This window comes from Esox lucius, chromosome 19, assembly GCF_011004845.1.
Source record: "Esox lucius isolate fEsoLuc1 chromosome 19, fEsoLuc1.pri, whole genome shotgun sequence".
Classification (NCBI taxonomy): domain Eukaryota; kingdom Metazoa; phylum Chordata; class Actinopteri; order Esociformes; family Esocidae; genus Esox; species Esox lucius.
Window position 1 is genome coordinate 1,172,163 of NC_047587.1, and position 144,179 is coordinate 1,316,341.

Consider the following 144,179-nt stretch of genomic DNA (forward strand, 5'->3'; position numbering starts at 1 on the left):
GATTCTAAACAGTAAAGAATGCTGCAGGACTCCATTTCTATTTAATGACATTGATAAAGAAAAATATAAAATGTATTGACAAATCGCCTTTTTTATTTTAATTATATTTATATACGTTTTTGTGAATCAACAAAATAACGCTGCTTTTAACCGATCTCAACTAATTTCTTTAACATGAGAAATGGGCTTTAGCAATATAACGCACGGCTTAGACTATGAACCGCAACTGGGAGTCAGTAGGCTATATGCAACCACAGATACAATTAGCCTTTTGTCTATATGCAACCACAGATACAATTAGCCTTTGGTCCATCAACTCCCATCACCACTGTGTTTATATACGTTTAATAACATACTTTAAAATGTTAGTAGATATACACCTAGATGCGTTATTGTTACAAAACATAGCTACAACTGAAAAAATTTTTAAACATCGAAAGTTTTGTGAAAAGCACCTTGACCGAGAAGGATGTATTTTAAAAATGTTGTATAAACGAAATTTGTTTATTTTTAACACATTCAGACACAAGTTATTCCTCAGCTTTTGTTTTAGTTTTAATTTCATTTTAATCATGGATAACAGTAATTATTTTCATTCAAAAGAAGCAAGGCACTTTTGAAATACAATTCAACAGATATCAAAACTAAGAATCCAAATTAAAATATGTGGATTTGAATATATAACATTTACTACATATTCACAGCTAGAAAAAAAAACAAAAAAACTATTCAACACATTATCATCAACATGACAGACAGTATGTTTTCTGAGAGGAACCACCTGGTCTACAGTACAAAGACAAAATGGTTCCACTGGTCTAATTAATTATCTTTCTGTGTTATTTACTAGCCTGGAAACTGAACTGCACTGTACCATTTTTAAACAATTCTGATTGGCTTCTAGGCCACAGTGGTGGTTGAGTGTGACATGATCCATCAAACAGAACATTCAGTACTGTACATTCACAGTCACATTTTCTAACTGTGCATACACCGTCATACAAGCCTGGAAACGTAGCTGTGCTGTTCTATCTCCAGTGGTAAAATGGAGCACAGCAGTGGAGCCTTCAAGCTATGGTCACTGCCACGTACCATTCCTGCTGGACTAGAATCTAGATCGGCATCAGAGCCAACAAATAAAAGACAGACAAACAATGCGTACATCAAGATTGTTTCCCACCATATAGACACCTTTATTCCTACTAAGTGCCCTTCTTTTAATGAGGGCCCATGAGAAGTGTGCGTTATAAGGGGTACTGGTTCCAGACAGCAGACTGAGGATCAGACTTTACATCACCATACCCATTTAAAAGAATAATGTATTTTCTAACAATTTGTCAATCTTAATGATTCAATGGGAGTCAATTGGAAGACTTGCAGGAAATGCAGAGCTCAACACTTTAGTCTCAAGTCAGAAGAGTTACGGTCTTAAGTGCCCATTTTTCTGACAAATACATTCAGATCTATGCATTTACTTATTACTATAGATTATTTGCCCTAGAGCCATTCATACGTGCATCCAAAACATACACCAAAAGCATTGTCATTCCAGAAGTACACCAAAATTGCTATTTCAATTAATCTGTTCACATTTCAAACATGAATAAAAATTGGAATTCAAATCTCAGTTTGCTTTCTGAATTCCAATAGAATGAAGCCCAAACCCAGAGGACATGTTCTGTTTCAGTTAGCTGCTGCCTGTGTCTCCTTCGCTGTCTCCTTTGTCCCTCCCTCCTTGTTTCCTGCCTTCTTGCTACCGTCCTTGGTGGCCTGGTTGAGTGTTCCGTTGAGGAAGCTATCGTTGCTCTGACACTGGAAGTGCTTCCTGGAGCTGACCAGCGAGGGGTTGTTGACCAGGGTGTAGAGGAGCAGCCAGTGGCCCCTGGCCCGCTTGGACCTGCTGACCTTGGGCTGGTGTTTCTCCTCATTCACTAACTGGATGCCTGGAATGGACACAGGCACATTCAAGATGACCAACTGACACACCCACATCCAGCTTGACCACCTGACACACCCACATCCAGCATGACCACCTGACACACCCAAATCCAGTATGACCACCTGACACACCCTCATCCAGTATGACCAACTGACACACCCACATCCAGCTTGACCACCTGACACACCCACATCCAGTATGACCACCTGACACACCCAAATCCAGTATGACCACCTGACACACCCTCATCCAGTATGACCAACTGACACACCCACATCCAGCTTGACCACCTGACACACCCACATCTAGCATGACCACCTGACACACCCACATCTAGCATGACCACATGACACACCCACATCCAGCTTGACCACCTGACACACCCTCATTCAGTATGACCACCTGACACACCCTCATTCAGTATGACCACCTGACACACCCTCATTCAGTATGACCACCTGACACACCCTCATTCAGTATGACCACCCGACACACCCACATCCAGTATGACCAACTGACACACCCACATCCAGCTTGACCACCTGACACACCCTCATTCAGTATGACCACCTGACACACCCACATCCAGCTTGACCACCTGACACACCCACATCCAGTATGACCACCTGACACACCCACATCCAGCTTGACCACCTGACACACCCTCATTCAGTATGACCACCTGACACACCCACATCCAGTATGACCACCCGACACACCCACATCCAGTATGACCAACTGACACACCCACATCCAGCTTGACCACCTGACACACCCTCATTCAGTATGACCACCTGACACACCCTCATTCAGTATGACCACCTGACACACCCACATCCAGCTTGACCACCTGACACACCCACATCCAGCTTGACCACCTGACACACCCACATCCAGTATGACCACCTGACACACCCACATCCAGCTTGACCACCTGACACACCCTCATTCAGTATGACCACCTGACACACCCACATCCAGCTTGACCACCTGACACACCCACATCCAGTATGACCACCTGACACACCCTCATTCAGTATGACCACCTGACACACCCTCATTCAGTATGACCACCTGACACATCCAGTATGACTAACTGACCCGCACACAGCCAACTGATGTGTATTAAAGACAATGATGATTGTTTGTCCCACTAATAAAAAAAAGCACTGCATGATAGACTGAATCCAGGGGTTTCAGCACTGACACTGATCCATAAAGGACAACATCAGAATCCAGGGTTTTCAGCACTGACACTGATCCATAAAGGACAACATCAGAATCCAGCACCTACAAAAGTGGCCTGTTCAATTTAATTTCTACGGTGAGGTATTGAGCTGGACATAAACACACTACACACCTCCCAAATGACACTTGAGTACCTTCACCCTCAGTCCCACTGGCCCTGGTCCAAAGTAGACCCCTGTAGTAGGAATGCAGTTTGGGCCCATGGAAGTCTCAAGCCCCTCTGGGCCCAGTACATATGAAACAGTCAATTACAAGCGACCATCTGTGTAATCAACAGCTCTGCTTTAATGATCCTGGGTAGAAGACATCAGATGATGACGGAGACCAGCAGGATAACCCAACATACTCATTAGACAGCACCCAGCACCCCTGGTGGATGACAAGACCACCATGGTGCAGTCCTTAATAATGAGGCCACACCCACAATCTGGTGAAGTGCCAACATGAACAACGGTCTAATTAAACACCCATGATTAACGACCCTCTGTTTTAGCCAAGTAGACAGTTAGAAGTCTTTGTTTGCGCAGGCAGCTTAATTCAGATCTACCCAATAATTACCAGTTGGTAAGAGGCAGAATTAATCTAGATCAGAATTGGTCTGCAAGTGTAAAGAGAGCCTTAGACTGGGCTCACAGTGGAGAGGAGCATTTTGCACTTGCACACAACAACACCACAACACAACACCACATAACACCACACAACATTACACTTAACAAAACAAACACCACACAATAGAACACTAAACAACACAACAACACACAATAGAACACCACACCACACAACACCACACAATAGAACACCACACAATAGAACACCACACAACACTACACCACACAACACTACACCACACAACACCATATAACACCACACAATTGAACACTACACAACACAACCCCATAGCACCACACAACATTACACTTAACAAAACAAACACCACACAATAGAACACTAAACAACACAACAACACACAATAGAACACCACACCACACAACACCACACAATAGAACACCACACAATAGAACACCACACAATAGAACACCACACAACACTACACCACACAACACTACACCACACAACACCATATAACACCACACAATTGAACACTACACAACACAACACCATAACACCACACAACACTACACCTAACAAAGCAAACACCACACAACACCACACCACATAACACCACACAATAGAACACTACACAACACCACACAATAGAACACTACACAACACTACACAATAGAACACTACACAACACCACACAATAGAACACTACACCACACAACACCACACAATAGAACACCACACAATAGAACACCACACAACACTACACCACACAACACTACACCACACAACACCATATAACACCACACAATTGAACACTACACAACACAACCCCATAGCACCACACAACATTACACTTAACAAAACAAACACCACACAATAGAACACTAAACAACACAACAACACACAATAGAACACCACACCACACAACACCACACAATAGAACACCACACAATAGAACACCACACAATAGAACACCACACAACACTACACCACACAACACTACACCACACAACACCATATAACACCACACAATTGAACACTACACAACACAACACCATAACACCACACAACACTACACCTAACAAAGCAAACACCACACAACACCACACCACATAACACCACACAATAGAACACTACACAACACCACACAATAGAACACTACACAACACTACACAATAGAACACTACACAACACCACACAATAGAACACTACACACCACACAACACTACACTTAATAAAAACAAACACCACACAACACCACATAACAAACACCACACAATAGAACACTACACCACACAGCACCACACAACAGAACACTACACTGCACCATGCAACACCTCACAACACCACATAACACCACACAATAGAACACTACACAACACCACACAATAGAACACTACACAACACCACACAATAGAACACCACACAATAGAACACTACACAATAGAACACTACACAACACCACACAACACCTAACAAAACAAACACCACACAATAGAACACTACACCACACAGCACTACACAACACAACACAGCACTACACAACACCACAAGGATGATTACTATATGACAGGTCTTATGGAGGCTAACACCAGGACTACGGTGTAAATGAAACCCCATCAGACTCCATTTGCACTGACAACTTAAATCAGACACCGGCTATGCTTGGTGCCTGTCAACACACATGGCAGAGAGGTTATTATTAATTATTATTTTCATGACAGAAATGTCTATAAGAGAATCAATCAATCAAATGTATTTATAAAGCCCTTTTTACATCAGCAGTTGTCACAAAGTGCTTTTACAAAACAGAATGATTATTATTTCTATTATTTCTTTTTTTTTTATGTTCAAAGAAATTTGTTTTTTTCAGATATGCCCTGAAGGATATTAATTTAATAAGGATTAAGGTTAGGATTTAAAGTAAGATCAGGATCTGATGTACTCCTAAACCGTTAGGAATGCAAGCTCTGCCCTTGTCCTGCTTGAAATGCAAGATAACTCTACATCACATTCCTGAAGAAAACTGAAGAAAAGGTCTCCAAAACACACCTTCCTCTGCATCCCGGGCCTTCTGTCCAGCTGCGTCCTGCCCAGCATTCTGCAACAGCAGCCCACAGAAAGCCTTCATGACCGGGTGGGTCTGGCTCACCTCGATCTTCAGGTAGTGGGCATAACATCGATAGGCTGGGCGAAACAGACACACAGTGACAGGAGATTGGCCTCACCAGGATCAAAGTACTATTCAAATCTCTTATTTTGCTTTTGCAAAAGCTTCATGAATGCCCACATATGATCCTACAGGAAGGTCAAACAGAAATTGCCTGACTGCCTTACCATACATAATGGCAGTAAAAGCAGTGCCCTTCTGTCCATGGCTACTTTCCCTTACTATAGATGTGTTCGAACAGTCAGATGTTTCCGAACAATCAGATATGTCCAGGACAATTGGATGTGTCAGAACAATCAGATGTGTCCAGAACAATCAGATGTATCCAGAACAATCAGATGTGTAACAGACAATCAGATGTACCCAGAACAATCAGATATGTCCAGAACAATCAGATGTGTCCAGAACAATCAGATGTGTCCAGAACAATCAGATGTGTCCAAGACAATCAGATGTGTCAGAACAATTAGATGTGTCACATCCCTTTATTGTGCACAATGTTATGTTAGACCAGAGTCCTAATTGGTGCCCACAAGTCATATTTCTGCAACAGCAGCCTATTTTCTATTTAGTGCACTACTTTTGACCCATTGGGAACACAGCCCAGCTCTCCTCCAAGGGAAATCTTTATAAATGCATTTATTCATTTATTCAGAGAAAATTGGCACCGTTTTACTTAACACTACAGCATGAGTATCCTCAGGAGATGACAAAAAACATATCCAATTTAAAAGGTGTACATGTTAGAAAAGAACTGCACTTGCTATTAGTCTACATATTGGTTATAATAATATCATTAGCCTACATATTGGTAATAGTAATACAATTTGGGATTAAATATATCTCCTGCTTTATAGAATGTTAGAAATGTGAATTGAAAGAAAAATGTATGTATTAGGCAAAAAAGAGAAACACTTAATTTGAAAAAAGATACCACATAAAATATTGGTTATAATAATATCATTAGCCTTCATATTGGTTATCATAATACAATTTGGAATTAAACATATCTCCTGCTTTATAAAATGTTAGAAATGTGAATTGAAAGACAAATGCACTTATTAGGCAAAAAAGAGAATTTGAAAAAGGGTACCACATGAAATGGTTATTAACTTATTATGTATAGGTTAGAAATCATATGAAGAACATACATAGCAAAGCTTGTATGTCTTACATTAAACTAAGTAAAGCTACATAGAGCTTTCTATAACTACACAGAACCTAAATAGAGCGTACTATAACTACACAGGACCTACATAGAGCTTTTTATAACGGCACAGGACCTACACAGAGCTTTCTATAACAACACAAGACCTACATAGAGCTTTCTATAACTACACAGAACCTACATAGAGCTTTCTATATGTATACAGGACCTACATAGAGCTTACTATAACTACAGAGGACCTACAAAGAGCTTACTATAACTACAGAGGACCTACACAGAGCTTACTATAACTACACAGGACCTACACAGAGCTTACTATAACTACACATGACTTACATAGAGCTTTCTATATGAATAGAGGACCTACACAGAGCTTACTATAACTACACAGGACCTAGTATAGAGCTTCACAGACCTAGAGTTGGTCCTAATAGACTTACCAGGGTCAAAGGCCTCCACATTGCGATTGAGGAGGCTTATGTCCATGCGACCTAGGTGAACAATGTTGAACAGGGCTGTGATGACGAGACGCCACGCCCCTAACAGAACACCAACCAGAACGTTGACTGGGAACAACAGGTAGGTGAGCAGGAACAGGCTGCCTCTGAAACAGGAAGAGACACGTTCTGTTGACTGGTGTACATAGTGTATTGATTGATGCAGCAAGAAAATATCCAAACAAGCAATTGGAAATATATGATTTTTGAGGTTTTTACAGAGGATGTCAATGCAGCCTCATTCACAGTCTCTACCAGGAACAGACTGCTCATATAAAACCAACACACAGCGATCTATCTGAACTGTCAAGACCTGTAATACATTTCTATTGCTCTCAACATGCTGGTTACCTTAAGCTGACAAGCCTAGCTTGCTAGCCTCACTGACGGACTTTATCTGATTGGCGTAAAGATCACTATCAGCACTGGTTTAAAACCTCTCAAATTTTGTTCTGGCACCTCTTTTACATGGATCCGGTATCTATAGCAACCTATTTGCCTATTCATTCAGCTTCTAGTAATTGTGAAAGTTTTAGCTTTTTATTGTCTACTATTTGTGAATGTGCTTCATTCATGTTGATTGAGCTAGTATGTGAAAAGACATGCCCAACCCCCACCAGTCTTCTAAGCCCACTGGATCTCTCTCTTTCACACATCCCAATATGCCGGAATTCAGAAATAAAGCACTGACCGTCAGCCAAAACTAGAGTTCAGAGGGTTTCGAGAAATAATGGAAACAGTGAGATCCAGTAGAAGGAAATACAGCTCCAGAACTTCTGAGAATAGGTGACCTACCGGTTGTCTAGGTCTGGTGTGCCAGCTGACGTCTTGATGAAACAGAACCGAGTGGTGATATGTTGGACCACCACCACTAAGAACAGCATCATCCAGAACGGCCTGTAGGGAGGATTCACCACAGTTAGTCAAAAGGAACAATCATCCAGAACGGCCTGGAGGGAGGATTCACCACAGTTAGTCAAAAGGAACAATCATCCAGAACGGCCTGGAGGGAGGATTCACCACAGTTAGTCAAAAGGAACAATCATCCAGAACGGCCTGGAGGGAGGATTCACCACAGTTAGTCAAAAGGAACAATCATCCAGAACGGCCTGGAGGGAGGATTCACCACAGTTAGTCAACAGGAACAATCATCCAGAACGGCCTGGAGGGAGGATTCACCACAGTTAGTCAACAGGAAAAATCATCCAGAATGGCCTGGAGGGAGGATTCACCACAGTTAGTCAAAAGGAACAATCATCCAGAACGGCCTGGAGGGAGGATTCCCCACAGTTAGTCAAAAGGAACAATCATCCAGAACGGCCTGGAGGGAGGATTCACCACAGTTAGTCAACAGGAACAACACCTACAAAGTTACAGATCTATTATAGACCTTCTTTACCCAGAACCAGGAGCCCATCTCCACTATAACCAACCATCTTAACCCCGAACCAGGAGCCCATCTCCACTACAACCAACCATCTTATCCCGGAACCAGGACCCCATCTCCACTACAACCAACCATCTTATCCCGGAACCAGGAGCCCATCTCCACTATAACTGACCATCTTTACCCAGAACCAGGAGCCCATCTCCACTATTACCAATCTTCTTTACCCAGAACCAAGAGTCCATACCCCTGATTACTAAGTGATCCTTGGAGCTGGATAAAGGGAATATATGAGGAACTCACCACATGTTGATCAGGACCTTGAAGAGCATTAGGTTCTGGCCATAGAAGGTAGGGATGATGACGAGGAAGACAGCGATAAGCAAACAGAGGAAGAACACCATGGTCTGGATCAGCATACCTGGAATCACACCATTAGAGGAGAGGGTCAACACTAACCCTGACCCCTGACCTTTAAGCTCAAACAACCAACACTGGATCAGTAAAGTTGTGCAGAGATGGTGGAGCATATAGACCCAGATTGACTCTGTATTGGGCCTGACAGTCAGATCATTCATTGTATTTTTTCTGCCCCCCCCACCCTCCCAGCAAGTACAGAGTTGCTGCTACTCTGCACAGGTCCAGCTGGGGGTCCGTCCCGTATGGATTTGGTTTTGAGCAAACATGTTTGGGCCCAAATAATCTTTTCATGAAAGAGACACATTCCGGTCCGCTATTCCGGTCCCACCCTCACCACCGAATCTTACTGAAAATAGCAGGTAACAACAAAATGACTTCACACCCATAATCAGCGGCAACTGTACCTAAGCAAATATGAGCAGCCTGGAAGCTGGTGAATCCCATCCAGCAGACCAGGGCAGGGCGAGATGGCCGGATGCTCCGCTGGCAGTTGTAAACATTATAGATGTCTCCTCTGTACAGACCCTTAAGGTTTGACCTGTAAAACAGTCATAACATGTTATAAACATTATAAACACTATAGATGTCTCCTCTGTACAGACCCTTTATGTTGGACCTGTAAAACCGTCATAACATGTTATAAACATTATAAACACTATAGATGTCTCCTCTGTACAGACCCTTTAGGTTGGATCTGTAAAACAGTCATAACATGTTATAAACATTATAAACACTATAGATGTCTCCTCTGTACAGACCCTTTAGGTTGGACCTGTAAAACCGTCATAACATGTTATAAACATTATAAACACTATAGATGTCTCCTCTGTACAGACCCTTTAGGTTGGATCTGTAAAACAGTCATAACATGTTATAAACATTATAAACACTATAGATGTCTCCTGTGTACAGACCATTTAGATTGGGCCTGTAAACATTCATAACATGTTATGAACATTATAAACATTTAACATGTCTTCTCTGTACAGACTTAAGGTTTGACGTGTAAAACAGTCCTAACGTTACATGGATTGACTTCCGGCCTGTTGGGCCCTGTCCGGGGCCTCCCCCAGATAGGGCCACAGTGTCACTGGACCCCCCTTTCTCAGCCCCAAGGTCTTACGCTGCTATATTATGGTGCCGGGGGAGTAGGGTCAGTTCTACTTCTCCATTGTAAATCGTTGTATATTATAGGAATGCAGTCTCCAAAATATTCCTTGTCTCCTGCTCCGTTCAAACTAAGGAGGACCTGATGTCTTGGCCCACACCCCCTGAGTACCAGGCCCTAAAGACTTGTTGCTGCCCTGTTCCAAAGTCCTCCTGGTTGTGCTGCAGATCAAGACAATACCTGACGATTCTAGCGACCACTCTGCTGACCCCCCCAACCCCCCCGGCTGTTCCTGTCCTTGTTCATCTGGTCATGCTTCTGAACTGGATTAGGTTTTGTAGACTCTGGACACAGCCCAAACGCATTTATTAATTATTAAACTTTTCACCCGGCACAGACAGAAGAGGACTGGCCAACCCTCCGAGTCTGGTTCCTCTCTAGGTTTCTTCCTAAATTTCAGCCCCTCTTAGGGATCAATCAATCAATCAAATTAATTCATAAAGCCCTTTTTACAACAGCAGTTGTCACAAAGTGCTTTACAGAGACACCCGGCCTTAAACCCCAAGGAGCAAACAACAGTAGTGTTGAATTTCAGTGGCTAGGAAAAACTGCCTAAGAAGGGAGTCTTAGGGAGTACTGTGCTTCAACACTGTTGTTGTTTGTTCCTTTCAGGCTATGCGTTTGGTAAAAGCACTTTGTGACAACAGCTGATGTTAAAAGGGCTTTATAAATACATTTGATTGATTTATTGATTGATAAATGTTATAAACATTATAAACTCCTCTGTACAGACTATTTAGGTTGGACATGTAAACAGTCAAAGCATGTTATGAATGTTATAACCATTATATATGTATCCACTGTACAGACCCTTTAGGTAGGACCTGTAAAACATAGTAAGTTAGAATAGTTATAAACATTATAGATGTGTCCTACAGAGGTTTGACCTAGCATAGAACACTAATGTATTATTTGTCTATGTACTGTGTTATAAATTGGATTGCACGTTAGAATGAAAATAAATGGCCCATAATAAATGGCCCTTAGAGAACCTCATTATATAGACAAACAGAGCTAAAAGGATGTGAAACTGTGCCACATTAAATTAGCTGCATGAAATTCAATTTAAAATCCCATTATTTTTAATACAGTATTATCCAGCATAATTACCCATTTCCAATCACAATAGCTCTTCCATATCTGTGCCACTACAATTTCTACAGATAAATTCCTTAATATTGCCAACTCATCATCTGGAGGAATGCGCCGGTTATAAACGGTTTGCCAAAATATTACACAGATGTCATGTCAGGATGTCTGGTGTGTTACATATCGCTAGTGTAAAAGACAGACAGGTCAGTAGAGCTCCAGTATAAAAGACCCGTAGGACCAAAAGACAGGAATAGGTGTGTACAGGTGTGTGTACAGGTGTGTGTGTTTCTGACTCACCGGTGCAGAACCATGGATCTCATGAGCATGGCAAGGTTCACTAAACAGCACAGGGTCATCGCAGAGAGGTAGCAAACTACCCACAAACAGAAAAACACACACGTCAATCCCAGAGCGTCACACTGCCAAACTGGTCACATGACACGTCATAGGTCAGTCACATGTCATGTGACCAGGACATGGTCACATTCACTCAGAGCCTTCTGCCATTCAGCTGATTATTAATCACTATTTTTAATTAACAGGAGATGATCTTAAAGGGAACATCCGGTTCAGTGGTCAGTACGGCTGACCAGCGCACTCCTGCTGGCCTGCGGGGGGACGTTTGGTTCCCATGAAGTCAATGTGTTTTGACAGTGTAACATGCCATGTTAATGTGTTTTGACAGTGTAACATGCCACGTTAATGTGTTTTGACAGTGTAACATGCCACGTTAACGTGTTTTGACAGTGCAACATGCTACGTTAATGTGTTTTAGCACGGTATCATGCTTTATTAATGTGTTCTAATAGCGTAACATGCTACGCTAATGTGCTTTGGCAGTGTAACATGCTATGTAAAAATGTGTCAGCTGCTTAGTTTAATATCAGTTGTATATTAAAGGAGCCATATGTACGTTTTTACTGTACTACTTGCATGAATTCAAGCATAACTGACCAGAAGACGTGCAGTTAATGTTTAAAGTTAATATTTGGCTATTCTTTAATAACCGTACCAGCGGGACTCTTGTGCAACTGACTGTCTTTTTCTGGATTTCCTGTTTTATTTCAGGTCAAACTATTGGACTGTTCTGTGACTACTAGAATGACAGTTTCTCTCACCTTCTACACACCACAGGTAGTAGATGACTATCTGGACCACCTCTGCCTTGTCCTCTGACAGGACCACATTAAAACCTGCCAATAGAAAGGCGATGTCTTCGTTCACTCCACGCCGGACTGCCTGTAGGGTTGGCACTACACTAGCCACCAGTACCAGAGCCATCTGGAAACAGGATGTAACAGAATCAATGACAGAGCTGCTGCACTGCTGGATAAGGTAGTGGGGCTGTCAGACCGGATTGACAGATCGACAGTACTATCATGGCTGATATTATATTAGTCCATAAACATTACCTATAATAGTTCAAATGTAATAAGACATGAATTATAAAAAAAATAAAAACATCATCATAATAATCATGTATATTAAAGTCATGGGCATACTAATATAACTATAATAAAGTAATAGAAGTTGGACTGATTAGCAGACAAGTACCTGGTAGAGTGCTATAAAGGAAACCACTCCAGATATCGCCAGCTTCAGGGGAAACCGGAAAACTGAAAAGACAGAAGCATTAGGAGGATTTGGGCAGTACATATAGTCTATGACATGCAGCTCCTACATAATATAGAATAATAAATAACCTTCTTCTGGTGTGTAGATGTATGACTTGGCCGCATCAGTCATTCTCTCCACCAATGAGGGCTTCTCAGTGCTGGAACTAAGGAACACAGAGTTTAATGGCATGACCATTAGAGCTGGTTTCCCTGACACACAGTCTGGATAAAACAACATTATCGATGAACAACCTCCATTAAAAGTGATCCTTAGCCCAAGAGTACAGGCTATGATACTTCATATATTGATTTAGTTTGTAATCCCTTTTAGATCAAAGATAATCATGCAACAATACCCCTAGTGAAATCCTGAGGGATTTTTATTTCCATTCCTGATATCAGTGAAACCTCCAACACGTCATCCTCTGCCCACAGATGGGATGTGGTTCCATTTAATAGAATTCAATGACAACCTCCTCTGACTACAATCATCCATTCCAGTGATTTCACCTACAGGTAATGCCCAAAGGGTTTCCAGCCACCAAAAAAACACTGCAAATGATTCACCATGGCGACATCAGAAACATCTCCCATGTAGGGTGAGACAGTGGTCAGGTTCTTCATACCAACCAATTCATTACAAACAAAATACATTCACAGCTGTGTCAAACAAACAAACTTTTTCATCATGTCCCAAAGATGTTCTGCGATTCTTCCGTGACATTATTCTATAGATACTGCTAAAACAGTGTGCTTGTGTTGTCTAGATGGCGTACTATAATATCTATACGGAGCTCCACTGGAAAAAGGCCTGTCAGATATAAAAGGCCTAACAGATCAAACAAGTTCCTTTTTATAAGTGGTTGGACTGAAATCCCTGCATGTGGAATATCGTAATTTGCATGCTATTATAAAATTTGATTTCCCTAGCAGTATGAAAGTTATTTCTGTTCTAACATTGTTTGATGGATGCACATGCTATCTTCCTGGACCCAAAGCTGGAAAAGGCTTGTAAAATATCAGGGGGGCTGAGGTGGAAAACCAGGGAAAGCATGGCGGTGTTGTGGAGCACCATCCGGTCCACATTATGGTTCTGACCTGGCATTGGGAGGGTTCTGACCTGGCATTGGAAGGGTTCTGACCTGGCATTGGAAGGGTTCTGACCTGGCATTGGAAGGGTTCTTCTTCTCCAGGATCTTCTTGACGTAGTCTCGGTAGTAGCTGCTGTGTAGGTCCTGCACGCAGGGGAGAATGTGCTGCGTCAGCATTTTACTGCATGTTGTTTGAAACAGGGTGGAGGTCAATTTCAGTTTGATAACAAGTTTTTAACTGTTAACTCTGAACCTAGTACACATTAATCGGGTCATGTATGCAAGGTAATGGTTACCCCACTACCCACATTAACCGGGTCATGTATGCAAGGTAATGGTTACCACACTACCCACATTAACCGGGTCATGTATGCAAGGTAATGGTTACCACACTACCCACATTAACCGGGTCATGTATGCGGGGTAATGGTTACCACACTACCCACATTAACGGGGTCATGTATGCAAGGTAATGGTTACCACACTACCCACATTAACCGGGTCATGTATGCAAGGTAGTGGTTACCACACTACCCACATTAACCGGGTCATGTATGCAAGGTAATGGTTACCCCACTACCCACATTAACCGGGTCATGTATGCAAGGTAATGGTTACCCCACTACCCACATTAACCGGGTCATGTATGCAAGGTAATGGTTACCACACTACCCACATTAACCGGGTCATGTATGCAAGGTAATGGTTACCACACTACCCACATTAACCGGGTCATGTATGCAAGGTAATGGTTACCACACTACCCACATTAACGGGGTCATGTATGCAAGGTAATGGTTACCACACTACCCACATTAACGGGGTCATGTATGCAAGGTAATGGTTACCACACTACCCACATTAACGGGGTCATGTATGCAAGGTAATGGTTACCACACTACCCACATTAACCGGGTCATGTATGCAAGGTAATGGTTACCCCACTACCCACATTAACCGGGTCATGTATGCAAGGTAATGGTTACCACACTACCCACATTAACCGGGTCATGTATGCAAGGTAATGGTTACCACACTACCCACATTAACCGGGTCATGTATGCAAGGTAATGGTTACCACACTACTCACATTAACCTGGTCATGTATGCGGGGTAATGGTTACCACACTACCCACATTAACGGGGTCATGTATGCAAGGTAATGGTTACCACTACCCACATTAACCGGGTCATGTATGCAAGGTAATGGTTACCACTACCCACATTAACCGGGTCATGTATGCAAGGTAATGGTTACCACTACCCACATTAACCGGGTCATGTATGCAAGGTAATGGTTACCACTACCCGCATTAACCAGGTCATGTATGCAGGGTAATGGTTACCACTACCCACATTAACCGGGTCATGTATGTGGGGTAATGGTTACCACACTACCCACATTAACGGGGTCATGTATGCGGGGTAATGGTTACTACACTACCGACAGCAGGCTGGATCAATGCTGTAGGCACTCTGCCTCTCATCCCAGTAAAACCTCAACTCATTGAGCCTACATAAACTCACTTTACAACATAAACTGTTTGATAAATGTGCCATTGTTAACTCTTAGGCACGATTAAGGATTGTACAGAAAAATCAGTTTTTCCAGATGATGATGAAAGTGATGGAAAAGTGTATAGTTTCTAGTAGCCTTGTCGTCTTCCAGGTCAGAGGTAGTGGCCCTGTGCCAGTCTCCCAAACCCTACCCAGCAGCAGCATCCATATCTGGGTTGATCCTACGTGGTGGGAGGGTCTTGGAGGAAAGGAGGAACCACACATTTAGGGCAACAGTACCAGGCGTGGTCTTATTTGTGCTACAGGAAAGGTCATTACCCCTAGTTCAGTTAGAGCTCTGAAATTACCACATCAACACAACAATGTTAACATTGCTATGAGAGCAACAAACGCACAACCTGAAATGTATAATCTGATCAAGAAACACAACATAAACCAATTACATGAACCAATTACATCAAAGCAGCTTACCATGATCAGGCTACACTCCCCAATGGCACACTAAACCCTATATAGTCCACTACCTCAGGCCAGGGTCTACTGCTAAACAGGTTTGGTCCTCAGGCTAAGCTTGTGCCTGTTTGGACTGGATGTATTTCCCTGCCTGATTGTGTCTCAGTAAAACTCAGTAAAAAAGATTAATGCATACTGATGTGCACAACCAGACCAGAGTAGTAAGACATCCAGGCCAGAGTAGTAAGACATCCAGGCCAGAGTAGTAAGACATCCAGGCCAGAGTAGTAAGACATCCAGGCCAGAGTAGTAAGACAACCAGGCCAGAGTAATAAGACAACCAGCCCAGAGTAGTAAGACAACCAGGCCACAGTAGTAATACATCCAGGCCAGAGTAGTAAGACAACAAGACCAGAGTAGTAAGACAACCAGACCAGAGTAGTAAGACAACCAGACCAGAGTAGTAACACATCCAGGCCAGAGTAGTACGACAACCAGGCCAGAGTAGAAACACATCCAGGCCAGAGTAGAAACACATCCAGGCCAGAGTAGAAACACAAGCAGACCAGAGTAGTAACACAAGCAGACCAGAGTAGTAACACAACCAGACCAGAGTAGTAAGACATCCAGGCCAGAGTATTAAGACAACCAGACCAGAGTAGTAAGACAACCAGACAAGGGAAGGTGTGATCGTGTGATCATGTGATCGAGGTCCCAGAATCATTGTAGAAAATCTACTTACATTAATGCACATCCCCCCACACACAGACCAGAGTAGTAAGACAACCAGACCAGAGTAGTAACACATCCAGGCCAGAGTATTAAGACAACCAGACCAGACAATCACACAGTGACACACCTGCACTGGTCTGTGCACTGACCTCGTTAGCGGTGTTTTTCTGGGTTCCCTTCAGGCCCTTGAACAGCAGCAGGGGGTACTGGAAGCTAAGGAAGGCCAGGCAGCACACCTGTGGTAGGCTGCTCAGCAGGGAGTAGTACTTATAGATCTGGAACACACAAACAAATAATACTCATAGATCTGGTAAACACAACGAAATATGACTTATAGATCTGGAAAACACAAAGAAATATGACTTATAGATCTGGAATACAGAGAAATAAACATTTCTAATCTATGATGTAGAGAAATATAACACTGCTTTGCAATGAAAATGTTGCCCTAACTACAATTACATATTGTTGATCCCCAAACATTCAGCAAAAAGAAAATGTGAAAACAACTGAATGAAAAAGGAAAGTTAGACAAGCTGCTTTCCTAAGACTTCTGAGAGACTTGCTGGAAGGACGATGATCTGGATATTGTCTCTATGTATGTGTCAGAGCATGGCTAAGATAAATCATTGCCTGATCTGGACAAGCAGAGGATTGTTCTGGTGCAACATTGCAAATTCTGCACATCTCTGTACCTCTCAGACACTAAAGTGATTAACTGTGACAAAGACCGTGACGAAGGTCTTGATTAAGATCTGGCAATATCCAGAACTAATCACTCAGAGGCTTAACCAATGATGAACATTCAAAAAAGTGACAATGGCAAATCCTGACCATTCATAGCAGAAAAAACCCAGAGAATCCTATTTTCAGCGTAGACAAGAAGGCAGACAAAAGGAATCATTCCGAGGCTTGACCATTCAGCACTAACAAATTCTGACCATTCAGAGTACGAAAATACCCAAACAATCCTAGTGTCTTCTAAGTGTTGCAGAACCATTAGACTGACAACACGAGCAGTTTTCCTTTTCAATTGAATTTCAAGTATTCATGGAATGGAACGTGGATTGAAGATAGACTGGGCCATAAGCCCTGCAGAGTTCCAGCAGGCCATCCTGACAATACCACTGTTAGTAGAGGAATCAGACAGGCAGCTTTGTCCACTTCATATGAATAGGTATCCAGTTTGCAATTTGCTTAATGCTTAGCAACTGTCACACCAAATGTGCTGCTGGACCAGTGAAGAAAGCAACTGGTCAATTTTGACACTGACATGTAAGATAAAGGCTTAAAAACATAATTCAGGCACAGACTTACACCTCTGGGGCAGTAATGAAGGAACGATATCAAGGCAAAGAAAGATGTCAAGGCTATGTAGGAGAGTGTGTGTGTGGGTCTTCAGTTCTGAGTCTAAGCAGCATGTTTGAGAAAAATCTGTCTCTGAAGACAATGGGATTGGTCTGTTACCTGAGGGGTCTTGGGGCAGTCAGCTTTCTGCCAGACGAGCACCCCGAAGTGAGTCCAGGAGAGCAGGGACCCAAGAACATAGCCCACAGCGTTGTGCAGTGTTCCACAGGCCAGCAGTGGGTAGTAGAGAACCGGGTAGTAGAACAGTGACAGGATCATCCAGTTCTCTGGAAATAGAAAATGTAGCAACTAAGCAACATAAATCAAACCTATAGTTTGTTGTTTGTGGCACTTATGGAGATACAGGGTCTCTTGCGGAAATACAGGGTCTCTTGCGGAAATATAGGGACTCTTGGTAGATACTGGGTCTCTTGCGGAGATATAGGGTCTCTTGCGGAGATATAGGGTCTATTGCCGAGATACAGGGTCTATTGCCGAGATACAGGGTCTCTTGCCGAGATACAGGGTCTCTTGCCGAGATACAGGGTCTCTTGCCGAGATACAGGGTCTCTAGCGGAGGTACAGGGTCTCTAGCGGAGGTACAGGGTCTCTTGCGGAGATACTGGGTCTCTTGCGGAGATACTGGGTCTCTTGCGGAGATACTGGGTCTCTTGCGGAGATACTGGGTCTCTAGCGGAGATACAGGGTCTCTAGCGGAGGTACAGGGTCTCTTGCGGAGATACAGGGTCTCTAGCGGAGGTACAGGGTCTCTAGCGGAGGTACAGGGTCTCTTGCGGAGATACTGGGTCTCTTGCGGAGATAGTAGGTCTCTAGCGGAGATACAGGGACTCTTGCCGAGATACAGGGTCTCTTGCCGAGATACAGGGTCTCTTGCCGAGATACAGGGTCTCTTGCCGAGATACTGGGTCTCTAGCGGAGATACTGGGTCTCTTGCAGAGATACAGGGTCTCTTGCAGAGATACAGGGTCTCTTGCAGAGATACAGGGTCTCTAGCGGAGGTACAGGGTCTCTAGCGGAGGTACAGGGTCTCTAGCGGAGGTACAGGGTCTCTTGCCGAGATACAGGGCCTATTGCCGAGATACAGGGTCTCTAGCGGAGGTACAGGGTCTCTAGCGGAGGTACAGGGTCTCTAGCGGAGGTACAGGGCCTATTGCCGAGATACAGGGTCTCTAGCGGAGATACAGGGTCTCTAGCAGAGGTACAGGGTCTCTAGCGGAGGTACAGGGTCTCTTGCGGAGGTACAGGGTCTCTTGCGGAGATACAGGGTCTCTTGCGGAGATACAGGGTCTCTAGCGGAGATACAGGGTCTCTTGCGGAGATACAGGGTCTCTTGCGGAGATACAGGGCCTATTGCCGAGATACAGGGTCTCTAGCGGAGATACAGGGTCTCTAGCGGAGGTACAGGGTCTCTAGCGGAGGTACAGGGTCTCTAGCGGAGGTACAGGGTCTCTAGCGGAGGTACAGGGTCTCTAGCGGAGGTACAGGGTCTCTTGCGGAGATACTGGGTCTCTAGCGGAGATACTGGGTCTCTTGCGGAGATACTGGGTCTCTAGCGGAGATACTGGGTCTCTTGCGGAGATACTGGGTCTCTTGCGGAGATAGTAGGTCTCTAGCGGAGATACAGGGTCTATTGCCGAGATACAGGGACTCTTGCCGAGATACAGGGTCTCTTGCCGAGATACAGGGTCTCTTGCCGAGATACAGGGTCTCTAGCGGAGATACTGGGTCTCTAGCGGAGATACTGGGTCTCTTGCGGAGATACTGGGTCTCTTGCGGAGATAGTAGGTCTCTAGCGGAGATAGTAGGTCTCTAGCGGAGATACAGGGTCTCTTGCCGAGATACAGGGTCTCTTGCCGAGATACAGGGTCTCTAGCGGAGATACAGGGTCTCTAGCGGAGATACAGGGTCTCTTGCGGAGATACAGGGTCTCTTGCGGAGATACAGGGTCTCTTGCGGAGATACAGGGTCTCTAGCGGAGATACAGGGTCTCTTGCGGAGATACAGGGTCTATTGCCGAGATACAGGGCCTATTGCCGAGATACAGGGTCTCTTGCGGAGATACAGGGTCTCTAGCGGAGATACAGGGTCTTTTGCGGAGATACAGGGTCTCTTGCGGAGATACAGGGCCTATTGCCGAGATACAGGGTCTCTAGCGGAGATACAGGGTCTCTAGCGGAGATACAGGGTCTCTAGCGGAGATACAGGGTCTCTAGCGGAGGTACAGGGTCTCTAGCGGAGGTACAGGGTCTCTTGCGGAGATACAGGGTCTCTTGCGGAGATACAGGGTCTCTTGCGGAGATACAGGGTCTCTAGCGGAGGTACAGGGCCTATTGCCGAGATACAGGGTCTCTAGCGGAGATACAGGGTCTCTAGCCGAGATACAGGGACTCTTGCCGAGATACTGGGTCTCTTGCGGAGATACAGGGTCTCTAGCGGAGGTACAGGGTCTCTAGCGGAGGTACAGGGTCTCTTGCGGAGATACTGGGTCTCTTGCGGAGATACTGGGTCTCTTGCGGAGATACAGGGTCTCTTGCGGAGATACAGGGTCTCTAGCGGAGGTACAGGGCCTATTGCCGAGATACAGGGTCTCTAGCGGAGATACAGGGTCTCTAGCCGAGATACAGGGACTCTTGCCGAGATACTGGGTCTCTTGCGGAGATACTGGGTCTCTTGCGGAGATACTGGGTCTCTAGCGGAGATACTGGGTCTCTAGCGGAGATACTGGGTCTCTTGCGGAGATACTGGGTCTCTTGCGGAGATACTGGGTCTCTTGCGGAGATAGTAGGTCTCTAGCGGAGATACAGGGTCTATTGCCGAGATACAGGGACTCTTGCCGAGATACAGGGTCTCTTGCCGAGATACAGGGTCTCTTGCCGAGATACAGGGTCTCTTGCCGAGATACAGGGTCTCTTGCCGAGATACAGGGTCTCTAGCGGAGATACTGGGTCTCTAGCGGAGATACTGGGTCTCTAGCGGAGATACTGGGTGTCTTGCCGAGATACTGGGTGTCTTGCCGAGATTCAGGGTCTCTAGCGGAGATACAGGGTCTCTAGCGGAGATACAGGGTCTCTTGCGGAGATACAGGGTCTCTTGCGGAGATACAGGGTCTCTTGCAGAGATTCAGGGTCTCTAGCGGAGATACAGGGTCTCTTGCGGAGATACAGGGTCTCTTGCGGAGATACAGGGTCTCTTGCGGAGATACAGGGTCTCTTGCGGAGATACAGGGTCTCTTGCGGAAATACAGGGTCTCTAGCGGAGATACAGGGTCTCTTGCGGAGATACAGGGCCTATTGCCGAGATACAGGGCCTATTGCCGAGATACAGGGTCTCTTGCGGAGATACAGGGTCTCTAGCCGAGATACAGGGTCTCTTGCGGAGATACAGGGTCTCTAGCGGAGATACAGGGTCTCTTGCGGAGATACAGGGCCTATTGCCGAGATACAGGGTCTCTAGCGGAGATACAGGGTCTCTAGCGGAGGTACAGGGTCTCTAGCGGAGGTACAGGGTCTCTAGCGGAGGTACAGGGTCTCTTGCGGAGATAGTAGGTCTCTAGCGGAGATAGTAGGTCTCTAGCGGAGATACAGGGTCTCTTGCCGAGATACAGGGTCTCTTGCCGAGATACAGGGTCTCTAGCGGAGATACAGGGTCTCTTGCAGAGATACAGGGTCTCTTGCAGAGATACAGGGTCTCTTGCCGAGATACAGGGTCTCTTGCGGAGATACAGGGTCTCTTGCGGAGATACAGGGTCTCTTGCGGAGATACAGGGTCTCTTGCGGAGATACAGGGTCTCTTGCGGAGATACAGGGTCTATTGCCGAGATACAGGGTCTCTTGCGGAGATACAGGGTCTATTGCCGAGATACAGGGCCTATTGCCGAGATACAGGGTCTCTTGCGGAGATACAGGGTCTCTAGCGGAGATACAGGGTCTCTTGCGGAGATACAGGGTCTCTTGCGGAGATACAGGGCCTATTGCCGAGATACAGGGTCTCTTGCGGAGATACTGGGTTTCTTGTGGAAAAGAAGGGTCTCTTGTGGAGAAACAGGGTCTCTTTTGGAGATACAAGTGGAGTTGAGGGACACTCAGGGTCACTGAGCAACAGCAGCTACATTACACACTTCACGCTTATATACTTTCAAATTGTTTACCTGAACAATCTAGAGCTTGCCTTACCAGTGGAATTATTCTAAAAAGTTTGTCGAACCACCTTTTGTGGTTTGACAAACTAAGGAAACACTCATGGTATTTGGATGTGCCCATTGACCCCTGAATGGGTCATTGGCTGCATACAGAAAGACCATTGGTCCCCCGCCCACCAACTGAGCTACACAGGTCTGGTGTTGTCAAGATAAGGTGGTTTGAGCTTATAACAGTGGGGTGTGCAAGGCTTAATGAAGTCTTATATAACATACAGTACATGTAGAAGTCTGTAACAGCTTTAGCTAAGTCAAAAAGAAACAGACAAAACAATAAAATTATGTAATAATCATTGTATGAATAGAACCACTGTTATGGTTGTAGTGAACAAATCACTTTTTACTGTTTGTGACTGAACGGAGATTAGCTTTGCTTTTCGACGGTGCACATCTCTGCATAGAGCAGCCAGGGTTTCAGACCGAACAGGATATTTACAGCAATAAAAAGACATTTAAAAAACACCATGTACGAGCAAGGTAGAATAAAGTTAATATAGTTTTACAGTAGATTAAAAACATTTACAAAAATAAATCTGATAAGAGTAGTAAGATGGCAGTTTGTCCTTTTGGTCAGATCCCAATGTGAAAGAGGTGTTTTGATCTTGAAGATACAAAAAGTTTGACTGTACCTAGTTTTATCCTGTGGCTTGTTTTTTTTCCTACAATGTAGTAGATTTACAAAATAATTGTGTTTCAAAATGAAGTCTGATCTAGACTATTTCACAATTTCACAACTCCTACTTACGTTTGTTGCCTGGGTCTGTGGTAAAGGGGAGAGGGTTTGGTGTGAGGACCAAACCAAACAGTTTGCAGAACAGCACTCCAAACACTGCTACAGCCAGGCCCTTGTGCTGCGTATGGTCCAGGAAATTCACTGGGCTGGGGATCAAAAAGGAGAATATTTAGAACCAGGATGTTAAAACCTGAACAGCTTTAGGATAGATAGTCTAGAACACTGGTCTAGAGGACATGACAGGGGAATGCAACAGCGCAAGTAATCTACAATAATATAGAAGATCTAATCTGAGTAATCTGAGGTAAGAGGAGATTTAATGTAATAAGCTGGCAATATACAACCCTGTTTCCAAAGAAAAATTTAAATAAAAACAGAATGCAAACATGTGCAAATCATTTAAACCCAATATTCAATAGAAAATAGTACCAAGACAACATATCAAATGTTACATATTTATTGTTCTGTTTTTATATTTATTACTAGAAAAATATGTGCCCACTTTGAATTTTATGCCAGCAACACATTTCAAAAAAGCAGGGACAGGGGCAACAAAAGAGTGAAAAAGTTGTGTAATCCAAAATGAACATGGTGGAACATCCCAGGACTAATTAGGTTAATGGGCAACAGGTCAGTAACATGATTGGGTATAAAAAGAACATCCCAGAGAGGATGAATCTTTCAGAAGTAAAGATGGGGAGGGGTTCACCACTCTGTGAAAGATTGCACAGGCAAATGGTGCAACAATTTAAGAATAGCGTTTCTCAACATATAATTGCAAAGAGTTTGGAGATCTCATGATCTACTGTACATAATATTAGAAAACCTGGCGAAATCTCAGTATGCAAGGGACAAGGCCAAAAACCAATACTGGATGTCCATGATCTTCAGGCCCTCAGACGGCAAGGGTTTAAAAACAGAACATTCTGTGGTGGAAATCAGTGCATGGGCTCAGGAACACTTCTGAAAACCAATGTCTGTAAACACAGTACGTCACTGCATACACAAGTTAAAACTCAACCATGCAAATAAGAAACCCTATACAAACAAGATCCAGAAACACCATTGTCTTCTCTGGGCCTGAGCTCATTTATGATGGACTGAGGTGAAGTGTAAAACTGTCCTATAGTCTGACAGAACAAAATGTTAGGCCCTTTTGGAGAATCATGGACGCTGCGTCCTCTGGGCTTAAGAGGAGAGGACACTTACGACTTTAGTGGACAAAAGCCAGTGTCTGTGATGTATGGGGGTGTGTTAGTGCACATGGCATGGGTGACTTGCACATCTGCGAAAGCACCATTAACGCTGAACAATATATACTGGTTTTGTTGAAATATATGCAGCCATCCAGTCAATGTCTTTTTGGGAAGGCCTTGCTTATTTCAGCAAGACAATGCCAAACCACATTCTGCACGTATTACAATAGCATGGATCTGTATTAATAAAGTCTGGGTGCTAAAAGGGCCTGCCTACAGTCCAGACCGGTCACCCATTGAAAACATTTGGCGTATTATGAAATGAAATATTTGACAAAGAAACTGTTAAGCAGCTTAAAGCCGTGGATGAAGAGAAGTGCGACAACTGCTAAAGGCACGCAACGCTGCGTTCAGATCCAGTGAACAACCTGAAAAGGGGCATCAAGGTTGCAAAAAATTACCACAAACTGCAGAGTGAGGAGCACTTCAACAACAACTCTGAACCCTGATGCACGTGGTAGGGCAGGGGTGTCCAAACAGTTCCAGGGAGGGCTGAGTGTCTGCAGGTTTTGGGTTTTTCCTATAAATTGGAGAGAGCGAAAACCTGCAGACACACGGCCGTCCGTGGAACAGTTTGGACACCCCTGTGGTAGGGCATCCAAGCCATCACAGACTACCGGCCAAAGAACTCTACCCCCACAGCCATCTGCACTGAGCAGGGTGAATGCATGCAAGGCTGCTGGTCCTGAGAGCGTCTAGACTGGTCAACAAACTCCATGACCAAGGGATCAGTCCCAGTCTCCATGCAACTGGACTTTGGACTTCCTATCCAACAGATCCTGATCCTGAACACTGGTGTTCCACAAGGCTGTGTGCTGAGCCCCCTCTTGTACGCCCCCTTCACCCATGACTGCATTCCTGTACACAGTTCCAACACCATCGTCAAGTTCGCAGACGATACCACGGTGGTACAATAGGCCTGATCAGTGACAATGACGAGTCAGCCTACAGGGAGGAGGACAAGCGCCTGGCGGCATGGTGTGCTGACAACAACCTGGCACTCAATGCAAAGAAGACCAAGTAGCTCATTGTGGATTACAGGTCTAAAGGCTCCAGTGACGCCCCAGTTATCATCGATGGCACTGAGGTGGAGTTTGTCCAGCTTCAAATTCCTGGGTGCCCACATCTCCAAGGATCTTTCCTGGATCCTCAATGCCTCTTTGTCTCATTGTTCCCGTACCAGCAGGCTCAGGAACAGGATCTTCCCAGCTATTGTGAGCATGCTGAACAATGTGACCCATCACTAACTATACCCCCCCACCTCTAAGGTACTTTTCAGTTGTTACATGTACTTGTCTACCTCGGGAACCTCACTGCTGCTATCCCTGCATTTCAGTTGCACATGCCACCTTGCTGTCTTGAACTTGTCTTCATTGAACACTTAGAATTGCCATCGTACTTCCATTATTCAGTTGTTACAGGTGTGTGTCTACCTCAGGACCTCATTGCTGCTAACTCTGCTTCCCGGTTGCACATGCTACCTTACTCCTTCAATTTGCCTCAACTGCACATTTAGAATGCCATTTAGAATTGCCATTTGTACCTGCACAACAATTATCCCACTTGTAACATACACTATAATTAACACTGTAATACACATACTTAATACTTGTACATTTTCTGCCCTCTTTTTTTGCACTTATGGTTAGATGCTAACAGTATTTTGTTATGCTGTACTTGTACTAATCTAATCCATATCAATCAAAAATAGGAAAACATTTCACCTTCAAAACTATAGCAATAAGTCTCCTCAGTTCCTAAACACAGAGTGTTGTTGAAACACAGTGGTAAACATGCCCCTGTCCCAACTTTTTTGAATAATGTTGTTGGCATCAAAATCGAAATGAGGATATATATTTCCAAAAAAAATTGTTTCTCTGTTTCAACTTTTGATATGTTGTCTTTGTCTATTCAATCTAGGGATTAAATTATTTGCTCATCATTGCATTCTATTTTAAATACCTTTTATACAGCGCCCCAACTTTTTTGGAAACAGGGTTGTAGAACTAGATCTCATTTGAGAAATCTGGGATTATATAGAACGAGATGTCACCTTAGTCATGTGGCATTATAGAAAGATATCTCTTCTGAGTAACATGGGATTATATAGAAGGAGATCTCATTTTAGTAATTATGGTATTCGAATCTTATAGGATTATAGGAGATCTTTTTTGAATAATCTGGGACTATATAGGCAATCTTGTTTGAGTAATATGGGATTATGTATGAAATCTCAATCAATTTGAGGTTTTGGAAAATATTACTAGAGTGAATTGGAGTTATATAAGGATATCCCACTTGAGTAATCTAGGATTACAGATCTTTAGTACTTGTGAGTGCATTGAATAACTGCTGTTTTTCCAATTATTTTTGGTGGTGAGATACTATGTTTCTATTTGGGTTCATGGATTGAGATCTCACCTGAGTAATCCTGGAACTCCTTTTTGTCCATCTCCCAGCTTCATCCTCCTTGCCAGCACTGCTAGGATCAACATTACCATCAGCTGGGGACCAGGAGACAGACCAGTTAAACCCAACCCCAGACACATGACCAACTAGCATCTACTATTAAACCAGTTAAACCCAACCCCAGACACATGACCAACTACCATCTACTATTAGACCAGTTAACCCCAACCCCAGACACATGACCAACTACCATCTACTATTAGACCAGTTAAACCCAACCCCAGACACATGACCAACAACCATCTACTATTAGACCAGTTAAACCCAACCCCAGACACATGACCAACTACCATCTACTATTAGACCAGTTAAACCCAACCCCAGACACATGACCAACTACCATCTACTATTAGACCAGTTAAACCCAACCCCAGACACATGACCAACTACCATCTACTATTAGACCAGTTAAACCCAACCCCAGACACATGACCAACTACCATCTACTATTGGACCAGTTAAACCCAATCCCAGACACTTGACCAACTATCTTCTACTATTAGACCAGTTAAACCCAACCCCAGACACATGACCAACTACCATCTACTATTAGACCAGTTAAACCCAACCCCAGACACATGACCAACTACCATCTACTATTAGACCAGTTAAACCCAACCCCAGACACATGACCAACTACCATCTACTATTAGACCAGTTAAACCCAACCCCAGACACATGACCAACTACCATCTACTATTGGACCAGTTAAACCCAATCCCAGACACTTGACCAACTATCTTCTACTATTGGACCAGTCAGTCCCAATCCCAGACACTTGACCAACTACCATCTACTATTAGACCAGTCAGACCCAATCCCAGACACATGACCAACATGTTCCGAACCCAGGACCACTGGGTCCAACATGTTCCGAATCCAGAACCAGTGGGACCAACATGTTCCTAACCCAAAAACAGTGGGACCAACATTTTCCTAAACCAGGACCACTGGGACCAACCGACAGGAAAAACGAGTGCAGAACCAGACACAGTCCAATAAGACACATGCACCAGCCCACAGATAGAAAACAGTAGTTGCTTTAAACTATCCAATCAGGCTCAAGCTGCCACATCCTCTACTACCCAGCATGCTCCAAACTGACCATTGACCCCTGGCAGTGACTACAGCAGCCTAGACCCATGCAGCAGCGAACCCCGTCTTGTATTTAGTCCTAATGGGGACCCTTCCCTCACCCCTGGTTGAGAACAAAGACCGGGGGGAGACCCTTTAGCAAAATGGCTTCTGCCAGGCTCTGATCATTAGTCAGGACATCACAGCTCACTGACCTCTTCTGACCTTGAGTGACCCCTGACACATTTAGGAAGCACGTGTCAGGACAGGACAATACCATGTCATGACATGGAACAATAGAAACTTTCCAGTCATGAGACAATAATGACCAATTACTAACTCACGTGAAAGTTAATTTTATCAATCTGTTTAGATGGCTGTCTTTACACAGAGTTAGTCTGTTTACCAGTCTGCTTAGAGACAGTACAGAGTTAGTCTGTTTACCAGTCTGCTTAGAGACAGCAAAGAATTAGTCTGTTTACCAGTCTGCTTAGAGAGAGCACATAGTTAGTCTGTTTATCAGTCTACTTAGAGAGCTGGCCTTATGGCACAGAGTATCTACAAGGTCTCTCCTGTAATCTACAGGAAAAACCTTGGTATGTTGAACCAGACAGTTCTTCTAGTCTGCTGGCTGATGGCAACACTCAGTGTCAGACAGCCAACACACCTGATTGTGGCTGAAATGGTGGTGATGCATTTGACTTACAGAGATGGATGAGATGCAGATGTGGTAGAGTCTGTCATCAGCTGTGGGGTCACATGGAGGGATAACTCTGCACAGAAACATCACAGACAGACATACAAACACAGAGAGAGACCAGTTAAATACTACAACGAGATCTCCTTCCACTCACCCCTCCTCACCTCACTAACCCTACTCACCCCTCCTCACCTCACTAACCCTACTCACCCCTCCTCACCTCACTAACCCTACTCACCCCTCCTCACCTCACTAACCCTACTCACCCCTCCCCTCCTCACCTCACTAACCCTACTCACCCCTCTACCCCTACTCACCCCTCCTCACCTCACTAACCCAACTCACCCCTCCTCAACTCACTAACCCAACTCACCCCTCCTCACCTCACCACCCCTACTCACCCCTCCTCACCTCACTAACCCTACTCACCCCTCCTCACCTCACTAACCCTACTCACCCCTCCCTTCCTCACTAACCCTACTCACCCCTCCTCACCTCACTAACCCTACTCACCCCTCCCCTCCTCACCTCACTAACCCTACTCACCCCTCTACCCCTACTCACCCCTCCTCACCTCACTAACCCAACTCACCCCTCCTCACCTCACTAACCCTACTCACCCCTCTACCCCTACTCACCCCTCCTCACCTCACTAACCCAACTCACCCCTCCTCACCTCACTAACCCAACTCACCCCTCCTCACCTCACTAAACCAACTCACCCCTCCTCACCTCACTAACCCAACTCACCCCTCCTCACCTCACCACCCCTACTCACCCCTCCTCACCTCACTAACCCTACTCACCCCTCCTCACCTCACTACCCCAACTCACCCCCCCCTCACCTCACAGGTCTGTATCAGAAGACCATTTGTGAGTGGAGGAAACATTTTTGGCATGACTGAGTGAAACAACAAAGGATCTGATTTGCATTTAAAGTTTAAACGGGTGGGTGTGAACAACAAATGAGCCAGCAAAGACATGATGCTTCACAATAATTATATGATGCTTCATAGTAATGCTATAATACTTAATTGCAATTACATGATGCTTCATAGTAATGCGATATAGCTTAATAGCAATTACACAAAGACTCATAGTAATGATAAATTGCTTCATAGTAATTACATGATGCTTCATAGTAATGCTATACTGCTTAATAGTAATTACACAATGACTCATAGTAATGATAAATTGCTTCAGAGTAATTACTTCATGCTTTGTAGTACTGCTATGCTGCCTATTAGTAATTACACAATGATTCATATAAGCAATATTGCTTCTTAGTAAGTATATAATGCTTCACAGTAATGGTTTACTGCTTCAAAGTAATGTTGCTTTACTGTAGAGGTAATGCTATTGCTTCAGTCAAGAATTATCACAGAGGACATTGCTATAAAATATTTGATATTATGACAGACTTAAAAGTAGTTTCTAGCAGTACCAACATTTTTATATTAATGCTAGCATTACATTTACATAAGTAATTTAGCAGGCTCAGCTAGTAGATCTACATATGGAATTCTAATATTTTAATAGACATGATGTGACCATAGAGAGTGAGTCCACCATAGATTACCAGTGTTTTAGTAAGAAAGCCAAACAATGAATTTGAAGAATGTATCTGCATGTTTGTGTGTGTGAGTTCAGCAGACATTTGTAGAGAAATGACTGTTTCAAATGATTGACAATATTCTATTTAGTGCTGCCAATCACCAGCCATTCAATGGCTGAAATCAGTTGATGACAGGGCTTAGATAAGTTGTAAATGCATATTTCTGATGTTACATGAGATGTCTAATAGCACTCACATCTTTCCAGGAATATAGAAACATGTTTTATGGCTTGTTCAACCAATTTTAAGAGGCTGTTTAAAAGGAAAGTGTATAAAATCTGTGTTTATAATTATACAATAATATTTCAGGTTCTCAATAACTATATTTAACTATAATAACTTTGAGTTTTTAATTAACCTACATAACTCAAACAAGAGGTGCATCCACAATTACAATTATTTCAAATAAACTAGTTTGGGTTCATTACTGATCAGAATGGCTACCATTCCTTCCCCTTCTCACTACTTTTTTAGGGGATAATGAATCACCCCTGTAGTAATTCACTAGCATCGCTATGGTGATAATGGCCTTTTGACTCTATTTAAAAGGATTGCTATGGTGATGACAGCATATACTCTATTGATTAAGTACATATCTGGTAGAGGAATGCCTGGGGAAGGCTCTTTAGGGTACATAGCAGACACTTGCAAAAATAAGCTCAGGTTGTCTTCCCCTCTTTTGCACTATTTGCATCTTATTATCATGGACAACAGCCGTGGAATCAAAGAGCTGCCGAAGTCCAACCCATGAGGCCAAGTGAAGCCTACAGTAAGTTGTCAGTAAGATATCTGCCATCCTTATTCCATGATGAACAATGTCTGTAATCAGACTAAGAAAACAGAAACGTTGCACAGAGACGAACCGGTTTATATTCTGTAACGGTGGTATTCAAAGCCATGTCACGTCACTTGGGGTGCACAAGCTGTTTAAACCACTGGCTCCCTGGTGCGGCATGATGGGATCTGACCCACTGACCTTTCAACCCTCACCACTTTTCTGTCCTATAAAAAATAAAATGCCTAATAAATATCTAGAAAAGAGTCAAGGTTGCTGGAGAGATGCAGTGGTCAGCAACATAAAAGGAAAAAACAGTAATGCCTTTTTACTGTATAAGACAATATGAGGATATGAAGAGACCACTTTCAAAAATTAAACAAACACACACACACACACACACACACACACACATATAATATAGAGTGCATTTAATGTTATTGAAGGATAGCTTTTAAAAACTTTTTGGGTAAGCAGAAAATTCATCCAAATACTGGGTCCCAAGGTGAAAAGTGAGCTCAGTCCGGACTTCAGTACCAATCCCAGCACATCTAATACTGCCACATGTAGTTCACTGTTTATAAGTTACTCATCAGGAACACCCCGCACTCCCTGCCTTAGTGTTCACTACTGAGGGACCGATGGCAAATCATCTCAGGACCACAAAAACCAGCAGGAAACAATGAAACTAAATTATCTTTGGAAGAGATCATTTTATATTTGATATTAGTTTGAGTACTCACTCCACAGGGACCATGGTAGGCACTGCATTCTCCACGTTCCAGTCAGGGTAATCATAGTAGTCCTTTGGTAAATCTTGACTGGCGCTCATCCTGCTCGGTCTCTGTGCCCAATAGAAGGCTTTGATTTCAGGACGGGGTCAAGAACTTTCCCCAGAACTCTTTCCGGACACCTTCTAGAACTCTCTCAGAACTCCTTCCGGACACCTTCTAGAACTCTCTCAGAACTCTTTCCGGACACCTTCTAGAACTCTCTCAGAACTCTTTCCAGACACCTTCTAGAACACTTTTAGAACCTTTTACGGACACCTTCAAGAACTCTGTCTGTTCTCCCAATTTTCCAATACAATATAAATAAGCTCAGGTCCTGTTCTTTGATTTTTGCTGTTCTCAAAACATATGTTCAGTGGTGGTTGAACAGTTGTCGGGTGATTTTCCTCTGTTCTCCGTCTCCTCCTCTCCAGATGCCCGGTTGTTCTGTGGACTGGCGGTAGAGTGATGTGACAGGTCCAGGCTGAGGGGCTCCGTTTGGCAGTCCGGGTCCGTCTGTCTCACCCACTGTTCACAGTCCCTCAACACGACAGGCCTTTTTCAGATGAGGATTACCAACCCAGCTGGGACCTTGGAGGGAGAGAAAGAGTGGGGGGAGGAGTGTCAAAGTAAATGAGGGACAAAGTTTTCAGCCAATCAGCTCTCCTACCTGCGGCTTAGTGGGGTTGAGGAAAGAAACTTCTAGGCTTTGTATACACTGTTTGAATTCATACCTTCCATGTCCCCATTCATACTTCCTGACCCATGTATTATAAGTAGCAGCCATCAACTAGCCTCTGATTCAGTAGTTAAAGTATCTCCTGATTCAGTAAAGTAGCCTACGATTAAGTAGACCTTTCTTTACCTGTAGTTGCAACTGAACACAAATCAAATCAATGTAGTCACCAGATGCACAGTGATGGCATAACGTAAATGGTACAGAGAAACTAGTGAGCTCTTCTGTCAACAGTTGTATGAGGTGAGAAAGATCTGCAGGCCGTTATAAAGCCCATTCTGACTGGGATTTATGACAGTAATGACATGGAGTCTATCATGGAACTTCACAACGTTCTAGATAAGAATCAAGGAAGAGTTCCATGTTCCATGTCATTCTGGAATGACCCGTTCCTAATCTACATAAGATAATACAATTAAGATAAAACATTTTATTAAGGGTCAGCTACCACAATACTTATCCAAGCACAATGTGTTGCTCTGTTGAAACCTTATGTTTGTAATGTGGCTATATTAGCCTTTAATAACCTGCTGGGCCTTTGAGCAATATCGTAAAATAGCCTCAGAACTAACTTGGATTCACGGAGATTAAGACAACACAGCAGGCTTTGTGCAAGTGGAATTCATTTGAGTACTCCGGTTTTGTAGAGAAGTGCATTGTATATTGCAGAAACAATGTCTGTACAATGGAATACATTCGAGAGGGACATTTTTCTTGGCCTGTAGAACCACTTCAGTAGCTAATTTAAGACTATTTAAGGGAAATAGGTCCGGAATCACAGCTTTAGCTTCCTAATAAATTAGAGCTGAACAACAGTCTTTCAGGGAACACCATCTCTTGATTTACAAGGTCTGTCAGGAGCAGCAGAAGACGGGAACAACTTCAGTAGGTCATTTCAGACCATTTGATGGAGAACAAAAACAGTGGAGAATTCCTAAAGAAACAAAAAAACAGATTGGTTCATTGAGGAATGAGGGGAATTAGTTTACACAACATTTGCGTTTTCAAGCAGCAAATGGCGGAGTCACATTTGGATCATATATTTATGCAATTAAATGATCTGAGATTATCTTTATTTAGTTCTTAATCAAACACACAAATCCCCACCTCCGTGAATATTTCAGGGCTTTTCATAAAATCCCATACTCCAGTACAATTACTAAGGTTGATGTCATTGTGACAGGGTTGACAAAGACTCACTTCACAACACATGAAGCGCCCTTACAGTGTCATGTTCATTTGCAATATTTCAACCAAGTAGTTTATGCAAAGAACCTATGACATCATTGCACTGATATCAGATGTCAGATGTGGACAGAATTGAACAGCATGTGATTGTGATTTTCTTTCACAGTGACCCAAAACTCTCCCCCTGCATTCCAGACCCTTGTTTAGTGTACCAAACTGTATAAGGGTTAACCAGAGCGTACAAGGTTACAGCCAAACATGGCTGAATATGGCTGTGACTCAGTGAAGTTTACAGACATGGCTGGATGTAACTGAGACTTGGTACAGCTTACAGACATGGCTGGATATAGCTGTGATTCGGTACAAATTACGGATATTGCTGGTTACGGCTGTGACTCGAGAAGTATACAGACATGGCTGGTAATAGCTATGATTCAGTGCAGATTGCAGTCATGACTGGTTAAGGCTGTGACTCAGTACAAATTGTGGGTATGACTGGTTACGGCTGTGGCTCTGTACAGATTGCGGGTATGACTGGTTACGGCTGTGGCTCGTTACAGATTGCGGGTATGACTGGTTACGGCTGTGGCTCAGTACAGATTGCGGGTATGACTGGTTACGGCTGTGGCTCAGTACAGATTGCGGGTATGACTGGTTACGGCTGTGACTCGGTACTGAGTGCAGGTATGACTGGTTAAGGCTGTGACTTGGTAGAGATTGCGGGTATGACTGGTTACGGCTGTGACTTGGTAGAGATTGCGGGTATGACTGGTTACGGCTGTGACTTGGTAGAGATTGTGGGTATGACTGGTTACGGCTGTGACTTGGTAGAGATTGCGGGTATGACTGGTTACGGCTGTGACTCGTCACAGATTGCGGGTATGACTGGTTACGGCTGTGACTCGTCACAGATTGCGGGTATGTGTGTACACTATGTGTGTACAAGGTTACAGCCAAACATGGCTGAATATGGCTGTGACTCAGTGAAGTGTACAGACATGGCTGGATGTAACTGAGACTTGGTACAGCTTACAGACATGGCTGGATATAGCTGTGATTCGGTACAGATTACGGATATTGCTGGTTACAGCTGTGACTCGAGAAGTATACAGACATGGCTGGTAATAGCTATGATTCAGTGCAGATTGCCGTCATGACCCGTTATGGCTGTGACTCAGTACAAATTGTGGGTATGACTGGTTACGGCTGTGGCTCTGTACAGATTGCGGGTATGACTGGTTACGGCTGTGGCTCGGTACAGAATGCAGGTATGACTGGTTAAGGCTGTGACTCGGTACAGATTGCGGGTATGACTGGTTACGGCTGTGGCTCGTTACAGATTGCGGGTATGACTGGTTACGGCTGTGGCTCAGTACAGATTGCGGGTATGACTGGTTACGGCTGTGGCTCAGTACAGATTGCGGGTATGACTGGTTACGGCTGTGACTCGGTACAGAGTGCGGGTATGACTGGTTAAGGCTGTGACTCGGTAGAGATTGCGGGTATGACTGGTTATGGCTGTGACTTGGTAGAGATTGCGGGTATGACTGGTTACGGCTGTGACTTGGTAGAGATTGTGGGTATGACTGGTTACGGCTGTGACTTGGTAGAGATTGCGGGTATGACTGGTTACGGCTGTGACTTGGTAGAGATTGCGGGTATGACTGGTTACGGCTGTGACTTGGTAGAGATTGCGGGTATGACTGGTTACGGCTGTGACTTGGTAGAGATTGTGGGTATGACTGGTTACGCCTGTGACTCGTCACAGATTGCGGGTATGTGTGTACACTATGTGTGTAAAGTCTAAGAAGGTTGGTTTTGCAACACAGCCTCCACGTCAGGGGTTCACTCATTATGCCAGGATTACAGTCAAGGATTGTTAAAGAATAGCAACAGAAATCCACTTCTACTTAGCACCAATACTCATGAGAACCAAATGGCACCCAATTCCCTTCCTAGTGCCCTAGGTCAGGCCAGGGTCTACAGGGAACAGGGCTCCATTTGAGCCTCAGCCCAGGGGGAGCTAATGTCTGGACTGGGGGCTAACAAGCTGTGGAAGAAAAAGAAAAAAAAGGGGCCTGACAAATAAAGGGGTCGCTGAACAAAGAATGCTTTGAAGAGTTGGAATTACATCAGTGATGCTGGGCCGATCGTGCCAGACAGTTTGTATCAGGTATAAGGTTCAGCAGTGCGTGTGTGTAAATATGTTTGTGTATGTACAGTTTTTGTGTATATATGTATTTTGTGTGTGCGTGCGTGTGTGTGTGTGTGGCCATGGCTAATACAAACTCTTAACAGGTCTTTTGATAGAAATAACCTGTAACCTGATCCTTGACAAAGTAAAGGTGATTGGATTACCAATCTCTGACTAATCCATTCTTAACAATCCAAACATGAACATTATCACTTAGCTGGTTGTATCTCAGGTCGCCTGGAAAACCAACAAACCTCCCCAGCGAAGACATTCAGGCCACCGTTCACACCATGCTAACATAGTAGGTGGCTGGGCATTTCCATTTCAGACACTCTGAGAAAATAACACAAGCTTGTACAGCCAACACATCAGCTCAGCAGTGGGCCGCGTTGTGTGTTGATGTCTGATTAACCGTCACACAGGGATCTATTTCTGCAGAGATTAGGGGATATCCCCATGAGTTCAGCTTAGAAGCCATCCCATTAACTGGCTCTGAGGTTTTGGCCATTCACCACTAAAATAATTCAAGGCAGTATTAACAGAATCTGATTAAAAGGGTCCAAATGCCTTGTAGCCTGGAGCCCAAGCTAAAACCATAGTTAAACAGACAAGATTCATTTGGATTCCAGGCTTGTGCTGCATGTATCACAGTAAGATTGATGTGGCACCTAATGGCTTCATATCCCCCATCATCACTCAGTCCGCCCCTTCTCAGGGTCTCCGGGGAACCCTAAGGAATCCCTCACTTCTCTGTCTGTCTCTGGTGTCAGTGCAACCCCAGTTTAACACAGCAGAGCCTCCAGTTGAGGAGGGGAGCATACATCTATCTTGTTGATGAGACACGTAGTGTGACAGATGATTATCCGCTTATGGAAACAACGATGTGGGCTGTGGGGATATTGATTTGGATAACAAACGAATAAAAGCTAGAGATTTTGTAACTCCAAAAATATATATTAATAAAAAAATCATATTAAGACCAAGGTTTATCCCAATAAACATTTTATCTTATTAAAACAATTTATATTTTGCGGTACAACTAGTTTTTCAACAACTAGTTTTTCAACACTTATTCATAGAAGCTAACTATGCACATTAAAACCGTAACATTATTAGAAACAACACTAAACTATGAAGCAACTCAGGAAACATAAAAAATTGCACATTAGAAACAACAAGAAACTATAAAGCAACCCAAAAAAAAATATATATATAATAATCAGGGGCCCTAAAAGGCTAGAGCCGGGACTGGCTGCAAATGTGATGGAGATAACAGCAGTCCTATTTGAAATACACATTTCGTTACCGATACACAGTTGTAACTTCCATAGGTTCTACAAAAACCTTTGAGCAAGCTATGAGTATTGACTGTCTAAACATTACAATAGAGGATCTGAATTGTAGTTGACATGATCTGACTGGCAGTGTGCTTGGAAGGGAGAAGATCCCTGGGGACAGGGCAGAATACCTGGGTTCTCCAGAGACATATCACAGTTAGAATTACAGCTATACAGCAGAGAAACAGTTCAGTGTGGAAGACATCCTTACATCAGTTATTAACTACAGTGAGATCCACAGGCCAACCTCATTCACAACACACATTCAGTTTTTTCCTTTAATCAAAGGCTACATCTCTTTCTCTCTTGTTCTCCATTTAGGTTATTCTGCATTATATTTCATAGAGAAACCATGTACCACAAGCTTCGAAAGCCTTTGAAGTTTCCAGTGGTTTGATCTCAGGTCCCTCTCCCCCTACTATGCAACAATGACCCTTTCAGTTTGGCACCTGACTGTCTCACTCTCCTGGCAAGGACGCTGGTGAAGTAGGCCGGTGTGTGTCTTCACTGACCTGCCAGGATGGAATTAAACACCTTGTAGACACCTGGGTCTTTGTTCTTTGACTTTCTTGTGAGCCTCTCCCACACAAGAGCTCGTTCTTTTGTACAGCAACCCCTTTTTAACGAATAAGAACCAATATCGGATAAAATCGATAAATGTGCGTCGCAACGTGAACAAATAATTTATTTCCATCGCAACCAGATGCAAGTCTGATTAAATACTGATGGTGAGCACGCGCTTGATCCCAATAAAACGCTGCGTGTGGAGCACCTGACCTGTAAACGACGTCAATTACATTGGGAAGAGAATAAAGAGCTAACCTTACATCGTAGCGAAAGAGTATCGACTTTGGGACGTTTGTTATCGCTAGCGTTACATTATTAAAAGTTTAGCTCTTGTATTCAATCATGTTTCTTATAACAGTATTCCATAATGTAAGTATATTAAATACACAGGAAAAAGGTTGAACGTGAACAAAGTTGGGCTACTCACACGACGAAAACTGTTGCCAGCAGCACCAGGTAGGCGGGGAAGCGCTGTTCTAATCACGTTGCCCTAAAGTTGTGCGTTTTCCCTGGAGGATATTCACGGATTATTTCAACTCTTTTGTTTGATGTGCTTCGATTAAAAAAAAATTGCACTTTGCGGTAATAAAAGAAAATGTCAGACTTCCAACACTGCTTCAAGTGCCCGTTGAACAGTACAATTTAAAATGTAATGAATGAAAACCGTGTTGCAGAATCCCATATCGTTCTGTTTAATTACCTGGTAGACATTGAGTGCGGTGCTGTCTTAGTTAAGGACAAAAAGTGTATCGTGACCAATATGCTCCACACAGGACTCTTGGTGTATCTAGTCAATAGTTTTTATGCACAAAACAAAATCTCTCAAGACCATGTCCTAAATGGCACCCTAACCCTATACTGAGGACCAGAGCAATATAGCCCTGATAAGGTTCTGGTCAAAAGTTGTGTACTTCACAGGGAACAGGGTGTGATTTAGGATGAGTCCTTAATGTTATCGGACCCATAGCTCCTCCTGTAATCTCTGGGACTTCGACCTGGCTCTCTCTCCTCCTAGTGGGTCACAACAACTTAGAAATGCTGCTCTGTGCATTGGAGAAGTGTGGTTGTTTCCCAAATGGTTCCCTATGGCCTATGTAGTGCACTGTTTTTGAGCAGGGTCGCTGGAGTAGTGCACAGGTGCATAGGAGGCATTTAGCATGTAAACCAGTTTAAAGTACAGAACAAACGAATTGCTTTAGGGGTTACAGTGGGCTAGATGTTCAACAGCACTGCCTTCCCACCATCCAACCAGTCAGTCAGACTTCACATTCACTACGGCTTCAACCAGGAAATCCAACTGTGAGAAACGGAAGAGCCTAAACGTGGTGTATGAGAGCAGAAAGCACCACGCTTCAGCAACTAGAACTGTATGGTTGTATTAATAGTTATATTGTATCAAAATATATCCCAAATGGAAAAAAATGAAAAAGTGAGTACACAACATTTGACAAATGACACTGAAATATAATACATAGCAGTAATGCCCACTCTTCAACTATTTACTGCTTGAACTGTGCCATGTTCAGGAGCTTTTTTGCATGCACGGCAATGCCCAGAGCATTTGGATAAGATTGAGCTCAGGGTTTTTACTCAGCTATTGCTTAACCCCCAGATTTCTGGCTTATTTGATCCATTCTGTAATAGCTTTGCTAGGGTGTTTTGGTTCATTGTTGTGTTGCAAGATCCATGTTCGGTTCAGTTTCAGCTTATTGACAGATGGCCCAACATTCCCCTCAAGAATTCCCTGATAAAATATGGAATTCCTGGTTGACTCAATTGCAAGTTGGCAGCATGAGGCAGCAAAGCAGCCCCAGACCATAATGCCACTGTTTCCATTGGTGCCATACAACTGCTCCTTTAACTCATCTGTCTTGAGCGAATTCTGTTAGTTTTGGTCTTTACCCAGTGGTTATCTGGTAATGGTAATCAGTCGTGTCGTGACCTCCAATGAAGGCCACGTTTGTGCAGTCTCTTTTTGACAGTTGACTGTTGCACTTGACATCGATTGCAACGAGAGAGGGCTGTGGATGTTACCCTGGGGTTCTTAGAAACATCTATGAGCATTTTTTGGTCATCTTGGGCTGAACTTGATGGGTTGATTTGCTCTATGTAGAATGTCAGTGGTCTGGAATTTTCTGCATTTATAGATGTGTCAGTGGAATTATGTAATTTAAATAGCTAGGAAATGGATTTGTGACCCCTCCCTGACTAATGACAATCAATAATATTATAATATAATACTGATGACCACCAATAGGTATTTTGATCTTGCCACAATTTGTTATCACGCATATGTTAGACCATACCAGATCATGTTCATTTTTATGGTAGACTGGACCCTCCCAAGTTACTATCTCATGATTCCCTAATAATTTGCATCTGTTTTCGGTGGATGTTGTTCTAATTTTAGCCATTTTATAAGATGGTAATTGCAGGGGTGTACTAAGTTTTTAATCTTGAGGAAATTGCCTGTCATTTTCATATGAATAAATTATTTTACATTATTTAAATTGGGTTACCTTTGTCAATGAATGTGGTTGGAATTCAGCTCCACGCTCTGTGTCCCCAAATATGTAACAACATACAACTTTCCAAGAGGTATACTTACTGAAAATATCTACTTAACAAAATAGTCCTTTTTAGAAATGCAGCCAAATCAGAGACCAGAGGAAATTATATTTTCTTAAGCCTCAGCCCTTGGCACGTTAGCCTTGGCCCTTAGAATTACTGTGGTCATTCCAACACATTCAGCGATTGTACAAATGCAGGGCTTGTTTTATGATGAGATTTGCACTAGCCGGCGTTGTCAGAGACAGCGAGTGTAATTCCCTGGTGTGTTTACTTTCCCAACCCCACAGCTGGTCTGGCCATCATCTGTTGCTGCAAAAACCACACACACCTTTATACGACGGCCATAATAACTCCCATATTCAGTATGTGAAACACAAAACAACTAGGGATGCACCGATTCATCGGCCAGCAATCAGTATCGGCTGATTATAGGCAAACAATTTAATAAACGGCATTGGCCGACTACTTTAAATTGTCCGATTACCTGCGACCGGTTGTGGTGTCTGAAAAGGCAACATGCTTACATCATTTTTATAATAGACTAACGTTTCTCCAGTCATGCGTCAATGACAGGTAGTATAGTGCCAGGTGCATCACGATGGCTAAATATGATCCATCCAAGCCATCACAGACTACCGGCCAAAGAACCCTACCCGCTCAGCCAGTGATGTCTCCAACACCGAATTAAAGAGGTTCTACAGTCACTTCGACAGGGACAACAAAGATCCAGCTTTGCTGAACTCCCTAGACGAGCTTCCTCTGAGACTATCCATCACATATGTGTTGTCCACACTGAGCAGGGTGAATGCACACAAGGCTGCTGGTCCTGATGGCGTCCCCAGGCATGTGCTCTTGAAGCATGTCCCCACAATGGTTCCGGAATGGTTTGAAAAACAACAATGAGTTTGAGGTGTTCACTTGGCTTCCAAATTCCCCAGATCTCAATCCAATCGGGCAGCTGTGGGATGTGCTGGACAAGCAAGTCTGATCCATAGAGGCCCCACCCCCCAACTTACAGGACTTAATGGATCTGTTGCTAACATCTTGGTGCCAGATACCACACCTTCAGAGGTCTAGTGGAGTCCATGCCTCGATGGGTCAGGGCTGTTTTGGCCGCAAAAGGGGGACCCACACAATATTAGGCAGGTGGTGATAATGTTATGGCTGCTTGGTGTAATTCTCTGAACAAAGGAAGGCACAAAGGTTTGCCTTGTCGTTTGCGTTTGGTGTATTTATTTACGAGGCTGCATCACATGTTCTAGGCTACTTCAGTTGCTTAGATATGGTTCCAAGATCCGTTGCTGGGAGGGACTCTCTGAGTTTAGAATTTAGTTCTGCACACGTGCATTTTTAATTAACCTACTGCATTATCCTGTACTGTATGTTATTAAATACAGTTTTCTGTAAAGAAATCCCAGATGTGTTTTTATTGAATCTATTACCACTGTGTAAATGTGGGAGAGTGCCACCAACGCTTGTACCCATATCATACAAACCTGAGGTAAAATAGACTACCTCCATTGCAGAAAAGAAATGTATCGGCCTTGTAGATCGGTTTGCCTTTGTGTACCTTTCTTTCTTTTTTAAATACACCATGTGTCAAATTGGTGTCCTTTTAACCTGTCTGAATGGGGTATATGTCATTTCTTATTCAAATATATGGAAAAATCACTTGTATAGTTCAACTGAGCTGAAATTAGAAGCCTCATCAGAAGCAACATCTTTTTAAATTTTATGACAGGGTGAGAAGTTATAGAAATGTCAAAACATCTATATCGGCATCGGACAATTTTGTTAACTGGCATTGACCTGGTTCTGGCTTAACTGGTCTTAACCTCTCATCCCCAGCCCTGTGTGATACCTGGTTCAGTGCCCGAGAGTCTTCCATGACTCTGCAGTAGAGTGGAGAACATACTGCGACCATGCCCCAATGATGTGCCTGTCTCTCTGGCCCTGGACACCTTACCGGCCCAGGCAGCAGATCCCTTCCATACACATGTAGGTAGAGATCCTTACTTACCTTTGTTGCCTTATTTAGTCTGTGGCATTGAACTGGGCTTTCAAATTCATTGTGGCTTCAATAACAACATGTCTAATGCACTGTGTGAGATACATGAGTCAATACATGGGGTCATTTCTCTGTCTCACAGGAGTGTCAATGAGCCTTGTAATGATCCATTGGAGCTTAAGTGTGTGTGTGGCTGTTGATAGAGATGTCGTATTCAAATGAGCGGGCGAAACTGTTTATCATTGTCAACACTTGTACTGGTGAGAAATTGGACCGGCCTGTTATTAGGACAGAAATAATCAGTCATACTTGCCCTGTATACACCTTCAAGACACAGACTCATGTTGTATTAATGAGTAATTAGTACTGTGAACATTCATGTCCACTGTATACTGTGTTATTGAGTAGAAGCAAGTAGTGTGAACATTCCTGTCCATTGGAAGTTGTGTTAATGAGTAATATCAAGTAGTATGAATGTTCTGGTCGATGTATTCATGTGGATTTCAAGTTATAACATGTCATATTGTTTGTATTATTCAGAAAACCTTGGTAAATATACAAACACCATACAACAACACACTATTTGATTAAGCCGCCAAATGTTATCTTCTTTAACACAGCCTCAAATGATATCTATCTGACTAAAGCAATAAAATTCAACAGTATGAGAATGGATTTGTTTTACAACAACAATGTAATCTAGCATCACACCCGCTTTAGTAAAACCATCAGTGTCCACGTCAGACCAGGTTTCAAACGCGAGTTGGGACATCAAAGGTTGATTAGATTTTCTAAAATGGCCTCTAAAAGAAAATAGAAATAAAAATTCCCGTCATTGGGGTGATTTGTTTTGTGATCTACTGTATGTTATATTGTTGTTGTGGAAGACTGTGTCACAGATTTATCTCTGCTGGCATGACGACCATGGGGCCCATTTCCGATGTCTCATATGGAGCCCTGATCTCAAAGGCCCTGGTTTAGCTGAGTGCCCAACAGAGGGGCTAGGCTGCTGGTTAGGACATGCTTGGAGATTTATCTGTCCTTGTTCTTGGGACAGGGAGGAGAGTTCGGGCATCCAGATTACTGAGGAGACTGTGGGGGTGTCCTAAATGACACCCTACCTCTTACAGGCTGTGGGTTAAAACTAGTGAACTGTAAAGGGAACAGGGCACCATTTGGGATGTGGAATATTATGGCATGTTGTCATTAAGAAGACGGTGACATGTACAAATCTTCCCTGATTGGTATTAAAGAGATTGGGGCAGCAGATGAAAGGCTGTTACAGCACTCCTCCTGTCACCATCCCACCAGACTGACTGGAACTATTAACAGTAGTCCAGAGAGGACTGACATTGAGACAGGAATTATAAATTATAGACAGGAGAGGACTGACATAGAGACAGGAACTATAAAAGACAGACAGGAGGGGACTGCCTTAGAGACAGGAACTATAAAAGACAGACAGGAGGGGACTGACATAGAGACAGGAACTATAAAAGACAGACAGGAGGGGACTGACATAGAGACAGGAACTATAAAAGACAGACAGGAGAGGACTGACATGAACTATGTATTGCTGACAGAAGTGGACATGTGGAGAGACAGGAATTATCAAGTGACCGTGATTTTCTACAGTGAGATACAGTTTTTCTTATCTGCCTGATCGTGGGTTAATGGTGCACAAGTCTAACATGTTGAGTACCCTGTACACATTCAATACTGCAAAACACTGGCCTGCATTTGAGGTTGGCAACAAATATGCTGTTACTCAAAAATACCATCTGGAAGCCCCTCTCAAGTTTGCCTGAAAGTATTAATTTGACCTGCATTTTAGGTAAAGGTTTTGTGAACAGATGAGACCAAAATGGGCAAAGTGCTTTGTATGGCACTCACTCACAAAAGTGCCCATGACTCAGTACACACCATCTGTACAGTGACGTACGGTGGTGGCAGCAGCATCAAGCTGTGTGGCTGCTTCTCATCAGCAGGGATTGGGAATCTTGTTAAAATTCATGGGAGAACGGATGGAGCCAAATACCTGGAAATACTGCAAGTGAATATGCATCAGTCAGGCAAAAAAAAATAAAGCTTGCTATTAAATTCATATTTCAGTAGGACAATGATCCCTGCCACAGGACTAAAGCAACAGTGGAGAGGCTGAACTAGAAGCAATTTGAATGCCCTACGTTGGCCCAGCCATGGTGGGGGAGTCACATAGAAAACCTATGGCTCTATTGGAGAATTGCTGTCCACAAGCATCATCCAACCTTGAACAAACGTGACCAAATCTGCCAAGAATGAGACATACTGACTCTGTTGTTTTCTATTGCTCTTCAGGTTCCTGGTGTTTTTTTTTTTTTTTTTAATTACATATCAAATGTACTTTTTCTTACCATTATTTTCCAATATAAAACCCATGTCTCTTTACAATGACTGAAATTTTGCTGTTTGATATCTTCAAAAACTCTGAAATTCAAAATCAGTGTACCATTTGTAGTTCAGTAATATGATAGAATTGGTCAGGGGTCTGAATACTTTTGCAAGGCATTCAATCGAGCTGCTGGACTTATTTCTGCTTTATTTACTGCATCAATGTCCTAAATCTTTTCAGGGAGCCTGAAAAACCTGTTTTAGGTTTGGGATTGTTCCATGTGGGGTGATTTTTCCTTCACTACAAATGGTTCCTACCCAAGGGAGCCATATGAATCTGCTATTCCTGTAAGAAATACACAGTATTTTACAGAAGCATCATCTGACAGCACACAGAAACACATGGCCATACACCAAACTAATCAGTTTTCCCCTATATAGTCCCAGTGGACTATATAGGAAAGAGGATTCCATTTGGGATGCGGTCATTAATGTTTCGTCATGTCTTAGTCCTGCCCGGCCAGGCCGTTTACATTTCTCCTGTTTTTAATTGTGGAATGAGATTAGCGCTTGTAGTGCCTCCAGTGTTTTGCCATTGGAATTAGGGATTCACTGGAAATGTCCCAACAGGGAATCACAGGCAGGCGATTCTGATGCTTTGTTATTTCATGTTTTGAAGAAAAGACATATGTTTGGTTTTCTTTTCCTTCTTTTTTTCATATAAAATAGGAAGATGTGAAAGGAGAAAATAACAAGCAGTCATACATGGAGAAATATCACCTGGTATCAATACAACCACAGCAGACTCATCCACACACCTGGTATCAATACAACCACAGCAGACTCATCCACACACCTGGTATCAATACAACCACAGCAGACTCATCCACACACCTGGTTTCAATACAACCACAGCAGACTCATCCACACACCTGGTATCAATACAACCACAGCAGACTCATCCACACACCTGGTATCAATACAACCACAGCAGACCCATCCACACACCTGGTATCAATACAACCATAGCAGACTCATCCGGGTCTCTTAATACTAATCCTGCAGACTAGACATTTCTTCACCTGGGTCTCTTAGTCCTAATCCTCTTGACTAGACTGCTCGTCTGGGTCTCTTAGTCCTTATCCTCTTGACTAGATTGCTCATCTGGGTAATTACATCGAGGCTCTGGTAAATTTGGGTTTGATGGTTGTCATTCTGATGGCATTATCTTCAAATGATAATTTGTTAGGTTATACTGATGAATAGTAATCATTATCTTATGTTGATCAATCATTTGTTATGTTATGATGAATATTTTGCGTGGGTGTGTGTGAGTGTGTGTGAGCGTGTGTGGGTCTTCAGAGCTCCTTTGAGTGCTGAGAAAATAGTGTTTCACACATAATGTCTATATGAACTGAAAGAACAGCTGTCTTTGGTTACTTTCCTCTGGGAATTATAGATTCTAACTCGCAGAAGACAGACAGACACATTTTCTTTCTACTGTCGTGGTTGATTAAGACATTTGTACTGCAGGTCTCTTCTGATGAATACCAAAGAGGCATGATTAGGTTGCCGTGAGCAGCTGTTGCTAGGTGCTGAACAGGTGATTCACTGTGTTTCCACTGCAGGTGATAATTGTGCTGCTTGCCTTTAGTTTTGGGGTCAATTCTATTTCAGTTCAGTCCATTCAGAAAGCGAACTGAATGTCCCGGTTGCTTTTTCAACCCCTTATTCATTTGTCAGTGTTTAGTCTATTGCAAAATAAATGTTATTTAATGGCAATTTACATCATGACATGGTGATTTGGAAAGGTGTGAAGCTGGTGATTGTGTTATAACTGTAATAAAGAGCTTTTACTGAGCTGGTTACTGATTTCTAGAACAATATGAAAGTCTCCCCAGCTGCCCACTGGGACACATTCTAATCAGATCCTTTGTGTCTGTATTTTATGGATCATTCCCTCACAGGAGCATGTTCTGCAGTACACACGTACAGTCCTGTATTTCTGTTAGTCTGTCTCTTCTATCAGTCGTACGGAGAGAAGTGCTCTTTTGTTCTTAAAGTTATTATCACTCTGAAGTCAGTTAATGGATAACAACTATGTTCCCTGCTAATGTAAAATAATCTTCAATCCAAGGGAATGAAATTACAGGGAGGGTCCAGTGGGCTCTTAAGAAGGGCACTACATAGAGAATAGGGCTCATTAGAAGTGCACTACATAGAGAACAGGGCTCATTAGTAGTGCACTACATAGAGAATAGGGCTCATATATAGTGCACTACATAGAGAACAGGGCTCATAAGTAGTGCACTACATAGAGAACAGGGCTCATAAGTAGTGCACTACATAGGGAACAGGGCTCATTAGTAGTGCACTACATAGGGAACAGGGTTCATTAGTAGTGCACTACATAGAGAACAGGGCTCATTAGTAGTGCACTACATAGAGAATAAGGCTCATATATAGTGCACTACATAGGGAACAGTGCTCATTAGTAGTGCACTACATAGGGAACAGGGCTCATTAGTAGTGCACTACATAGAGAACAGGGCTCATTAGTAGTGCATTACATAGAGAATAAGGCTCATATATAGTGCACTACATAGAGAACAGGGCTCATAAGTAGTGCACTACATAGAGAACAGGGCTCATATATAGTGCACTACATAGAGAACAGGGCTCATAAGTAGTGCACTACATAGAGAATAGTGGTACGAAAGTTTAAAACTTTTTGACCACAGTTGCTCCAAACTGCCATAATAGAGAAGATATACCCCAAAGTAGTGTTTAGGGATGATCTTTTGCATGATCAGTGATTATTTTAAAAGTGCTCATTGAATAAGTTCTGGTTTTCTACTATAGTTTCACGGGTCAGGGATCAGGATTAATGGTTTCAAGTTGCTGCTTTCAAGTCAGAGTAATGATTGGTCATTGATGATTTGTAAGTTAGGTCAGAACAAATGACCAGACGGATGGTGTCCCACTGACACTGTTTGGACCCATAAACACACTGGGCCGGGTCTCCCATGCTGGGATGGCCTTTTCACATTTGTTTGCCTCCTGCTAAGATCACTGAAAGTCCATTAGCAAAAGGTTCCTCTGTCCTCACCTCACTAAACAAACAAAAACGGAGAGGCCCCACGTGACACAACAAAATAAAGTTTAGATAAACAGTGAGTACATGTTAGGTTGTATAAAGTAACCATATCATTAGGTTGTGTTAGGTTGTATAAAGTAACTATATCATTAGGTTGTGTTAGGTTGTATAAAGTAACTATATCAGTAGGTTGTATAAAGTAACCATATCATTAGGTTGTGTTAGGTTGTATAAAGTAACTATATCAGTAGGTTGTGTTAGGTTGTATTACAAGTCCATATCATTAATTTGTGTTAGGTTGTATTACATGACCATATCTGTATGTTGTTAGGTTGTATTAAATAACCAAATCTGTATGTTGTTAGGTTGTATAACATAACCATATCTGTATGTTGTATAACATAACCATATCATTAGGTTGTGTTAGGTTGTATTACATATCCATATCATTAAGTTGTGTTAGGTTGTATAACATAACTATATCAGTAGGTTGTGTTAGGTTGTATTACATATCCATATCATTAAGTTGTGTTAGGTTGTATTACATGACCATATCTGTATGTTGTTAGGTTGTATTAAATAACCAAATCTGTATGTTGTTAGGTTGTATAACATAACCATATCTGTATGTTGTATAACATAACCATATCATTAGGTTGTGTTAGGTTGTATTACATATCCATATCATTAAGTTGTGTTAGGTTGTATAACATAACTATATCAGTAGGTTGTGTTAGGTTGTATTACATATCCATATCATTAAGTTGTGTTAGGTTGTATTACATATCCATATCATTAAGTTGTGTTAGGTTGTATAACATAACTATATCAGTAGGTTGTGTTAGGTTGTATTACATATCCATATCATTAAGTTGTGTTAGGTTGTATTACATGACCATATCTGTATGTTGTTAGGTTGTATTAAATAACCAAATCTGTATGTTGTTAGGTTGTATAACATAACCATATCTGTATGTTGTATAACATAACCATATCATTAGGTTGTGTTAGGTTGTATTACATATCCATATCATTAGGTTGTGTTAGGTTGTATTACATATCCATATCATTAAGTTGTGTTAGGTTGTATTACATGACCATATCTGTATGTTGTTAGGTTGTATTAAATAACCAAATCTGTATGTTGTTAGGTTGTATAACATAACCATATCTGTATGTTGTATAACATAACCATATCTGTAGCTTGTTCATTGTGTGAAGTGGTAGCTCCAGTACATTTTGTCCCACTAGATAAGGACTGAGTGGGAGAATCAGAGCCTGTATGAATAAATCAATCTGATGGATAGAGACACAAGCTGACTGGAATAGCAACTCTGTTGTCAGTAGCCTTCTGCCATCAGTCTACATACTCTCTAAAATCGGTCTACATACTCTCTAAAATCGGTCTACATACTCTCTAAAATCGGTCTACATACTCTCTAAAATCGGTCTACATACTCTCTAAAATCAGTATGGACGGGTCCTGACACTGTAGTGACTGTAGCTGAGTTCTTACACAGCATTGAAGCATTTGTTCTGTTTACTGATATATCTACTCTTATATCTACTTCTAGCATTTGATTTGTTTACTGATATATCTACTCTTAATAAAGAATGGCCAGATTTTCTGCCCTGGATATTATTCTCCTGTCCGGGTCATCACAAATGCTCCAGTATTTTACCCTCTGAATAATTATCGTTGGCCTTTCTGATAGTCACTGATGTGATGTCATTGTATCTTTTTCTATGAAGGAGAATAACTAGCTTTTCCAAATGGCACCCTATTCCTGGTACAGTCCACTACTGTTGATCACATTGTTCCTTTTATAGTTCACTATCTTCAGACTCTTATTATGTAGACAATAGGGTGCCATTTCAGGCATAATTTATTTTCTCCTAGAGGGAACATCAGGAAGCAGTGACTCATTCCGCCATGCTACGGAATCATATTTTCCCGGATCTCTAATCTCATCTGGGTAATGGAACTCCTGTGGGTACAGACAGGGCGGGGCCATGAGAGGGTGCGGCCAGGAGAGGGGTTTGGCCAGGAGAAGGATAGGGCCAGTAGCGGAATGGGGCCAGGAGAGGGGCGGGGCCAGGAGAGGGGTGTGGTCTGGAAAAGATATAGCCAGGAAGGGGTCGAAGTCAGAAGAGGGGTGGGTCCAACTGCAATATATTATATCTACTCTTTAAGATTCCATGATGCCCTTTTTCCCCAGAACAGTAAATTATATATCACACACACACACACACACACACACACACACACACGCACGCACGCATGCACACACACACACACACACGCACACACGTACACACACACACGCACACACGTGCGCACACACACACACATGCACACACGTGCGCACACACACGCACACACACGCGCACACACACACACACGCACACACGTGCGCACACAGCCTCTGACAACCCCCTCATAGGAGGAACCTCTTCCTTTGGTGCCCCAGGACCTCCCTCAGCATCACATGACCCTTCATTAGTCCCACAACACGTCGTTAGTACATTCAGGAGGGCAGGGGGGCTCCCTTTAGGGGTGATGTGACTACGAGCCCAGAGGTCATTCCACAGACAGCCTCCTTATTGGAACTAATTATGATGATTGGGAGGTGGGAGGAGGAGGAGGTAGGGAGGGGGTGGTGGGGTGTTGGTGGGAAGAAGAAAGAGGGGAGGGGTTGGGAGAAGTGGGAGTGTGTTGCTTTTTAAAGTATAAAGTGGCGTTCTATTGTAACCCAGTATGCTCTCTATCAGGGTTTTGTTGTGCACTTCATTATCTGTCAGGGTTTCATAAGTGCTCTTAGGGCCGATTTCACTCACTAAGCCTAGTCTAGGACTAAAACAACAAGCTCAATGGAGTTTTCTATTGAACTAGATTTTTTAGTCCTAGACTAGGCTTAATCTGTGTCTGCGAAACCGGCCCGTAGTCTGACCCTGGGGATAAACTAGTGTGATAAATAATTATTAGAAGTCCCCTGTCTGAGAACTGTATAGCTACTGACACTTTTTGTGCATTCAAGATTCCTGGGAACTAAAACACAAATCGTGAAATCAAGCACTAAGATCTTGACTCAGAGATGATGTTATAATTTAGTTGGTTGATGGTTCAAAAACATTTCTCCACAGTTTTTTATTTTATTGTTGATGGTACCTAAAGTCTATTGAGACATGATGGCAAACCTGTCGGAGGGACAACCATCTTGCCTCGTGTAGAGGACCAAAAGTGACAGTCTTTCAACCCAATGGGAGATGGGTTCTCAGGGGAATTGAGCTGAGGATCCCTGCATCAGACAGAGAGTCTCTCTCAACCCAATGGGAGATGGGTTCTCAGGGGAATTGAGCTGAGGATCCCTGCATCAGACAGAGTCTCCCTCAACCCAATGGGAGATGGGTTCTCAGGGGAATTGAGCTGAGGATCCCTGCATCAGACAGAGTCTCTCTCAACCCAATGGGAGATGGGTTCTCAGGGCAGTCGCGTTCAGAAGTCTTGCATGTCTTCCGGCTGTTTGTTGTGTGAAGTTCAAACAGAAATGCTGAGGAGTCCCAAATGCTCACCAGTTCCTTTCATAGTGCGCTACTTCTGATCAGGGTTAATAGGGAATGGGGGCGATTGTGGACTTGTTCATGGAATCACAGCGTCTGTGTTCCACCATTGGTTTAACATGACTCAGAGTTGTTTCCCCCCCCTGGGACTAGTAGCATGTAGCAACCAGGCTGCATCTAGACTGCATACTTTTACTGCTTACTAAACCTATGCACTGCATTGGTTATGGTAAAGTGTATGTACTGTTATGAAAATAAGTAAGCCACTATGCCAGTATTGGGACGTACTACTGCAACATAAAATTTAGTCTTGAAGTTAGACCACTTTGTCGCACATTCAAATCCTACCATGTTTGAATATTTAGCTATCCAACATTAAGCAGTGTGCCAAATTAATGAATCTTTTTATACATAGTATTTTTTATGACTGGGCGACTTCCATTACAAATATCATCCATGTATGTCTTTTGCCACTGGCTGCTTGAATTGCTTACAAGCCAAGCCAGTGGTGCTACTATCTTACTACTATGTGTTTTTGTGTGTGAGATTGTGTGATTGGGTGTGAGAATCTGCATTGGAAAAAGAAAAAAAGGGAAAAAAGAGGGGGTGCAGACATTATGCTAATAATGACACTATTCAACATTGACTTGGTTGTCATTAATAATGACAGTATTCACCATTGACTTGGTTGTCATTAATAATGACACTATTCACCATTGACTTGGTTGACATTAATAATGACACTATTCACCATTGACTTGGTTGTCATTAATAATGACACTATTCACCATTGACCTGGTTGTCATTAATAATGACACTATTCACCATTGACCTGGTTGACATTAATAATGACACTATTCACCATTGACTTGGTTGACATTAATAATGACACTATTCACCATTGACTTGGTTGTCATTAATAATGACACTGTTCACCATTGACTTGGTTGACATTAATAATGACAGTATTCACCATTGACTTGGTTGACATTAATAATGACACTATTCACCATTGACTTGGTTGACATTAATAATGACACTATTCACCATTGACTTGGTTGTCATTAATAATGACACTATTCACCATTGACTTGGTTGACATTAATAATGACACTATTCACCATTGACTTGGTTGACATTAATAATGACACTATTCACCATTGACTTGGTTGACATTAATAATGACACTATTCACCATTGACTTGGTTGACATTAATAATGACACTTCACCATTGACTTGGTTGACATTAATAATGACAGCTTCCCATGTGCTATCTTTACTTGCCTGTTTAGCTTAGCTAGGACAACCCTAAACTGAATATAAAACTAGTTAATTGAAAGCAATCAGAATGTATATGATTTCACCCAATGTTTGCTGACATATATGGCGCTATGATCCAGTCATATCATATGTCACTTAACTCACTCTGCTGTTTAGTTCTTTTAAACCGTTTGTGAAACTCAAATTAACACAATTTAAACTATAAACAGAAGAAACTGGAGTAGATTTCGTAATCTAGTGGGATTTAGTGTGCCACTTTGCTGTTGCTCCTCTCTGTCTGTCTTGATGGTAACACACATAATGACACATCCTCTGCTGTTGAGCTGTAAACAGTTTCTGCCATAATTTCACAAGCTGTTGTTTTTAAAGGAAAAAAGGAAACCGGGAGTTGATTGCCATTTAATATGTTCTAGTTGCCTGTCAGAGGAGATAATTGTTTTTTAAATGAGCCATATATCTTTCCTGAAAGCAAAGGCTAAGAAAATAATAATCATTAATGTATTCAAAGTTCTTTTTGGAATTTCACCAATAACAGTTAAAATTCACAAACAACAATATGTGTAGATTTCTTATCTTTTTAAATGTTTCCACAACCTGATGGAACCTGCCTGTTCACTGCCTATGAACATTATTATTTGTATTATTATATAAACCTATAAACCTTTATATCAACAAGGAACACAGACTGAAAGCAGGGTCTCTTTTCCAGGCCCAGTGTATACACGTTTACATACAGGTTAGTTTCAATGATTAAAAGCAAACAGGAAAAAAAAACACAGACAAAGCAAGATATACAGTTTAGATATGATCACAAATTGCACATAAATATAAATACTGTGGGAGAATACAGGCAAGTTATGCAGACGAGTTGTGTATTAATTTCCTCCATACCTCTTCATAATGACCATCAGCCATTTTGAGAGGCTTCTCCAGTCCGGTCTGTGATTGGCAGGGTAGAGCTGCTATAGCGTCTGTTGTGTTATTGCTATGGGCCATGGTGGTGGCCAATACAATCAAAGCCATGTTATCCTCCTACTCAGTAGCTCATAGTGGCTCTGATCTCACTCTCAGATCCCTCTCTCTTGCTTTCTTTTTGTCTGCTGACTTCTTTTCTCTCTCTGCCTCTTTGATCCTTCTCTCTCGCTTTCCTTTGTCTTTTTCCCCTTCTCTCTTTTTCTCTCTCTCATCTCTTGCTTTCTCTTTGTCTTTCTACCTTTCTCATTTCTTTTCTCTATCAGTCTCTCTCTGATCCTTTTTTGTCGGTTTGATTTTTTTTCTACCCTTTTTCTCGTCTTGTTTTCTGTCCTGTCTGTCAGGTCCTGTGTGGGTTCTGATAGTATTGTTTCTGCTCTTCATTGAGCTTGCCTGGGCCCATGGATCCAACAAGATTGATAAGTGGAAAGTATAAATTGCTCGAGCAAATTCTGAAAATATTTGAAATAATTTTTGAACCCAGGTCTGTCCATCCTCTTTCTCCACCTTCCTCCATGTTTTTTTTGTGTGCCCCACATTGGTTGCCTATTTGCTACATAGTTCACTACATTTGTCAGGGACACATAGGGCCCTGATCTAAAGTAGTGGACTAAATAGGGAATAAGGTGTTATTTGGGATTCGGTCTGTTTGTTTGCTGGTTATGAAATTTCTCCAGTACTGAATTATTGACCAGTCTGCTGTCTTGTGAGATGGAACATGTGGTCTGATGACTCTTGTCTGCAGCCCAACTGAGCTTCTTCTCTGTGTGTGTATGCTTTTAGCTCTTCTCACTCTCAGAACCCAAGAGAGGACAGATCAAGCCTTCCCTGTCTTACTGTGAGAAGGAGTGGTGCGTATAAGATTTCCTCCCTGTCTGACTTCCTACCAGCATCTCACAGGCCGATAGATTTCTGACTATAATTTCCCTCTGGATGATATCCAAACCAAATGTTAATGGAAAATATTGATTGTCACACGATAGTACTATGAGGCAGGTTATAGGATTCTGTGATTTGTTTTCTGAAATATTAATATGTATTAATGAATTCTTCATAACCATATTGAAAATAAATGCAGTTTTGTAAATGTTTTGTGTATTATTTAGGGTTTATGCGTTCCATGTCCCCGTTTGATGCCTCCAAAAGCAGCATCTACTGAACCCACCATCCCACATGACCGAACACAGAATAAACAGGTACAGTACAAAGACTGAAAAACAGTTAGGTACAGACCATCTGGTGTGGCCACTTTTCTAGCACACTGTTTAACACTGTAATTCATTACACTTCTCTGGCATTGATTTGATAATGATGATCCTGGAATGTCTGCTCCTGTTCAGTGGACATGTGATTTCTCAGACCCCAAACGCTGCTTTCGCAGTGCCCATCATCGATCTCAGTTCAGACATTTTGTAAACACAGCGCCAAGATAGAACTACATTACCTTAAGACAATGACAATACCACAATGGTGTACATATATTTAAAATGACAATAGATGAATTGACTAGTTCAGTGCAGAGACAGGTGCAAACAATTAACGTGGTAATACATTGCAGTCCTTTGCTCTACTGATACAGTAATGTGACATGTATATTCGTTCCTAAACATTGATTAAACTTCTATTAATTTATGTCACTGTAAACAACACAATCTATTTTTTACACACAGATTTTTACAGAGGTATTGGTTGGTTTGTTTTGTTTTAACATCCTCCAATCACTCATGGTCAGAATAGGAGCTGGCTCCTCTATACAGGAAATATGCAAAATATAATCAGGTTTGACCTGTGAGTTGTGTGGATGAGCTATGACATCACATTCAATTGGTGTGCTATAAGTTGTTAGGGTTGTACAGTTCAATACTCAACACTGCTAACATCCGCCAAAATGTTAGATGAACAGATGTTTTAATTAGCCTGTTGTACATTTTCTATATGAATGGGTGTCAGAGTTTGGTTGATGATAACATTTTCTAGACCATAATTATATATAATTAAATGTCCATTCTGACAGGCTGTCTGGCAGAGGCCATTGCCCATAAACGCTTCTGTCCCTTCAGCCCTACCTCCCTGTCTTCTCTATCCTGCTGGGGTACTGAGACTGGTTGTATTGCACCAGACCCTAGGTGGTAGCAATATTGTCTGCCTTCAGACCGCCGTCTGCACGGATCTGTCTGACAGCAAACATTCATGGGATAGAAAGTTGTTTGGTTTCAGTGTGATTTCATAACATTCATGGGATAGAATTAATGAGCAATTATTAACTAATCAAGTCTAAAACTACGTTAGCTAAAATGTATAGTGATGGCAGCGCCCGTGTTAATGAAATTAAAATATGCAAGAAACTACCTGATATAACATAACTAGCCCAAAGGGGATGCCTGCTGACTTTTCGAGGTTCAAATATAGATTTATTTTTGATGACAGATGGCACCTGGTAACTCTTCTGCATACAAAATTATGCCAACTGATTTTAGACAATAAGCTGTCAGACTCTAACAAGCTAGAGTAACAAATAAAGATTCCAACTAATGTTAGATAATAATCTGTTGAATCTAGCTAGAGAAACACATAATGATGCCAACTGATGTTGGATGATATGCAAACAAACCCAAGCTAGAGCAATGCACCAAGAGATTTTTCCGTGTGCTAACAAAATATTCAGAGCTAGAACAGTGTGCTAACAAAATATTCAGAACTAGTGCAATATGCTAACAAAATATCCAGAGCTAGTGCAATATGCTAACAAAATATTCAGAACTAGTGCAATATGCTAACAAAATATCCAGAGCTAGTGCAATGTGCTAACACAATATTCAGAGCTAGTGCAATGTGCTAACAAAATATTCCGAGCTAGTGCAATGTGCGAACAAACTATTCCGAGCTAGTGCAATGTGCGAACAAACTATTCCGAGCTAGTGCAATGTGCAAACTAAATATTCAGAGCTAGTGCAATATGCTAACAAACTATTTCTGAGCTAGTGCAATGTGCGAACAAACTATTCTGAGCCAGAGGAATGTGCTAACAGACTCTGTGTATGCCTGGTGACCACAGCCAATGTGAGGGAATGTTGACGATGTTTCACATTAGTGGGCCTTGTGTTCAAGACAGATGTGCTCTCATTGTTCACGTCTGATTGTTTTCTCTCCTTTGAGTTCAGCTTGAAAGACTGTGGTTGCATCCTAAAAAATGATTCTCTACAGAGTGCACTCGTTGAAAATACATCCTGTTCCCAATGGCCTCTGCTCAGAAGTAGAGCACTGACTAGGTTATAGGATGTGTTTTACGACTCATTCTGTGACATGGCCACTAACGTCTCTTGACATTACAGAACGGTTTTCAAGGTGTCCTTGAGATGTGTCTCTATTCTCTAAAGTGACTGAGAAGAGTTGATTTCAGCACCACACTGTGAAAAGCCATTTCTGCTACAGTAGTGTTGTGAGATCACCTGTTGCTTAGGAACCTTTTGGATTGGATGTACAGAGCTGTTTTTATGCTAAACTGGCCAAGGCTTTTCCACATTGTTGTGGTTAAGGGAAAAATACATTGAATCAGCCAGAATCCATAATAACACTATACTGTATGCTGATGTAGACGTGTCTGGACTCCTAATAATTACACTTTCTCCTTCCCACTTTCTTCTTATTATTGTTATTTAACAACATATTTTTTATGCAATGCTGTATGTCTGCTGTCAGGTCTAAGCTATTCAGGGCACATATAACTGCTATCAGGATAAATAGCCGCTCTCCATAGCTAGTCCTCATTTTAGATTTACCCCATAACTGACAAACGACTCATACTGCGCTCTATTGTTCCATTTAGTAGTTACTGTTACAGTGACAGTTTGGAGTAAAAGTACAGTATAATTGTATTAATTTGCTTCACTAATTATTTCCATCAATCATATAGTTCTGGGCTTATACTTAATACTCCCAGTTCAATTTATCACAAGTATTTTTCTTAAAAATAGTGGTTCTGTCTGGGGTTGGATCCGTGCCCAATATGGTTCTGTCTGGGGTTGGATCTGTGCCCATAACGGTTCTGCCTGGGCTTGGATCCCTGCCCAACATGGTTCTGCCTGGGGTTGGGTCCCTGCCCAGCATGGTTATCTGTTGCCAAAACTCCAGGAGAGGTGTGACGGTCAGAGCAGCACCCCACCCCAGCTATACTTCAGCCTCTACTTCGCCATCAGCATCAATGTCACCTACTACCTGCTACAACACAAACAAACAAACATTTATTATTTCCATTCACAGGACAGAATGAACATTGTAGAGCTTGGACACTTCATCATAGCAACATACTGGTTTTTGGTTTGAGTCCCAGATTTAACTAAACGTGTGCACTCAGTACACTCTAAATCACAAATCTGGATTAGTGCACTTGATAAGTGAAATTATTATTATCAGTTTAATATACATCTCATATCTCACCCGGCACAGCCAGAAGAGGACTGGTCACCCCTCTGAGCCTGGGTCCTCTCTAGGTTTCTTCCTAAAATTCGACATTCTTAGGGAGTTTTTCCTAGCCACTGAAATTCAACACTACTGTTGTCTGCTCCTTGGGGTTTAAGGCCGGGTGTCTCTGTAAAGCACTTTGTGACAACTGCTGTTGTAAAAAGGGCTTTATAAATAAATTTGATTGATTGATCTTCACCTCATTTTCATCCGCTTATCCGGTATCGGGTCACGGGGGCAGCAGCTCCAGCAGGGGACCCCAAACTTCCCTTTAATATACTGTGTATAGTAATATAATTATATTGCATATCATCATCAGATTATCATTCGTATCATGTACTACTGTATGTTTGTACTAGGTGAATCTCCCAGAAACACTGCCCCTCCCTCTGGATCAGCTCCACATGTCTACTACATTACTACTCTAATGCCCTGTCTACTACATTACTACTCTAATGCCCTTTCTACTACATTACTACTCTAATGCCCTGTCTACTACATCACTACTCTAATGCCCTGTCTACTACATCACTACTCTAATGCCCTGTCTACTACTAGATCACTACTCTAATGCCCTGTCTACTACATCACTACTCTAATGCCCTGTCTACTACATCACTGCTGTCCTCTCTACTACATTACTACTCTAATGCCCTGTCGACTACATCACTACTCTAATGCCCTGTTGACTACATCACTACTCTAATGCCCTGTCTATTACTAGATCACTACTCTAATGCCCTGTCTACTACATCACTACTCTAATGCCCTGTCTACTACATCACTACTCTAATGCCCTGTCTATTACATCACTGCTGCCCTGTCTACTACATCACTACTCTAATGCCCTGTCTACTACATCACTACTCTAATGCCCTGTCTACTACATCACTACTCTAATGCCCTGTCTACTACATCACTACTCTAATGCCCTGTCTACTACATTACTACTCTAATGCCCTGTCTACTACATCACTACTCTAATGCCCTGTCTACTACATCACTACTCTAATGCCCTGTCTACTACATCACTACATTTTTCAATTTTTTCTCAATTTTTTTTGGAATAACCCATTTTGCAATACAACACTGTGTTGTTTGTTGAGCTATAAAAAATAACAGTGTTTTCTTTTGTTTAAAATGCTAGCAGTCCGTTTATGCAGGTCGGTGCTGTTGGGTCAGTACTGTGGGTCGGTACTACTGGGCCAGTACTGCTTGGTCAGTAATAAGAAATGTATTTATTATTCCAATTGGACTCTTAATATTTCACCCGGCACAGCCAGAAGAGGACTGGTCACCCCTCTGAGCCTGGGTCCTCTCTAGGTTTCTTCCTAAAATTCGACCTTCTTAGGGAGTTTTTCCTAGCCACTGAAATTCAACACTACTGTTGTTTGCTCCTTGGGGTTTAAGGCCGGGTGTCTCTGTAAAGCACTTTGTGACAACTGCTGTTGTAAAAAGGGCTTTATAAATAAATTTGATTGATTGATCTTCACCTCATTTTCATCCGCTTATCCGGTATCGGGTCACGGGGGCAGCAGCTCCAGCAGGGGACCCCAAACTTCCCTTTAATATACTGTGTATAATAATATAATTATATTGCATATCATCATCAGATTATCATTCGTATCATGTACTACTGTATGTTTGTACTAGGTGAATCTCCCAGAAACACTGCCCCTCCCTCTGGATCAGCTCCACATGTCTACTACATTACTACTCTAATGCCCTGTCTACTACATTACTACTCTAATTCCCTTTCTACTACATTACTACTCTAATGCCCTGTCTACTACATCACTACTCTAAAGCCCTGTCTACTACATCACTGCTGTCCTCTCTACTACATTACTACTCTAATGCCCTGTCGACTACATCACTACTCTAATGCCCTGTTGACTACATCACTACTCTAATGCCCTGTCTACTACATTACTACTCTAATGCCCTGTCTACTACATTACTACTCTAAAGCCCTGTCTACTACATCACTGCTGTCCTGTCTACTACATCACTACTCTAATGCCCTGTCTACTACATTACTACTCTAATGCCCTGTCTACTAGATCACTACTCTAATGCCCTGTCTATTACATCACTGCTGCCCTGTCTACTACATCACTACTCTAATGGCCTATCTACTACATCACTACTCTAATGTCCTGTCTACTACATCACTACTCTAATGCCCTGTCTACTAGATCACTACTCTAATGCCCTGTCTACTACATCACTACTCTAATGCCCTGTCTACTACATCACTACTCTAATGCCCTGTCTATTACATCACTGCTGCCCTGTCTACTACATCACTACTCTAATGCCCTGTCTACTACATCACTACTCTAATGCCCTGTCTACTACATCACTACTCTAATGCCCTGTCTACTACATCACTACTCTAATGCCCTGTCTACTACATTACTACTCTAATGCCCTGTCTACTACATCACTACTCTAATGCCCTGTCTACTACATCACTACATTTTTCTATTTTTTCTCAATTTTTTTTGGAATAACCCATTTTGCAATACAACACTGTGTTGTTTGTTGAGCTATAAAAAATAACAGTGTTTTCTTTTGTTTAAAATGCTAGCAGTCCGTTTATGCAGGTCGGTGCTGTTGGGTCAGTACTGTGGGTCGGTACTACTGGGCCAGTACTGCTTGGTCAGTAATGCTGGGTCGGTGCTGTCGGTTCGGTGCTGTCGGGTTGGTACTGTTGGGTCAGTACTCTGGATAGTTGGAGGGCTAGTAGGGGGCACTCCTCCTTTTGGTCTGATGACTAAATCCCAGTGACTCAGAACGGTGAATGTGTTATTTCCCCAGAAATTGCTGTCTTTTGGACATGGCTTTAAACAGATCCTGCTTCTTTATGGTCACTGATGATATCATGGCTTTTTTTGGTGAGACTAGGAATGTTAACCCTGATGTCCTGTTGTCCTTAACAACCCTGTATCTAACATCCATCGGACTGACAGACAGTGGAGAGGGAAGATCCTGAGGTTAATGACCTTGAACTGATTGTAGTTCTTGTGCATTTTTAAGAATCTCTGTTTCTCCGGAGGCATGGCCAAGTCTTATTAGAGATGTTCTGTAGACATATTTCTAATTCATGACAGTATGATAGCTTTGTAGTACTTGTAAGCGATTGAAACCATTGCCACTGAAGCTTTCAGGTACTGAAACTAAGTGGTGTCAATCAACATTCACTGGAAAAGCCATTTTTCTGTGTTTTATTTTTGGTATTTTATGTGGTTTTATCTACCTTGACTGAACAAAGTGTATGTGATTAAAATAAATCACATCCAATTTGAGAGGGAAAGAGAGGGAAAGAGAATGCAACCATTTATTCTAAACAACTGTCTAAGATATAGGTTATTCTATCTCACCTACTAAAATGGACTGACACACACACACACACTGTTGTCCATTTGCTTCTCCTAAACCATTCCCGAGGACGGATGCTGTTAAGCCCCGCGTGGTATGACTGTAGTTTCTGGCAGTTTGAAAGGCACTGTGCTAATGTTGATCTGTTGCCCAAATAATGAGCTTATGAATAATGAATACAGTGTTCAAATGACCTTGGAAACTAAAGATGGATGGGAAAAGAGAGGTAGACTGATGAGAGAAATACAGTAGATGGATGTTGTAGAGATGGGTGGGGTGATATAAACTGGTGAAGTGGGATAGAGGTGGGTGGAGTGGGATAGAGGTGGGTGGAGTGGGATAGAGGTGGGTGGGTGGGTGGGTGGGTGGGTGGAGTGGGATAGAGGTGGGTGGAGTGGGATAGAGGTGGGTGGGTGGGTGGAGTGGGATAGAGGTGGGTGGGTGGAGTGGGATAGAGGTGGGTGGAGTGGGATAGAGGTGGGTGGGTGGGTGGAGTGGGATAGAGGTGGGTGGGTGGAGTGGGATAGAGGTGGGTGGGTGGAGTGGGATAGAGGTGGGTGGGTGGAGTGGGATAGAGGTGGGTGGAGTGGGATAGAGGTGGGTGGAGTGGGATAGAGGTGGGTGGGGTGGGTGGAGTGGGATAGAGGTGGGTGGAGTGGGATAGAGGTGGGTGGGTGGAGTGGGATAGAGGTGGGTAGGTGGAGTGGGATAGAGGTGGGTGGAGTGGGACCTCTGCTTTTCTGCAAAGGGGACAGGACGACTGCACTGTATTGAGGGGAGGATGGATGGGCCCATGTATCGCAAGATCTTGGCCAACAACCTCCTTCCCTCAGTAAGAGCATTGAAGATGGGTCGTAGCTGGGTCTTCCCGCATGACAACAACCCGAAACACACAGCCAGGGCAACTAAGGAGTGGCTCCGTAAGAAGCATCTCAAGGTCCTGGAGTGGCCTAGCAAGTCTCCAGACCTGAACCCAATAGAAAATCTTTGGAGGGAGCTGACAGTCTGTATTGCCCAGCGACAGCCCGAAACCTGAAGTATCTGGAGAAGGTCTGTATGGAGGAGTGGGCCAAAAACCCTGCTGCAGTGTGTGCAAACCTGATCAAGAACTACAGGAAACATATGATCTCTGTATTTGCAAACAAAGGTTTCTGTATCAAATATTAAGTTCTGCTTTTCTGATGTATCAAATACTTATGTCATGCAATAAAATGCTAATTAATTACTTAAAAATCATACAATGTGATTTTCTGGATTCATGTTTTAGATTCTGTCACTCACAGTTGAAGAGTACCTATGATATAAATTACAGACTTCTACATGCTTTGTAAGTGGGAAAACCTGCGAAATCGGCAGTGTATCAAATACTTGTTCTCCCCACTGTATGTTTGGTGGGGGATAGTTCTGGTGTTATGTGGGGTGTGTATATGGGGGACGGGTCTGCTTTGGCCATCAGAGGGGCAGCTTCAGAGAACATCACCACTTCAAATGGAATGCTTGGTTTGTAACAGTTTTTTTAGGCACATAATCATAAATGTTTAATCGGATTTGGCTTTGAGGCTGAACATTTGTGGGTGGGGGAAGATAGACAGAGGGGCAGGAGACGGGTAAGATATTTGGAGAGTTGAGGGGTGATTTTGGTTCATACAGTATAAGGGTGCAGGAGAGGAGATGGGTCGTTAGTTTAAGCCTTTTAAGTCTTGTTAAACAAGGACAGTTGGTGTCACACTAGATCACACAGGTCAATTTTGTCCCCTTAACCTCACTAGCCACTTGATTAACGCATTTGCCACCTGACCAACCTCACTAGCCACTTGACCAACCTCACTAGCCACCTGACCAACCTCACTAGCCACTTGACCAACCTCACTAGCCACCTGACCAACCTCACTAGCCACCTGACCAACCTCTCTAGCCACTTGACCAACCTCACTAGCCAATTGACCAACCTCACTAGCCAATTGACCAACCTTACTAGCCACTTGACCAAACTCACTAGCCACTCCCCCAACATCAGCAACACCTCAAAACTGCTTTATATCTATGGTCTCAACACTGCTGTATATCTATGACCTTAACACTACTTTACATCTATAATCTCAGCACTGCTTTTTATCTATAGCCTCAACACTGCCCCAAAGTGGCAGTTCATTGGACCTGTCCATCACCAGGGTTTATTTTTTATTTTGTCAGTACATAAAAATGTAGGCCTTTTGTATTGTTGTTTGATTAGGGAATAAAAGGGACCAGTTGTTTAATCCAGCACTTCTACCTAATTAGGACTGTTTTCTGATTAATTATTAAAGTTCTGCAGATTCTTCCTGCCCTCCAGGGCCAAATGATGGTGCAACTTCCTCAACAATACAATTAAAATCCACATTAATATCATTCATATACAGTATCTACCATGTTATTCATGTATATTTATACATTTACCATTTCTAAATCATTTATTTTATTTCTACAACCCTGTTTCCAAAAACGTTGAGACTGCATAAAATTCAAATAAAAACAGAATGCAATGATGTAGAAATAATGTGTCCCTATATTGAATAGACCATAGTACAAGACAACATATCAAATGTTGAAATTGAGAAATGTTATTGTTTTTGGAAAAAGAACAAATCTATAACCCCTCCCCACATACACACACAACCCTCAACTGGACAAATCTATAACCCCTCCCCACATACACACAACCCTCAACTAGACAAATCTATAACCCCTCCCCACATACACACAACCCTCAACTAGACAAATCTATAACCCCTCCCCACATACACACACACAACCCTCAACTGGACAAATCTATAACCCCTCCCCACATACACACACACAACCCTCAACTGGACAAATCTATAACCCCTCCCCACATACACACACACACAACCCTCAACTGGACAAATCTATAACCCCTCCCCACATACACACACACAACCCTCAACTGGACAAATCTATAACCCCTCCCCACATACACACACACAACCCTCAACTAGGCAAATCTATAACCCCTCCCCACATACACACACAACCCTCAACTGATCTCCATGTGCTAGACAACTATACCCTGACTGCTGTTAAGTACAGGGATGAAGACCTTACACTGGTGCAGTGGGCCCTGGGTTCCTCCTGGTGCAGGACAATGCCCGGCCTCATGTGGCCAGAGTGTGTAGGCAGTTCCTGGATGACAAAGGAATTGATACCATTGACTGATCCTCATGTTCCCCAGACCAGAACCCAATTGAGATCCTCTGGGACGTTATGTATTGGTGCATCCAATGCTGCCAAGTAGCGCCACAGACTGTCCAGGAACTCACTGATGCCCTGATCCAAGTCTGGGAGGAGATCCCCCAGGACACCATCCACCATCTCATCAGGAGCATGCCCAGATGTTGTTGGGAGTGCATACAGGCACGTGGCATACACACTACTGAGTCACATTATGAGTAGCCAGTGATGAAATTCACACATGTTGGAACAGCCTGTGATTTCAGTAGTTTACTTACATTTTCGGTGTGAGTTTGAATCCAGCCCTCAATCGGTTGGTGATTCTGGTTTCCATTGACCGTTGTTACGTCATTTTGTTCTCAACTAATAACAATGTACAGTATAGTTTTTGTTTATCGAGCCCCGATTTGTGATTCAAATGTTCCCTTAATTTTTTTGAGCAGTGTAAAATAGAATGCAAAGATGTGCAAATCATTTACACCCTATATTCACTCAAATAATACAAAGTTTGGGGTCACCTTTGTAATATTTTTTTTCATAATGCACCAAATCTTTTCAGTGGGTGACAGGTCTGAATACATATATCTAATGTTGCAGCTGAAAAAATGTATTGTTCCTTGAAAAATATATGCCCTCTTTGAATTTGATGCCAGCAACACATTTAAGAAAAGCTGGGACAGGGACAACAAAAGACTGAAAAAGTTGTGTAATGCTAAAAAGAATTACCTGGTGGAACTTCAATCAGACACCAGCATAACGGGGCTGATTACCAGGCGGATTGTCTCAGTGGTGGACAGATTCCTTGGGCAGTCAGACACCATCATAACGGGGCTGATTACCAGGCAGATTGTCTCAGTGGTGGACAGATTCCTTGGGCAGTCAGACACCAACATAACGGGGCTGATTACCAGGTGGATTGTCTCAGTGGTGGACAGATTCCTTGGGCAGTCAGACACCAACATAACGGGGCTGATTACCAGGTGGATTGTCTTAGTGGTGGACAGATTCCTTGGGCAATCAGACACCAACATAACGGGGCTGATTACCAGGTGGATTGTCTTAGTGGTGGACAGATTCCTTGGGTAATCAGACACCAACATAACGGGGCTGATTACCAGGCAGATTGTCTCAGTGGTGGACAGATTCCTTGGGTAATCAGACACCAACATAACAGGGCTGATTACCAGGCGGATTGTCTTAATGGTGGACAGATTCCTTGGGTAATCAGACACCAACATAACGGGGCTGATTACCAGGTGGATTGTCTCAGTGGTGGACAGATTCCTTGGGTAATCAGACACCAACATAACGGGGCTGATTACCAGGTGGATTGTCTTAGTGGTGGACAGATTCCTTGGGTAATCAGACACCAACATAACGGGGCTGATTACCAGGTGGATTGTCTTAGTGGTGGACAGATTCCTTGGGTAAACAGACACCAGCTTAACGGGGCTGATTACCAGGCAGATTGCTGCCAGCAGCCCTTTTTGGGTTGTTTGTGACTTTTCAACGATTTTGGAGCTGGTTTTAGTGCTAAAAGGCCTTATGAATTTCCTCTTAGACAAAAAATTTTGTAGTCCTAAAATTAGGATTGACATGTCCATTGTTTTTATGTTTCTCCTAAATCTGTTCCTAAATTGAGAATTTCTAAGTTCGTAAGTTGAGAGCTACTTTTAGACTTAAGATGTTTTGTGACTACAGTCCCTAATATCTACCATGCACAACATAGGTTAATTGATGATAAATATAAATAAAATAGAAATACTTTTTAAGGAATTTGAACTAAATCAAACATAAGACTGTCATTGTAGTACGCGTCTTGTCTGGCTGCTTCAACAGTATTGGATCACTGGATTCTGCTGGGCGAAGAGTGAATGCCCCCTCGCGTTCTTCCCTCTACCCCACCCATTCTGTTTACCCAAGAGCAGAACCCCCTCCATCTGCCCACAGTAAGAACTTTAAAGAGTGGCTGCAAATTTAATGAGAGATTTCCGGACACACACACAACAAACGCATGTGAATCCTGTGGGTACTGAGTTCAGCCGAAGCAGTATCTCCTCCTTCCTAGATGTTAACCCAGGTTGACGTTTCCTGTCTTGTTAAAACATGGCTGATGATTCAGAATGAGACACAGCAAAGGCTCATAAGAAGCACCTTCAGACAATCCCATTTGATTTGGGATACTCTACTTTGGAGCAAGAGAACATGAAGTAGTTCCACTAATATTTATTTTAAGCTGTTCAGTAGCTCCTCGCAGCCTTTGTGTAATGTCTTCCATTCAGTAAGTTTGGGTTTTATATTTGTCGTGTTTTAGTCATGTACAAATGCAATTACCTGTCTGGGAAATATTTTTTGGGGCATATCCCTCTCTCAGAAAGTGAGGTCAGGGGATCAGTCACATGATCTCAATCTAAATAGCTTTCACTGCAGTGTGTTCATTTATAGTCTCAATCTCAATAGCTTTCACTGCAGTCTGTTCATTTATATTCTCAATCTCAATAGCTTTCACTGCAGTCTGTTCATTTATATTCTCAATCTCAATAGCTTTCACTGCAGTCTGTTCATTTATATTCTCAATCTCAATAGCTTTCACTGCAGTCTGTTCATTTATAGTCTCAATCTAAATAGATTTCACTTCAGTCTGTTCATTTACAGTCTCAATCTAAATAGCTTTCACTGCAGTCTGTTCATATATATTCTCAATCTAAATAGCTTTCACTGCAGTGTGTTCATTTCCACTGCAGTAATATAAAGCTGGAGTCTACAGTAAATACAGAAACACAAAAAATTGTTAAAAGAAGATTGTCGATCCAATCGATTAACAGGATTTCAGCTTCTCTGGAGAGGACTTTGGGATCCGTAGACAAAGGAGAAGGCAAGCAGGATAGTATTCTAGGATTTGTAGTCAAAGGAAAAGGCAAGAAACCACTCTGGGATGTGTAGTGATTGTGTTTCAGAAGTCATGCAGCTCCCTTCTAGAGTTGTGCTCACTGAAAATTCAAATGTTTAGAAAACACACACATTATTGTTATAAACACACACACATGAATTCCTGTGGTTGTTGTTGGGTTCTTAGTGCCAATTAGCCAATCACATGACATTGTTGACACGGCGTAGCAGGTGCAGAGGGGGTGTGTGTTATGATGGGATCAGCCAATCAGGGAACTGCTGCTTATTGTCATGGCCACTCTGAGATTATGACTCGTAGCAGGTCTCACAAGGTCTGTTGTCGACCGTGTTGTTTGGTGTGGTTGGAGGCAGGTGACACGTTTCCTACACCTCTACTAAGAAGGATTAGGAGTTGTGTGTGATTATATGTGTGTATGTGTGCATGTTTCATTGTGTTGAACTGCGTGTTCATGTTCATCTGCGAACCAGGCAGTCCCTTTTGTTGGTTGGTCTTCTTTGTTTAGTTCCATTAGTTGATGCCATGGTGACAGCTAGCAAATCAACATGTTACAACCAAACAGAACTTGACTATCACACATAGAACATTACACTGTACAGGACAGTTGTAAGAATAACATGTTATCGGGTAAAAAACGTTACTGTTTATTTATGTGTGTGTGTGTTGTGTGTCCGGGGGTGTGCTTTGTTGGAATGTTGTTAACTGGAATTAGAATGTTTTTGTAATGGAAATGTTGCTGTAGAATGTAGATTCCATGGCAACCAGTGTATTCACACAGCCAATGACCAGTACAGAGTCAGTAATTATCTAGAATTGCTGCAATTAAAAGGTGTGATTAAGTGTGGGAGTACCTGTGTATTCCCACTGGGGGGGGGGGGTCTCTATCCCTCCATGACTGTAGGGGAGACCAGGCTTCAGACCACAGTAAGTACACACTGACACGCACAAACACACACTGACAAGCACCAACACACTGACAAGCACAAACACACCAACACACTAACACGCACAACCACACCCACACACTGACACGCACAACCACACCCACACACTGACACGCACAACCACACCCACACACTGTCACGCACAACCACACCCACACACTGACACGCACAACCACACCCACACACTGTCACGCACAACCACACCCACACACTGTCACGCACAACCACACCCACACACTGACACGCACAACCACACCCACACACTGTCACGCACAACCACACCCACACACTGACACGCACAACCACACCCACACACTGACACGCACAACCACACCCACACACTGACACGCACAACCACACCCACATACTGACACGCACAACCACACCCACACACTGTCACGCACAACCATACCCACACACTGTCACGCACAACCACACCCACACACTGACACGCACAACCACACCCACACACTGTCACGCACAACCACACCCACACACTGTCACGCACAACCACACCCACACACTGACACGCACAACCACACCCACACACTGACACGCACAACCACACCCACACACTGTCACGCACAACCACACCCACACACTGACACGCACAACCACACCCACACACTGTCACGCACAACCACACCCACACACTGACACGCACAACCACACCCACACACTGACACGCACAACCCCACCCACACACTGACACGCACAACCACACCCACACACTGACACGCACAACCACACCCACACACTGTCACGCACAACCACACCCACACACTGTCACGCACAACCACACCCACACACTGACACGCACAACCACACCCACACACTGACACCCACAAACACACCCACACACTGACACGCACAACCACACCCACACACTGACACGCACAACCACACCCACACACTGTCACGCACAACCACACCCACACACTGTCACGCACAACCACACCCACACACTGACACGCACAACCACACCCACACACTGACACCCACAAACACACCCACACACTGACACGCACAAACACACTGGTTAGTAAAGGTGGTAAGAACCTAGAACAGTTTCCTACTGGTTAGTAAAGGTGGTAAGAACCTAGAACAGTTTCCTACTGGTTAGGAAAGGTGGTAAGAACCTAGAACAGTTTCCTACTGGTTAGTAAAGGTGGTAAGAACCAAGAACAGTATCTTACTGCCTAGTAAATGTGGTCAGAACCTAGAATTGTATCCTGCTGGTTAGTAAAGGTGGAAAGAACCTAGAACAGTTTTGTACTGTTTATTAATGACAGTAGAGGACCTAGAACCATTTCTTAGTGGTTATTAAATCAGTAGAGGACCTAGAACCGTTTCCTACTGGTTGGTGGGTAGGTTATGTTTAGACACAGATGAACAATGGCATATTTCTTAGGTTTAGGATTAGGGAAATGTTTAGGGCTAGGTTTAGGATTAGGGTAAGGGTTAGGTTTAGGGGTAAGGGCCTGTCAAGTGTGCGTGTCTCTCGTTCTGTCCATCTATTCCTCTTTTCCTCTGCCTCCTTTCCCTCCACCTCTCCCTCCCTCTCTTACCCTCCCCCTCTCCCTCTCTCCCCCTCTTACCCTCCCCCTCTCCCTCCCTCTCTTACCCTCCCCCTCTCCCTCTCTCCCCAGACTAGTGTCTCCTCCTCCATTTAACTGAATAGCCGGAGCCCATCATACAACCCATGAATCCGGGCTAATGGAAACCTTTGTTCGTGCAAATGGTACAAATACTGTCTGTATACAGCGATAGAGTGATGCTACCTAGAAGCTTATGTTTAACACATTACCCATAGGTATTGTTTTTATAACTCCCTTTCAGGCTGTATTTCAACACTTCCTTTTACACACAGCAGGTTAAATGTAGTCATTCTCCCAGTATCTGTGTATCATTTGTTATGGTGTGGTAGCAAAATAGCAATGGTTTTGGTTATGGAGAAGAGGGAGTTATTGAATCCATGACACCCAACATTCATCTGAAATTAATGTCGGAAACCCAGTAGACAGAAGACTATTTACAGACTGGTGAAAGATTTAAGGTAAAACATGAATACATTTGTTATTTGGGCAGGGATCAGGGAAGGCAGGAGATTCAGTCACAAGATGTCTCAACTGGCTGGTTTTTCAATGGGAACCATGACTAAAGTTACATCTGCATTTAGATCTATGGGAAATATATCAGTAGATAGGATTTAAAATTGTGGCACATTTAGGCACTTTTGATGACTTGCTTGTGCATTTCTGTGATATTTAAGGAAAAGCAGGGAAGCCACTCTTTCCCAGGTGACTGAGAATGTCAATGCAGGACGTGATCAGACTGTATCATCAACAACAGTCTGCTGAGAACTACACAGAGACATTATAGTAGAACTACACAGAGACATTATAGTAGAACTACACAGAGACATTATAGTAGAACTACACAGAGACATTATAGTAGAACTACAAAGAGATATTATAGTGGAACTACACATAGAGATATTATAGTAGAACTGCACATAGAGAGATATTATAGTAGAACTACACAGAGAGGGATATTATAGTAGAACTACACAGGGAGGGATATTATAGTAGAACTACACAGAGACATTATAATAGAACTACACAGAGACATTATAATAGAACTACACAGAGACATTATAATAGAACTACACAGAGACATTATAGTAGAACTACACAGAGACATTATAGTAGAACTACAGATACATTATAGTAGAACTACACATAGAGATATTATAGTAGAACTACACCGAGAGGGATATTATAGTAGAACTACACAGGGAGGGATATTATAGTAGAACTACACAGAGACATTATAGTAGAACTACACAGAGACATTATAGTAGAACTACACAGAGACATTATAATAGAACTACACAGAGACATTATAATAGAACTACACAGAGACATTATAGTAGAACTACACAGAGACATTATAGTAGAACTACAGATACATTGTAGTAGAACTACACAGAGACATTATAGTAGAACTACACAGAGACATTATAGTAGAACTACACAGAGAGGGATATTATAGTAGAACTACACAGAGATGGATATTATAGTAGAACTACACAGAGAGGGATATTATGGTAGAACTACACAGAGAGGGATATTATAGTAGAACTACACAGAGACATTATAGTAGAACTACACAGAGATGGATATTATAGTAGAACTACACATAGAGGGATATTATGGTAGAACTACACAGAGAGGGATATTATAGTAGAACTACACAGAGACATTATAGTAGAACTACACAGAGACATTATAGTAGAATTACACAGAGAGGGCTATTATAGTAGAACTACACAGAGAGGGATATTATAGTAGAACTGCACATTGAGAGACATTATAGTATAACTACACAGAGATGGATATTATAGTAGAACTACACAGAGACATTATAGTAGAACTACACAGAGAGGGATATTATAGTAGAACTACACAGAGAGGGATATTATAGTAGAACTACACAGAGACATTATAGTAGACCTACACAGAGACATTATAGTAGAGCTTCACAGAAACATTATAGTAGAGCTACACATAGAGATATTATAGTAGAACTACACAGAGACATTATAGTAGAAGTACACAGAGAGGGATATTATATTAGAAGTACACAGAGAGGGATATTATAGTAGAACAACACAGACATTATAGTAGAACTCCCCAGAGACATTATAGTAGAATTACACAGAGAGGGATATTATAGTAGAACTACACAGAGAGGGATATTATAGTAGAGAGGGATATTACAGTGGGGTTGCAGTGCATAAACCCCTCATTACAAAGGTATTAACTTTAATTTGTCACCCATTTGTATCTCTCCAGCAAGATAACGTACATTTGAAGATACATTTTATCTGATTTCTACATCTGAGCTTTGGTTCTATTTGGAATGTTAATAGGAATGTTAATCAGAGCTGTGGTTCTTGTGGAAATGTTATTCTGTGCTGTGTGACCGAAACGGAGTGATGGGAATAAAGTCCATCTGTGGAGAATTGATCTGCTGCAGCACAGTGACTGAGTTCCCTGATGATTATGATTGTAGGGCGTGGGGGCTCTGTGTGTTGGGGGCTCTGTGTGTTGGGGGCTCTGTGTGTTGGGGGCTCTGTGTGTTGGGGCTCTGTGTGTTGGGGGCTCTGTGTGTTGGGGGCTCTGTGTGTTGGGAGCTCTGTGTGTTGGGAGCTCTGTGTGTTGGGGGCTCTGTGTGTTGGGAGCTCTGTGTGTTGGGGGCTCTGTGTGTTGGGGGCTCTGTGTGTTGGGGGCTCTGTGTGTTGTGGGGGTCTGTGTGTTGGGGGTTTGTTTGGTGGGGGGTCTATGTGTTTTATGGGGGTCTGTGTGTTGGGAGGTCTTTGTGTTGTGGGGGTCTGTGTGTTCAGGGTCTGTGTGTTGGGGGGGTCTAAGTGTCTGCAAGCGTGTGTTTTGTGTCTGTGCGAGTGTGTGTTTTGTGTCTGTGCGAGTGTGTGTTTTGTGTGTGTGCGAGTGTGTTTCATGTCTTTGTGGTTGTTCTAGAGTGTGATTTTTGCGTGGGTTGACTATGCCAGCATGATGTCTGCCTGTTAAGTGACATGGTAATTACAGGGCTGGTGTCCCTCCCAGCTCCCAGAGAGACGGCCTGGAGTGGTGATTGGTGTGGATGTGGAGGGAATATTGAGAGGGAGGGAGACGGACAGACAGAGGGAAGGAGAGAGAGACAGACAGAGGGAGGGAGAGAGACATACAGAGGGAGGGAAGGAGAGAGAGACAGAGGGAGGGAGACAGACAGACCGAGGGAAGGAGAGAGAGACAAATAGAGGGAGGGAGGGAGACAGACAGAGGGAGGGAGGGAGGGAGACAGAGGGTGGGAGGGTGGTGTGAGAGAGAAAAATATAGAGACAGAGAGCCCTCAAATGTCAGGGAATGCAGATATATAGAACTGGTTCCCCACTACCAGCCCGATCACATTCTAACCCAACAATAAGAAAATAGCTATTAAAAAAATGATACTGTATCTGACAATCTGACATGGTAGGAAACTGAGGAAACGGACTGAGACCAGCCAAGACCAGTCATGAAAGGCAGAGAGAGTGCTACCAAGAGAAGAGAGGTTGTGATCACTCTTCCCTCAGAGAGAGTGCTACCAAGTGAAGAGAGGTTGTGATCACTCTTCCCTCAGAGAGAGTGCTACCAAGAGAAGAGAGGTTGTGATCACTCTTCCCTCAGAGAGAGTGCTACCAAGTGAAGAGGTTGTGATCACTCTTCCCTCAGAGAGAGTGCTACCAAGTGAAGAGAGGTTGTGATCACTCTTCCCTCAGAGAGAGTGCTACCAAGTGAAGAGAGGTTGTGATCACTCTTCCCTCAGAGAGAGTGCTACCAAGAGAAGAGAGGTTGTGATCACTCTTCCCTCAGAGAGAGTGCTACCAAGTGAAGAGGTTGTGATCACTCTTCCCTCAGAGAGAGTGCTACCAAGTGAAGAGAGGTTGTGATCACTCTTCCCTCAGAGAGAGTGCTACCAAGTGAAGAGAGGTTGTGATCACTCTTCCCTCAGAGAGAGTGCTACCAAGTGAAGAGAGGTTGTGATCACTCTTCCCTCAGAGAGAGTGCTACCAAGTGAAGAGAGGTTGTGATCACTCTTCCCTCAGAGAGAGTGCTACCAAGTGAAGAGAGGTTGTGATCACTCTTCCCTCAGAGAGAGTGCTACCAAGAGAGTGCTACCAACTCTTTGTAAATAATTATTTAACAATTTTTACATTGTTACAACCCTGTACATTTTTATTAAAATAACCTTTGAAATACATTAATCATTTTGGAAACCTGTGTGTATAATGTTTAGTTTAGTTGTTGGTGTACTTTTTTTTAAATTTTTTTTTTTTTTTCCTCTTCTCGTTTCCCCTTCATTTGGCAATCTAAACAAATGTTTCCCATGCTGATGAAGTCCTTTCTGATTGAAATGAGAGAACAGGGTTGTGGGGATAGAAAGACATAAGGGAAGTACAGTGTTGTTTAGACAGGATGGAGAGGAGAGAGTCAACACTCTTCTGTCACTGTCTCCCTCCATCTCATGTCCAAATCCTTCCAGTCTAAGTCCCTGGTTTCCTCTCTGCTGTGGTGTGTAACAAGCCGGTTGGACAACAGAGAGATGTGACGGTTTGATTGGTCTGTCTGCTACATTATACATTCAAAACTGTTGCTATGGCGTGTTCAAATGTTTTGCGTTTAGCGAAGGGGATTGGCTGGTTAGAATGAATTACTTGTCAAACACTGAAGTGGATAGGCTAGTAGCTACATCCTTCATCAGCTCTTGAAATGTCCTTGTGTGCAATGATCTGTAAAGGTGTTATGTCAGAGTCACTCAGGTTACTTTATCTGAAGCCATATTCTAACTTTTCTCAGTATATATTCTGTACTACTAACTTTTCTCAGTTTCCTCCAATTTTAAATTTTAGAAGGAGATGAGGTCCTGGTCCACACCTGCGGATTACCTGGTTTGGGGGGACCGTTGCTGTTCCTGTCCTTGTCCACCTGGTCATACTTCTGACCTAGTCTAAAATCAAATATACTCTGGATTTAGCCAAGAGAAATGTATTTATTATTCCAATTGGACTCTTAATATTTCACCCGGCACAGCCAGAAGAGGACTGGTCACCCCTCTGAGCCTGGGTCCTCTCTAGGTTTCTTCCTAAAATTCGACCTTCTTAGGGAGTTTTTCCTAGCCACTGAAATTCAACACTACTGTTGTTTGCTCCTTGGGGTTTAAGGCCGGGTGTCTCTGTAAAGCACTTTGTGACAACTGCTGTTGTAAAAAGCGCTTTATAAATAAATTTTGATTGATTGATTTGATTCCCTCACTGGATCCTACTGGTGACTTGTATCTCTGTTAGAGTTGTGGACGTGTATCTCTGTTAGGGCTGTGGACATGTATCCCTGATAGGGCTGTGGACATGTATCCCTGATAGGGCTGTGGACAGGTACCTCTGTTAGGGCTGTGGACGTGTATCTCTGTTAGGGCTGTGGACATGAATCTCTGTTAGGGCTGTGGACGTGTATCCCTGATAGGGCTGTGGACAGGTACCTCTGTTAGGGCTGTGGACAGGTACCTCTGTTAGGGCTGTGTGCAGGTATCTCTGTTAGCTGAAAACATTATTAGAGGATCTAAAAAGGAGAGAAAGATAAGTATAAAAAGTGTTGGTGTAGGTACAGGAGCAGAATGGCTTTATTTGTTCAGAACATTTCCATGTGATCTAGAACGTGGAGTTGATGTACAGATGTTGCTGGTGTTATCAACACCCAGGCAGAATTCCTCCAGTATGGTTAACATGTCAGATCCAGGAACACACATCTAATGTACATGTTTACACTTCCTGTCCATGTGTCTGGTGTACACACATACAGCTGATCAGATGGTTGAGATACATGGTTAAAATATCCCAGTATGTATGTGTTCCTGATATAATTAGGTTTGAGAACGTTTTGAGTTCCGAGAGATTGTATGATCCCTACACAAAATTCCCTGAATGAACATCCAGGGTCCCATTCAGAGTTCCACCCTGGGTCTCAAGGGACATTTGGACATTTGTCAAGATGTTTTATACAGGTGCTCTGGCAGACCAAAATGTGTACTTTGAGAAATCTATAGACTTAAAGTAGCACAGTAGAGTAATCTAGGGTTCATGTGAAGTTCAGAGCTTTGGTAGAGGCAGACCCAGTCTGACAGGGTGGAGTTGGTGAGACTGTTTCTTAGAGCAGCCCCCCTCCTCCAGCCAGCCCTCTTCCTTATCCTTTATGTTTATCAGGACTGGGGATGGAGTACACGTTCAGGACTCTAGCATTAGCAGTTTGAGAGGAGAAGGATACCCAGGTCAGCAGTCCTTAAGGAAAGGATAGATTTGGCTGAATGAAACATGTCTTCAATTACCAATAACCTCTCCCCCACTAAATATCATGGGATCTTATAAACTCTGAATAATCTGTAATCTGTAAAAATGTGATAACTGGGTTGTCTTGTCTGTTATTCCCAGCTGTGGTGTGATAACTGGGTTGTTGTGGTGTGATAACTAAGTTGTTGTGGTGTGATAACTGGGTTGTCTTGTCTGTTATTCTCAGCTGTGGTGTGATAACTGGGTTGTTGTGGTGTGATAACTGGGTTGTTGTGGTGTGATAACTGGGTTGTCTTGTCTGTTATTCCCAGCTGTGGTGTGATAACTGGGTCTTTGTGGTGTGATAACTGGGTTGTTGTGGTGTGATAACTTGGTTGTTGTGGTGTAATAACTGGGTTGTCTTGTCTGTTATTCCCAGCTGTGGTGTGATAACTGGGTCTTTGTGGTGTGATAACTGGGTTGCTGTGGTGTGATAACTGGGTTGTCTTGTCTGTTATTCTCAGCTGTGGTGTGATAACTGGGTTGTTGTGGTGTGATAACTGGGTTGTCTTGTCTGTTATTCTCAGCTGTGGTGTGATAACTGGGTTGCTGTGGTGTGATAACTGGGTTGTTGTGGTGTGATAACTGGGTTATCTCATCACAATCGCCTGGAGCTATTCCAGTTAGGATACTAACCCTGACCCTTAACCTTTGATACTTTAACATGAACCTTTAACCTCCCTGCATCCCTTTCATCAGTATTGAGTTCCTTATGATCTTATCTCAGAATATCAGTGCTGATCCAAGAGCTGTCCATATTGTCATATGTCAGAGTATCGGTCCTGATCCAGGATCTGTCCACATGATCTTATCTCAGAGTATCAGTGCTGATCCAAGAGCTGTCCATATTGTCATATGTCAGAGTATCGGTCCTGATCCAGGATCTGTCCACATGATCTTATCTCAGAGTATCAGTGCTGTTCCAAGATCTGTCTATATGATCTTATTGCCTGACGACTCAAACAAAACTCTTCTGCTGAACTTTTGTTCACTAAAGAAGAAACAAATATCTGTGGGCGTGGCAAAGGCCCAGATGTTGCAGACAGACAGGAGAAGATGTCCGTCTGACTCATCTGATTGGCTGAACTCAGTTATGTCTTCTTGTCCCAACAGTATTTGAAGGAGTTATAATGAGCTCAGACTACTTCTGCCTTCTGGGTATCTGTATGTCCCAGTCCACCTTCCCAGTCTGAATGTAGGTTTGTCTTCCTGAAGAGATCACATCATTATTACGTTCTGTTTGTATCAACAAGAAGCAGCCTGGAGAGGGGGGCTGGTCTGCTGCTGTGTTGGGCTTGAGCTAAGGAGATAAACATGGGGAATATGTGAGAAACAGGGGGAACCTGCCTGGTCTAAACATGGGGGACTATGAGGAGGTGCAGAGTGGAGCTGTCTGGGCTGGATATGGGGGAGTATTGAGAATGTGCAGAGTGGAGCTGTCTGGGCTGGACATGGGGGAGTTTGAGGAGGTGCAGAGTGGAGCTGTCTGGGCTGGACATGGGGGAGTATTGAGAAGGTGCAGAGTGGAGCTGTCTGGGCTGGACATGGGGGAGTTTGAGGAGGTGCAGAGTGGAGCTGTCTGGGCTGGACATGGGGGAGTATTGAGAAGGTGCAGAGTGGAGCTGTCTGGGCTGGACATGGGGGAGTTTGAGGAGGTGCAGAGTGGAGCTGTCTGGGCTGGACATGGGGGAGTATTGAGAAGGTGCAGAGTGGAGCTATCTGGGCTGGACATGGGGGAGTATGAGGAGGTGCAGAGTGGAGCTGTCTGGGCTGGACATGGGGGAGTTTGAGGAGTTGCAGAGTGGAGCTGTCTGGGCTGGACATGGGGGAGTATTGAGAAGGTGCAGAGTGGAGCTGTCTGGGCTGAACATGGGGGAGTATGAGGAGGTGCAGAGTGGAGCTGTCTGGGCTAGACATGGGGGTCTATGAGGAGTTGCAGAGTGGAGCTGTCTGGGCTGAACATGGGGGAGTATGAGGAGGTGCAGAGTGGAGCTGTCTGGGCTGGACATGGGGGAGTATGAGGAGGTGCAGAGTGGAGCTGTCTGGGCTGGACATGGGGGAGTATGAGGAGGTGCAGAGTGGAGCTGTCTGGGCTAGACATGGGGGTCTATGAGGAGGTGCAGAGTGGAGCTGTCTGGGCTGGACATGGGGGAGTTTGAGGAGGTGCAGAGTGGAGCTGTCTGGGCTGGACATGGGGGAGTTTGAGGAGGTGCAGAGTGGAGCTGTCTGGGCTGAACATGGGGGAGTATGAGGAGGTGCAGAGTGGAGCTGTCTGGGCTGGACATGGGGGAGTATGAGGAGGTGCAGAGTGGAGCTGTCTGGGCTAGACATGGGGGTCTATGAGGAGGTGCAGAGTGGAGCTGTCTGGGCTAGACATGGGGGTCTATGAGGAGGTGCAGAGTGGAGCTGTCTGGGCTGAACATGGGGGAGTATGAGGAGGTGGTGGATGAAACTGTCTGGGATTGATGTGTTGGTATTGAGCTGTGAAGAAACTACTGTATGAAGAAATGCCCCAGGCTCCATAACAAGAGAGAGAGAGAGGTATTTACTTATGCAACATGAATAACAAACCTACTATTCATCTTACTGTAACTCTTCTATTGACACTTTTCAGTACCATTGAGGAAAAAGAGATAGAGAGGTAATACATCCCTTTGTAAGTGTATCTTGCTATTTTCAACCAGTGAAATTAAACATAAATCAGACTTTTTGCTCCACTTTGCTACTTTAGACCACTCTATCCCCTGTATAGTACACTACTTTAGGCCAATCTATTCCCTGTATAGTACACTACTTTAGGCCAATCCATCCCCTGTATAGTAAACTACTTTAGGCCAATCTATTCCCTGTATAGTACACTACTTTAGACCACTCTATCCCCTGTATAGTACACTACTTTAGACCACTCTATCCCCTGTATAGTACACTACTTTGGGCCACTCTATCCCCTGTATAGTACACTACTTTAGGCCAATCTATTCCCTGTATAGTACACTACTTTAGACCACTCTATCCCCTGTATAGTACAGTACTTTAGGCCACTCTATGCCCTGTATAGTACACTACTTTAGGCCACTCTATGCCCTGTATAGTACACTACTTTAGGCCACTCTATCCCCTGTATAGTACACTACTTTATGCCACTCTATGCCCTGTATAGTACACTACTTTAGGCCACTCTATCCCCTGTATAGTACACTACTTTAGGCCAATCCATCCCCTGTATAGTACACTACTTTAGGCCAATCCATCCCCTGTATAGTACACTACTTTAGGCCACTCTATCCCCTGTATAGTACACTACTTTAGGCCACTCTATGCCCTGTATAGTACACTACTTTAGGCCAATCTATTCCCTGTATAGTACACTACTTTAGGCCACTCTATGCCCTGTATAGTACACTACTTTAGACCACTCTATGCCCTGTATAGTACACTACTTTAGGCCAATCTATTCTCTGTATAGTACACTACTTTAGGCCACTCTATGCCCTGTATAGTACACTACTTTAGACCACTCTATGCCCTGTATAGTACACTACTTTAGGCCAATCTATTCCCTGTATAGTACACTACTTTAGACCACCCTATTCCCTGTATAGTACACTACTTTAGGCCAATCTATTCCCTGTATAGTACACTTATATTGACCAGGCTTAGAAATATGCCATTAGGGATGCAGAGGTTTGATTTGAGGTCACACATGACTGGTCTTCCTCCCTTCTCTCCCCTTCTCTCCCCCTCTCTCCCCCTCTCTCTCCTTTTTGCTCCCTCCCTCCCCCTCTCTCTCCTCATACCAAGCGGTGTTCTGGGAGCCCAAGTGATTTAAATTATTCATCGGTCTCTACCCCCATGGCGTAGCTCCACGGGCGTTAATACCATTTTATTGTTAGTTTATTATTGTTTTTCTTTTCCACTGGTTCCTGGAGGTTCATTCTCCACTCTTAACTTTGTTTTTCCTCTCACTGTAATTCTATTCCAGACCCTCAAGACACTAGAAAGATTGGGCTTTGCCAGGAATACCAGGCCAAATGGCTGGTGGGCTGCTGGACAGAAGAGCTCATTCCCCTCAACACAGACCGCCACGGTAGGTAATTAACACCCGCTACCGCCAAATGCGAGTAGTTGTTTCCTGTTCGCATAGATTTACCAAAACTGCCCGCCACTGTGTCCAGTAGACATTAGCCAAAAAGACATTAGCCAAAAAGACAAAGATACCTCCCAAAACGTGTTAATCCTAAAAAAAACACAAATCAGCTCCAATGAATCAGTCCAGATTCTCACAGACTCTGATTGGACCTTCAACCACGTATATCATGAGCGCATCACTTGGTTGGGTGGCAAAAGTGTTGGCTAATTGCAAAACAGGCGGTGTTGCTCTATATAAGGGCGGAGATAAACATTTTGCTTTCCTTCTAGCTAGCTTGATATCAGAAATGTGGCAGCACATTGCTGGGATAAAAAGGCCAGCAGCGGTAAAAGTAATATCAGCAAAAGAATGCTAGTACCCTGTCACAGCAAAGAAGAAATGTTTATTTTCTGCAAAGTGGTGACAGGATAACACCGGAAATGTACAGGATTGGCTAATCTATGACAAACATTCATCGGACAAAGAGCAGACAAATTCATTTATATATATACTTTTTTTGTCACGTTTGTTGTACATGTTGTTTTAAGTTTTTGAAGCATCCATGTGTTTGTTTTCTGTAATTTGTCATTTACTTTGAGGTACAAATGTGTCTGGTAACAAGCCTAGTTTGGCTATCCCGCCATTAGATGAATGTTGTTGACCTGGATTCAAACCTGGGTCTTCCATGTCAAAATGGTGTGTCTTTAACCCCTACGCCACTATGTTGTACATATGCCAAATGTCGGTATAGCATCTCAACATTAGATAATTTTGTCATGCATTAACATTATGCCAAGTTTGAATATTTCGCTAGACAGCAATAAGCATTCTGTTAAACTGACTAATGTTTCTAATTAAGTTTACCTCCACCATAAATAGCATCTATGAACTGTATGGCTTTTGCCACTGGCCATTTTTACAGCTTATTAGCCAGTAATAGGCTTACTAGTAATCTACAAACTTACTACTTGGAATAGTGATAAGAATTGAGCAATTGCTAGCGACACTGAAGATGAACTTTTCACTACCAAAGCAAGCACAACAACGCTTGTTTTTTCTTTCTTTCTTGAATGTCATTGATGAAATATCTATCAATATAGGTGACGAAAACTGACTTTTTTGTGAAGTGAAAAGACGAGAGAATCGTCTCCTCTTTTACTGCGCAAAAGGGTGGTGATGTACTGTATATTACTCCAAAAAGCACGCATGGATGCGTACTTGGAAAAACCACTAGAAATTTTCCGAATATAACCGTAAACAGTTTTATTTTAGGCTTACTATAACATAGCTACTCAAGGTTGTAGCCAGCAACGTTTTTGTCTATCCTGAACACGGGTCTTCTGGCTTGGCATTCCGCGTCTCTGACCACTGTACTATGTAACAAGGGTCGGGCGGTCAGGGGGCGACATTCATGCTTCTTGGCCGGCTCCTTTTATGCGTTCCGGCATAAGTGTTGAGTGGCTGGTGAAACTTGGGCATCCACCAGCCAAAGAGTACGTTTCCTCCCCTGAAGACAGCTCACCGTCTCCTGTCCACTTTCCTCTAACCAGGTTCTGATTAAGACCTGGGACAGCAGGAGGGGGTAATGATCAGGCAGGGATGGAAGGCCAGCCACCCACTTCAGGTAGGGTTAGAGTGTTAATCAGTGTGTGTAAACAGCAGATTTGATGGATGCAGTGGGTTTTGGCGGTGTGTCAGAGGCCTCCCTGGCTGGCTGTTGCTGGGTTGAGTTTATGATGGCCATAAACATTGATCGGCCCAGTGTTGGTGTAATGGAGGACACCCTGGAGATCTCTGGTCTGTAACTAACTACAGTCCTGTCTGCTACGGTAGTGTGGTTTCTGTCTTAAGCATTTAAACACAAGGACACTTAATAAACGGTTGGGTGTCTGTCTTCTCATAACTGTTCCTCCTAGTCAGACTGGCCCAGGGTGGAAATCGTTCTGTGGCATTCGGCAGCTTTATCTGAGCGTAGCTCCCAGGTGTGTGACTAAAACCACTATTACTACTACTAGTATCACTACTACTACTACTATACCATTACTTTCAAAACTACTACTACAACCACTACTACCAATACTGCTAATACTACTACTATTTCTAGTATTACCACTATTACTAATACTACTACTACTACTACTACCATTACTTTCAAAACGACTACTACTACTATTACCAATACTGCTAATACTACTAATATTTCTACTATTACCACTATTACTAATACTACTAATACTACTACTACTACCATTACCTTCACAACAACAACAACTACTACTACTACTACTACTACTACCTTCACAACTACTACTACTACTACTACTACTACCACCATTACCTTCACCACTACTACTACTACTACCTCCGATACTACTACTACTTATGCATATGCTCATATTATTGCTCATGTGTTTTCTTCACTGTCCAGTTGGGCTGTGTCCTTGATGTTGTCCCCTGACTAAGTTACTAGAATATACATGTGATGTAGTTAATTGAATGAGGATTCTGCTGAGAAAATATTAACTTACCAAGACCTGATGATTATCCAGTATGACCTCATAACATGGCTTCATCACAACCTGGAAGAAAACTAATCTCCCTGAAATTAGATCTTTTAACAAATTAGATAAGACGGTCAGATACCAAGCCTTTATATCCCAATTTCAAAATGCCTCAGCAATTATGGCAGGAATAAATATGCTGTTAGCTTAATGAAGGCTCAGGAGTTGTTCTGATTGGGTGTTCTAAGTAGCATCCTTTTCTCTACATATTCCTATGGTGCCAGGTCACCAGCAGTGCACTAGAACATCAGTTCTGGCTGTTTGGGTTGCAGACAGAACGTGTCTATTGATTTGGGGGAGGCAGGAGGTGTTGAATAACAGATGAGCTTTAAAGGGCTGTGCATGCTGCTGCATTAGTTAGCCAGCTAGCCTTCTGTCCTCCCTGCGCGGTGGGTGTGAGGTGTTTACAGATTGGATCACGGATATGCATCCTTCTCTTTCATTCTCTTTTGATCTCTCTCTCCATTTCTGTGTTGATCTGTAGGTTTGCGTCCATCTCTTATCTTTCCCTTTCTCTCCAGACCTAGATCCTGCCAGTGACCCTGATCTCCTCTATGTTGTAGGACCTGCTTCAGTCTGCAGGGATGCCCATGTAGGACCCAGTGATGCCCATGTAGGACCCAGTGATGCCCATGTAGGACCCAGTGATGCCCATGTAGGACCCAGTGATGCCCATGTAGGACCCAATGATGCCCATGTAGGACCCAATGATGCCCATGTAGGACCCAGTGATGCCCGTGTAGGACCCAGTGATGCCCATATAGGACCCAGTGATGCCCATATAGGACCCAGTGATGCCCATATAGGACCCAGTGATGCCCATATAGGACCCAGTGATGCCCATATAGGACCCAGTGATGCCCATATAGGACCCAGTGATGCCCATATAGGACCCAGTGATGCCCATATAGGACCCAGTGATGCCCATATAGGCCCCCTCCTGGCTGTGGAACAAATCATCCCTACCACAGAGGTTTGAGAGAATGATCCCATATGTCCTATTGCACTTTAGAGGTTTGTGGCATCAACTAACCCAAATTGCCACTGTGGAGAATCACCAGTAGAAATTGTGCTAAGATCCCGAACAGCAGCAGACATACCCCAACATGGGTATGGGGTGTGCTGGGTGCTGGGGAGTGCTTGGTGCATGTGTGTGTTCAGGCATGCTTTTTGTGCCCATATAGGACCCAGCGATACCCATATAGGACCCAATGATGCCCATATAGGACCCAATGATGCCCATATAGGACTCAGTGATGCCCATATAGGACCCAGTGATGCCCAAACAGGACCCAGTGATGCCCAAACAGGACCCAGTGATGCCCAAACAGGACCCAGTGATGCCATATAGGACCCAGTGATGCCCATATAGGACCCAGTGATGCCCATATAGGACCCAGTGATGCCCATATAGGACTCAGTGATGCCCATATAGGACTCAGGGATGCCCATATAGGACTCAGGGATGCCCATATAGGACCCAGTGATGCCCATATAGGACCCAGTGATGCCCATATAGGACCCAGTGATGCCCATATAGGACCCAGTGATGCCCATATAGGACCCAGTGATGCCCATATAGGACCCAGTGATGCCCATATAGGACCCAGTGATGCCCATATAGGACCCAGTGATGCCCATATAGGACTCAGTGATGCCCATATAGGACCCAGTGATGCCCATATAGGACCCAGTGATGCCCATATAGGACCCAGTGATGCCCATATAGGTCCCAGTGATGCCCATATAGGCCCCCTCCTGGCTGTGCAACAAATCATCCCTGACTACCACTCATCCAGGTTACTGATAACCACTCATCCAATCTACTGACTACAACTCACCTACGAAACTGACAACCACTCATCCAGGATACTAACTACCGCTCATCCAGGAAACTGACAACCACTCATCCAGGAAACTGACTACCATTCATCCAGGATACTGACTACCACTCATCCAGGATACTGACTACCATTCATCCAGGAAACTGACTACCATTCATCCAGGATACTGACTACCATTCATCCAGTATACTGACTACCACTCATCCAGGATACTGACTACCACTCATCCAGGATACTGACTACCACTCATCCAGGATACTGACTACCATTCATCCAGGATACTGACTACCACTCATCCAGGATACTGACTACCACTCATCCAGGATACTGACTACCACTCATCCAGGAAACTGACCACCCCTCATCCAGGATACGGACTACCATTCATCCAGGATACTGACTACCACTCATTTTTGTGGGCTGACCCCACCAACCCCACCAGATTATTCCTTTATGTTTTAAATAAAACATCAAATCTGTCTGGCAACAAAAAAATCCACTGTGTCTGCAGGGATGTACTGGTGGAGTGAGGGTAGATGGCGAGAGGGAAAAGGGGGGAGGTTGAGAGAGGTTAGATATATACTGCTCTACCACAGAGAGCGAAAGATACTGCTCTACCACAGAGAGAGAAAGATACTGCTCTACCACAGAGAGAGAAAGATACTGCTCTACCACAGAGAGCGAAAGATACTGCTCTACCACAGAGAGAGAAAGATACTGCTCTACCACAGAGAGAGAAAGATACTGCTCTACCACAGAGAGAGAAAGATACTGCTCTACCACAGAGAGAGAAAGATACTGCTCTACCATAGAGAGAGAGAGAGACTGCTCTACCACAGTGAAGGAAAGATACTGCTCTACCACAGAGAGGGAAATATACTACTCTACCATAGAGAGATATATATGCTGCTTTACCACAGAGAGGGAAAGATACTGCTCTACCATAGAGAGGGAATTATACTACTCTACCATAGAGAGAGAGAGATACTGCTCTACTACAGAGAGGGAAAGATAATGCTCTACCACAGAGAGCGAAAGATACTGCTCTACCACAGAGAGAGAAAGATACTGCTCTACCACAGAGAGAGAAATATACTACTCAACCACAGAGAGAGATAGATACTGCTCTACCATAGAGATGGATATATACTGCTCTACCATAGATAGGGAAAGATACTGCTCTACCATAGAGAGGGAATTATACTACTCTACAATAGAGAGGGATTGATACTGCTGTACCACAGAGAGGGAAAGATACTGCTCTACCCAATAGAGGGGTAGATACTGCTCTACCACAGAGAGGGGTAGATACTGCTCTACCACAGAGAGGGGTAGATACTGCTCTACCACAGAGAGGGGTAGATACTGATCTACCACAGAGAGGGAAAGATACTGCTGTACCACAGAGAGGGATAGATACTGCTCTACCATAAATAGGGAATGATACTGCTCTACCATGAGAGGGATATATACTGCTCTAACATAGAGAGGGATGGATGCTATTCTACCAAAGAGGTTTGAGAGAATGATCCCGTATGTCCTATTGCACATTAGAGGTCTGTGGCATCAATTAACCCAAACTGCCACTGTGGAGAATCACCAGTAAAAATTATGCTAAGATCCCGAACAGCAGCAGTCATAGCCCAACATGGGTATGGAGTCTGCTGGGTGCTGGGGGAGTGCTTGGTGCATGTGTGTGTTCAGGCATGCTGTTAGTGTGTGTATATTCAGGCATGCTTTTGTGCATGTCTGGGTGATGAGATTAGCCTTTCTTTCAGTGCTATCGAAGCCGCTCCATTAAGTGTGGAAGTTGTCTGCTTCCCCAATGGCACCCTGATCATTGTGTTGAACTAGTTATGCCATGTAGTTTAGCAGCATTGATAGAAAGGTCACAGTGGTAAACCAGTGTTCCTGTAACCCTATGCTGTTGCAGAGTGAATGCTTCCTCTTTTTAAACTTTAACTGTCAAATTCAGTTGGATCACTGCAATAGTGATACTATTTTCTCCATTAATGTATTGTTAATTATATTCTTAGCTACCAATAAATAATTTATCTGCAGTGGCAGTAATTCATAAAGGGCAACATTGTTTTCTTGTGTTGTGATTGAAGGTTTTTACAGGGTTCTATAAAGAAATGTTCTCCTTACGGTATGAACATCCATGCTCTGGATTGGACTGTTTGCTAAAGCACTACAATTATAATTTAAACATGTATATTTAGTTTAAAATGCAGAGCAAAATCAGAATATTATGGATTAGAAATTCTTGAATTTTAAAGCAGCACAATGTAAAGACATATAAAAATACAAACCGCAACCGATTAAAAAAATTAAAATGAAACACAGATTCATTATATTTTTACCCATCCTGAAAAATAGTCATATTCTAGATGGTTTTCAGCACTGAGTGTGGACTACCTTCAGTTCTGAGTAGTTCTCCTTGGTTCTGGCTCAACATGAGGTTTTCTGCTGGTCCGGGTGGAGAGAGCATGGTCGATTCTCCATCCTCTCAGCAGGCTTCACAGACATACCGGCATCACAGACACACACACACTCAGACACACACACTCAGACACACACACATACACATACACACTCAGACACACACACACAGACATACACAAACATACACACACACTGGGCTTCTAATAATAGTAGAGCTGTTACCAAGGAGCAATCAGAAGTGAGACTATGTTTTATTTATTTATTTCACTCAAATGGATTTTCATTTTTCTGGTCGGTGTTCTGAATGCAATCTCCTGAAAGGAAGCTTGATATTGCTCCCTCTCTCTCTCCCTCTCTCACTCCCTCTCCCTCTCTCTCTCCCTCTCCCTCTCCCTCTCTCTCTCCCTCTCCTTCACTCTCTCTCCCTCTCCCTCATGTCTCTCCCTCTCCCTCTCTCTCTCCATCTCCCTCTCTCTCTCCCTCTCCTTCACTCTCTCTCCCTCTCCCTCATGTCTCTCCCTCTCCCTCATGTCTCTCCCTCTCCTTCACTCTCTTTCTCTCTCCCTCATGTCTCTCCCTCTCCTTCACTCTCTTTCTCTCTCCCTCTCTCTCTCCCTCTCCTTCACTCTCTGTCCCTCTCTTTCTCTCTCCCTCATGTCTCTCCCTCCTTCCCGCCTTCTCTTTGTTTTCCTATTTCTCCCACTGACCCCCTGTCACCCCATCATGTTTTCATGCATGTCCTCTGTAAGAGGGAATAATGGGAACATATTTCCATTTTTCTGGGAAGCACAGGAGCAAGTCATCTTTTCCTCTATAGTTAGGTTTCTGTCAATCAGTTGGACATTAATAGAATATTCAGAGTATTAGGACATTTCTTGGGTTTTTTCTAAACAAAAAATAGAATGAGTTTTCCCTGAAAAATAGAATGAGTTTCTAAATGTTAAGTGCTGCATCAGCTCTATGGATCTGATAAGGCGTATTGTTCCTTACTAACTTTCTAAATATTATGTACAATTTGGCACTGTTTCATCTTCTCATTTTTATATAATTTCCTCTTGAAGACAATAAAATAAAATAAAGTATTTGTTAACATAGTCATTACTGTTTTGTATTTTCTCAATGAAATATAAATATAAAATTGTTATAAAAATGTAAAACCAATTTTTATCTTTTAGTTAATGAATTGTAGGAGTGTATTTAATTTATGTTTATATTTGTGTTTGGTTAGCGTTTTTGTGTGTCTGAACAGGCAGGTAAGGCAGAATTACCCCTCGTCAGAGCTCAGGGTGTTATCTGTACCAAGATGTCCTCCCATACAGAGACCATATACACGTCTGTGGTATCAAATAAAATATCAAAAGTGTGAGACTTGTGTCTTTTCGTGTGTGTGTGTGTGTGTCTATGTCTGTGCATATCTGTATATCTGTGTGTGTGTGTGTGTGTGTGTCTATGTTTGGGTATATCTGTATTTGTGTGTGTGTGTGTGTGTGTGTGTGTGTCTATGTCTGTGTATATCTGTATTTATGTGTGTGTATATCTGCATTTATGTGTGTGTGTGTGTGTGTGTGTGTGTGTCTGTCTGTGTATATCTGTATATGTGTGTGTGTGTGTCTATGTCTGTGTATATCTGTATTTATGTGTGTGTGTGTCTATGTCTGTGTATATCTGAATTTATGTGTGTGTTTGTGTGTGTCTATGTCTGTGTATATCTGTATTTATGTGTGTGTGTCTATGTCTGTGTATATCTGTATTTATGTGTGTGTGTGTGTATGTCTGTGTATATCTGTATTCATGTGTGTGTTTGTGTGTGTCTATGTCTGTGTATATCTGTATTTATGTGTGTGTGTCTATGTCTGTGTATATCTGTATTTATGTGTGTGTGTGTGTATATGTCTGTGTATATCTGTATTAATGTGTGTGTTTGTGTGTGTCTATGTCTGTGTATATTTGTATGTATGTGTGTGTGTCTATGTCTGTGTATATCTGTATTTATGTGTGTGTTTGTGTGTGTCTATGTCTGTGTATATCTGTATTTATGTGTGTGTGTCTATGTCTGTGTATATCTGTATTTATGTGTGTGTCTATGTCTGTGTATATCTGTATTTATGTGTGTGTCTATGTCTGTGTATATCTGTATTTATGTGTGTGTCTATGTCTGTGTATATCTGTATTTATGTGTGTGTCTATGTCTGTGTATATCTGTATTTATGTGTGTGAGTGTCTATGTTTGTGTATATCTGTATTTATGTGTGTGTGTGTGTGTGTGTGTGTGTGTGTGTGTGTGTGTGTGTCTATGTCTGTATATCTGTATTTATGTGTGTGTGTGTTGACGAGACAACATGCTCTGCTCTTCCATACCCCTAGAGCAGCAGGGATCACCGTGACCTCTGTGACCTTTCGGCAACCCCCAGAGTCATCCTTTGATCCTGTACCTATAAGTACCCAGGGTCGCCCACAAGTTAGTTTCTCCCCCTCTCTCTCTTTCCTGTTCTCTCCAACCTCCCCTGTCCTCCTGTCTCTCTCCCCAAACCTTTCTCCCTCTATCACCCCTTTTACCGCTTCTCCCTCCCCCACTCCCTCTTCCTCTATTTCTCTCTCCATCTATTCTTCCTCTCCCTCTTTTTCTCTTTGAGTGCTCTTCTGTCTGTCCCCATCACCGTCTGCTGCCTTTTATACACACACACGCGCGCACACACACACACACACGCACATACACACACTCTCTTGTCTCACACACACCTACACATTGTCACGCTTGATCACACACATGCACGTCTTCTCATGCATCTTTCAGCATTGTGGGGTGTACTGACCCAGCATGCCAGCGACTCTAACAGGAAGTATGTCATTCCTCCCACCCAGCGCTAAAACGTCTTTCTCCCCCAAGGACCTACTCTGCCTCGCTGATCGATCTGCTGGCCTGGTCCTTCATCTCCTCTCTGTCTCTATATACCTCTATTCATCTGCTGTGTCTATCCATCTCTGTCTCTCTCTGCATATGTATTCATCTGTGGTTTCTATCCCTTCATCCATCTCAGTCTGAGTATATACATTTCTCTCTCAATATCCTTTGATATCAAGTTATTATTCACTGTTACGTGTGCAGAATATTTATGGTGGATAGATTTTATGGTGTAATCAAAACTGGACTAAGACAATGTGTACAGACTTCATCCTTAACCTAATGTGTTCTAGGTTATCTACAGACTTCATCCTTAACATAATGTGTTCTAGGGTATCTACAGACTTCATCCTTAACATAATGTGTTCTAGGGTATCTACAGACTTCATCCTTAACATAATGTGTTCTAGGTTATCTACAGACTTCATCATTAACATAATGTGTTCTAGGTTATCTACAGACTTCATCATTAACATAATGTGTTCTAGGTTTTCTACAGACTTCATCCTTAACATAGTGTTCTAGGGTATCTACAGACTTCATCATTAACATAATGTGTTCTAGGTTATCTACAGACTTCATCCTTAACATAATGTGTTCTAGGGTATCTACAGACTTCATCCTTAACATAATGTGTTCTAGGTTATCGACAGACTTCATCATTAACATAATGTGTTCTAGGTTATCTACAGACTTCATCATTAACATAATGTGTTCTAGGTTTTCTACAGACTTCATCCTTAACATAATGTGTTCTAGGGTATCTACAGACTTCATCATTAACATAATCTGTTCCAGGTTATCTACAGACCTCATCATTAATGATGTGTGTTTACACTAGCTACATACTTCATTAGCAGTGATTTCTGAGCTAGCTACAGTATGTGAATGTTATAGACTAGTTAGCTACAGTCTAGACAGGTTAGTTACAGTCTTCTTGTTTCACCAGGGCAGTATGTGTATGTTGTAGACTAGCTACAGTCTTCCTGTCTCACCAGGGCAGTATGTGGATGTTGTAGACTAGCTACAGTCTTCCTGTCTCACCAGGGCAGTATGTGGATGTTGTAGACTACCTACAGTGTTCCTGTCTCACCAGAGCAGTATGGGGATGTTTTAGACTAGCTACAGTCTTCCTGTCTCACCAGAGCAGTATGTGGATGTTGTAGACTAGCTACAGTCTTCCTGTCTCACCAGAGCAGTATGTGGATGTTGTAGACTAGCTACAGTCTTCCTGTCTCACCAGGGCAGTGTGTGGATGTTGTAGACTAGCTACAGTCTTCCTGTCTCACCAGGGCAGTATGTGGATGTTGTAGACTAGCTACAGTCTTCCTGTCTCACCAGGGCAGTATGTGGATGTTGTAGACTAGCTACAGTCTTCCTGTCTCACCAGGGCAGTATGTGGATGTTGTAGACTAGCTAAAGTCTTCTTGACTATGTTACAGCTACAGTATGTGGATGTTACCTAGATTCCAGGCTCCCACAATTCACTGATGTAAATCACTCTACCTCCACTCAGGCCGTTTGCATTTTGCTTGCCAAGCAGTTCTATCAGCCACCTAGCCCCTCTTCTCAGATTGCGTTCCACCCTCTCATGTACATTCACCCCCCTCTTCCTCCCCTGCTACCCCCTCATACTAGGTACACTCTCCAGTCTCCAGGTATTGATTTGTTCCTCTCATTATCCAGCTTGTCCTTGCATGTCTCTCTGGGCCTCAATCAAACCTTTGATCACATTGTCCACGTCACAGAATGATTGGTCTCAATGCCTGGAATTTACTGGCCTGTGCTGGTCCAAAAGAGCTGTGCTGGTCCCAGTGAACCTCTCTCCCCTCTCCTCTCTGTCCTGTTCTCTTTACCCTTTCCTCTCTCCTGTCCTCTCTGTCCTGACCTCTAGGCCCTGTGCTCTATCCTTTCCTCTCTATCCTTTCCTCTCTATCCTTTCCTCTCTATCTTGTCCTCTCTATCTTGTCCTCTCTATCCTGTCCTCTCTATCCTGTCCTCTCTATCTTGTCCTCTCTATCTTGTCCTCTCTGTCCTCTCTATCTTGTCCTCTCTATCCTGTCCTCTCTATCTTGTCCTCTCTATCTTGTCCTCTCTATCCTGTCCTCTCTATCCTGTCCTCTCTATCTTGTCCTCTCTATCTTGTCCTCTCTGTCCTCTCTATCTTGTCCTCTCTATCCTGTCCTCTCTATCTTGTCCTCTCTATCTTGTCCTCTCTATCCTGTCCTCTCTATCTTGTCCTCTCTAGCCTGTCTTCTTTGTCCTCTCAGGCTGGTCCTCTCTGCCCTTCTGACATGAAACTCTGAAACTCAGTACAGACAGAGAGTGTTTTTCTGTTTGTGTGTGTGTCAGAGTGTTTGTCTGTGTGTGTGTGTGTGTGTGTGTGTGTGCGGGGGCGAGGAGTGAGGAGAGGCCAGGTCGGTGTATCCTGCTCTGTCACCATCTGCCCCTCACAGAGAGCATCTAGTCCATTCCTATGGAGATCACACTAACATGTCAACATGTTGTAGCTATATTCTCTCTGAATGTCATCTTTCAGGATGTCATCATATGCAGGCCTATAACATCGTAATGTCATCTTTCAGGATATCATCATATGCAGGCCTAGAACATTTTATGTCAACTATCAGGATGTCATCATATGCAAGGCTATAACATCTTAATGTCATCTTTCAGGATGTCATCATATGCAGGGCTATAACATCTTAATGTCATCTTTCAGGATGTCATCATATGCAGGGCTATAACATCGTGATGTCATCTTTCATGATGTCATCATATGCAGGACTATAACATCATTATTTGTCATCTTTCAGGATGTCATCATATGCAGGGCTATAACATCGTGATGTCATCTTTCATGATGTCATCATATGCAGGACTATAACATCATTATTTGTCATCTTTCAGGATGTCATCATATGCAGGGCTATACCATCTTTAATTGTGCTGTTTTTTTCTTTTTTACCTTTTATTGCAAATAGTAATATTGGTATTACAAATTGACTAACATCTAAATGGCAGAGTTAGTAAACATACAGCTCCGAAATTTTTAAAACCTTTATTATAACCCTTCTGTTCCTCACTCAACTTTTTTGGAAAGGAAAGAAAAAGGTGCAGTGGTCTCTTAATTTTTTCCAGAGCTGTAGATGGTACCAAAGAATTTTGAGAGATAACCAGCAGCTTTAGTTCCGGGGCCTTTGGGATGGAGGGATTTGGCCCATAGACCTGCTGGGGATGGAGGGATTTGGCCCATAGACCTGCTGGGGATGGAGGGATTTGGCCCATAGATCTGCTGGGGATGGAGGGATTTGGCCCATAGACCTGCTGGGGATGGAGGGATTTGGCCCATAGACCTGCTGGGGAGGGACAGATTTGGCCCATAGACCTGCTGGGGAGGGACAGATTTGGCCCATAGACCTGCTGGGGAGGGACAGATTTGGCCCATAGATCTGCTGGTAAAGAGAATGGGTGAAGCTCTGCATTACAGTTCCATTCTCTTTTTTAATACAGATGTTACCTAGATGTTAGTTGAGCTTTAGTCATGGGTGAAGTAAGTTACCACACTAACAGAGATGTTCAGCTCTGGGACTCATACAGGACCACCTGACTTTCCGCAGTGAACCACCTGACATTCCATTTAACTAATGCTGATTGCAGTAGCAAACCGTGACTTTTGGAGCTTGGCCCTCAGCAGCGGAAAAAGCTCTTACTGTATGTCATACATATATAGAGAGAACTCTTATGCCTATGTGTACAGAGCATGACTTGAGATCTTTCTTTTGCAGATCTACTGTATGTAGGAGAAGCAATTATTTGATGATAGAGTCAAACGGTCCTAAGCCACGCCTCGGCTGTGGCTCAGAAGTCAGCTAATGTAGGCTACACATTCGTTGCAAATATTGACAGCAGGAACCACTTTAGAAGAAAATACGTTTGTCTAGTTTCAAAGAAACATTTGTCAAAACAATCACTCAAATTGCCTACACTCACAGCAAAAAGCTAGCCAGCTATCTAGGCTCAAGTGGGAGAAAACACGGTTTGCTATTGGCTCTGGATTAGTGACATATACTTAGGCCCTCTAGGGGGCCTTGAAGTGTCATATAATTGTCCCACCCATTATAAGACAATTTGTGATTGGTTGATTCTAAGTCAACGTTAATGACGTTGCCTGGTGCCTTCTATTCAAAGTCTGAGGGCCTAGCCAATAAGCATTGAGCACAGATAGATAATTTCCACGAAGATACTACCAAAGACAAATTCTGATTGGATATTTTTTCTCTTGGATATGAACCCATCTTTTTCCAACACAAACTGAAGAAATTCAATAAGAAGGTCACTACAATTAAGATAAAAAGATTGAGCACAACTTTATATAAAAATATATAGATTGGTATCTATCCTTAGGCCCTCTCTGAGGGTGTAGAGGGCCCTGACGGTTCCCCACTGGCTGATTGGTCTTCCTAGATCCTACTTTACATTTGGACAAGATAATTCAGAAACTGAATGTACTTCCATTATGAGATTGTCAGTTTGCAGTGAATTGTGCCGTTATAATGACATACCAATGGATTGGGGACCTCCTTAATCAGAGGCGATTGTGTAATCAATAACCATCTGAGGAGTCTGACACTGCTGACCTTTGTGGGTGTCACAAAGGATCTTCGACCAATGACATTTCAGGCCCACAGATCCACAGGGATAAGAGCTTTGGTGTTTGTGTAAATGAGACTCTTGGCAAGCCATGCGTTTCACCTAGCTGGCCTGCAAAATGCTCCTCTGAACCGTCTTGACATTAAAAAGTTTGAGTAAAGTACAACCAAATGCAGTTAGCCTCTAACCAGAAGTGCAAATAGAAGAGGGCAGGACATGTACAAGTATTAATTAAAGTGTATGTTACATGTGGAATGATGTGCAAAGAAGGCAAATACAGTGCAAAATGGCAATTCTAAATGAGCAATGAAGGCAAATAGGGGAGAACAGAAAATGTACAAGTATTAAGTATATGTAGGTGCAAGTGGGAATGAGTAGTTGTGTGATGAAGCAAATGCAAGTACAAATGGCAGTTCTGACTGTGCAGTCAAGCAAGTTGGAGGTGTAAGGTAGTCTGTGCAACTGAAATGTAGGGATAGCAGCAGTGAGGTTCCTGAGGTAGACAAAGTAGTCCAAGGGAGTAGGGCAACAAGTTGGGTGTGGTTAGTGATGGGATGGGTCACAGAGTTCAGCAGGGTTACAATAGATGGGAACAAGCTATTCCTGAGCTGTTAGTGTGGTAACGAATAGACCTGTACCACCTGCCTGATGGTAGGAGGGCAAACCGTTTGTATGGGGGTCTCAGATGATGCCGCGCGCCATGCTGTGTTGGAGGTCTACGATGGCTGGGAGCTGGGCACCAGTGAGGTGCTGGAGGTCTACGATGGCTGGGAGCTGGGCACCAGTGATGTGCTGGAGGTCTACGATGGCTGGGAGCTGGGTACCAGTGATGTGCTGGAGGTCTACAATGGCTGGGAGCTGGGCACCAGTGAGGTGCTGGAGGTCTACGATGGCTGGGAGCTGGGTACCAGTGATGTGCTGGAGGTCTACAATGGCTGGGAGCTGGGCACCAGTGAGGTGCTGGAGGTCTACGATGGCTGGGAGCTGGGTACCAGTGATGTGCTGGAGGTCCACGATGGCTGGGAGCTGGGTACCAGTGAAGTGCTGTGTGGTTTTAATCATCTGTTGTAGAGCCTTCCGTCCAGCCACGGAACATCCACCAAACCACACTGTGGCGCAGTTAGTCAGAATGCTCTCGTTTGTGCAGCGGTAGAAGTTCACAAGCATCTGGGAAGACAGGCATGTCTCCTTCAGTCTCCTCAAAAAGTATAGGAGCTAATACACCTTTTTGACCAGGGCTGAGGTATTGAGGATCCAGGAGAGGTCCTCGGAGATCTGGACACCCAGGAATTTGAAGCTGGACACACTCCACCTTAGTGCCATCGATGAGAACTGGAGCGTGACTGCAGCCTAGACTTCCTGAAATCCATGATGAGCTCCTTGGTCTTTGCATTGAGGGCCAGCTAGCCTTAACAATGCTAGTCTGAACCATCTCACCCAGCTAGCCTGAACGTTGTTAGTCTGAACCATCTCACCCAGCTAGCCTAAACACTGCTAGTCTGAACCATCTCACCCTGTTAGCCTGAACGCTGCTAGTATAAACCACGCATCTCACCCAGCTATCCTGAACGTTGTTTGTCTGAACCATCTCACCCAGCTAGCCTGAACACTGCTAGTCTGAACCATCTCACCCAGCTAGCCTGAACACTGCTTGTATAAACCAAGCATCTCACACCGCTATCCTCAACACTGCTAGTCTGAACCATCTCACCCTGTTAGCCTGAACGCTGCTAGTATAAACCACGCATCTCACCCATTTATCCTGAACGTTGTTAGTCTGAACCGTCTCACCCAGCTAGCTTGGTCCTCCAGCCATAGCCCCTGTTCTTCTGCCTTATTATTGGTTCTCCTGCTTTAGTATTAGTCCTCCTGCCTTAGTATTGGTCCTCCTGCCTTAGTATTGGTCCTCCTGCTTTAGTATTGGTCCTCCTGCCTTAGTATTGGTCCTCCTGCTTTAGTATTGGTCCTTCTGCCTTAGTATTGGTCCTCCTGCCTTAGTATTGGTCCTCCTGCCTTAGTATTGGTCCTCCTGCCTTAGTATTGGTCCTCCTGCCTTAGTATTGGTCTTCCTTTCTCCCTCTCCTGATCTTCTATCCTCCCTTCCATGTTAACTCTCCTTCTTTGTTTTAGACCTGGGTGCCAGGAAACAGGGCTTAGTCACCTTGTGTGTGTATGTGTGTGTGTGTGTGTATGTGTGTGTGCCCTGGTGTCACAGCCATCTGCCAGTTTCTCCCCATGGGTCCAGCCAGGTGCTGGGCATGGTGTCACCTCACCACAGGGCATCACCCACCTCACTACCCAGAGGGACTTGCCCTGCCCAGTTCTCCCATGACACACACACACTCAGTCACACACACAGACACACACACACACACACACACACACACAGACACACACAGACTCATTAATGTCTGAGTAGCCACACTGTATTTGCTGATCTAGTAAACTAGGTGAATGAGTTGTTCATACTGCTTTTCTGAATTCTCCTCCCTCCTGCTCTCTACTGTAACTAATTGGGCTGTTCTGACTACTCCACCCTCCCTCGCTTCCAGGTCTCCCAGATGGGGACCCCCGGATGTGCAGCCAGCGTGAAAGCATTGTTTCTCATTCCTGGAGCGACTGTGCCACCGTCTTTACTGAGGCTGCCGAGCTCATTTTGGAATACTACCCACCTACTAATGGTATACTACAACACAACATTACCCTGTTACTACTGGTAATATACTGAATCACAACATTACCCTGTAACTCCTGGTGATATACTGTAACAGAACATTACCCTGTAACTGCTGGTGATATACTGAATCACAACATTATCCTGTAACTGCTGGTAATATACTGAATCACAACACTACCCTGTAACTGCTGGTGATATACTGAAACACAACATTACCCTGTAACTGCTGGTGATATACTGAAACACAACATTACCCTGTAACTCCTGGTGATATACTGAAACACAACACTACCCTGTAACTGCTGGTAATATACTGAATCACAACACTACCCTGTAACTCCTGGTGATATACTGAAACACAACACTACCCTGTAACTGCTGGTAATATACTGAATCACAACACTACCCTGAAACTGCTGGTGATATACTGAAACACAACACTACCCTGTAACTGCTGGTAATATACTGAATCACAACACTACCCTGTAACTCCTGGTGATATACTGAAACACAACACTACCCTGTAACTGCTGGTAATATACTGAATCACAACACTACCCTGAAACTGCTGGTGATATACTGAAACACAACACTACCCTGTAACTGCTGGTAATATACTGAATCACAACACTACCCTGAAACTGCTGGTGATATACTGAAACACAACACTACCCTGAAACTGCTGGTGATATACTGAAACACAACACTACCCTGAAACTGCTGGTGATATACTGAAACACAACACTACCCTGAAACTGCTGGTGATATACTGAAACACAACACTACCCTGAAACTGCTGGTGATATACTGAAACACAACATTATCCTGTAACTACCAGTGATATACTGAAACACAACATTACCCTGTAACTACCAGTGATATAATGCAACAAAACATTACTCTGTAGCTACTGGTTATGAACTGAAGCAAAATATTCTTGCTGGCTCAGAGGTGACTGGCTAAACACTGTAACAACCAATCAAAACATTGTGTCTGCACTGTCGCAGTGAGTCACAGCCCTTCACCTTGTTATCTTAGGTGTGTCAGCCAAATCCTTAAATTATTCCCATAATCATCCCTGGGCCGGTAAGGGGATTGAACAATTTGGCCTGGAACCGAAAGGATGTTTGTTAAAATCGCCAAGCTGGTAATGTCAGAAATCTGATCTTCTGGCCCTTCAAACAGACTGCTCCTATAAGTGCAAACCAACTGTTGAAATGTCTGAAAGGGTTAATGAATAGACACTATTACATCCTGCAGAGAACCAGCCATTCTGCACTTTCTACTACAATGTGCACTATCGCTCATCTCTCTCTTGTAATCCATGCATCACATATTAAAGCATATTGCCAACCTGGGGGCTATAGCCAAGAGACAAGAGGATTCTAAACTGTCTTTATGACCCTTTAATAATTACCATACAACACTATTATCTCAGTGAATGGGTTTATGAGCTCTCTGGGAGGGAGGGACAGAGGGGAGGGAGGGAAAGACGGGGCAAACAGAGAAAAGAGAGAGAACAGTTTCTGGAGCAGATCTGGTTATAGGTGTCATCTGTCCATCTGTTTATATTTCCATTCAAACTTCACAGACAGTTTTTCTAGCTGAGTGGGTGGTGTGTTGGTGGTGGATGAGAGGGTGGTGTATTGGTGGTGGATGAGAGGGTGGTGTATTGGTGGTGGATGAGAGGGTGGTGTATTGGTGGTGGATGAGAGGGTTGTTGTACTGGTGGTGGATGAGAGGGTGGTGTATTGGTGGTGGATGAGAGGGTGGTGTATTGGTGGTGGATGAGAGGGTGGTGTATTGGTGGTGGATGAGAGGGTTGTTGTACTGGAGGTGGATGAGAGGGTGGTGTATTGGTGGTGGATGAGAGGGTGGTGTATTGGTGGTGGATGAGAGGGTGGTGTGTTGGTGGTGGATGAAAGGGTGGTGTATTGGTGGTGGATGAGAGGGTGGTGTGTTGGTGGTGGATGAGAGGGTGGTGTACTGGTGGTGGATGAGAGGGTGGTGTACTGGTGGTGGATGAGAGGGTTGTTGTACTGGAGGTGGATGAGAGGGTGGTGTGTTGGTGGTGGATGAGAGGATGGTGTATTGGTGGTGGATGAGAGGGTTGTTGTACTGGTGGTGGATGAGAGCGTGTTGTACTGGTGGTGGATGAGAGTGTGTTGTTCTGATTGTGGATGAGAGTGTGTTGTAATGGTGGTGAATGAGAGTGTGTTGTACTGGTGGTGGATGAGAGCGTGTTGTACTGATTGTGGATGAGAGTGTGTTGTACTGATTGTGGATGAGAGTGTGTTGTAATGGTGGTGAATGAGAGTGTGTTGTACTGGTGGTGGATGAGAGCGTGTTGTACTGATTGTGGATGAGAGTGTGTTGTAATGGTGGTGAATGAGAGTGTGTTGTACTGGTGGTGGATGAGAGTGTGTTGTACTGATTGTGGATGAGAGTGTGTTGTAATGGTGGTGAATGAGAGTGTGTTGTACTGGTGGTGGATGAGAGCGTGTTGTACTGATGGTGGTTTATTGGTGGTGGACATAATATAAGACCAGTGATTGAACATGTGAGGTATATTCACATATATAGATATATTTTATATAGTGTCCCTGGTTACCTTTTTTGAGTCATTTAGACATTGGTGATTGTCTCTCATGTCATCCTGCTCAGTACTGCTATGTTCATAGTGACAACCTGTAAATTAAATGTCATTAATTAAATGTCAAAAGTCATCATCATTATACTGCTAAATGTCATCCTGGCTTAAACAGAGATGTATCTCAGTGTTGATTTTAAAACATTCTGACCAGTTGTGTTAGTTGGAATGCAGAGATGGAGGGAGATGGGGAGAGAGATGGGGAGAGAGATGGGGGAGAGATGGGTGATAGATGGGGGAGAGATGGGGAGAGAAATGGGTGATAGCTGGAGAGAGATGGGGGAGAGAGATGGGTGATAGCTGGAGGGAGATGGGTGATAGCTTGAGGGAGATGGGGGAGAGATGGGGGAGAGATGGGTGATAGCTGGAGGGAGATGGGGAGAGATGGGTGATAGCTGGGGGAGAGATAGGGGAGAGAGATGGGTGATAGCTTGAGGGAGATGGGGAGAGATGGGTGATAGCTGGAGGGAGATGGGGGGAAATGCGGAAAATAGATGGGAGATAGATGGGGGAGATAAGGTGGGGACTGATTGGGGGAGTTCAGGGAGAGATGGGGGTAGATGGGGAGAGAGATTGGGCAGAGATGGGGGGAGATTGGGGTTGGGGTTGGGGGAGATGGGGAAACAGATTTATAGTGGGGGGGGGCGTGTGGGGGTATAGTGGGGGCGGGGCGTGTGGGGGTATAGTGGGGGGGGGGGGCGTGTGGGAGTATAGTGGGGGGGGCGTGAGGGGGCTTCAAGTGACAAATTAATTAGTTTTTTCTTTCCAGCTGAACGGCAGAATAAATAGGCATTCCCAGTCGCGCAGTAAAGTGGTGGGGAGTCATTCATGCATTGTGTTATGTTGTTACAGGGCGGGGCATGGTGTTACAGGGCTGGGAATGTTGTTACAGGACGGGTCATGTTCTTACAGGGCTGGGCATGTTGTGACAGGGCGGGGCATGTTGTTACAGGGCGGGGCATGTTGTTACAGGGCTGGGCATGTTGTTACAGGGCGGGGTTGAGTCTGTGTAGCAAGATGGATCCAAAACAAAAACAAAACAGCCCTGACCTGTCAAAGCATGGACTCCACTAGACCTCTGAAGGTGTGTTGTGGTATCTGGCACCAAGACTTCAGCAGCAGATACTTCCTCCGCCGGCTTGCCTTCTTCCCATAGTGCATCCTGGTGTCATGTGTTCTACAGGTAAGCGACGCACACGCCCCCAGCAATCCACGTGATGTAAAATAAAACGTGATTCATCAGACCAGGCCACCTTCTTCCATTGTTCCGTGGTCCAGTTGTGATGCTCACATGCCCATTGTAGGCGCTTTTGGCAGTGGACAGGGGTCAGCATGGACATCCTGACTGGTCAGCTCCATACGCAACAAACTATGATGCAATGTGTGTTCTGACACCTTTCTATCAGTACCAGCATTAACTATTTCAGCAATTTGAGCTGCAGTAGCTCGTGTGTTGGATTGGACCACATGGGCCAGCCTTCACTCCCCATGTACCTCAATGTGCCTTGGCCCCCCATGACCCTGTCGCCAGTTCACCTTATTTCCTTCCTTGGACCACTTTCTGACCACTTCAGACTGGGAACACCCCACACGGGCTGCAGTTCTGGAGATGTTCTGACCCAGTGGTCTAGTCATCACAATATGACTCTTTAAAAGTCACTCAGATCCTTATGTTTGCCCATTTCTCCTGCTTCTAACACGTCAACTTTGAGGACAGAATGTTCACATGCTGCCTAATATATCCCACCCACTGACAGGTGCCATGTTATTCACTTCACCTGTCAGTGGTCATAAGGTTATGGCTGGTCATGGTAGATACAGACAGAACAGACCCATAGATGTAAACATCAGAACAGAGTTATAGATACAGACATCAGAACAGACCCATGGATACAGACATCAGAAAAGACCCATGGATACAGACATCAGAACAGAGTTATAGATACAGACATCAGAACAGAGTTATAGATACAGACATCAGAACAGAGTTATAGATACAGACATCAGAACAGAGTTATAGATACAGACATCAGAACAGAGTTATAGATACAGACATCAGAACAGACCCATGGATACAGACATCAGAACAGAGTTATAGATACAGACATCAGAACAGACCCATGGATACAGACATCAGAACAGACCCATGGATACAGACATCAGAACAGAGTTATAGATACAGACATCAGAACAGAGTTGATCCAAACAGGTGTTTCAGGGTCAGTCTCAAATGGCGTCCTATTCCCTACTTAGCACACTACTGATGGTCAGGGCTGTCTCAGCACTACAAAGGGAAGGGGGTGGAAATTGGGAAGCAGCCATCTCTCTGACTGCTTTCATTATCCAACGCTTCAGACAGGTCCTGACCCACCACTCTACTAACATCTGCCTTCTGTTTGAAAGGCCTGCTGCTACTGCACAGGAATACCAGCACACACACTCACTCATCACACTCACACACTCACTCATCACACACTCACACTCTCTCATCACACACTCACACTCTCTCATCACACTCACACACTCTCTCATCACACACACACACTCTCGCATCACACACTCACACTCTCTCATCACACACTCACACACTCTCTCATCACACACACACACTCTCTCATCACACACACACACTCTCTCATCACACTCACACACTGTCTCATCACACACACACACTGTCTCATCACACACACACACTCTCGCATCACACACTCACACTTTTGCATCACACACACACTCTCTCATCACACTCACACTCTCTCTCATCACACACTCACACACTCTCTCATCACACTCACACACTCTCTCATCACACACTCACACTCTCTCATCACACACTCACACTCTCTCATCACACTCACACACTCTCTCATCAAACACACAGTCACACTCTCTCATCACACACTCACACACTGTCTCATCACACACTCACACTCACTCATCACACTCACACACTCTCTCATCACACACTCACACTCTCTCATCACACTCACACACTCTCTCATCACACTCACACTCTCTCATCACACACTCACACTCTCTCATCACACTCACACACTCTCTCATCAAACACACAGTCACACTCTCTCATCACACACTCACACTCTCTGATCACACTCACACACTCACTCATCAAACTCACTCACACACTCTCTCATCACACTCACACACTCTCTCATCACACTCACACACTCTCTCATCACACTCACACACTCTCTCATCACACTCACACACTCTCTCATCACACACTCACACTCTCTCATCACACTCACACACTCTCTCATCAAACACACAGTCACACTCTCTCATCACACACTCACACTCTCTGATCACACTCACACACTCACTCATCAAACTCACTCACACACTCTCTCATCACACTCACACACTCTCTCATCACACTCACACACTCTCTCATCAAACACACAGTCACACTCTCTCATCACACACTCACACACTGTCTCATCACACACTCACACTCACTCATCACACTCACACACTCTCTCATCACACACTCACACTCTCTCATCACACTCACACACTCTCTCATCACACTCACACTCTCTCATCACACACTCACACTCTCTCATCACACTCACACACTCTCTCATCAAACACACAGTCACACTCTCTCATCACACACTCACACTCTCTGATCACACTCACACACTCACTCATCAAACTCACTCACACACTCTCTCATCACACTCACACACTCTCTCATCACACTCACACACTCTCTCATCACACTCACACACTCTCTCATCACACTCACACACTCTCTCATCACACTCACACACTCTCTCATCACACACTCACACTCTCTCATCACACTCACACACTCTCTCATCAAACACACAGTCACACTCTCTCATCACACACTCACACTCTCTGATCACACTCACACACTCACTCATCAAACTCACTCACACACTCTCTCATCACACTCACACACTCTCTCATCACACTCACACACTCTCTCATCACACACTCACACTCTCTCATCACACTCACACACTCTCTCATCACACTCACACACTCTCTCATCACACACTCACACTCTCTCATCACACACTCACACTCTCTCATCACACTCACACACTCTCTCATCACACACTCACTCTCTCTCATCACACTCACACACTCTCTCATCACACACTCACTATCTCTCATCACACTCACACACTCTCTCATCACACACTCACACTCTCTCATCACACACTCACACTCTCTCATCACACACTCACACTCTCTCATCACACTCACACACTCACTCATCACACATACACACTCTCTCATCACACTCACACACTGTCTGATCACACTCACACTCTCTGATCACACTCACACACTCTCTCATCAAACTCACTCACACACTCTCTCATCAAACACACAGTCACACTCTCATACACAACGGATGCTTCCTTCACTATAGTTGCTAGGATGTGTTGCAGACTCAAATGTATTTACATTAAAAAACGATTTTCACTAAACCTTAACCATGGCACTGACTCTAAACTTAACCATCCAAAAGATATATAAACCTAACTCCTAAACCCAATCCTAAATCATAAACTTAACCCTAAACTTTAAAGGATAAGTTTGCTATTTTTGAACATGGGCCTATTTATAGATTATCTAGCATGATCCTAGTTTACTGAGACATGTTTTTTAAGTTTTGAGTTTTTGCTGCTGTCTCTCTATCTGGGCAAAAATGGAAGTGAACAGGACAACTGATTTGGCATTTGAAAGCTGTAGGTTACGTTAGCTAGCTCGTTGTCTATTTGCATCTGTTTACGAGCAGCTAATACATCTTGTTGGCATTTTTGTTTGAGGAATGATGGAACACAGAAGATTTGCATGCCTGATTATGCTAACTATTTTGACGGCAATGCCTACAGGTTTGAGTATACAGATGAGGAATAACAAGCAATTGATGAAAGGGGCGCTAGAGAGGTTCCACAGCCAGCCAACATCAAGGCTGAGGCCAGTCCAAAAACCTCAGATGCCCCGCGTGGATGAGAGTTTGTGCTCTAAGGAGTGGGGTTTATTGCTACCTAATGCCATTGATGTGTCCATGGATGAGTCTGAATCGGCTCTAGCGTGTGCAACAGATGGCAATGACTTTCAAGCTCTTATAAACCAGGCAGTTTTGGAAACCTTCCATGTACCCAAAATTAACTAGAAGAAGAGGGACCAAACAGACAACTCTCAATTCTGTCAGTAGGCTGGTAACAGCTAAACTGCTCAAAGAAATTAATGGAACACTAAAATCATACATCAGGACTCAATGAAGGAAATGTATTAAAGATCTTTACTGTACATTGTGTAATTCATTGAATTGACGTAGTAACAGTCAATGGAAACCAAAAGCACTGACCGATTGAGGGCTGAAATTCAAACACCCACCAAGAATCAAAGTAAACCATTGAAATCACAGGCTGTTCCTCATTGTGTGAATTACATCATGGCAACTCTTAATGTGACTCAGTAGTGTGTATGGCCCCACGTGCCTGTATGCACTCCCAACAACATCTGGGCATGCTCCTGATGAGATGGCAGATGGTGTTCTGGGGGATCTCCTCCCAGACCTGGATCAGGGCATGAGTGAGCTCCTGGACAGTCTGTGGCGCTACTTGGTGGTTTCAAATGCACCAATACATAACGTCCCAGAGCTTCTCAATTGGATTCAGGTCTGGGGAACGTGAGGACCAGTCAATGGCATCAATGAATTCACCATGCAGGAACTGCCTACACACTCTGGCCTAAAGAGGCCGGGCATTTCCCTGCACCAGGAGGAACCCAGGGCCCACTGCACCAGCGATTGTGGGTCTGAGGATTTCATACCGGTACCTAACAGCAGTCAGGGTACAGTTGGCTAGCAAGCGGAGGTCTGTGTGACCCTCCAAGGATATGCCTCCCCAGACCATCACTGACCCACCGCCAAACAGGTCATGCTGGATGATATTGCAGGCAGCATAACGTTCACCATGGCTTCTCGCTGTCCAGCTCTCCCCATGTTACGGCCCGTCTTATGGTATCTCCTCCATGCTCTGGAGACTGTACTGGGAGACACAGCAAACCTTCTTGCGACGGCACATCCTGGAGGAGCTGGACTACCTGTTCAACCTGAATGGGCTGCAGGTACCACCTCATGCTACCAGTAGTGACAAGGACACTAGCAAAACGCAAAACTAGAGAAGAATCAGTCAGGAAGCATAAGGAGATAGCAATTGTCTATGGCCACCACCTGCACAACCATTCCCTTTTTTGCTGTTGCTTCTCTAGTACACCTGTTGTTACTTTCAGTTGCACCAAAACAGGTGTCATTGAATCACAATTGCTTATGCTTCCTAACTGGACAGATTGACATCCCTGAAGTTTAATTGACTTGCTGTTGTACAGTGATGATTACCTGTTATACAGTGATGTACCTTCTTCCATCGGGCAGGTGGTACAGTTTTCTTCGTTCTCGCACCAGCAGGCTCAGGAACAGTTTTTTCACATCTGCTGTAACCCTGCTGAACTCTGACCCATCAATTACCATAGCCCCCCCCCACACCCCTCTGAGACCTTTTTGCACTACTCCCTTGTACTACTCTGACACTGCCTTGCAAAGCCTGATAATTGAAGTTTTCAGTTGTTGCAGGTAGGTGTCTATCTCAGGAACCTCACTGCTGCTATCCCTGCAAGGTTGCACATGCACCTTGCACATTTAATTTGCCTTTTGCACATTTAGAATTGCCACTGTGCCTGCATTTTTACAGTTGTTACAGGTACATGTCTACCTCGGGACCTCATTGCTGCTATCTCTGCATCCCGGTTGCACATGCTGCCTTAATACATCACTCATTCATTTGCCTCGTTTGCACATCTTAAATGCTATTTAGAAATTGCCATTTGTACCCGAACAACTATTATCCCACTTGTAACATATTCTATACCAAATACTTGTAAAATGTCTGCCCCTCTATTTGCCTTATTGCACATTTAGAATTGCCATTTGTTCTCCATTTGCCTTCATTGCACATCTACATATTCCACTGGTAATATCTTCTCACTAGTAATCCTTTACCATTGGTTATTTTTATGCTTTATTTTTATTATCTGTTTGACTGATTCTTTTGTAGGTCTGTGTAGACTATTTCTGTTGTAGATCAGGGTAGACTTATTCTATATTGGATCAGTGTAGACATTCTGGGGTAAGTCAGTGTAGACCGGTTCTGGGGTTGGTCAGTGTAGACGGATTCTATGGTGGGTCTCTGTAGACTATTTCAATGGTAGGTCTCTGTAGACATGTTCTGGGTAAGGTCAGTGTAGACTGATTCTGTGGTAGGTCAGTGTAGACTGATTCTGTGGTAGGTCAGTGTAGACTGATTCTGTTGTAGGTCAGTGTAGACTGATTCTGTGGTAGGTCAGTGTAGACTGATTCTGTGGTAGGTCAGTGTAGACTGATTCTGTGGTAGGTCAGTGTAGACTGATTCTGTTGTAGGTCAGTGTAGACTGATTCTGTGGTAGGTCAGTGTAGACTGATTGTGTGGTAGGTCAATGTAGACTGATTGTTTGGTAGGTCAGTGTAGACTGATTGTGTGGTAGGTCATTGTAGACTGATTGTGTGGTAGGTCAGTGTAGACTGATTCTGTTGTAGGTCAGTGTAGACTGATTCTGTGGTAGGTCAGTGTAGACTGATTCTGTGGTAGGTCAGTGTAGACTGATTCTGTGGTAGGTCAGTGTAGACTGATTCTGTTGTAGGTCAGTGTAGACTGATTGTGTGGTAGGTCAGTGTAGACTGATTCTGTGGTAGGTCAGTGTAGACTGATTCTGTGGTAGGTCAGTGTAGACTGATTGTGTGGTAGGTCATTGTAGACTGATTCTGTGGTAGGTCAGTGTAGACTGATTCTGTGGTAGGTCAGTGTAGACTGATTCTGTGGTAGGTCAGTGTAGACTGATTCTGTTGTAGGTCACTGTAGACTGATTCTGTTGTAGGTCAGTGTAGACTGATTCTGTGGTAGGTCAGTGTAGACTGATTCTGTGGTAGGTCAGTGTAGACTGATTCTGTGGTAGGTCAGTGTAGACTGATTCTGTGTGGACCTATTCTGTGTAAGGTTGTGGCAGGCTGTTGCAGTGGGGATGACCCAGTGGCTAGGCTGACTAATGAGGTGGATTCAGCCGTAGGAGCTCAGGGCCTGGAGGCTGAATGTCTTTGTTAGACAGGACTCCTCCCTCCCTCCCCCCATCCCATGGGAGGCCTCAGAGACTTGCTAATTGAATTCAAGTACGCATGGTACGTTTCACTTTTACCCCGCCCCTCGCCTCCCCCTTCATTCCATCCTCCATCCTCACACCCAGAAGAGCGTTAGAGGGATGGGAGGATGGAAGCTGAGGGGTGGGGTGAGAGCGTGAAGAGAAGGGGGAGGAGATGCTTACAGGTTTTAATCTTTTGATGGTTTTGTTCTATAGACAGGGCATCTCGTTGGGGCCATCAGGGCTTTTCACTGCAACTGGTTGCCTGCTGTTGTAGGGAAGAGGAGAGGAATTACTGATTCCAACACCACCCCCATCTTCCTCTTTCTCCAACACCACCCCCATCATCCTCTTTCTCCAACACCACCCCCATCATCCTCTTTCTCCAACACCACCCCCATCATCCTCTTTCTCCAACACCACCCCCATCATCCTCTTTCTCCAACACCACCCCCATCATCCTCTTTCTCCAACACCACCCCCATCTTCCTCTTTCTCCAACACCACCCCCATCATCCTCTTTCTCCAACACCACCCCCATCATCCTCTTTCTCCAACACCACCCCCATCTTCCTCTTTCCCTCATCTAGCTCTTTGTTGTCCATGTCCTTTGGTGTGGAAGCAGTGATTTCATTTTTTTTAAGACCAATACCCAGTACCAAAGATGGTTTAGTATTTAGAAAGATACCTACACCAAAGATGGTTTACAGTAGTCTAAAGATGGGCTGAAAGACCCCTGTACCAAAGATGGTTTAGTTTATCAGTTGCTACATGCACAGTAAGGGGAAAAAAGGATTTGATCCCCTGCAGATTTTGTACAATTGCCTACTGACAAAGAAATGATCAGTCTATAATTTTAATGGTAGGTTCATTTTAACAGTGAGAGACTAAAATATATAATAAAAACAAAAGAATCCAGAAAAACTCATGTCAAACATTTTATAAATTGATTTGCATTTTAATGAGTGAAATAAGTATTTGATCCCCTGTCAATCAGAATGACTTCTGGCTCACAGTCTTTTATACAGGTAATGAGCTGAGATTAGGAGCACACTCTTAAAGGGAGTGCTCCCAATCTCAGTTTGTTACCTGTATAAAAGACACCTGTCCACAGAAGCAATCAATCAGATTCCAAACTCTCCATCATGGCCAAGACCAAATAGCTGTCCAAGGATGTCAGGTACAAGTTTGTGGACCCACACAAGGCTGGAATGGGCTACAAGACCATCGCCAAGCAGCTTGGTGAGAAGGTGACAATAGTTGGTGAGATTATTTGCAAATAGAAGAAACACAAAAGAACTGTCAATCTCCCTCGGTCTGGGGCTCCATGCAAGATCTCACCTTGTGTAGTTGCAATGATCATGAGAATGGTGAGGAATCAGCCCAGAGCTACACGGGAGGATGTTGTCAATGATCTCAAGGCAGCTGGGACCATAGTCACCAAGAAAACAATTGGTAACACACTATGCCATGAAGGACTGAAAAACAAATCTTGGGTGAGAACCTCCTTCCCTCAGCCAGGGCATTGAAAATGGGTTGTGGATGGGTATTCCAGCATGGCAATGACCCAAAACACACAGCCAAGGCAACAAAGTAGTGGCTCAAGGAGAAGCACATTAAGGCCTAGCCAGTCTCCAGAACTTAATCCCATAGAACATCCGTGGAAGGAGCTGAAGGTTTGAATAGCCAAACGTCAGCCTTGAAACCTTAATGACTTGGAGAAGATCTGCGAAGAGGAGTGGGACAAAATCCCTCCTGAGATGTGTGAAAACCTGGTGGCCAACTACAAGAAACGTCTGACCTCTGTGATTGCCAACAAGGGTTTTACTAAGTCATGTTTTTGCAGAGGGGTCGAATACTTATTTAACTCATTAAAATGAAAATCAATTCATAAATGTTTTACGTGTTTTTCTGGATTTTGTTGTTGTTCATTGCACATTTAGAATTGCTGTTTGTACGCCTTCATTAGGGGCCCCTACTAGTCATGCTGAATGAGGACCGATTTAATTTTTCAGGTCTTGAAAATTTTAATTTATTTTGCGCATAATTGTCTCATTCTTGCATGAAAAATTTAACGCAATTTGTCTGATGAGATTATACAATGTCGAAATAATTTCCCAGAATAGAATTCATTGCATGTATGGTAATCTTCTTAGTGACACACCCCAACTAATGTTATGGGGGACCAGAGTTGATTTTAAAAACATCCTGGCAACATAATTATTCAACCAGCATATCTCTCAGAGACAATTAAGCGGATATTTGACTTGACTTGTGCTGGCCGGAAGTCAGTCTGAATGGACCATACTGTTAGATAATCGGTTTTATGGTTCCTGGACCAATTTGTGCCCTATATAGTGCATTACCTCTGTTCAAAAGTAGCACCCTACAGAGGACTAAAGGGAGCTATTGGGGGGTCAGTCAACGACGTAAAATGAATTAGTCCTGTTGATGTGTATCCCCTGGTAACCATGTTAGTCTGGAGAACCATTTACTACTAGCCTGTTCCATCTCTGTGTCCTGGGTTGGAAAAGAGGAGGGGAAGGTAGAGAAAGAGAGGAGGAGGAGAGGCTGAGGAGAGGGAGGAGAGAGAAGGAGAGTATAGTATAATACGTTCGACTACACCCCTATTCCCTATATAGTACACATTACTTTAGACCAGAGCCCTATTCCCTATATAGTACACATTACTTTAGACCAGAGCCCCTATTCCCTATATAGTACACATTACTTTAGACCAGAGCCCTATTCCCTATATAGTACACATTACTTTAGACCAGAGCCCCTATTCCCTATATAGTACACATTACTTTAGACCAGAGCCCCTATTCCCTATATAGTACACATTACTTTAGACCAGAGCCCTATTCCCTATATAGTACACATTACTTTAGACCAGAGACCTATTCCCTATATAGTACACATTACTTTAGACCAGAGACCTAGTCCCTATATAGTACACACTGCTTTAGACCAGAGCCCTATTCCCTATATAGTACACTACTTTAGGCCAGTGCCCTATTACCTGTATTGTACACTACTTTAGGTAAGACCCCTATTCTCTATATAGTACACACTACTTTAGACCAGTGCCCTATTCCCTATATAATACACTACTTTAGACCAGAGCCCTATTCCCTATATAATACACTACTTTAGACCAGAGCCATATTCCCTATATAATACACTACTTTAAGCCAGAGACCTATTCCCTATATATTACACTACTTTAGACCAGGGTCATATTCCCTATATAATACACTACTTTAGACCAGAACCATATTCCATATATTGTACTTTACTTTCGAACAGAGCCCAATTCCCTATATAGTACACACTGCTTTAGAACAGAGCCGTATTCTCTATATATTACTCATTACTTTAGAAGTAGCAAATGCGGGAACGAGAGATTCCTTATATAGTACACTACTTTATGTTGGAGCCCTATTCCTTATATAGTACACTACTTTATACTGGAGCCCTATTCCTCATATAATACACTACTTTATGCTATAACCCTATTCCTTATAGTACACTACTTCACAACTCTATACTAGAGTCCTATTTAGTACACTACTTCACTACTCTATACTAGTCCTATATAGTACACTACTTCACTACTCTATACTAGAGTCCTATATAGTACACTACTTCACTACTCTATACTAGAGTCCTATATAGTACACTACTTCACTACTCTATACTAGAGTCCTATATAGTACACTACTTCACTACTCTATACTAGAGTCCTATATAGTACACTACTTCACTACTCTATACTAGAGTCCTATATAGTACACTACTTCACTACTCTATACTAGAGTCCTATATAGTACACTACTTCACTACTCTATACTAGAGTCCTATATAGTACACTACTTCACTACTCTATACTAGAGTCCTATATAGTACACTACTTCACTACTCTATACTAGAGTCCTATATAGTACACTACTTCACTACTCTATACTAGAGTCCTATATAGTACACTACTTCACTACTCTATACTAGAGTCCTATATAGTACACTACTTCACTACTCTATACTAGAGTCCTATATAGTACACTACTTCACTACTCTATACTAGAGTCCTATATAGTACACTACTTCACTACTCTATACTAGAGTCCTATATAGTACACTACTTCACTACTCTATACTAGAGTCCTATATAGTACACTACTTCACTACTCTATACTAGAGTCCTATATAGTACACTACTTCACTACTCTATACTAGAGTCCTATATAGTACACTACTTCACTACTCTATACTAGAGTCCTATATAGTACACTACTTCACTACTCTATACTAGAGTCCTATTTAGTACACTACTTCACTACTCTATACTAGAGTCCTATATAGTACACTACTTCATTACTCTATACTAGAGTCCTATATAGTACACTACTTCACAACTCTATACTAGAGTCCTATATAGTACACTACTTCACTACTCTATACTAGAGTCCTATATAGTACACTACTTCACTACTCTATACTAGAGTCCTATTTAGTACACTACTTCACTACTCTATACTAGAGTCCTATATAGTACACTACTTCACTACTCTATACTAGAGTCCTATATAGTACACTACTTCACTACTCTATACTAGAGTCCTATTTAGTACACTACTTCACTACTCTATACTAGAGTCCTATTTAGTACACTACTTCACTACTCTATACTAGAGTCCTATATAGTACACTACTTCACTACTCTATACTAGAGTCCTATATAGTACACTACTTCACTACTCTATACTAGAGTCCTATTTAGTACACTACTTCACTACTCTATACTAGAGTCCTATATAGTACACTACTTTAGAGCACTTAATTACCACACTACTTAACTTTATCATTATGTAAAAGCGACACTCTTTTTCATGATACAAGAATAAATGATTGTATGGTGATAGGTGTGATATTGTATGTATGTAACCTAGACACACACACACACACACATAGTAACACACACATAGTAACACACACATAGTAACACACACATAGTAACACACACATGCACTTATAGTGGCTGTCAGGAGCCTATAGATTACGGCGAATCAATAATCAGTAGTAGGACAGATTTCTAATTCATCAGCTCTGCTTATAACGTATTGATCCTGAGGAACTTATGGCCGCAGAGAGCACAACCTGATGACTGGGTCTTTCACACACACACAGACAGACAGAAAGATAGACACACAGACAGACACACACACACAGATAGACAGAGAGACAGTCCCACAAAGACAGACACACACACAGACAGACAGAAAGATAGACACACAGACACAGACAGAGAGACAGACACACACAGACAGACAGAGACAGACACACACAGACACACAGAGAGACAGACAGGCAGAGACAGACACACAGACAGACAGAGACAAACACACAGACACACAGAGAGACAGAGACAGACACACACAGACAGATGGGCAGGTGGATTCCTGGGCTATGCATCATGACATCATCATTATGACTGTTTCCATGAGGATTTTGTGCAATGAGAGGAGATTGAGACGTTTAGGGGGGAGAGAAGGAGAGAGCTGAGGGGAAGGGACAGATGTGGAGAAAGAGAGGAGAGAAGGAGAGAGCTGAGGGGAAGGGACAGAGATAGGAATAGAGTTATTTTAATTTCCCTCCTAATAATTGACAGTATGAAAGCAGATGAACATTTTAGAGTGAAAGAGGATTCAAAAGAACGGAGGAAGAAGAGAGACAGACAGAAAGGAAGGAAGAAGCAGATAAAAGCATCCTGCCTGCATCTAACAGTCCATGCTGAACAGATAAAACATGACTCCTTGTTCACTGACCGGGTGGACTACATTTTTCATTTCCACTTTCACTATCAGTGAGTGAGAAACGGACGGCTCAGCTGAAAATCCCATTGGTGTAGAATCAGACAGCTTAGTGACCGACTGGAATTACATTACGGTTTCTTTGCACTAAAACCACTATGCCAATTTCACTCACTACGAAAGTTCACAGTTGAAGCAATCTGTGACCAAATCTATATTAACATCAATAATATAATCGTTTTGGTTTTGTTCAGGAGGTAAATTGGTATAGAGCAATTATTCAGTCATTCTGGCAGCATTTCAGAGAAGAAATCCAGTCTGTATTTTAGTACTGTCAGCTACGTGATTCTCCCAGCAGGCCTGACCCAGAGGTTAACACAAGCAGCAGAATATAATGTATATTCCCATATTCCCAAACATGTTCGTGGTGGCAGGGAGCCAACTAGACCAGACTCTGTAATGGAGGCTTTGGCAGCACCAGGCTGTAATATCTTGCCGTCCGCCGCCGGGTACTGGGTACGGGTGAGACCATGGGGGGAGAGGGGGAGACAGACGGAATAGTAATAACCTCTACATGCTCCTTCAACACACCACAGTCCGACTTGAGTGTGTGATTTCCAAGGAGAAGTGGAGCGGGTGCGAGGAGTGTCCAGTTGAGATCTTCCCGGAGACTCATCACTTCTGAACCATGTCCTCTCCAGTGGCTCTGGGCCAGGTCACTGGGGGGTGAGGAGACCCGTGAGGACACAGTGACACCTAGTGGGGAATCTGCAGAACATCATTAAAAGGACAATGCCTGTAAAAACAGGACAGAATGAACGTCTATTCAGACAGTCAGGCTGAAAGACAGGCAGTCAACTGCACAAAACATTACACACAACAGAACACAACACACAACAGAACACAACAGAACACAACACACAACAGAACACAGAACACAACAGCACACAATGCTGCACACAAACACTACATACAACAGACCACTGCATACAACAGCCCTGCATTAGAAGGTCTCGGAGCAGAGGAGAACAACAAAGACTGATTACCACAGAGAGAATGAAAGAGGAAGACAAACAGAAAGAGAGAGTGAGAGAGACAGAGAGAGAGAAGGCAACAAGCTACTGGCGTTGGATAGACAAAGACAGGAAGAGAGTGTGTATACGAGTGAGTGTGTGTGTGTGTGTGTGTGTGTGATGTAGGTGGACGACATACGGGAGGCAGCCAGCTCAATCTCTGACTCCTCTACATCTTCACTGAACGCTGTTCGTCCTTGACCACACAGAGCAGTGTTGTCAGTGGGCGGGGCTTCAGAATGTTAGAGAGGCCTTGACCACGCAGAGCAGTGTTGTCAGTGGACCTGCATGACTTTTGCAATCATGCTGAAAACTGTTGCGCTGACTAGTTGTGTATCTGGAGCATTAACAATTGTGGGTTCAATTATAGGCTCAGAATCGTCCAAAACAAAGAACTTTCTTCTGAAACTCATAAACCTGAGAAATGAAGGCTATTCCATGAAAACTGAAGATCTCTTACATTGTTTTGTACTACTCCCTTCGTAAAAAGGCTCTAAACTGACTAGAAAGAGGAGTAGGAGGCCCCAGTGAGCACCAAAGCAAGAGTGTCTAGGTTGAGAAACAGAAGCCTCACAAGTCCTGAACTGGCAGATTCATCAATTAGTACCTGCAAAACACCAGCCTCAATGTCAACCATGAAGAGGCGACTCAGGAATGCCGGCCATCTAGGTTGCAAAGATCAATCCATATCTCAGACTGGCCAATGAAAATAAAGATTAAGATGAACCCAGACACTGGATGGAGGAAGACTGGAAAAGAGTGCTATGGACAGATTCATCTAAGTGTGAGGGGTTCGGATCACGAAGAAGACCGAACAGAAAGATGCTGGACGTTGGCACCTTCTGTCAAGCGTGGTGGAGGCATTGTGATGGTCTGGGGGTGCTTTGGTGATGGTCTGGGGGTGCTTTGGTGGTGGTGAAGTGGGAGATTTGTACAGGGTGAAAGGGATTTTGAAGAAGGAAGGCTATAACTCAATTTTGCAAGACCATGTCATACCCTGTGGACGGCGCTTGATTGGAGCAAATTTCCTTCTACAACAGGACAGTGACCTAAAGCACAGCTCCAAACTATGCAAGAATTATTTAGGGAAGAAGCAGTCAGGCGGTATTCTGTCTATAATGGAGTGGCCAGCACATTCACTGGATCTCAACCTATTAAGCTGTTGTGGGAGCAGCTTGACCGTATGGTATGTGAGAAGTACCCATCAAGCCAATTCAACTTGTGGGAGGTGTTTCAGGTAGCATGGGGTGAAATCTCTTTCACCTCATGCTTCCTGAAAAAATAAAAAACCAAAGGTCTGCAAGGCCGTAATTGCTGCAAATGGAGGATTCTTTGATGGAAGCAACGTTTGAAGGTCACAATTATTATATCAATCAAAAATCATTATTTCCAACCATTTTAAAGACTGTATTTCCTTTTTATTTTGCTATATGGTTTCTTCAAATTAATTTCATGTATGTTTTAATGGAGAAAAGAAAAATTGTGAACGGTTGTGTATAATCTTTTGTTCACGGTTGTGTATATATATATATTGCCCTCTTCATGGCGACTTCGACTTCATGGCGACGGTGTAGCAGTCTATCGCTCCCTGTTCACAGACTGCAGACCCAGTAGAAAGCTCTTATCAGGAAGGTTTACTGCCTCCTCCCTCCTGTTCATCCCAGATAAGAGGTGCAGGCATGGGGAGGCAGAGAGAAGGGAGCTCCTTCTTCCAAGTCAAGCCTGCTGCTGTGTTTTGAAGCACTTCAGAAGGAGAGAGAGACCAGCATGACTATGAGCTACACAGAGGGAGAAAGACCAACATGACTATGAGCTGCACGGAGGGAGAGAGACCAGCATGACTATGAGCCGCACGCAGGGAGAGAGACCAGCATGACTATGAGCTGCACGGAGGGAGAGAGACCAGCATGACTATGAGCTGCACGGAGGGAGAGAGACCTGCATGACTACGAACAACACAGAGGGAGAGAGACCAGCATGACTATGAGCTACACAAAGGGAGAGAGACCTGCATGACTACGAGCTACACGGAGGGAGAGAGACCAGCATGACTATGAGCTACACTGAGGGAGAGAGACCTGCATGACTATGAGCTACATGGAGGTAGAGAGAGACCTGCATGACTACGAACAACACAGAGGGAGAGAGACCAGCATGACTATGAGCTACACAGAGGGAGAGAGACCTGCATGACTACGAGCTACACAGAGGGAGAGAGACCAGCATGACTATGAGCTACACGGAGGGAGAGAGACTAGCATGACTATGAGCTACATGGAGGTAGCGAGACCTGCATGACTACATGCTACATGGAGGTAGAGAGACCTGCATGACTACATGCTACATGGAGGTAGAGAGACCTGCATGACTACATGATACATGGAGGTAGAGAGACCTGCATGACTACATGATACATGGAGGTAGAGAGACCTGCATGACTACATGATACATGGAGGTAGAGAGACCTGCATGACTACATGATACATGGAGGTAGAGAGACCTGCATGACTACATGATACATGGAGGTAGAGAGACCTGCATGACTACATGATACATGGAGGTAGAGAGACCTGCATGACTACATGCTACATGGAGGTAGAGAGACCTGCATGACTACATGATACATGGAGGTAGAGAGACCTGCATGACTACATGATACATGGAGGCTCACAGCCCATCAACGTTCAGCTCAATTGGCAGAGAACACCAGAATTGGCAGATCCACCACTGGCGCTCTGTTCTCTTCACAGATGAGAGCAGGTTCACGCTGAACACATGACAGACGTGAAAGAGTCTGGAGACGCCGTGGTGAACATTATGCTGCCTGCAACATCATCGGTGGGTCAGCGATGGTCTGGGGACACATATCCTTGGAAGGTCACACAGACCTCCATGTGCTAGCCAATGGTACCCTGACTGTTAGGTACCAGGATGAAATCCTCAGACCCATTGTCATCCAACTGAGAAATTTGGGACGTTACGTATCAGTGCATCTGACGCCACCAAGTAGTGCCACAGACTGTCCAGGAACTCACTTATGCCCTGATCCAGGTCTGGGAGGAGATCCCCCAGGACCCCATCCTCTGTCTCATCAGGAGCATGCCCAGATGTTGTCTGGAGTACATACAAGCATGGGGCCACACACACTACTGAGTCACATTATGAGTTGCCATGAAGAAATTCACACTAGTTGGAACCGCCTGTGATTTCAATTCTTTACTTTGATTTTCAGTGTTTGAATCCAGGTCTCAGTTGGTTGGAGATTTTGGTTTCCATTGATCATTTTTACGTCATTTGGTTCTCAATGAATTACCCAATGTACAGTAAAGATTTTGATCTTTAATATACTGTATTTCCTTCATCGAGACCCGTTGTGTGATTTTATTGTTCCCTTAATTTTTTTGAGCAGTGTAGATCCAGAATTTTCATTACATCACAATTACAGGCAACAATACAATTAATTGGGGCTCTGCTACGTGATGATAATAGGATTTAACAACCTGATAGACAAATTGTAAAACCATTAATGTAATTCTAGACATGATTGATAGTTGCTGGCTCAAATCTGAACAGAAACTAGGATGGTAATGAAGGAACACAAATGTACTTCATTGTCTGCCCAAATGGAGCATGAAAAATATCTATAATATCTGCTGTACAATCAAATGCTTATGGATCTGGTTGGAAACTATAGAACACAAATAATTTATCAACAGACGATTACTTGGTACATTAACATTCACTGTGTCTCTGGTGTGCTGATTGGTCTGTTGGCTGGACCCGTCCCTCTGATCAGCTGTTTGGTCACAAGCTGTGGTGCTGATTGGTCTGTTGGCTGGACCCCTCCCTCATATCAGCTGGATCTCCCTTTCCAATGTAGACTGCGGCATCTCCCCACATCACCAGTAAACATTATGTGCATTTAGTTACACCTTAAACATTTCCACTCATTTAGTAGTTTGTTTTCATCGGAAAACTTCATAAAAAAACTTTTCAGTCTTGTGACAGGAGGCTCCCCTCGGGGCTCAGGCTGCACCATTAACATGTTTCTGTGAACTGTTGCGCTGGGGGGGCGCAGCACTCCGTGAGGGGGAGCGCTCGGTGGAAATGTCAGCATGTTTGTCATTAAGACGCTGTTTGTATCGTCATGTTTAGAAAGGTCATATTGTGCTGGCGGGAAAAACTCCAACACACATTGATCCTGCTGCTCACAGTTGTTGATTTTGAAGAAAATAATATTTGAAAATAATTGGAAATTAGCCTTTCACACTGTAAAACATACAGTACATGTATACAATAGGAAATAATTAAGTGTGTTTTAAATCGTATTTCCTAGAAAACTCAGGATACAAGAATAATTTATGTTTATAGATTTTTTACCTACATGGTCTTCCCTACATAGCATTTAAAATGAAGTTTGTGTTTTACAGAAAAAGCATACACACATTCTTATGTTCCAGAGGAAAACTGACTGATTTATTTGTTGTTTTATGCTTCAACTTCTAGGTCCCAATGTTTTGCTTTTGTCAGAAGACTACCTCAAATTTATCCTTCAAAAGATTGTTTTGCATTGCCGACTGTGGGAGTCAAAAACACCAAAGAGCACCAAATTCCCTACACTCGGTACTGCTGAATCATTGCAGAATGTTCTGCCAATTTATTGATAAATATGGAACAGAGAATTACATTTACATTATTATTCAGACTCTTTGTTATGATAATGGAAATTAAGCTCAGCTGCATCCTGTTTCCATTGATCATCCATGAAATGTTTCTAATACATAATTGGATTCCACCTGTGGGAAATTCAGTTGAATGGACATGATTTGGAAAGGCACAGGCCTGTCTCTATAGTTCCCCCTGTTGACAGTGCGTGTCAGAACAACAACCAAGCCATGAGGCTGAAAGGATTGTCTGTAGAGACCTGGGACAAGATTGTGTAAAGGTTAACAAAAAACTGTCTGCAGCATTGAAGTTCTCTAAGAAAACAGTGGCCTCCATTTGTTTGGAACGCTTACATTTAAAAATAAATAAATAAATATTTTGAATGTCTCTGGGATGCTTGGGGCTTATTGAGGTTATGTTCTAGGGAAATAACCTGAAAGTATGTCGTCAGGTCTGCATGCTTTTTTTTGAAGGATCTCTTGGTCAGTGAGGTCCAAATGAAGTCCAATCACTGTCCAGTTGGATTGTATTGTCCTGTACGTTGGTGGTTTGTATTGTCCTGTACGTTGGTGGTTTGTATTGTCCTGTACGTTGGACGTTTGTATTGTCCTGTACGTTGGTCGTTTGTATTGTCCTGTACGTTGGTTAGATTGTATTGTCCTGTACGTTGGTGGTTTGTATTGTCCTGTACGTTGGTGGTTTGTATTGTCCTGTACGTTGGACGTTTGTATTGTCCTGTACGTTGGTCGTTTGTATTGTCCTGTACGTTGGTTAGATTGTATTGTCCTGTACGTTGGTCGCTTGTATTGTCCTGTACGTTGGTCGTTTGTATTGTCCTGTACGTTGGTCGTTTGTATTGTCCTGTACATTGGTTAGATTGTATTGTCCTGTATGTTGGTCAGATTGTATTGTCCTGTGTGTTGGTCAGATTGTATTGTCCTGTACGTTGGTCGTTTGTATTGTCCTGTATGTTGGTCATTTGAATTGTCCTGTACGTTGGTCGTTTGTATTGTCCTGTACGTTGGTCGTTTGTATTGTCCTGTACGTTGGTCAGATTGTATTGTCCTGTATGTTGGTCAGATTGTATTGTCCTGTACGTTGGTCGTTTGTATTGTCCTGTACGTTGGTCGCTTGTATTGTCCTGTACGTTGGTCGTTTGTATTGTCCTGTACGTTGGTCGTTTGTATTGTCCTGTACGTTGGTCGTTTGTATTGTCCTGTACGTTGGTCGTTTGTATTGTCCTGTACGTTGATTGTTTGAATTGTCCTGTATGATGGTCGGTTTGTCGGTTTGTCCGTTTTTATTTTTAATCAGTATCTATTCTTGTTTTGTTGTTTTTTGCACTTAATTGAACTTCTCATGAATTTAGTGTGTCTCGGAGGTCTTTTGCCCCGCTCTGTCCTTTTCTCCCACACACACACACACACACTTGTTTCCTTTGTCCTTGACCGCCCCCCCATCCCACCCACAGTGTGCTGACAGAGCATTGGGCTAGTCACAGTCATTCTCCCGTGGGAACACTAATGTAATGTGATGGTGTAGCACAGCCCCTTTCAGTCAGACAACTGGGTTCAGGCTGATTGGACATTACAGAAGGTTATAGATGGAGATCAATCTTTATTGAGTTGACGCGTCTTTTGTCACAGCAAATTGGTCACATTTTGGTTTTAGATTACAAATTTTTTATGTTCTTAAATGAAGTTATTGTTCCGTTATTAGTGTTCACGCTTTCTTTTTTTTAAACCCATTAATTGTTGAAAAATATGGATAACATGAAAGAAAAAATTGATAACATGATGAGAATGACATGGTAACAGTAATTTCTCGACATGAGTCATTCAGAAGAACATTCCAGAAGGGATTCTCTGCAGATGCATGTAGTTGTTCCTAGCCTCTCAAAAGGTTGTTTTCACTAATATTGATGACATGCAGCCCTGCAGGCTGGGATTCCCAGGGTCTGTTTCACTACTGCAAAGAAACAGCATGCTAGAATGATGCTTTGCAGTTGAATTAATTATTTAACAATGGCCGAATAATAGGTTGAAATGTGCTAGTGCTAGATAAATAAGCCATGTTAAATACATATATAACCCTCACATAAAATCAGTGGAAGGATATAAAGACCTTTTTGCCCTAACTATTTAGTGGAATGTAATTTTCTGTGTGTCCAGGTTTTATAGAATTTAAAAAAATTTGATTTGGTATTGTATCCATAGCAACAGCATGGACAGTTTTTTTTGGTTATCGCTTCTATTGTCAGAGCTGAAAGCCATCTCCACCTCCCTCCCTCCCTCCATCACCAACATCTCCATTAGCAGGTACCCCTGACTTGGTCAGGAGAGGAGAACACAGATCTCCCACTGGGAACAGCCAGGTTCTGGCAGGGTAATTGAAGCTGTGTGGCAGGAGAGCTGTCAGGGCTGAGTGTACTGAGCTACACACACAACACACACAACACACCTACAGTACACACAGTACACACGGTACAAGCTACAGTGTGTTGACTGCGATTAACAGTCTGTGAGCTGAATGGTGATTTTGGTCTCAGACCGATCAGACCTCATCTGCAGGCCATGCTGGTGTCACTGAAGAGCTGCCTTCGACTGAGGATCTGTTATCAGGATCAAGACACTTTCATCAACGGCCGTGCCATGACCTTTCACTTGCAGAACAGCCCTATCCCGTCTAATGTGGGTTCATGGAGATCAGTTAACTGTCATTCTAATGTGGGTTTAGAGAGATCAGTTAGCTGTCATTCTAATGTGGGTTTAGAGAGATCAGTTAGCTGTCTTTCTACTGTGGGGTTAGAGAGATCAGTTAACTGTCATTCTAATGTGGGTTTAGGGAGATCAGTTAGCTGTCATTCTAATGTGGGGTTAGAGAGATCAGTTAACTGTCATTCTAATGTGGGTTTAGGGAGATCAGTTAGCTGTCATTCTAATGTGGGTTTAGAGAGATCAGTTAGCTGTCATTCTAATGTGGGGTTAGAGAGATCAGTTAACTGTCATTCTAATGTGGGTTTAGGGAGATCAGTTAGCTGTCATTCTAATGTGGGGTTAGAGAGATCAGTTAACTGTCATTCTAATGTGGGTTTAGAGAGATCAGTTAACTGTCATTCTAATGTGGGTTTAGGGAGATCAGTTAGCTGTCATTCTAATGTGGGGTTAGAGAGATCAGTTAACTGTCATTCTAATGTGGGTTTAGAGAGATCAGTTAACTGTCATTCTAATGTGGGTTTAGGGAGATCAGTTAGCTGTCATTCTAATGTGGGTTTAAAGAGATCAGTTAGCTGTCATTCTAATGTGGGGTTAGAGAGATCAGTTAACTGTCATTCTAATGTGGGTTTAGGGAGATCAGTTAGCTGTCATTCTAATGTGGGTTTAGAGAGATCAGTTAGCTGTCATTCTAATGTGGGGTTAGAGAGATCAGTTAACTGTCATTCTAATGTGGGTTTAGAGAGATCAGTTAGCTGTCATTCTAATGTGGGTTTAGGGAGATCAGTTAGCTGTCATTCTAATGTGGGGTTAGAGAGATCAGTTAACTGTCATTCTAATGTGGGTTTAGGGAGATCAGTTAGCTGTCATTCTAATGTGGGTTTAGAGAGATCAGTTAGCTGTCATTCTAATGTGGGTTTAGGGAGATCAGTTAGCTGTCATTCTAATGTGGGGTTAGAGAGATCAATTAACTGTCATTCTAATGTGGGTTTAGGGAGATCATTTTACTAAACATAAACATTAAAATTGGTTCCTAACATTGTTTGAGCTCCATTCGTTGGCCTTTTCTAATGGCTGCAGGTGACAAAACTTGCTGTTGTTATTGCAAATTATGATATTTTTCCATTAGTTGCAGGTTTTTGTCAATATTTGATTTTAAACTGTTTGTGTGTCTGAGGGGAATATGTGCCTCTGTTGTGGTCATTCAGTTGGTATCCTCTGTCTCCACCCCTGTCCCCCCGTCTCCACCCCTGTCTCCCCCTTCTGTCTCCACCCCTTTCTCCCCCATCTGTCTCCACCCCTGTCTCCCCCATCTGTCTCCACCCCTGTCCCCCCGTCTCCACCCCTGTCCCCCCGTCTCCAACCCTGTCTCCCCCTTCTGTCTCCACCCCTGTCCCCCCGTCTCCACCCCTGTCCCCCCATCTCCACCCCTGTCTCCACCCCTGTCTCCCCCTTCTGTCTCCACCCCTGTCTCCCCCTTCTGTCTCCACCCCTGTCTCCCCATCTGTCTCCACCCCTGTCCCCCCGTCTCCACCCATGTCTCCCCCATCTGTCTCCACCCCTGTCCCCCCGTCTCCACCCCTGTCTCCACCCCTGTCTCCACCCCTGTCCCCCCGTCTCCACCCCTGTCCCCCCGTTTCCACCCCTGTCTCCCCCTTCTGTCTCCACCCCTGTCTCCCCCATCTGTCTCCACCCCTGTCCCCCCGTCTCCACCCCTGTCTCCCCGTCTCCACCCCTGTCTCCCCCATCTGTCTCCACCCCTGTCCCCCCATCTCCACCCCTGTCCCCCCGTCTCCACCTCTGTCACCCCCTTCTGTCTCCACCCCTGTCTCCCCCATCTGTCTCCACCCCTGTCCCCCCGTCTCCACCCCTGTCCCCCCGTCTCCACCCCTGTCTCCACCCCTGTCTCCCTGTCTCCACCCCTGTCTCCCCGTCTCCACCCCTGTCTCCCCATCTCCACCCCTGTCTCCACCCCTGTCCCCCCGTCTCCACCCCTGTCTCCCCCTTCTGTCTCCACCTCCGTCTCCACCCCTGTCTCCCCCTCCCTCCTCTCTCTCCCTTTGTCTCCCTCCCATCTCCCCCTCCATTTTGTCAGTATGTTTCTACATTTTATTAATGGCTGTATGTGAAGCACAGAGTTCATGTAATTCTGTGGCTTGTAGTGTACTGTACCAGTTATTCATCAGGTGATATAGAGAGATAGGGGGTGTCTGTGTTGACGAGGAGATTGATGGTGGTCTGGATCTGTGGTAGTCTGTATATATGGTGATCTATACCTGTGGTGGTCTGGATCTGTGGTGGTTTGTTTATGTGGTTGTCTGGATCTGTGGTGGTCTGTATATATGGTGGTCTAGATCTGTGGTGGTCTGTATATATGGTGGTCTGGATCTGTGGTAGTCTGTATATATGGAAGTCTATACATGTGGTGGTCTGGATCTGTGGTGGTCTGTTTATATGGTTTTCTGGATCTGTGGTGGTCTGTATATATGGTGGTCTGGATCTGTGGTAGTCTGTATATATGGTGGTCTATACATGTGGTGGTCTGGATCTGTGGTGGTTTGTTTATATGGTGGTCTGGATCTGTGGTGGTCTGTATATATGGTGGTCTATACATGTGGTGGTCTGCATCTGTGGTGGTTCTGATCTGTGGTAGTCTGTATATATGGGGGTCTATACCTATGGTGGTCTGGATCTGTGGTGGTCTGTATATATGGTGGTCTGGATCTGTGGTGGTCTGTATATATGGTGGTCTGGATCTGTGATAGTCTGTGTATATATGCTGGTCTATACCTGTGGTAGTCTGTATATATGGTTGTCTATACATGTAGTGGTCTGGATCTGTGATGGTCTGTATATATGGTGGTTCTGATCTGTGGTAGTCTGTATATATGGGGGTCTATACCTGTGTATATATGGTGATCTATACCTATGGTGGTCTGGATCTGTGGTGGTCTGTATATATGGTGGTCTGGATCTGTGGTGGTCTGTATATATGGTGGTCTGGATCTGTGATAGTCTGTGTATATATGCTGGTCTATACCTGTGGTAGTCTGTATATATGGTGGTCTAGACCTGTGGTGGTCTGGATCTGTGGTGGTCTGTATATAAGGTGGTTCTGATCTGTGGTGATCTATACCTGTGGTGGTCTGGATATGTGGTGGTTTGTTTATATGGTGGTTCTGATTTGTGGTAGTCTGTATATATGGTGGTCTGGATCTGTGATAGTCTGTATATATGCTGGTCTATACCTGTGGTAGTCTGTATATATGTTGGTCTAGACCTGTGGTGGTCTGGATCTGTGGTGGTCTGTATATATGGTGGTCTGGATCTGTGGTGGTCTGTATATATAGGTGTTCTGATTTGTGGTCTGTATATATGGTGGTCTGGATATATGGTGGTCTGTATCTGTGGTGGTCTATACCTGTGGTGGTCTGTATATATGGTGGTCTGTAGCCTCTCTTGATACCTAGATGTAACAGCCAGTCAGCCAGGGCTTCTGACGGCTGCAGGGGTCCTGACTGATTTGAGTATTGATTTCTCTTGGGGCTTTCAGGCTAAAACATGAAAGCATTATTTTCTTTGTTATTATATCGACAAAATGAAAGAGGGAGAGGGATCATACATTGATTATAGTGCTTAAAGGCTGATATTTTCTCTTTTCCTGCCTTGTCTGTCCAAGGGAAACTCCTACACGCTATTGCAGTCACTTTTCTCCAGAGACCTACAGGACTCAGTCACTGTTCTCATTGTTCCAGCCATCCTCAACCGTTGCTATGGAAGACTTTGTGTTTTGGCAACCAGACCAGTAGAACACACTGGATTCGCTCAGCCTGGATCAGCCGGTTTAAGTCTCACATGGGCTCTGTTGAGACGGTTTGACAGGTGGTGCTGTAGCCTCTCAGCCTCTCAGCCTGGATCAGCAGGTTTGAGGCTCACATGGGCTCTGTTGAAACGGGTTGACAGGTGGTGCTGTAGCCTCTCAGCCTCTCAGCCTGGATCAGCAGGTTTGAGGCTCACATGGGCTCTGTTGAAACGGGTTGACAGGTGGTGCTGTAGCCTCTCAGCCTCTCAGCCTGGATCAGCAGGTTTGAGGCTCACATGGGCTCTGTTGAAACGGGTTGACAGGTGGTGCTGTAGCCTCTCAGCCTCTCAGCCTGGATCAGCAGGTTTGAGGCTCACATGGGCTCTGTTGAAACGGGTTGACAGGTGGTGCTGTAGCCTCTCAGCCTCTCAGCCTGGATCAACAGGTTTGAGTCTCACATGGGCTCTGTTGAGACAGATTGACAGGTGGTGGTACCCCGGAGTCTCTACAACACCACCCATTGCAACTGCAACCCCTTCACCTGCTCAGGACAAGGTGGGCCATCTTTCTCCCTGTCTAGTTCCCTCCTTTTCTCTCTTTCTCCCTCGTTCTCTCTCTAGGTTCACACACGTCTTGTGACTGGTGTCTTTCTCTTTCTGTCAATACTAGCTCTTGTAACTGGTACTAAATCTGCCTGTCTTGTCTTGTCAACTCTTACGGGCATCATCGTTTTGGTTACAAACGTTTTGGTTCCACCTGGACCACATCCACCTGGACCACATCCACCTGGACCACATCCACCTGGACCACATCCAACTGGACCACATCCAACTGGACCGTATCCACATGGACCACATCCACCTGCACCACACCCATCTGGACCACTATACACCTGGACCACACCCACCTGGACCACTATACACCTGGACCACATCCACCTGGACCGCAATACACCTGGATCACATCAACCTGTGTTAATGTGGAGGGTGCTTCAGCCAGTGAGAACAACCGAGTGGCTCGGAGGAACCTCAATGATGTGCCATGAAGACAAGCCATACTCTAGCCAGGAGAGAATGTTGTTCAGAAGGAGGCTGAAGAACTCATCCTACAGGTTGTACTCTGTTCTATTATATTGTTAATAAGTGTTTTTATATTCTTTATATTTACTAATATATTATTAATCTGTCATTATATTGTTAATCTGTTCTATTATATTGTTAATAAATGTTATTATATTATTTATATTTACTAATATATTATTAATATGTCATTATATTGTTAATGTTTTATTATATTGTTAATATGTGCTTTTATATTGTTAATCTGTTTTATTATATTGTTAATATGTGCTGTTATATTGTTAATATGTGCTGTTATATTGTTAATATGTGCTGTTATATTGTTAATCTGTTTTACTATATTGTTAATATGGGCTGTTATATAGTTAATATGTGCTGTTATATTGTTAATATGTGCTGTTATATTATTAATATGTGCTGTTATATTGTTAATCTGTTTTATTATATTGTTAATATGTGCTGTTATATTGTTAATATGTGCTGTTATATTGTTAATCTACAACACGAAACATGCCCATTTTGAATTGGATGCCAGCAGCATATTTAAAAAATGTTGGGACAGGGACATGTTTACCACTGTGTTGCATCACCTCTTAACAATACTCAGTAAGCATTTGGGGAACTGAGGAGACCAATTGCTGTAATTTTGAAAGTGAAATGTATTCCCATTGTTTCTTGATATAGTATTTCAGGTGCTCAACAGTTCGGGTCTCCTTTGTCATATTTTTCGTTTCATAATGCATCAAATGTTTTCAATGGGTGATGTCTGGACTGCAGGTAGACCAGTTTAGCACATGGAAATTTTTACTACAGAGCCATGCTAACACATGCAGAATGTGGTTTAGCGGTAGTTCTGGATCTTGTTGACAAATGTTTTTTTATTTGCATGGAGTTTAACTTGCATTTGTGGATGCAGCGACGTACTGTGTTCACAGACAATGGTTTTCAGAAGTGTTCCTGAGCCCATGCAGGGATTTCCACTACAGAATCATGTCTGTTTTTAATGCAGTGAAGCTTGAGGGCCTGAAGATCACGGCCATCCAAAACAGGTTTTTGCGTTTTGTCTCATGCATACAGAGACTTCTCGGATTCTCTGAATATTTTAATGATTTTATGTATTTTGAGATCCCCAAACTTTGCAATTTTACGCTGAGAAACATTATTCTTAAATTGTTGCACTATTTGCCCCCGCAGTCTTTCATAGAGTGGTGAACCCCTCCCCATCCACACCTCTGACTGTCTCACTCTCTGTGGGATGTTCTTTTTATACCCAATCATGTTAACCTAATTAGTTGGGGGATATTCCAACAAGTTGTTTTCATTTTTTTAGCATTACACAACTTTATTTTTTACAGTAGAGATACCATACAACATCAGGTACTGTAGAGATACCATTCAACATCATGTACAGTAGAGATACCATACAACATCAGGTACTGTAGAGATACCGTACAACATCAGGTACAGTAGAGATACCATACAACATCAGGTACTGTAGAGATACCATACAACATCAGGTACAGTAGAGATACCATACAACATCAGGTACTGTAGAGATACCATACAACATCAGGTACAGTAGAGATACCATACAACATCAGGTACAGTAGAGATACCATACAACATCAGGTACTGTAGATATACCATACAACATCAGGTACTGTAGAGATACCATACAACATCAGGTACAGTAGAGATTCTATACAACGTGTCCAAACATTTTACTGGTAAATAAACACTTACTACCCAAATAAATGGGAAAGACTTCTGCACAGCAGAATGGGTTAATAATTAGAGCATATAGTCACACACAACACACTCGCCCTTCTCATATCAACACACACACACACACACCCTGCTCATATCAACACACACACACACTCACATCCTGCTCATACCAACACGCATGCAAACACACACACACACTCCTTTTCATCATGAAGCATCCCATGGTGTCGGCTGGCTGCCATCTGTCTCTGATGTGATTGTCCTGGAGCGCCAGAGAGGAGTGTCGCAAGAGGCCCCATCGTGTCTTCAAAGACGGCCAAAGTAGAGGGATGGGAGGAGAGTAGAAGGAGAGACAGCATAAAGGGAGGGAGGGAGGGAGGTGATTGGCCTTCCCCTTCTCGTCCTCCTCTCCCATCCCCCTTCGCTGCTGCGCTCATCCCTCCATGGTCCCTGTCTCATCTGCCATCATATTATTGTCACCTTGTGCGTGCCCTTTCAATTAGTCGCTCAATTTCATCCCCACATCCCAGGGGATCCTCTACTGCACATCCCCAGCCCCCCACACACCCACCACACTCCCTCCCCTCCTCCCCCAGCTACCAACATCCCTCCTATTCATCCCTCTTTCTCATCAACATCCCTCCTATTCATCCCTCTTTCCCCATCAACATCCCTCCAACTCATCCCTCCATTCCCATCAACATCCCTCCAACTCATCCCTCTTTCCCCATCAACATCCCTCCAACTCATCCCTCCATTCCCATCAACATCCCTCCAACTCATCCCTCTTTCCCCATCAACATCCCTCCAACTCATCCATCTCATTAGAGAACCAGGTCCCAGCCTGTTTAGTATCAGTCCACCCCCCCACTGTGTCATTCAGCTCTTTATTCACTGATGACCCTGACTGATACAGCATGTTATAAAGACATCCACTTGTATACTGCTTCACAACAGGCCACACACACATCTCCCTCTACACACACACCAGACACACACACATACACACACGCACATTTATTTACATGCACACAAACACAGACACCTCTACACACACACACAAATACACACCTCTATACACACACACACACATACCTCTATAAACACACACACACACACACTCACACACACAGCTTCATGATAATCAGACATGTCTTACGCCCCAGTGAGGGACTCCAACAACAATGAGACACGAGCCCCAGTGAGGGACTCCAACAACAATGAGACACGAGCCCCAGTGAGGGACTCCAACAACAATGAGACACGAGCCCCAGTGAGGGACTCCAACAACAATGAGACACGAGCCCCAGTGAGGGACTCCAACAACAATGAGACACGAGCCCCAGTGAGGGACTCCAACAACAATGAGACACGAGCCCCAGTGAGGGACTCCAACAACAATGAGACACGAGCCCCAGTGAGGGACTCCAACAACAATGAGACACGAGCCCCAGTGAGGGACTCCAACAACAATGAGACACGAGCCCCAGTGAGGGACTCCAACAACAATGAGACACGAGCCCCAGTGAGGGACTCCAACAACAATGAGACCCGAGCCCCAGTGAGGGACTCCAACAACAATGAGACACGAGCCCCAGTGAGGGACTCCAACAACAATGAGACACGAGCCCCAGTGAGGGACTCCAACAACAATGAGACACGAGCCCCAGTGAGGGACTCCAACAACAATGGCCCAGTGTTAATTGCTGTGCGGCTGATTGTTCAGTCAGTAGTGACACTGGTGCTGAATACGCTCGTGTCAACACAGGCAGTGAATAGAATTGATTGGAAATTCTGAAGACAATCTTATTTCATTTTTATTCACATATTTGTGAAATTGTATGATACAAGGGATGCAAGGAAAGGAAGCCATTTCTGAAGCCATTTCTGCTTTTTGACAAGATGTTAATCACTGTCTGTACATCTCTGAAAGTGGGACTAATTTGAACAAGACTCACTCTCTGTGCTGTTTGATTAACATGTTTTTGGAGTGTTCATGAGGGTTTATCCCAAAATGTACAGTGTTTTACAGCTCCCTTGGAGCAAAGGTGAAATGGGAAAATTGGATTTGCAACCCAGCCAGCCTAATCTTTAACACAATTCTCCACGCCTAAAGACTTCAAGGAAACATGCGATTAATTATGCAGGAATTAAGTATTGTGACGAATTGTCATACTTGGCTTCCCATCTGGTCTGGTTTGTTGTATTAATCCTGTTTTGTGCAGTGAGACCTGTTGTAATCCTGTTTTTCATACTGTAGCCATCAAATAGTTGAAACTAGCCCTCTAGAGACACCAAGTGGTGGTGAATGGGATTACACATAGAAACTAGCCCTGTAGAGACATCTAGTGGTGGTGAATGGGATTACACATAGAAACTATCCCTCTGGTACTGTAGGTAGGGGCAGCCTGGTACGGTAAGTAAGGGCAGCCTGGTACTGTAGGTAGGGGCAGTCTGGTTGGTAGGGGCAGCCTGGTTGGTAGGGGCAGCCTGGTTGGTAGGGGCAGTCTGGTTGGTAGGGGCAGCCTGGTTGGTAGGGGCAGTCTGGTTGGTAGGGGCAGTCTGGTTGGTAGGGGCAGTCTGGTTGGTAGTGGCAGTCTGGTTGGTAGGGGCAGTCTGGTTGGTAGGGGCAGTCTGGTTGGTAGTGGCAGCCTTGTTGGTAGTGGCAGCCTTGTTGGTAGTGGCAGCCTTGTTGGTAGTGGCTGCCCATCAAGTAGGATACAAAAAATGTGCCAAGGGCTGACAGGATGGAGCTGACAGGATGGAGCTGACAGGATGGAGCTGACAGGATGGGGCTGAGGGTTCAGTGTTGAACATTTTGTATTTTAGTCCTTTAGTAACACTTATCCAGAGCAGCATACAGTAAGCTCCTGAATTTTTAAATTGCTTTTGAAACAAACACACAGCTTAGTAGTGAGTGCATTTTAGTAAATTATAAAAGATAATAAGCAGATTTTACACAAAGACAGAGAGGTAATGGCAGTGGAAGTACTTTAGGTCCTGATGCGGTCAAAACTCTGTTTGCTACTTTAGGTTTGTTGGTGAGTTCTCCCAGAAACATAATTAAACATAATAGACTACAAACTATCAAGAAACTATTCAGGAAACCAATATAATCTACTCAACATGATTTATTACAAGCTTGTAAGTGATTCAACAGTTGTTACACAAAGTGTTCAGCAACATGTGACAGCAGTGTATGACAACCAAATACTGTTTAGGAATCGTTTTGTAATGAAACATGAACCAACTCCAAGTTACCTCCCCCTGACCTCACTGACCATGTGTGGGTGTGTCTATTCTTGGCTTAGGGCCTCTGTGATCAGTCTAATTCAGCTCCTCCATAACTGTCTAACCTCCTCCCTGTGTGTCCAATCACATGCCACCACTGAACTGTCAGTACTACACAGATGTTTCTGTAGGGACTGCATACAGGTTCTAAGGTAATACCTTAATCACCCTATATTAAACCATGAGTAGGTCACTCTGTCTAACAATATAATGCCAGGAAGCATAGATTGGAATGAGTCCCTAGAATGAGTCCCTAGAGTGGCTACACAATACTAGTCTGGTGATTCTCAGGTTAGTTAATCCAACTCCAACTAGGCTGACTGATGAATCATCAAGATGCATCCTCTCACAGAATGAACTTACAACAGAACTGTAGCTGGTTTGTTCATTCCTAGAGGAGTATATTCTAAGACACAGAATTAATAAATACACTGGAAACCAGTATAGCGAGCAATATAGCAGGTGACATGGCAGAACATTGGAAGGTTGAACGCTACGTGAGATGATAACTGCCTGGACAAGCACCTGTGCTTCTTCCTGAGTGAGGTCAGGTTGTGCTCTATAAATGTTGTAGGGCATGAACCTGCAGGAGTGAGTCACTTCCTTAATGTTAGCAGACAACAAAAGTTTGTCATCTAGGGTCAAGCCAAAGTTATTGGCACTCTGGGAGAAGGACGCTGTGTAGTTGTCAACCATGATGGACATGTCCTGGAGCGGAAAGGCCTTCCCTTGGAAGAGCAGCTCAGTCTTGTCAAGGTTAAGCTTGAGGTGATGGGCTGACCTCCCAGTGGAAATGTCAGCCATACACACAGGGATGCTTGTTGTCACCTGAGTGGAATGGGGAAGGAGGAAAACATTTATAGATCTAGGAGTTTGGGCAATGTGACGAGCATCTGTGACATAGAAGAGAGGGGTCTTAGTTAATTAACTTGTATTGAAGCCTGATTGGTTAGGGTCCAAGGGAATTGAGTATTCAAGTGTTTTCAGAAAGAAAGGAAAGAAGGGTTAACTGTCTGTGGTTTTTGACATCAGAAGAGTCGACGGTTGGTTTCCTGAGGTGTGGAATGATGCTTGAGATGTGGAGGGATAAAAAGGTATCGAGGAGGAAGTTACTAGCACGTATTTTATTGTTACAGGAATTAGAAAACGATCAGACAGCGATGCATAAGATGGCGGAGGACATTACTGCCCTGCGGACCCAAATGGTTACTTTGGAGACTGAAAACATCCAGATCCGCAGTGACTTCATGAGGCACCAAGACATGGGATGCTGGTCTAGACCTCATGACCAAGGTCGAAATGGCTGACAGGATAGGTCAATAATGACATCACTAATAAGGTTTGGTTGGATAATTTTTTAATCATCATTTAGGTACTGGAATTGGAGGTAACAATTAAAAACCAGCTTGGAATGAATATCTATGATTGATTATCTTAATAAATTATTATAAATAAGAAAATAAAAAGTCTGTCAACAAATAATTTGATCAAATTAATCCATAATGTTACTTTTTTTTGATTATATATGAACTTTTTATTATATAATGGGATACATTTGATTTTGTAATGCTTTTCAGTGACTACAATTAAAAACAAATGTATGCAGATGCTAAACATGGTACTGTTCTCTGTAGCAAACTCACACACACACACACACACACACACACACACACTTGTAGGTCTAACCCATTGTCCTGATAAGGAATGGCCAGTCCTTCTGCTTATCATCTGAAGAACAGTCTTCTACTAAAGAATCCACACACATCCTCCCTCTCCCCTCAGTCTCTCTCTCACTTCAAGGGGCACCCATTTGAGACCTTCAAAGAACAAACACAAGATGTATTTCTGTCTTAATGAGAAAGGCTGAATTCCAAATGCCACCCTATATCCTATGTAATGCATTAGTTTGTACCAGAGCTCAGCATGGTGAATATGAAGCCATTTAGGACACAGACAGTTTGTTTGGTCCAACTTGGCCGGATGAGATAATTTCTGGATTTATCTCTCTGACTTTATGGAGACTTTGAAAAGGGATAGTGTTACTATAGTTCAAAGAGCTGCTTTGAAGAAGTCCTGTTGCTCTGCCTCTGACAGTGGCTCAGCAGGTACGCCATCGGAATGTTAAAATGCCACAGTTCTGCATGCAGTGATGTGTGTGTTGACAGTTCTGCATGCAGTGATGTGTGTGTTGACAGTTCTGCATGCAGTGATGTGTGTGTTGACAGTTCTGCATGCAGTGATGTGTGTGTTGACAGTTCTGCATGCAGTGATGTGTGTGTTGACAGTTCTGCATGCAGTGATGTGTGTGTTGACAGTTCTGCATGCAGTGATGTGTGTGTTGACAGTTAACCAGAAGCACCAGGTTAGCATCAACAGAAAGGAAGAGTTAAAATGTGTCCTGGCAGTGTTAACGTCAAGTCACAATCTATTTTTTGAAAACCAGAAATCCTGGTTGTTGGGGTCTCCGCAGAGGGTGGTTGCCAGTTGGAGTCCCTGAGGAGAAAGGTTAACAGAAGAGAGGGAGATTGAGCAGTTTATGCTGTGTAAGTTGACCGTTTTGTGTCTGTGTGTTTCCACAGTTTGTCTTAACATTTGTGTTTGTGTGCGTGATTTTTGGTGTGTGCCAGCCTCTTTGAACTTTAAGTTGGCTTGTGAGAGCAGCAACATTTTTGCTCAGAGAGACAAGCAGTGGTGTTTTTAATTTTAAATTGGTGTGGCACAAACCATTTCAAAATATAGGATACATACCAGTAAAGCTACAAAACTCCCTCTTGCTACTGGTGTGTTAATTTAACACATCAACAAACAGCGTGGCTCCACAAAACACTTTTAACAACAGAGTGGCTTGCTTCTACCAGGTCTTATATTTCACATACCGGAGTGAGAGAGAGACCTTCTTGTGTAATTGCTCTCTTTCTCTCTCACACACATGTAAAATTCACTGTAACATTTACAAACCTAAATTAGGAATGCAACCAAGCTCAGAACCAATGTGCCTACAGGGCCATACGCAAACAGCAATGAGCTCAACACCACTGAAGGCCACAAGGAAGTGGAAAGACAACTCTTTAGGGATACAGATCCATGCTATGACAACAACCTTAATAGATAAGCATGGACACACTGACACTCATCACCATCTATATCAATCTATCCAGCACAAAAATATGACCAATGCCCGGACCTGCACCACAAAGACAGGATGATATAATATGCTTTCACTCACCAAGGCTGAGGGCTCACTAGAAGAGAAAGGTGGCACAGCGGTTCTTCCTCTGGACAAACCTTTCGATGACTTTGGGAATGAAGTCATGTAGCTGCTGAATCAGCTGGCTTTCGATGGACAACATGGCCAATGCGTTGAGTTGCATCTGTCCCATGGTATTGAGTCGCATCTGTCCCATGGTATTGAGTCACATCTGTCCCATGGTATTGAGTCGCATCTGTCCCATGGTATTGAGTCGCATCTGTCCCATGGTATTGAGTCGCATCTGTCCCATGGTATTGAGTCGCATCTGTCCCATGGTATTGAGTCGCATCTGTCCCATGGTATTGAGTCGCATCTGTCCCATGGTATTGAGTCGCATCTGTCCCATGGTATTGCGAGTGAAGGTTTTTACCCTCTTCAAGTTCCTCTCTGACTCGGATGTCGTCATAGGTGTTATGATCATTTTCAGCAGAGTGACGTCTCAGCAAAAGCCTCCTCAAGGTTTTTCTCATGGATCTTAACAGAGACAGGGCTGTCTTACCAGGGTGAAGCTCAGTGTGGCGGTACAGAGTGGTCAGCTCAGACTTTTAACTGTCAACCAGCTTGGCAGCGATCAGGTGGTCACTTTGTGAAAACCTCTGCTCCACCTGGGAGATGACTGTGTCGCATGCCTCCTTCATCACCTGCGCTGTGTTGGTTACTCGTTGGCCTGGCTTCTCTGTTCCATTGTGAACGGGTGGCAGCCTATTCATTAGTTTGCTTCCGCATATTCTGGACATTCTCTCAATGGGTGAGCGCACTGCTAATCACAGATGCATCAATGCTCCATTTCTGCAGAGTGGTGCATAAAACATAAAATTCTGGCATAAGGAAGAAAAAAAAATCCAGCAGCTGCAAAAAGGCTCGGTCCGTGTGCGTATGTCCTCCATACACAGGAGCAGCGCAGCGCGGTTTTCCCAAACTGCATTGACAGTTCTACTTTTAAAGTTCCATCGTACAGCGGGTGGCCTTGGAATGTGTCTCTGTGTTGCCTCAGCAAGTCCAACACGTTTTGGAACGCCAGAGAAAAAGGTGGAAAAAGCAGTTAAATCTGCAAAAAACACCTTCAGGATGTTCATCCTTGCTGAACAAAGTTCCTGCAAAGTCAGGTTCAGCTGGTGAGCATCGCAGTGAACAAACTGGGCATGTGGGTATGTCTCTTTCATTAGAGTCTGTACCACTCGGACGTTTCCATTCATTACAGCCGCCCCATCATAAGTCTGAGCGATCAGATTTTCTCCCAACTTCAGTGGTTCCAGCACACCCTTGATGCTATTAGAGAGTTTTATCTTTGACTTTCACAAACTCCAAAAACCCCTCTGTCACTGTATTTTCAGGCAACATGTATCGCAACACAACCACCATTTGTGATTTACAGGAGACATCAGTTGTCTCATCTGCCTGTAACAACAAATGATGTCTCGTCCACTAACTTGGCTATCTCCTCCCTGTATGCTTCATACATACAGTGTAACAGTTCGTTTTACACAGTACTAGATGTCCCTTTGAAGATGGGCTGAGCGTCATAGTGTCTCTGAAGTCTCGAATCGCCCTCACACAGTCTGAAAAATGCGTCCCGCGACTAGTCGTGCGGTTTAACATTTTACACACAGTTTTATACGTTATGATCTGACTAATGTTGGCGCCAGACAGACAGCCAATCAGTGGGGCTGTGCCCCTCCTGCCCCTAATGACCAGTCGCCCCTGGAGACAAGATACAACAATTCCAAATTGATCTGATCAGGGTGAGGCCAACACACACACACACACACACACACACAAACAAATACACACTACAGTGCACTTCAAAAGTATTTGGACCCTGACATCATTATTTTTTTTGCACGTTGGGCTTTACAAGGTCCCACTGAAACATGTGATTACACTTTACACAAAGCATTGTAACTTGTCATAACATGACATGGTCAAAACACGGTTGTAACATAATTCTGTGTAGCTCAGTAGGCAGAGCATGTCACTTCTAGTCATGTATGTCCTGGCTGCTGTATGTCCCTCCAGATAAGAGTGTATCTCAGAAACCCACACTAGTCAACAAATAACAGCAGGAGTGCAGTGTGGAGAAAACGCTCCCAGTCACTAATACAAATGAGTTGTCTCCCACAGATCTTTCACTGAACACGCCATGCCGTGAGCAAACTGTCTGTATTAGCGAAAAGGACGAAGCTTAATGTTGTAGCTAACCAATCAAACAATTATATCATTTTTTTCAATCTCCCTCCCAGCTCCGCATTGCCCTGCGAACATTATCTGGTGAACGTCATATTAGTAGCGTTCACGTTAGGCTACTTTCCTGCATGAATTCAACAACCACTGGCTGCTTATGCAAATTCAACTTCATGACTGTATCTTTCCCCCTGAAGTACATTTCACATAAATGCAACAGATACAGCTCCGGAAAAGATTAAGAGACCACTGCACCTTTTTCTTTCCTTTCCAAAAAAGTTGACAAGGAAAGTTTTGAGTGAGGAACAGAAGCGTTCAATTTGCAGTGGTCTCTTAATTTTAACCCGTCTTTTCCTCACTCAAAACCTATATAAAATGTTTTACAAAGTATATAGCTTAGCTAGCCTAATATATTGAGTTATTTATGTGAAAACTAACAGAACATGGCATAACTAAATGGTTTTCACCATGCACGTTAGAGGACCTTTGCCTCTAGTACAAAGGTTGTATTTAGACTAACTGCAAGGTTATAAAATGTTATGACAATGTTTTGTCCGTGTCAAAGCTGTTATGATGCTATGCTTCAAGCAAAGTGTTAACCTAATTTATGAGACAGAGAATACTGTTCATCCACTACAGCTCAGCGTTCAACACATTTTGACCTTTTATTCATTTAGCAGACATTGTTTTTTGCTGGTCTTTTTCGGGATAGTTTGTTGACGTTGAATTTATGAACATTTCTTTAAATCTTTTCATTTGTGTACATGAAATGTAATTCCTTTGAATGGTATGAACTTGAAAGTGTTATAGCTCTGATGTTGACCTCTGACATCGCAGAAGAATGACAGTCAGGAGTTGCTGTTTCTCAAGAGAGCTCACCATAACCAGCAGACCATCATGCAAACCTTCCAGAACCATGTCTTCAAGACTGCAGACCCTGAGACCACGGATAAACCACAGGAGACGGTACCTCTCTCAAAACTGAAGGTACCTCAGGAGAAAGTAACTCTTACCTCCCCTACCTGACCTTTAACCCATGACTTCCTGAGTATCCAGGCAGGATAATCACCACAGGGTAATTTCTTAACCCAAACTTAAGACATTGTTGCACTATTGAGATAGTTATTTAAAAACACTACAATCTTTTTAAAATACTATTATCTAAACATAAAGAGTATGTTTATGTTAAAACATAAACTTTATATTTAGATTAAAGTGTATGTATATGTGGTCTGTTTTCTGTGTAATCAACCCATTTGTTAATAGAAATGTGACAATACTGAAGATGGGTGCTTGTGGTCATCATGAAACCTCTGAATCCTGCTTGACACCTTGAACATGCACAATATATTACCTATATATGGATGTGATTTAATGGGTTTAAAGCATTGAATAGGATATGTCTGCTTTGTGTTGCTGCAGTATTTCAAGCTAGTCTGTCTTATGCCAATGTCAAAGACTGCTCTCCCACTCTCTCAATCTCCCTTTCTGTCTTCATCCCTCTCTCGGTCTCTCCCTCTCCTTGTCTCTCCCTCTCCTTGGCTCTCCCTCTTCCTCTCTTTGTCTCTCTCTCTCTCTCTCTGTCTCACACTCACACACTCTCACACACACGTACATTATATATGTATCAATCTAATAATCTTCTATATGCAACTGTTTTCTTTTCTTCTATCAGGCTGAGATCCAAAAATGACCTTGGATAAAATCGCATTGGCCCATAACAATGTCCTTTCCAGGATATTCCTCAACCAATCTTTGAATCCTGGCCATATTCCCAAGTGTTCCATATTAGATGTTTAGCTTCAACTTCCAAAAGGGTTTTTGGCGGACCAGGCTTAACAACGTTCATGAAAGAATCCATTGGAAATGTTAAATTAAATAAACTTTTTGGTTACTAAACAGTTAGACAACACGCAAACTACAAAGGAACGATTAACTGTGACTGACATGCAACAGGCTTAAGTTCCAAGAAAGTTTCTGTCTTTCTATCTAATTCTGCAGGGTTCATCTTGCTTATCATGGTTTATTGAGACAGCAAGGTTTATTTCCTATCTTAGCAATGCTATGGAAACAGATCTTGTGTTTGAGTTGTTGCTAATCCACACACACACACACACACACACACACACACACACACACACACAGGTCAAGGACGTTATCCTGATAAGGGATGGCAGGTGTCTCTGCTTATCCTCTGAAGGACAGTCTGCCTCCCTCCCTCACTACAGGACAAATCACTGGAAGACAGTCTGCCTTCCTCTCTCACTACAGGACAAATCACTGGAAGACAGTCTGCCTCCCTCCCTCACTACAGGACAAATCACTGGAAGACAGTCTGCCTTCCTCTCTCACTACAGGACAAATCACTGGAAGACAGTCTGCCTCCCTCCCTCACTACAGGACAAATCACTGGAAGACAGTCTGCCTTCCTCTCTCACTACAGGACAAATCACTGGAAGACAGTCTGCCTCCCTCCCTCACTACAGGACAAATCACTGGAAGACAGTCTGCCTCCCTCCCTCACTACAGGACAAATCACTGGAAGACAGTCTGCCTTCCTCTCTCACTACAGGACAAATCACTGGAAGACAGTCTGCCTCCCTCCCTCACTACAGGACAAATCACTGGAAGACAGTCTGCCTCCCTCCCTCACTACAGGACAAATCACTGGAAGACAGTCTGCCTCCCTCCCTCACTACAGGACAAATCACTGGAAGACAGTCTGCCTTCCTCTCTCACTACAGGACAAATCACTGGAAGACAGTCTGCCTCCCTCCCTCACTACAGGACAAATCACTGGAAGACAGTCTGCCTTCCTCTCTCACTACAGGACAAATCACTGGAAGACAGTCTGCCTCCCTCCCTCACTACAGGACAAATCACTGGAAGACAGTCTGCCTTCCTCTCTCACTACAGGACAAATCACTGGAAGACAGTCTGCCTTCCTCTCTCACTACAGGACAAATCACTGGAAGACAGTCTGCCTCCCTCCCTCACTACAGGACAAATCACTGGAAGACAGTCTGCCTCCCTCCCTCACTACAGGACAAATCACTGGAAGACAGTCTGCCTCCCTCCCTCACTACAGGACAAATCACTGGAAGACAGTCTGCCTCCCTCCCTCACTACAGGACAAATCACTGGAAGACAGTCTGCCTCCCTCCCTCACTACAGGACAAATCACTGGAAGACAGTCTACCTCCCTCCCTCACTACAGGACAAATCACTGGAAGACAGTCTGCCTCCCTCCCTCACTACAGGACAAATCACTGGAAGACAGTCTGCCTCCCTCCCTCACTACAGGACAAATCACTGGAAGACAGTCTGCCTCCCTCCCTCACTACAGGACAAATCACTGGAAGACAGTCTGCCTCCCTCCCTCACTACAGGACAAATCACTGGAAGACAGTCTGCCTCCCTCCCTCACTACAGGACAAATCACTGGAAGACAGTCTGCCTCCCTCCCTCACTACAGGACAAATCACTGGAAGACAGTCTGCCTCCCTCCCTCACTACAGGACAAATCACTGGAAGACAGTCTGCCTCCCTCCCTCACTACAGGACAAATCACTGGAAGACAGTCTGCCTCCCTCCCTCACTACAGGACAAATCACTGGAAGACAGTCTGCCTCCCTCCCTCACTACAGGACAAATCACTGGAAGACAGTCTGCCTCCCTCCCTCACTATAGGACAAATCAATGGAAGACAGTGTGCCTCCCTCCCTCTCTACAGGACAAATCACTGGAAGACAGTGTGCCTCCCTCCCTCACTATAGGACAAATCACTGGAAGACAGTCTGCCTCCCTCCCTCACTACAGGACAAATCACTGGAAGACAGTCTGCCTCCATCTGTCCATCCAAACCATCACACTCTTGCTCTCTGTATTCACCATTGTTGTAATGTGTTTCTCCCTCTGACTTTATGAAGCCTTTGAAATTCTGTTTCTTTAAATCAAACTGCATCTTAGGAGATCTGGTCTCTCTGCTTTGGTCGCAGTGACTCAGCAGAGACGTTCTTTGAATGTTTCTAAATACCATGCTGTGATGTTAATAACACTATAACTAATGTTGAAATAATAGAAGTACCAGACTGTGTTGTTAAAGCCGTTGTCTTGTATTTTTTATGTGGAAAGTAGAATATATTACAGATGAAATGTAGGACTGATGGGTGAATAAGCCCCCCAGGGAAGCTACCATATCTGTGTTCCACAGTCAGGATGCTCTGATGTCAGGGATGTTGTGTAGAGGCTTCAAGATGTCATCAGCTGCTGTGTAGTTGCCTCATGTCATCATCTGCTGTGTAGAGGTGTTATGTCATCAGCTATGTAGAGGCTTTTTGATGTCATCAGCTGTTGTGTAGTGGTGTTGCCATGTCATCAGCTGCTGTGTAGAGGCATTATGATGTCATCAGCTGCTGTGTAGAGGCATTATGATGTCATCAGCTGCTGTGTAGAGGCTTTAAGGTCAGCAGTATGGGTTTCTCTGGCAGCAGGATCAACTCAAAGGTACTCCGCACCTCCACCTGACGCTGCTTCTCTACCCGGAAGTTCTCCAGCATCTGCAGAGACAGACAGGACAGGACCCACAGACAGACACATAGGGTGCAGACAGACAGGTCAGTGCAGACACAGACAGGTCAGGGTACAGAGAAACAAACATTGTGCAGACAGACAGGTCAGTGCAGACACAGACAGGTCAGGGTACAGAGAAACAAACATTGTGCAGACAGACAGGTCAGTGCAGACAGACAGGTCAGGGTACAGAAAAACAAACAGTGTGCAGACAGACAGGTCAGTGCAGACACAGACAGGTCAGGGTACAGAAAAATAAACAGTGTGCAGACAGACAGGTCAGTGCAGACAGACAGGTCAGGGTACAGAAAAACAAACAGCGTGCAGACAGACAGGTCAGTGCAGACACAGACAGGTCAGGGTACAGAAAAATAAACAGCGTGCAGACAGACAGGTCAGTGCAGACAGACAGGTCAGGGTACAGAAAAATAAACAGCGTGCAAACAGACAGGTCAGTACAGACACAGACAGGTCAGGGTACAGAGAAATAAACAGCGTGCAGACAGACAGGTCAGTACAGACAGATCAGGGTACAGAGAAATAAACAGCGTGCAGACAGACAGGTCAGTACAGACACAGACAGGTCAGGGTACAGAAAAACAAACAGCGTGCAGACAGACAGGTCAGTACAGACACAGACAGGTCAGGTTACAGAGAAATAGACAGGTTACCAACAAACGGATCAGGATACAGACAGACAGGTCAGCATACACACAGACAGCATAATAGCCCTTTAAGGTCAACCAGTAGTCTAGTCATTTAAAGTAACTTAATCAAATGAAAAATGACTGATAGGAATCCAAACACAGTTGACTCACATGAATGAGAAACAGCTGCATCTCTGTTTCAGCGATACGTCGTCCAAGACACTGCCTGGGTCCAAACCCAAACCCAAGGCTCCTGAAGTATTGGTTCTCTGTCCTCAGCCAGCGGGATGGCAGGTACTGCTCTGGTTTTCGGAACACACTCGGGTCCCTCCCCATCGCATACAGACCTAGTTGGACTAGGGTCTGGTGCAGGGGAGGGGAGAAATAGAGCAACATTGAATACACTGCATAACAAATTATAACATAGTTGTTACTCTTAACATCAAGCCCTTTGTCAAAAGTCAATGTCAAAAGTATCTGAAGCTGTGTTGGTTCTGAACTCTTCCCCC

General features: G+C 43.6%; 2 protein-coding genes and 1 long non-coding RNA gene across 7 annotated transcripts in view; 1 reads left to right on the forward strand and 2 right to left on the reverse strand.

The window, feature by feature from the left end:
- Positions 1–1,575: 1,575 nt before the first annotated feature.
- On the reverse strand, positions 1,576–38,837 carry stra6 (signaling receptor and transporter of retinol STRA6). 4 transcript variants are annotated; one of them, XM_010867245.3, is made up of 19 exons: positions 38,744–38,837; positions 38,471–38,552; positions 31,995–32,612; positions 28,868–28,934; positions 27,040–27,122; positions 23,375–23,508; positions 18,534–18,700; positions 17,216–17,341; positions 14,437–14,507; positions 13,360–13,436; positions 13,211–13,272; positions 12,775–12,937; positions 11,954–12,029; positions 9,801–9,934; positions 9,280–9,397; positions 8,385–8,486; positions 7,533–7,696; positions 5,807–5,941; positions 1,576–1,943 (listed from the first exon to the last, which is right to left on the reverse strand). In XM_010867245.3, exons 3-19 carry the CDS (start codon positions 32,081–32,083, stop codon positions 1,684–1,686), a joined length of 2,028 nt encoding a protein of 675 aa, XP_010865547.1. In that variant the 5' UTR covers positions 32,084–32,612; positions 38,471–38,552; positions 38,744–38,837; the 3' UTR covers positions 1,576–1,683. The 4 variants fall into 4 exon arrangements, with proteins under 4 accessions (XP_010865547.1, XP_010865549.1, XP_019912114.1 ...); XM_010867247.4 differs by lacking the exon at positions 38,471–38,552; XM_020056555.2 differs by lacking the exon at positions 38,744–38,837 and having other exon boundaries at positions 38,471–38,734.
- Positions 38,287–80,909, forward strand: LOC105008055. Its single transcript, XR_827606.4, has 5 exons — positions 38,287–38,499; positions 42,463–42,612; positions 54,688–54,755; positions 55,011–55,100; positions 80,736–80,909. It is a non-coding gene; the product is annotated as an uncharacterized LOC105008055 (long non-coding RNA).
- Positions 80,910–142,545: 61,636 nt separating this feature from the next.
- Positions 142,546–144,179, reverse strand: part of LOC105007422 (cholesterol side-chain cleavage enzyme, mitochondrial) — a 10,089-nt gene continuing 8,455 nt past the window's right edge. For both annotated transcript variants that reach the window (XM_010866351.3, XM_010866350.3), the window contains 2 exons: positions 143,842–144,033; positions 142,546–143,010 (listed from right to left, as the gene is read on the reverse strand). In XM_010866351.3, coding sequence (XP_010864653.2) covers positions 142,891–143,010; positions 143,842–144,033 — 312 coding nt within the window. In that variant the 3' untranslated portion in view covers positions 142,546–142,890. The remainder of the gene's footprint in view (positions 143,011–143,841; positions 144,034–144,179) is intronic.

Coding starts and splice junctions, on each gene's coding strand:
- stra6 (XM_010867247.4), bottom strand. CDS start 32,083: ATGAGCGCCAGTCAAGATTTACCAAAGGACTACTATGATTACCCTGAC. Junction 18,701..23,374: donor CACAGACCCAGGCAACAAAC/GTAAGTAGGAGT, acceptor TTCTATTTCCAG/AGAACTGGATGATCCTGTCA. Junction 8,487..9,279: donor AAGGTCCTGATCAACATGTG/GTGAGTTCCTCA, acceptor TCCTCCCTACAG/GCCGTTCTGGATGATGCTGT.